Below are 144,179 nucleotides of genomic sequence, written 5' to 3' on the forward strand. Positions count from 1 at the left end.
GTGGGGGGGCATGGAGCAGGTCAAGGGTGTTAAGTTTTCTGATATTAGAAACTTGGCAACCCTATCTTGCTGGCCCTGGTCCCTATTGACGCATGGGGCCATGCACGCGCCACGGTGCCCCTCTCCCTGACAGATATGTGGCGTCCTGCCGGGTGGGAGGAGGTACTATTTAACTGTATAAGTTGATGGGGGGGCACAATGTAAAGGTTTGGCTGTCCCTCAAACTGCTTGAATCACCCCTCTCCCCATAGTGCAGGGATCCCCTCCTTATGCTCGCCTGGCCTCAAAGGTCACTTGCCTGGCTCAGCTCTGGCCAGCTGCTGTGCAAGGAGGCGAGGCTGGGTGGTTTCCAGATGTGGCTTCCAAGGTGCCCCCCTTTCCCCCTCGACCTTCTGGGCTGGGGCCTCCTGCACATTGGCCAACCCATGTCCCTTGTTAATTCGCCCCCCAGGTCCCTGTGCAAAACTCAAACAAACACGAGGGCAGGCATGCAGCCCCATGGGCCAGCGGTGAGCCCACAGAGGGCCCAGCCCTGAAAGCATTGGACAGGCCCAGAATTTGCGCCTCCGTCCCTGCCACGCACAGCTACATTGGCCTGCCTGGAGCCCCCCTGGCCCAATATAGAAGTCAAATTATGCCTATGCCATCTTTTAGAGCAGTGGCCTAGGGACCAATCAGTTGGCCAAGGATTCCTGAAGACCTCACTGTGAGCTCTGGCCCTACATCTCTGACTGGTGGCATGCCCCAACACCCCCCTTAGACACCTCAGTGCTGAGCGGGGGCATTGGCTGCCTGCTTATGGCAGCTAGAGTAACCCTGTGCACTGCTCTAGTAAAGAGTACTTTTGGAGAAAGAACACCAGTCAATTGTGCCATGAAATCAAACAACCATGTGTGACTGAAAAGGGCTATCAGTCAGCAACCCTGGTGTTGTAGTCCCAGTTTGACAACAGACTGAGTCATTTAACCCCCATGCCTCACTTTCCCCATTTGTAAAGCTGTGATAATACACCTCTACCCTGATATAACGCGGGCCTTGGGAGCCAAAATATCTTACAGCGTTTTAGGTCAAATTGTGTTATATCGGGGGGGGGGGGGTCGGTGACATGGCAGGGGGTGAAGTAATGCGGCACCGAGGGAGGTTTCTGATGGAGCAGTGGGGAGGGCTGGCAGGTTAGCAGTGGAAGGGTCAGTGGGGGGCTGTTTATGCGCTCAATGGTGGGCCAGTGGGCGATCTGGGCAGTCCTGGTGGAGCACTGAGGAGCGAGCGGGGGATGGGAAATCAGTATCTCCTGGTGGCTGTGTGAGCACGGGAAGGGGAAGGACAGACACTTGTGGCACGGGGGTAAGCTCTGGGTGCCAGGGGCGCTGCAGGAGACATGCTGGGACCAGCAAGGCGAGGAGTGTCTGGAGGGGAGGTGCCAGGGCAGCTAGCGGGACGAGAAGTTCCACAGCTCTGGAGACGGTCCTGGTGGAGAGCTGGGGGGCTCCCTAGAGGTGCAGCGCAGGCCCCCTTGGTGTAGTGGTGCAGCGAAAGCCTGAGGGGACTGATGGGAGTTGGGACCCATACAGCATGGAGCACTTACTATCCTGTGACTCACAGCTCAGCGCCAGGCTGGGAAGCTTGGGGCGGACTCACTGAGGGAGAAGGGTCTGTGCCTAGCAGGGGAAGCAGGTGGGGCAGGGAGATGCTGACTCTCAAGCCCCTCTTCCTATAATCCCATTGGAGCTATATGATGCAGGGAGCCCCACAAACCAGCTTGAAACCAAAAGCTTCCCTAGACCTTGTGCCAGGATGCTGCTCAATGTGAAGGAGCATTCAGAAGAACCCGAACACAAAGAGGTTTCCCTTGGCACCAGTGTCTCCGATAACGGCTGTCAGGGCGCTGCTAAACACGAGGCCAGAATACAGGCTCCAGAGGGGGTCCCTAATCTCACTTGCACCATCACTGCCACCCCATTAGTCCCATTGGGGACCCTGCCACCCCATTAGTAAGCAAAGCCTCCCTGGACTCAGGGTTCCCTCCCCACTGCCTCATGAGGTCCCTAAAATAGGCCCTTGTAGCTTCCCTCTTATGTAGAGCAGGGTAAGGCAACTCCAGAGAATTGCAATCTTTCTGCTTTCCCAGGCATTTTCCTTCACTGTCTCCTTCTCTCGCCTGGCTTCCCTTTGTTCTCTCTCTTCCTCCTCCTTTCCTGCTCTTCTCTCATCACTTTAATTTTTGCACTGCTCGCCTCCCCGCTAGTCTCCTCACCGTCTGTCCAGCGTGCCTCCCCCCATCCGCCGCTCTCCTGCTCGCCATCTTCCCACCCACCTGCCTCCCCATTCACCTCCTCGCCCTGCTTGCCCATCCGCCTCCTTTACCTTTATAACACTTAACAGCAGTAAATCTGAATTCGTATTATATCAGGTCACGTTATATCAGGGTAGAGGTGTCGCATGGATTAATTAGATCTTGTTTGTGCTCTAGTAGAGCAGTGTAAGTATTATGGACTTTGTCTTGCACAGAATTATACCTCTACATACTACTGTGGCCACAGACCTTTATGGCTAGGCTGTGTCAACTGCCTGCAGCTCATTGTAAAGCGTGCTTTAACTCAACTGCAGCCTGTGGGAACACCACAAAGCATTCAGAATACCTCCTGGAGCTCCCCATTGTGCAGTGGGAGTGTGTACACTGTTATACTCATTCTCAGAGTGTAGCATACAGCCGCCCCCACCCATGGCTGGCCATGGTACCGCCTACTTCCCAACACCACTGGGAACTGGTGTCCAGACCCTCACATAGGTAGGTGCCTAACTTCTATTGATTTCTGCTGCTTCGATGATATGATCCTCCCTAGCCTAATTCAGATTCTTACCCTGCTTTTTTTGAAACAAAACACTCTGCCACATGCTTTGCTAATAAAGAAATGAACTAAATATAGCTGCATGCACACATACCTATGCGAAATGAATGCCATCTCTGTCCCTGAGTTTGCAGATTCATGAATAATCTTATGTTTGTAACAGGCACATAGATCATCAGTGAAAAGTGTCCTTGGAATCGGCAGAAAAGGAGCAGGGAGTTAAAGCACTAAAATCAGCTTTTCTTACCACGGAAATCAAGACTCTGACAACCAGCATTCAAAGGCTTCACGTGTACAGCACATTTCATGACTCTGAATATAAAACTAGTCACTCTAGCACACAGGACATGCCTTTCATAAATGGAACGTGCCAACTAAGCAGCACAGCGCATTTAATGTTTTGGGATAACATGAATATTACACGAATACAAATGTACACAAAGCAGTGACATATGAACCGGAGAGGTAGTCTGTTTTTATTTACCTTCCACTTTACATTTGGTCTCAGAGTAGTAGCTGTGTTAGTCTGTATTCGCAAAAAGAAAAGGAGGACTTGTGGCACCTCAGGGATAAGCTTTTCGTGAGCTGTAGCTCACGAAAGCTCATGCTCAAATAAATGTGTTAGTCTCTAAAGTGCCACAAGTACTCCTTTTCTTTTTACATTTGGTGTCACAGATGTATGCAAAACGTACACACAAGCAAATCCATGGCTTACAACTGCCAAAGGACTGAATTCATGCTGTCTGTACTCCTGATCCTGCACCACTGGGAGTTTTGCCATTTACCTCTCTGGACACTAGCTCAGATTTTATGGTCCTACCTGCTAAAGGCCACATTCAGCGTGACAGGAGGGCATGGGACACTTCTCTCCATGCACAGTCTATTTCTCTCATGCCCAGGAGATAGGTTCCACTGTGTTGAAGCATAGCGGCACAAGCATAGTCTTCCAGATAGGTGGGGTGCAGTCACTGGTACATGCTAACCAAACTGCACACACTAGGCAGCAAACAAGTGCATGTTACTGCAGATTCCCCAGGCTCACCTGGATGAATACTGCACCTGCATTGCTGTAGGAGAGGATGCACTGCTCAGTGCAACCACCTGAGTCAGAATTTAGCTTCTGTAGCTGATTGGTAACTATAGAGGTAAGACAAATTTGGCTGCACTGGGCATATACACAACCAATCAAATTGCTATCTTTGGAAAAATATCTCCTGGCCACCATTCTCCAGCATATGAGCAAAATCCAATGTCCAAAGCAACTTTTAATAATACATAAGCATATGACTAAAATGGCTCTCGGAAAAGTAATGCACAAAATGACACTCCCCTATAAGCATTTGTATAAAGCCAGGTGTCTTGCTTTACAGTTTAATTCACTTTAACACCACTATGTGGCAAATGATATATAAGAAAACTAATGTACAATTAAAACACAGTGCTGTGGGGTTTTGGTTTTAATAGAGATGTACAAACAGACTGCCTGCATATTTTTTGAAGGAAATGTTGAGGGATCAAATAGCTACTAAAAGCTAGGTTTTGTGACATACCACGAGCTTATGCTGTCACTTCAGACTATAATGTGATGCCCAAACTCTGAGATGTCAAAATTCACTCTTTAGTGTTCTAAAGAACTCGCTCAGTTTCTCACATTCTCATATCAGGAGTGTGAAAATAACCTGTTTCTGTAATCCTGAGTTGTTGGGGGCAGGGGGAGAAACTAACAGACAAAATATGTTCTGGTTAGCAGAATATATTTTTTAAACCTCCCTTTTCCAAATTGAAATCTGAATAAAGGAAATTCATTTCTGTGAAGGATAGTACCCAAGCAACCTGACAGTACTTTGCTGTTGTACACCATCGTGTGTCCCATATTCTGGACCCTACAGTGAGTCTGCAGTACAGCTGGGGAGGGTATTTTATCATGCAAGAAGGGTGCATGAGAGGAAGGATGTCCTTGTGGGCTGGGTTCTAGGAGATCTGGGTTAAATTCCCAGCTCTGCCACAGACTGACTGTGTGATGCTGGGCAAGCCACTGAGGTGGAAGGCTCCTTAGTTCAACATTTAGGCACATTAGAACTGTTGAGCCGTCAGTCTAGGGTTGTCTGACTGCCTATGAAATTTCTTTGTGGGGCAGGAATATATACACCCAGGGAGCGGAAGGTGGCACTGGAGTCCTTCAGGATATGCAAAGACTCACCTGTCTTTTTGTTAAACAGATGAACGTCATTGAAGGGCAGATCCTCCACGGTTTCTGAAGCTCCCTGGGAAACCCTGAAGCATGAACCCCTGATTCCCTGCACATTGAAATGGCTGTAGCCATCACCCCTGAAGATGTCTCAACTGCATCTACCACTGATGGAAGAGTGGTCCTGGCAACAATCTTGCCTTCCTCTATAAAAGCCTGGAAACAAGCTCTGTCCTGCTGCGGAAACTTGTCAGCAAAGTCCACAGATTCTGAATAGTTCAGAAAATCGTACTTAGCCATCAGTGCTTGGTAATTGGCTATCCTGAACTGAAGGCTAGAAAAAGAAAAGACCTTCCTTTCCAATAAGTCAAGATGTTTGCCTCCCTTATCAGTTAGAGTAGATCATGGGTGTTGCTGCCTAGATTTCTCCATGGACCACTAAAGAGTTTGGGGCAAGATGAGAGAACAGAAATTCCACCACTTTGCTGGGACATGGTAATATTTCTCTGCCCTCTTAGGAGTAGGGGCACAAGTAACTGGGGTATGCCAGAGCACTCTAGCTTACTCCAGTATGGCTTTGTTAACAGGGAGCGCTATCTGACTGGAACCAGAGGATAGCAGGATGTCCAGGAGCTTATGCTGAGGATCCTGAACTTCCTTAAGAGGAATCTGCAGCTCCTCTGCAATTCTGCAAAGTAGTTCTTGGAACTGCTTATAGTGATCAGAAGGATGGAGACATCAGAGCCACCACCTCATCTGGGGATGAAGATGACAATCTTGTTGGTTCTAGTGGAACTGCTGGGTCCAGCATGTCTTCCTACTCCTCCTCAACTGGATTAGGAGGAAGCTCTGATTGCCCTCTCAGACAGGTGGATGAGATGGTTCCCCAGCACACGGCAGCATGGTATGGGTCACATGGCTCCCAATAAGGCCAATAAAATGAATTGGATGAGGGTGGCAGAGGTCCCCATGGCATGGGGTACCAACAGCTGTGAGGCAGGTGATGAGGTGGAGGTTAATCCCAAGCTGGTCCAGGCCTCCTGTCTGGGAAGGCATGTTTTGGAGGAGGAATTAATGGTTCATTGGGTAGTTCAGAATCTTTCGAGGAAGAGAAAGCCTCGGTCAGAGTTATGAGGTGAGCTAGGGCACATGTGTGGACCAACGAATTCTGATTTCATAATTCTCCGGCTCCAGGCGCTTGGAACACATGTGTACCCACTGTGGAATACACAGACGGATCAGCACTCGAAGATGAATACACAATATTGATCAAGCCTTTGCTGAGAATGCTTTAAAGGGAACTGGCGATGCAATCTGTTCCATGCCTTTCATGGTATGTATCGATGCAATCCATGATGAAGCTTGCAAAGAATTGGTGTTACTAGTGTAGTATTTAATGGAGAAAAGAACTGGTATTAGAGAGATTTCTAGATTTAAATGAGTATAATATAGGGACCAATGTATCTGTATTTGAGAAGACAGATGTTAGTAGTAGATGTTGAAGATACAATAACTAGAGTATACGGTCACTTTTCAAGAAGCTCTAAAAGAAAAGAAATACTGAAAGAATTAGATGATTTTTGCAGTGTAGAAAGCAGAAAATTTTTGAACCATGTGCTAAGTCGATGGCTAAGTTTGCAGCACTGTTTAACCAGACTACTTCAGCAATATCCAGCTTTGAAGGCATATTTTTTCCCCCAAGGTAATAAAAATCCTGGTGTAAAATCTCAAAGTAATTTTTGAAAATCTACAAACTGAACTGTACTACCTGTTTTTGCGCATTATGCAGCTGTTTCAAAAGATCTTTGGAAGATACATAAAGCCATCCTGTCTCAAAGAAACAAAAGAATTGTCAAAGGTAGATTTCTTAAATCCAGAAAACTAAGTGGAGGATAACAAATTGTTGGATTTTGTGCCTCACCATTCCTGAAATCTGAAGAAATGCAATGCAGTGCTCATTGTGACACTATCAGCAAAAGTTTTTACTCTGATGTGAAGTGAATGAAAGTGAAGCTAGGAAAGCTCTTCTGGAAAATCTCCCAGAGAAGACAGACATTTTACAGTCTTTGTGTTAGATTTCAGGAAGAGAAGCAGACATGAGTTTTCTATTCTAGTGAAGACACTGACGACCTTTCCAGTAATTCCCACAGAAGAAATGGAGAGCCTCAATAATGAATTTGGTACCTCCCATTTAACAAGGAAGTTTGAATTTGAAACAGAATCAATGCTAGTGATTTTTTTTGTGACGGGTGAACTAAAAAGTCCAGTGTCAGGGACACCACAGTTTCCACTGCTTTCCAAAGCTATCTGAGTTTGTCTCATAGCAGTGCTGGGTGTGAAAGGATTTTCAGCATATGTGTAAAAATTTGCACCCATCAGAGAAGTGAAATCAAAACTAAGACACTAAGGGGTGTACTTGCCACCAGAATGAATTTGTTTTGCAAACAGTACTGTTACCAGCTCTACCTGAGCAATGAGAGGCTGAAGAAAGCAAGAGTGCTATGTTCACAGTACTTCAACAAGATCATTAATAAGTTAAAATACATGTTTTTATGGTATTATTTAGCAAAGTAATATAAGGGAACTTATATAGTGTGTCTAGTCAGATAGGGGTTATTAGCAAATTAAACACCACCACAAATTTCCCTGAAATTATTTTGGAAATGTTGGTCACTATGGATATCTGAGACAGAAGGGGGAACTGAACCAGAGCCTCCCATGTTCCGGGTGACTACCAGTGTTGGTGGGAGGGGGCCCCTCCTCTGTTTTTCTTGGGAAAGGGCTGACCTGGCTTAGGCAATGAATTCCAGGAAAGGCTTATGGCTGTGACTCCCAAGTGGAGGGATTCCCTTCGGCCTGGAGTTAGGCACCTACTGAAGAGTGGAGTTTAGGCCACATCTCTCTCGTTGGCATTTCCTACTGGCTATCTTAGGCAGCTCCTAGCTCAATCTGCTGCTTTTTGTGAATCCTATCTTTAGGCAACTAAGTCTCTCCTTCTATTGTATAGGGAGCCTAGGTGCCTAGCTCAGGGCTGTGAATTCCACTCAGTGGCAAGGTGCCTAAAAGTTAGCCTTTGCAATGCTGAGCCTAGTCCCCCATGTGACTCTCATGCTGAATCTCTCAATGCCTCAGTTCCTAGCTGTAAAATGGGGCCAAAAACATCTTTCATCTGTACAGACTGAAAGCTCTTCAGGACAGGGAGAGTCTTCTACTAAGTATATGCTAAGCACCACAGTAGGGGTCTGATCTCTGGACTTTAGGTAGTATTGTAATACTACTACGGATAAGGAGGGGTATGAGTCCATCTCCTCTCTTATAGCTGTATGGACTCTTTAGAGCTAACTGGAATAAAAAGTACTAAAAACACTCAAAAAACTGGTAGTGTGAAATTAAGCAGGAGTGGCTCTGAACCATACACAAAGAGCAGATCTGTTGAGTAAGAAGATGCTATTTTTGAATAGTCACTTTTCAGAGTAGAATTGCTTGTTAACCTCACTGGAGATTCTAAAGCTATTGTTGGTTTTTTGGGGGTGGGGTAAAGAAAATGAGTCATTATATATAAAATGGTTTTATCTCTCTGAAAATAGATATAAAATTCTCAGAAAGCTGCTGTCCATTATAAACACTTAATGGGTGACACATGAAAGGCTTTTCTTGATGCCTCACCTGGAGAGACTGATTTCTGAGAAGGAAAGGCCTATTTGTGATGTATTGGTACTAACCAGTTTCAATCTAATACAGTAAGTTGTAATACCACTTACAATGACAGCAGAATAAAGACATACTATGAGAGATATTGTTTTCAACAAAGCATACTTTCAAAAAATATGGTCAGTCTTTCAAAGGTTACATTAGCGAAGGTTGTAAAATGTATGCTTGGTGTTGGAAATCCAATACATTTGTATTTTTTAAAACAAAGATGAACCGTCCGAGGCATTGCTAATTGCTAAACCAGAAGAAAGTTTAATTGCTATTCTGAATGATCTTCCTCAGGAGTCGGAGTCTTGACATTACCACATCCCAGTCTGCATAAGCACCTTCAAGGTGACGGGATGTTTCTGCTCCTGATTGGTAGCTCCGGCGACCATGCAGTAAACGCCAGTTGTCAAATGTTACTATGTCCCCTATGAAGATATTAAACAATGTACTTCACAACTTTGTCATGTTTTCCATCATTTCAAATATATAACACATTGACGTGATTTAAATGCATTTGTCTGAGTGTCTCTTAAAACCCGCAGCCCCAAAAAACCCATTCCCCACAATTGAGAAATGTAAACATTCTGAGAAAGCACAACATTCCATCACTTACATTTGTCTGTGCCTGGGGTAACTGAGCACCTCATAATCATCAATATACTGATGCTCAACATCCCAGTGGCATTGAGGCGCGCTATTATCACCATGTTACAGATGGGGAACTGAGACACAGAGGGTCTAAGTAACTTCCCCCAGTCACCCAGGAAGTCTATGGCTGGGAATTGAATTCAGGTCTCTCAAGTCTCAGGCTAGAGCCCTAGCCACTGTATCTTCTGCAAACTGCAACTCCCTCCCACATCACTAGGGTTATAGGGGCTGCAGGAGTACTACAATCCTATGGCTGAAATAACCACTTTTCATGGATCCAACCAGCACAGAGAAAGGGGTTTGACATGAAATAAAATGACCTCACCAATGGTGGCAATGCAGCAAAGCCTCTACTCCCCCACCCCACCCTTCTCTGTCACCTGAATGGGGGGAAATGTACAGGGTGCCCAATTCATTGTTGTAGAGGATAACTACAGTGCAAAATGGAGCTAGGAGGCTCTCACTCCTCAGTCAGGGACCATTCACATTTGGCCAAGTTCTGAGCCTTTGAAAAACTGCCGTTTGCACCCCAGATGCCAACTTTCATGCGGTAATAAGCACCCCGACTTTCACAATAAGCCAAAAATCAAGCTAATCCCATTTCAAAACAAGCCAATCCCTAAGTCCCCCAACACTCTATGTGACTAGATCCCTTCGGTGTGCAGTCTGGGACTGTGGTGGTCCCACTGTGCACCCCTGACTCTCTCTCCCCCTTGTCCTTGCTTGCCAGGAGCCGATCAAAAAACAGAAGCAACAAGCTACAACAAGCAACAGGCTACAAGCTAAACAAGCAACAAGCCAAAAACTAGCCAACAAGCAACTCACAAGCCAATTAGGACAAAAACTAGCCCAATTTCTGTGTTTTTTTCAGGGGTTTGGCATGTCTGGTTTGCACATGCTCAGAAGCAGCTTCTTACGGTCTGGGAGCTAAATTCTTCAAAGGTTCTATTGGCACTGAATACACAGCTCCATGTGTGACTGCACTGCGCATGTGCTATCCCCAAAGAACAACTCAGCATGCCTCATCTCTGGGAGTTGGGGCTAAGCAGGACCTTCCCAGCGATTGTGGCTCTGGGCTGCTGTGGTGCGGGCACCAGAACTGAGAGCAATGGACTTTCTGTCCTGTAGACTCAATGCTCTTGCTGATGGTGCCCAACAGTGAGAAGGGGGAAGCAGCCTGATTAAAAGGCCGAGGTGAGGAATGGTGGGGGTGTGCGTGTGTTTGGGTGTGGGGGAACATGAAGAGAGGGGAATGAAAGAGCCAAAGGGTGGGGAGAAGCAGACAGGGAAGCAGTAGCCAACAGGAGCTGGGGGAAGGGGCAGCAGAGGGAGTTAGGGAGGAGAGGTGCAGGTGTCTGGGTGGTATACAGGTGTGATTCAGGGGGAACAGAGGTAGGAGCCTGGGTCTGGATAGGATTAGAGGGAATGGAGGCAGGAACTGGGGGAAGGGGCTAGAGAGGGTGAGCCAGACTTGGTGGGGGATGGGGCAAAAGGGTCAATAAGCACTTAGCGCATACTATCTTTGGGCTTTTGCACTGCTGCCCACCATTGCAACGTCTGAGCACCTTCCATGCAAAATCCCCTCCAGAATGCAGACCTGAAGCCAGGAGTCCTGAGACTCTACATTCCTCTGCTGTCAGCAAATATGTACGAAACCTACTTGCAAACTGTGTTTTATCTCCCTCTATGCCCAATCCACGTACTCTGCCTGCTGCTGCTATCAATAGCTCTGTTAGCTCAAGTGGCAGAGGTCTGAGAGGATCTAAAGTTTCCAAACCTGCTTGATGACCCAGGCAGGTGTCAATATGATGCTACATGATGGAATTTCTGTGTTTTCAGATTTTTTTTTTTTTAACATGAGAAAATGACATCCCAAAAGACCACATTAAAGAACATTACTAAGGTTGCAAAGTCGAGCACTAAAAAGTTAGGAAATGTCAGAATTAAGTTTGCCCATACAGCCTTAATTCAGCCTCCTTGTGCATATGGCTTCTGATACCTACTACTTTTCCACCCAAAGGCACTCCTGCCTCATTCAGTGCTTTGGGAATTAATCAGGTTTATATAGTCAAGGAGGGTGTTATCTCTAGGACTCCTGCCGCACGTTGGAAGGTATGTAGTGAATAAGGCAGGAAACTGGAGAAAGAGAAACAAAACTGCCTGTTCTCAAATGGATAAAGCAGATGTTAATTCCTTTGAAGTTTACACCGCTGTTGTGGAGTCAGGAGTCTGGCTGATTCCATAGGTGTGGTGGGAGAGGAGGACCTAGATGGGAAATGTTAGACAAAGGATTAGGAAGCTGTTAAATAGAGCAGACTGAGGAAGAGAGGTAGGATCTGCAGTGAAAGAGACTGTAACCAGTTTCCTAGACTCTGGGTAACCAGGTAGGGCTATGTGAGGGGAGGGCGGCTGCATGAGAGATTGTGCAGAGGAGGAGGAACTGTGAAGGACTGCATGGAGGATGAGAAAGACGGACCATGAGGGATCATGCAGAGGAAGTGGAAGGACCACGGGGGATCCGTGGCAAAAGAGGAAGAACCACGAGGTATCACATGCCGGGGGAGGAGGAGACGGGACCATGTGGATCATGTGGAGCAGAAAGAGGGACCACAAGGGACCATGCCAAGGCGGAGCAAGGGGAGCAAGTACAACAAGGGATCGTGCAGAGGAAGGACAACAAAAGATCACGAGGGATGATGCTCAGGGGCCAACAAGGGATCACTGGAGGAAGAGGGACCACAAAGGTTTGCTCAGAGAAGCAGGAGGAGGAAGCCGCATGAAGTATCATGCAAGGATGAAGAACTGTTGGGAAGAAACAAATGCAGGTGCCTTAAACAATGAGTGATGAGTAAAAAAACAACTAGGTTGAGGAAAGAGACAGCTCCACAGATAAGAGTCGCCCACAGCAACCTCCCAGGAGATGTGTGAATCTTTATTCCCTCTGGTGCAGTGAGCTAGGGCAGAGCCTTATTCCCTGTTACAGCCAGCACAGGGGAGGGGCTAATAAAGTTCTCGTGTGTGGGGCTGTCTCCAGCCGGGGGAGCAACCTTGGGAAAGTGGCTGAAATAGATAGCACTCATGGCTCCCCACCGACCTCGATCAAGGCTCCACATACAATAATCTGGACAAAAGGTTTAAGTGGGTGAAGTCACTTCACATACACAAAGCCAGAGGCTTTGTGCAGGTGATGAGCATGGGTGCTAGCAAGTAAAATCCACCCATAACCCAGAGGCTCCCCCCCGACCTCGATCAAGGCTCCACATATGATAATCTGGACAAAAGGTTTAAGTGGGTGAAGTCACTTCACATACACAAAGCCAGAGGCTTTGTGCAGGTGATGAGCATGGGTGCTAGCAAGTAAAATCCACCCATAACCCAGAGGCTCCCCCCCGACCTCGATCAAGGCTCCACATATGATAATCTGGACAAAAGGTTTTAGTGGGTGAAGTCACTTCACATACACAAAGCCAGAGGCTTTGTGCAGGTGATGAGCATGGGTGCTAGCAAGTAAAATCCACCCATAACCCAGAGGCAAGGTGTGGGTCTGCAGTGCACACCCCTGGCAGCTATTACTGCAGCCTATGGGCTGGAAAAGCATGTGCTCCATCACCTCCGCCCTGCGTGTGTGGGGCAACAGTGCCACTAGAGACATATAACAATGGATCCCCTGGTCCATCTACGTTGCTGCCCTCTGCAGCACACAGGACGGCAGATGCCTTCATGTGTAGCCCTGCTGCACAACCCGACCGCGACATATTAGCATGGCATGTCTTTGCCCAAGCACTGTGCACCAGGGTAATTTTCAGCCAACAGGCTCAGAACAGCCTGTATTTTTTGTGTGTAACATATCTAACTACATTATAAAAACATTCAGGTTACAAAGTCAAGTGTTTAAGAGTTAAGAAATGCCAGAATGTAGCTAACCCATGCAGCCTTAATTCAGTCCTCTTGTGTGTATGGATTATGATACAGGTTACGTCTATACTTGGAACTACGGGTGGGATTCTCAACTCATGTAGCCGTACTTGTACTAGCCCTCATTGCATTTGTGTACTGAAAATAGTAGGGTAATCACGGTAGCAAAGACTGAAGGGAGCGGCAGGAACAGATTAGTCACCTTGAGTACAAACCCGACTGGAACCCCCTGGGTACATGCTTAGGGTGGCTAGTCAGTGCCACTGCTTGCTGCTGCCCATTCTACCACAGCTACACTATTATATTCAGGGTGTATGGGAACTGGGATTCACACTCTCAGCTCCAAGTGTAGACACAGCAACAGTCCTTCATTAAGTGATCACATGCTACTTTTTTCCACAAGACCCCTGCTCACACAGTGCACAACAGGAACGTGCTCACTTAATGGGCAGCTATTCAACGGTCTGTGTTATCCTCATCACTCAGCCTGGGCCCCATGAATTATTTACTGCACACTATTTAAACACAACTCCAAAGACAGAGTAATTAATTTCCTCCATCATGGTTTCTATGATGCTCTCATCATAGTATCTGATTGCTTCATACCTAATAGTGAATGCGTCTTCATAACACCCTGTAAGGTAATGCAGTGCTATTATCCCCATTTTACAAATGGGGAACTGAGGCACAGAGAAATTAAGGGTAAAACTGTCTAAGGTGTCCACTGATTTTGATGCCCAACCTCAGACCTCATTTTCCAGAATATTTAGCATTTGTATAGCACTTTACGTGTTCAAAGCACAGCTCCAATTGATTTCAGCTGTGGTCATGAGTGCTCTGGACTTCTCCAAATCTGGCCCCAAGTGTTTCATGCTGGGTACTCAGAGAGGACCAAGGTTGTCTTTTCATACCAGCATTGTACTAACATATTCAAATGGTTAGGATTTTGTTCTTAGGCAAAGGCATGAAAAAAATCTTCCAATTACCATAAGCAAAAGCAACTTATTCACTGACCTGGTTTCATCTTGTAGGTAAACTTATGTTCCGGGCTGTTCAATAGATCAATGAACTCCTTCAGAGCTGCATAAAATGGCTGCACTTTTTCAGCAGGTATGTCAAAAACAGTGTCTCTTGTTGCATTATTATAATTGATACGAACCACTTGGCCTCTGTAATCTACACTGAGAGACAGAGAGAGAGAGAGAAAAATGTATTATCATGCCACTCAAACCTTTTAGCATATTTTTGTTTTGGTGGGGTCAGGTTCACTTCCCCCTTTCAGTTGTTGGTTGTTACAGTACAGTTCAACAGTGAAGTGCAGTGCTATGACAAAGTATTGTACATTATTGCATATCAGGCTGCTGATTCCAAGTTTATCAATGGGTCAGGGTTTAGGAAGATTAATAATCAAAGGGACTTGAGCTCCTAAATATTTTGGTATTTTTGAAAATCCCACCCTTATTCTGTCTATATAAAAAATCAAAACACACACACACACAATTTATATATCTGTATGTGTGTGTGTTTTGATTAATAGATTTTTACAGCCAGAAGGGACCATTCTGACATCTAACCTGACCTCCTTGTCATGTAACAAGATTAAAAGATGATGATAATACAACAAGACAGCCTCTATGTAACATCAGAGATTTTTCTATCTAGGAGCTTCAAAACATGGCAGTGCCCCAGCATTGGTGAACATTTCATATAGAATTTAGATAGAAGACCAACTGCTCCTAAATTCTATTTGCAGCTGTGAAGGATATCAACTGAAGGTTATTATGGTTGCTGTGAGTTCCTGGAGGGTGGAAAGAATGAGTAGGGAAAGTTGAGACATGATACATTTAATAATAAAAATAATAAAGAATAACTGACACATTATAGTACAACATAATTCAGTTGACAAGACATAATACTTAAAGACAAAATTGAAACACTGTTTTCCCACAAGGTGGCAGGCACAGACCCTCTAACATCTTTCTGCAAGAGAAACAATGAAAGATGCAAATAGAACTTTTTCATTCAAACAAATTGTTGCTATGCAACCAGTACTAAATTTGTAATGAAAGCGTTGCTGGGACTCAAACAATTTTTTTACATTCATAACTAATGCAGCAAGCCCAGATGTGCCTGGGCTATGAACTGCCAAGCCTAGAGGTACTGGGGCTCAGCCCTGGCAAACCTAGGCACAAATTAAGCACTGTGTGCAACTCTGTAATTCCTGGTGAACCAGCAATATGGTATGAGCTACTACTGGGATTTTGCTAGCTATAATCAGACCCTTGACTATTACTCACTCTATAATCCTCTGTTTAGACTGCATAGTGAAATCACAGTAGTCGATCCCAACATCCGTGAAGTCTACAAGGGTGGAGGAGAGGATTTGAAAGGCTTGGGGATTTTGCTCCTTCAGCTTGTTGGATATGTGAAATCCATCCACAACTTCACTTTCACCTCCAGTAGCTGCTTGTTTTATACAATGAAGAAACTGAATCTGTAACAAATTAACACCTCATTACAGGAAGAAACAGCCTGGATATTTAATAATTCATTATCATCAGTTCACTCATCTGCCCTGTCATTTAAAAATATCCTAAAAGGACCTGTAGCCCCATTGTATTACCCCAGTTTTACACCAGTCTGGATCTACCGTCACAATGGGGTAAAACTTAAGTAACAGGGTGGTGAATTAGGCCTAAATCACAAAGCTCTGGTTCCATAATTTTCTTCTGGCCTGAGTCAGGTTGGTATAACTGGTTATTGTTGCCATATAATTTTAAAAACACACTGTGGTCATTACATCCTCTCTAAATATAGGGGATTATTTTCCACTTGCAGAAATGACATAATTAGGTGTGAAAAATGTGCTCACCAAGGATGTCAGTGTATGTCACTGGCTTATTGAGGACAACAGGTCTAAGATATCTACAGCAATAATGGACCCTCAGGAAACATACACTTCTGTTTATGGTGTGTTCAGAGTTCTCAAAAAACTGGACAAGATGGAGCTGAAGGGCCAAATTCTGCTCTCAGTTGCACGAATGTAAATCCGGGATAACTCTAGTGGGCTCAGTGTTGCTCCCAGTTAATGACAAACTCCCATTGACATCCAGGAGAGCAGCATCAGGTCCACTTACTGCAGCTTACACCAGTGTAACTAAACACAGAATTGGACCATGCAACTTTCACTGAAGTCATAGAGGACTGCACCCATGTAATGGAACTGAGTTAGATCTGAAGAAAATGGGAAGTAAGGCAAAGAAGCGAGGGAAAGGAACAGATTCAGGTATTGTTAGCTGCCCCTGTAGTATGGGGTGATGTAATATGGCAGTGATTATACAGAAAAACAGGGGTAACTGTTGAGGCAGAAGAAGAATCAATCAACATAACCATTAATGAAATGAAGTTTAGATTCTAATTACAACCTGCCCTAGTTAAGGGATGGTGTATGGCTGCACTGGCCCAGGCACAAAGGTGATTCAGGGACTCACAATTCATTCCCTGTTCCTTCCGTGCGCTGGGGAGGGAGTACATTACTTCAGCTTTTTCACAGAGGAGCTTGCTCCTACTCTATATCTCACACCAGCTATTCTGGACAGAATGTAGAGGTGCACAGGAGACAGAACACCCATTTGCTTACAGCAGGGAGTACTAGGTAAGCAGCTTCTTCTCTCACCACCGTGGCGAGAACTGCAATCTGTGCATGAGCAAACAGGGGCATACATGGCTAGGGAAGGGCTGTGACAGTTTAGCCCACAGTGATAATGGCCCTATGACAAAACTCCAAGGGATGCAAAATGAGACATTAGCTTTCCAGTCAAGAGAGATGGAAACTCCAACCAAAACTAGCACTCATCTTTAACAGGATATCATGTGAATGAAATCAAAACTTTTGAAAAATCCTCAGATATTTTTATAGGTGGCCTCTAAAACTTAACCACCACCCATTTAGGGCTATACTTTCTGATAGTCTGTTTTAGATACATTAAAGTACCCAGATACTATATAATAATTAGGAAATTAGGACAATCATGCATTGTGAGCCTAGGTGGTAAATATGTTTCTAATGTGCTAAAAAACAATTTTTATTTTAAAGTAGGGTTTTAGAATTGAACAGGTTGTGCTTTTCTTTTTTTTTAAAATGTTTTATGGCAGTACGTGATTTTGTGGTTTTGGCACAGATAAGATAGTGAGCTAAGGCACATCTGTTTCCTATTAATGAATTACCACTCTATTCCTATTCCACATTAACCAACAGCATCTAAATGAATTTTCAGCAAGTAGCACATTAATGTGAAAGATTTGGCACCTCTTCAGAAATAGATCTTACTGGCCTGTTCATTTCATCACAAAATCATTACTTCAAGCCTTGGGGTGGGGTGGGGTTGGGAGGGATGATTGCAAGTATGAAATTTGAAGATACAAATGTTTGCCGTAGTATCTTTGTTAGTTATACATTCTTTGTGGTACTCTCTTTCAGGTCTGTTGTGAATTATGTGAATCATGTTGTACTGTCATGGTGACTCAGAGTTCCACAGGTTAACTGGGTAAAAATGCATTTCCTGTTATTAGTTTAAAGTTGTTGCCATCCAGTTTCACAGGATATCCCCTGTTTCTTGTATTATGCTTAAGTAAACAGAAGTGGCGATTTACCTTCTCTCACTCGTTAGGTTTATATCTTGATCATCTCTCCTGTTTGTCTCCTCTGAATTACACACACCTAGAATAAAGTTTTCAAAGCTGCCTAAGGTATGCCCAGTTCCCATTAGTTTTAATCTTTTCAATCTCTCTTCACGTGGAAGTATTCTCAGGCCTCTAATGATTTTTTCTCCCCATCTCTGAACTTCTGTTTTTGTTACATTATTTTTCAGATACGGTGGTCAGAAATGGACACAGCATTCAAAGCGAGGGACCCTATTGAACTGAATAATGGCACTGTAATATAGTCAATATGATTTTTGTGCAACATACTGCATCCTAATATGCAGTTTGCTCTTTTTGACTTGCACATTACACAGAGGTTTTCACTTAGCCATCTACAGTGGCTTCCTGACCTTTTTCCTAAGTAAAAAGTTTTTTCATTTAGTCCCCGCTAGTATGAGTATTTTAAAATGTTTCCTTCCAATGTGCACTACCTCTCATTTGTCAAAAGTGAATTTCAGTTGCTATCCTTGCTGCCCATTCAGCTGGTTTTGTTAGGCCACTCTGGAGTACCCCACATTTTTCCATAATCTTGATTTACTTCAATCATGTTGTATCTTCTTACTGTTCACTGTCTTTTCTAGACCATTAATGAATATTTTACAAAACATTAGCACTATAATAGCTCGATGGCTCACCTTTTGCTACATGGAAAACTGACTATTTATCCCTGCTCTTTTCTGTCTCTTAACCAACTCCTAATTCAGGACACAGAACTTCACCTTCACCCTGATTAGTTAATTTGCTTAATAGCTTCTTGTAAGAGACTTTGTCAAGGTTTTAGGAAAGTACAAAAAAATTGTATCTACCAGTTCTCCCACATCTACTAGTTTGTTGACTCAAAGAATTCCAGCAGACTGGAGCAGCAATTTTTCCCATTATAAACATCAGAAGTTGAAACAAAATTAATGACTTACAATGTATGGAAGTAAACATCACTGCTACTGATTTTACTTGATCCTCCCTGTGCCATCTCATTCAGTACCAGTTAGGAACAAGTTTTCCTTAAATATTGTTTTAAGTTGTTTTCAACTTCTAGAGAAAGTGATGAGGTGACTTGATCTCAGCCCATACATACGACAGAGAAAGTATCTGGTATGAGGGAACCTTTTCATTTAGCAGACAACTGCCTAAATAAATCCAATGGCTGGAAGCTGCAATTAAATTCAAATTGGATATAAGATGCAATTTTTAATTTCAGTGAGGTTGACTAAGCGTCAGAGCATCTACCTAAAGGAAGTGGTGAATTCCCCATCATTTGGAATATTTAAATCAAGACCAGATGTCTTCCTAAAAAGATAGCTTCTAATTCAGCCACAAGTTATTGGGTTTGATAGTGTTCACTCATATAGCAGGAAAGAATAATTCCCTCCACTGTGGGAATTACTGTGTAATTCTATGGCCTGTTATATGGGAATTCAGACTAGATAATCATAATTCTTCCTACGGATTGATGAACTTTAAAAAACAGGAAATTCATCAATTTTACATATATCTATTTTTTGCTCAACATACACATGACCTGTCGCTTTTCCAAACGAAAGAAACCATGAGATTCCCCACCTTGCTGTGTGGAAAAGTCAGTAGGTTCCCCTTACCCCAGGTGGATGATACAGAACAGGATAATCAGTGTGAAAACTGAGCTTCCCAGATGTGTAAGCCACATTATTAGCATCGAATTTGTCTTCCACTTGCCAAGTAGGACTTTACAATGAAAGGAAAGAAGAAAAAAAAAAGAGGAAACATGTTAAAGCCGTCTGCCATTTAAGCCAGCGAAGTACAATGAAACTATGAAATCTCAATACAAAAGAGCTATTAAAAAATTCTGAATATAGAATTATTGTTATACTGAGAAAGGGAACAATGAGTCACCAGTGCCCCTCACAGCACTGAACTGGCCATTTCAGCAACTGTGCAACAGAAGCAATCACTTCAAAAATGATGCTAGTCTGTGTAGAGTAGGCCAGACAAGTTGCCCCCAATGCTGTACCTCTGAGGCTATTGCCTTTACTTTTCTCATAAAAGCTCTGAGGGCTGTATTGTGCCAACATTCAGCGGAAGGACAGGCCAGAACCTCAGCTGGTGTAAATCAGCTTAGCACCTACTGGGGTTGCACAGGTGTAAGGGAAGACAGAATTTTTGGCATATGTTTTGTTCAATTTTGCCATTTCCATTCCCCAAGTTGGTCTGTGTTACAAAGAAGCACTGTAAGTTGCATTTCTTTTTCAATGAATTTTAAGCCTTTAAATGACAGGGAAAATGTCAAATACAGAGTACCCTTTACGACATGGCCTTTCCCATATTCCCTTCAAAGAAAAATCTCTGGATGAAAGACGTCAAGATATAATATTTTGCCTTTCCCTTCGTACTTTCTGAGAGCTAGTCCCATTATTTTACCTCTACATTTTTATTAAATTTCAAGATGGATGAACTAAAATCAGCATGAGTCTTGCTGACAACAGCAACAAATTATATATTGTAAGGTGGTTGAGTACAAAGACATGCAGACACCACATTGCAATGCAGTCAAAATATGTTTCAAATGACACACCATGCAGCAAAAGTCTAAGGCCAAAAACCACATGTTCTGGTTTGCACAAAGTTCATACAATTAAATACAGTTCATGGCAAACGTGTAATATAGATCCAGACACTTGTCTGGGAAGTGTAAGTCAACATATGCAGTCCATGTAATCACTGAAGAAGACATGATTTAAAAAGAAAAATATGAAAATCCATTTCCCCTTGTGAATTACTGCAGACTAACTATACAAAACACAAGCCATTTGAAATATAGAGATAATGCTTATTTTTTATAAAATGCCCAGGTTAAACTCGAAAACACAGTTCAAAATGATTTATATATTGGATACAAAAACTTTTGCTTTGGGACAAGGATTTTTAAAGTATAGGAATGCCAAACAATGCTAAAGGCAGATTTATAAAATTGCTGGGAAGAAACCCCAGAATAATATTAACAAATGTGTTCAACTGTCATGGGGAAATTCATTTAATTATATGGTATAGTAAGTATTCATCACGTGTGACTTCAGTTCTAAAATATGAAGACCTCAACCACATTTGCATAGTTACTAATTTTAAGAAAAAAGAAAAGAAAAAAGTGTTATGTCATCCTTTGTCATTAGTGTTGAGGGTAGCTTTGTCATGGCAGGCTCCAGAGCAATTTAATGGCTCCAAAGCACTTTAATTTACTGTAATGCTCTTGCTTCTGAGAAAATCTCTCTCTCTGGTGAATTAAAAATACATGATAGAATTACGGTGACATTTTACAAAAAGGCACGTTCATTCTGTTAAACCACGTAGTGCTATGGGAGTTAATCCACTGGAACATTTGTTTCATGTAAGGAGATTCTATCAAAGATCACGTTACTAATTTACAGCCAAATATCGATTAAATGCAAAAAGCTACATTAATGCAATGTCCAGCTTGAAAATGTAATGCACAGAAGTTAGGAAATTCAAACCTTAACATTGCTAAAACTAAAACTCAGTCACAGGGAGAGTTGCTGTCAGATGAGAGTGCTGGTGCAAGAGGTAAAGGAGGAAAAAGTGGGTAATCGCAGAGGACTCTGATCCCTCGACAGAGAACAAAACGGGCTGGGCATGGTCTATGGATCAGTAACAAAGGTCAGATACCAACTTCAGTTGCACAGCCTGCATGGCAGAAAATCAAGCACTGTGCAGGTACAACTATCATGTGTGTTACCTAGCAATACATACAGCCCACCTGAGCTGAGAAGCTAGCCTCTTAGCTGTGACTGGGAATCACTGGCACTGAAATCTGAAACCACACTGAAACTCAGGCCGCAATAATTAAAAGGTTCTGGAACCCAAGCCCAGTTTAGCAAAAAATATACCATATTTTTGGATCAGAAATGGGAAAACTCAGCATGAAGCAGGGGTTCTCTGGCCATTGAAAAGCATAATCAAATACATCTTTAAAAATATTTGACTTAGAGGAAAACAACAGTGTGAGTTTCTGGCTTTATAAGAGGTACTAGAGAGACCATGGGCTTGTCTAAATGATGGCAAACCACAAAAAGGGGCATAATTTGTGAAGTGCTCTAATGTGTTGTGCTCTAATTCCCCATGTTGGCACACTCTGAAAAGTACCTACAGCGCATTGGTGTGGTCCCGTTTCAGCTACACCAGGAATCTCTTACGTATCTATTTGTCCAAGCTTTCTCAACTGACTGAAGCAGGAAACCCCCATTCTTAGCCAATCGTCTTCTGCCTTACAGCTGCAGTATCTGGGAAGTGCAGTTTGTCTGATCCACTCATCCAGAACATCAGTGACTGAATGGAAACCTTGTATAGTATAGCAACATACACAGAACTTGGAGGGAGCAGCACAGGTGGAAGAGAAAAAGAACAGTTTGGAAGATGCACCAGAAAGCCAGTCTGTGTGCCCGTGGCTGCCATGCAGACATAAAACATACAGTAACCCTAAATATTTTGGTAGGGACACCTTTAAAAATGAGTGATAATAAATAAAAGTAAATGTACATGATTTCTGTGCTCCGAAAGGGCATCTGTGCAAGATTAAAGACTTGTGCTTCTTTTTTCCATTTGTGAGAGCTTCATTTACCGTTGTTCTGTTATTGGGAGAATCTGCAAACTGGCTGGCATATTAATTTAGCAAGGCTGCCAATCTGAAATTTATAGTTTGGTTTACAGTGTTTGTTAGACCTTTGGATTTGAGTGCTATTAAAATAACAAGGAATTATTATGAATTATTATTGTATTATAGTTTTTTTTAAAAAAACCCTCAACACTGCACATAAGCACTAATCAAACTTCTTTGTTAGGGTCTAAAGTCTTTTACTAAGAACTGCAGGTTCAATAGGTTCTTACTAAAAAAATGTTTACTTGGTCTGCATATGGAAATGCCACCACCAGATGCTGAAATTTCCTAATAATTCGTGTCTCAAAGTGAAACGCATTAAAACTGGGGGGAAAGATGCTAAATGTAGCCAAAAAATCATCAGGGGAGAAATGAGTAAGTGTAATTGAATATTAAGTCTCCCTCTATTCTATGATCTTTTAAATGAATTCCAACTACAAATGACATCAAAACAATGAGACTTTTCCCTTATAAACACTTAGGGTGACCAGATGTCCCGACTTTATAGGGACAGTCACGATTTTTGGGTCTTTTTCTTATATAGGCTCCTATTACCCCCACACCGATTTTTCACATTTACTGTCTGGTCAACCTATAAACACTTTTGAAAATGTTGTTAGCTTTGACATAACAATGAATACAAAAATCTGAAAACAGGCAAAAATTGTTATAAAAATCTTGAACATAATAGCTACATAACTGTATTCATATGCATTAACCTGTTTCCTTAAATATTTACTATGCATTTACTTCATACGAACCCGTATTAAAACACTTAAAGCTATTTTTCAGATTTTACAAATGATGATGATAATTTCTTATGGGTGAATTTCGCCACTGTGCAGAGGGCCAGTGCAAGACCTATGCATATATTCATAGATTCCAAGGACAGCAGGGATCATTGTGATCATCTAGTCCAGGGGTTGGTAAGCTTTCAGAAGTGGTGTGCCGAGTCTTCATTTATTCACTCTAATTTAAGGTTTCATGTGCCAGTAATACATTTGAATGTTTTTAGAAGGTCTCTTTCTATAAGTCTATAATATATAACTAAACTATTGTTGTATGTAAAGTAAATCAGGTTTTTTAAATGTTTAAGAAGCTTCATTTAAAATTAAATTAAAATGCAGAGCCCCCCGGACCCGGGCAGTGTGAGTGCCATTGAAAATCAGCTCGCGTGCTGCCTTTGGCACGCGTGCCATAGGTTGCCTACTCCGATCTAGTCTGACCTTCTGTATAACAAAGGCCATAAAACTTCTGCAAAATAACTCCTTATGAACTACAGAAGTTCTTTTATAAAACCACCCAATCTTGATTTAAAAATTGCCAGTGATGGACAATCCACCAGAACCCTGGGTAAATTGTTCTAATGGTTAATTATGCCCATGGTTAAAAAATTTACACCTTATTTCCAGTCTGAATTTGTCTAGCTTCAACCTCCATATGCTGGATCATGTTATATCTTTCTCTTCTAGATTGTAGAGCCCATTAACAAATATTTGTTCCCCTACTAGGTACTTATAGACCAGTGGTGGGCAATCTGCGGCGTGTGGGCTGAACGCAGCCTGTCAGAGTAATCGCTCGCAGGCCGTGAGACAGTTTTTTTACATTGACCATCCGCAGGCATGGCTGCCCACAGCTCCCAGTGGCCATGGTTCGCCGTTCCCGGCCAATTGGAGCTGCGTGAAGTGGCAGCCAGCGTGTCCCTGTGGCCCATGCCGCTTCCCACAGCACCAATTGGCTGGGAATGGCGAACCGTGGCTACTGGGAGCTGTGGGCAGCCATGCCTGCAGACAGTCAATGTAAACAAACTGTCTTACGGCCTGCCAGCGAATTACCCTGATGGGCCATATGTGGCCCATGGGCCGCAGGTTGCCCACCACTGTTATAGACTGTGATCAAGTTATCCCTTAACCTTCTCTTTGTTAAGCTAAATAGATTGAGCTTCTTTGGTCTATCACTACAAGGCATGTTTTCTAATCCTTTAATCATTCTGGTGGCTCTTCTCTGAACCCTGTTGTTTATCAACCTTTTTTAACTGTGGATACCAAACTGGACAGTATTCCAGCAGCAGTTACACCAGTGCCAAAGCTTATGCACCTCTTAAGTCTTACTTAAACATTAAGTTTAGGGTTTTAGTGGGAATTAAGTGGTGCATAAGCTTTGTGCTGGCCCTTCTCTGCGCAGGGTGGATTTCATCCATGATTTATGACAAAATCCATTAGCAAAACCTCTTTTTTAAAGATCTGGCTAGTTACACCCTCAAAATTACTGGACATTCAGTTAGGGATGAAACCACTAATAGCTAACTACAACAAGAGGGCAGCTGAGTGACACTCAGGAAGATGGTGTCACCTTAAATATAATATGTGTGGGTGGGTGAGAGCGAGAGAGTGCAGTTACTTGAATGTCAGAAATGAAGAGGATCAGTTGAGAGAGGAAATGAGGTTCAGCCAACATCTGCCCAAATTTCAGTTTTCAGTATCTGAGGCTAAAGTATCTCCTAAACAAGACAAAAGAATGTATTCATACAGGGATAAACGTTCAAAACACAGTGGCTCCACTATGTCTGCAAACTGTGAAGATGCATGCAGAAAATGGTAACCATTACCCGATCCAAAGCCACGTGAAATCAACAGGAGTCTTTCTAATGACGTCAGCGTGCTTTGCATCAGACTTCATGTATGCAGGTAATTACCTCTGTGTGAACACGTTGTTTGCAGGTGCAATTAAACTGTAAATGTATTCCTTATTTTCATAACAGTAACATTTAGTACATATTCACGTTTTACCTTTTCAGAGCACTGGACAATATTAACAAATGAGTTCTCACATCTCTGTGAGATAGTTAACTACTGTATTATTATCTCTGATTCAGAGATGAGAAAACAGAGATTTAGAGAGGATGAGTACACTTGACCAAAGGGTTTCTGGCTCTGAACTCTATACTAAAACAATTAGGCCATGTTCAGAGAGAGGGTTCAGAGAAGAGCCATGAAAATGATTAAAGGATTGGGAAACTTGCCTTATAGTGAGAGTCTAAAGAAGCTCAATCTATCTATCATAACAAGCTGTCTGTAGTGTATATTATTAGTTTCTATGCTTGCAAGTTTGGCAATCTGTTTAAAAAAAAGAATATCTGTTCAACAGATTTTTTCCACAAGCGCTCACAGCTCTATTAGTGTACATACCCTTTTATGCACATGTTCCCTTTTATAATAAGCTGCTCTCCTTTGGCACGAGAGAGTAAAATAATATTTTCTCAGTGCCATTCTGTACACAGGCTTTTGATTCCATCATGTTATTGATTTGTTTTTATTTGCACCCAAAGGCCAAATACTATGAAAAGCTAGTCTCCTGATTTAAAATTTGCCTTTCATACCTAGAAAGCTCATGAGATTTCACTCTGAGATGCTAAGCTGTACACCAACTTTACATTTTCATTTATGTAGCGAATATCCTATAGTGAACATGCCAATTTTCAAATGCTTTGACTAAGATTTTAAACAATAAAAAATATTCCCGTACTTTCTTTTAAACGTTGAACGACTAGTCAAGTTGGAAACGTGGCACAGTTGAAATTGTCTTGCTATATCCTGCTAACAAAATGAGTTTTGGAGAAGTGAGGTAATTTACAAACCTTTTCCCTTTCCCTGAAATGTTAATTACTGAGAAACCTGATACATAAGGATACACACAAGACAAAGGTTTTAGTCAACACTGAGCTATAAGCTTGCTTTAACTACTGTTAAGGATAAAGTGGTTCCTAACATGATCTTGTCAGCTGTTGTGCACTGGGCCACACTGTGGCCCTGATCCTGTAATGGGAGCTGCGTGGGCATAAAGCCATCTACAGAAACTAAATCTGTGTTAAAATTATATTTAAAACATGTTCTAGCCCAGGGGTGGGCAAACTTTTTGGCCTGAGGGCCACATCAAGGTATGGAAATTGTATGGCGGACCATGAATGCTCACAAAATTAGGGGGTGGGTTGTGGGAGGGGGTGAGGGCTCCAGCTGGGGGTGCGGGCTCTGTGACGGAGCCAGAAATGAGGAGTTCAGGGTGCAGGAGGGGGCTCTGGGCTGGGGAAGGGTGGTGGGGTGCAGGGGAGGGAGCTTTGGACAGGGGCTGAGGGGTTCAGAGTGTGGGAGGGGACTCCAGGTTGGGGCAGAGGTTGGTATGTGGGAGACTGGGGGGTGCGGGCTGCTCTGGGGATGAGGGATTTGGGCTGCAGGAGGGTGCTCCAGGCTGGGACTGAGGGGTTTGAAGGGCAGCAGTGGGATCGGGGTGCAGGCTCCAGGCGGCGCTTACCTCAAGCAGCTCCTGGAAGTAGTGGCATGTCCCCTCTCTGGCTCCTATGCGGAGGCCCAGTGCCAGTCAGGTGGCTCTGTGCGCTGCCTCATCTGCAGGCGCTGCCTCTGCAGCTCCCATTGGCCATGGTTCCCGGCCAATGGGAGCTGCAGGTGTGGAGCTTGGGGTGGGGGCAGCACATGGAGCCCCCTGGCTGCCCCTACATGTTGGAGCCAGAGAGGGGACATGCTGCTGCTTCCAGGAGCTGTTCTGAGCTACGGCATGCGCAGAGCGGGGCAAGCCCCCAACCCCGCTCCCTGGACAGATTAAAAGGTCTGACAGGCCGGACATGTCCCGTGGGCCAGAGTTTGCCCACCCCTGTTCTAGCCTCATTCCCTATCCAGACAATTTAGCTTGACTGGAACCACGCTTACCTCAAGTGGCTCCCGGAAGCAACGGCATGTCCCTTCTCTGGCTCCTATGCGGAGGCGCAGCCAGGCAGCTCTGCATGCTGCCCTGTCTGCAGGCACAGCCTCTGCAACTCCCATTGGCTGGAAAGCATGGCCAATGGGAGATGTGGGGGCGGCTCTTGGGGCGTGGGCAGTGTGCAGAGCAGAGCCCCCTGGCTATCCCTTTGCATAGGAGCTGGAGGGGCACCATGCCGCTGCTTCCGGGAGCTGTGTAGAGCAGCCCCTGACCCTGCTCCCTGGCTGGAGCGGGGCAAGCCCCAGACCCTGCTCTGCAGCAGGAGCTTGAGAGCTGGATTAAAATGGCTGGAGTTTGCCCCCCTTTTTTAAAGTCTGATATCTTGTGAATGGTCAAGAATAGAAACACTTGCCAGTACAAAAGCTTTTAAGGGAAGAAAATATTTACAAGTACTAAGTGTGGTTTTCAAAGCTGAGTAGAGGATTCAGCTACACAACTCCCATTAAATAATTCATTAAAGGCTCACTCTCCTAGTGAGCTTTGAAAATCTCAACCACTGTTCCTACTGGGCTGGTGAGCAAAAAGAAAAACAACAAATTCCTGCTGAAAACACATCACCTTAAATCCAAAAATCACCCAGTAAAGCTTTTTTTTAAAAGCTTCAGTGTAGCTCCTATCCTATCACAGGATACCAATCTCAGTGTATTGCACCAAAAATATTCTTTTTTTTTTTTTGTATTGACTCAATAGGTAAAACACTTTAAAAAGATGTTATGTCTGACTTTCAGCTAGACCGATGTTCAGCATTACACACACACTCCGTTCACTTAAGAAGTTTCTGTTGGCTTGACGGAAATTTCTTGTTCCAGCATTATTCCCCATTTTAAGTGCAGGGAACCGCTCTCAAACTGGTGGAGTCTTTCAAAATAAAAGAAACTTTTTAAGTTCGGCCACTGTAAATATTATATTTGACAGAGGAAATAACATCTTTTTACATGCCTACAGTGGTTGCCTACTGTAGTCACATTATTTAGTTATCTAAGGAAACTGGCAAGTTTTTGAAGGAGACCAACATATTGGATAAAAACCTTAGGTAAACATATAGTTCTCATTATTTTGCTTCCATTTTATCCGTTAGCACATTTTCCTTTGCCAATCCAATAAAAGCGGACCAGTAGCTGTTTCAGAGAAAATACTCTTTTCTGGTTGACCACCAGTAAGTGCTGATGGCTGGAGTAATTCATATGCTCTTATTGGGCCAAAGGCCAAGTAATAAGGGCATTTTCTCAGCCAGACTAGCCATAATACAATGATGCCTAGCTTGGCTCACAGGCATCTTTTTGAAATACAGTAACATTTGGATGGGCCATAGATTTTAAATACAGTTCCTGTTTCAGAAAGATTGCAATGTTAATCACTTTAGGTTGCTTTAAAACTTTTAAAAGGCAAATAAAACTACATTAAGTATATTTATCCCAGGTACTGGTGCTTTATATAGAGAGTTAAATTCTTTCCTATTGCATTCATGCAACCCTGCTGATTTCAGTGCTGTTGCATCCATGTGACTGAGATCAGAAGTTGCCCCAGAAATGGAGCTCAGTAGCTGGGTGGACACAAAAAAAATGACAGAATGGAAATTAAATCAGAAGGAACTTGTCCAGTGCCAGAAATAAGCTACGGGATCATGAAGGCGATTTTTCCGGCTTTCAGAACTTTTTCAGTAAACTTGAATGATGGTAGCATCCCAAATAATTTATTTTTCTATGACAATTAGTGATTGAGCTATTTTAGCCCAATAAAATGAACACTTCATTGGCATTATTCAAGCATTTCTTTACTTTGCTGAGACTTTCACTGCATCTCTTCATTAACAAGAAGCAACATAATGAGAAAAAAGGATCTTTTCTTCCCTTCCCTCCCTCCCAAATTAACATTTCAGATAAACATATTTTTCCCATTATCACTGTGCTGTGCTTATCAATCTTGCCAGCCCTGCATATGCCAACATGACTTGAATGTGGCCTCATACAAAAACGTTATACGAGGGAAGTAAATCTTTGCTTCTCTGTTCTAATATGGAAGGAATGTGGGCTTTCCAGCCAAGGTTTGGATTTTGTCTTCTCCTATTTATTTTAAATCTTTTCAGACAAAAAAGGGAGACATTCACTGTTGCACCCATATTGTTAACTTTTGAACTGAGGTGCTCAAATACATGTTTAGCTGGAATTTGTATTATCTGATCAGGGAAAAAAGCCTGGCTAGGAGCCCCTGGATGTCCCGGTTTTAGTGGCTATGCAGACCCCAACGTATAAGATACAATTGGCAAAACAGGACAGAAACACAGATGGTAACATTTAAATGTTATGGGTTTGTTATTTTTTTCATAAGTCATTGAAGAATATGTGCAAATCAGAATTCTGAAAATTATTCTCCAAAGATGGATGGGTGACAGAACAAGACTATTGAGCTCAGCAAGACATTAGCTAATAGCATTCAAATGAAGTCCAACAGGGATCAATTCTGGGTCTGGTTCTGTTCAGTATCTTCATCAGTGATTTAGATAATAGCAGACAGAGTGCATTTATAAAGTTTGCGGACAATACCACGCTGGGAGGAGTTGCAAGTGCTTTGGAGGACAGGATTAAAATTCAAAATGATCTGGGCAAACTGGAGAAATGGTCTGAAGTAAACAGGATGAAATTCATTAAGGACAAATACAAAGTACTCCACTTAGGAACAAACAATCAGCTGTACACACACACACACACACACACACACAACATGGGAAATGATTGCCTAGGAAGGAGTTCTGCCTACTGTGGAAAGGGATCTGGGGTTCAGAGTGGATCAGAAGCTAAATATGGGTCAACAGTGTAACATTGTTGCAAAAAAACCAAACATCATTTTGAGATGTATTAGCAGGAATGTTGTAAGCAAGACATGAGAAGTAATTCTTCCACTACTCCACGCTGATTAGGCCTCATCTGAGTATTGTGTCCAATTTTGGGTGTCACATTTCAGGAAAGACGTGGACAAATTGGAGAAAGTTCAGAGGAGAACAATAAAAATGATTAAAGGTCTAGAAAACATGACCTATGAGGAGAGATTGAAAAAATTGGGTTAGTTTAGTCTGCAGAAGAGAAGATTGAGGAGGACATGATAACAGTTTTCAAGTAGATAAAAGGTTGTTAAAAGGAAGACAGAGAAAAAATGTTCTCTTTAACCTCTGAGGACAGGACCAGAAGCAACGGGCTTAAATAGCAACAAGGGCAGTTTAGGTTGGACATTAGGAAAAACTTCCTGTCAGAGTGGTTAAGCACTGGAATAAATTGCCTAGGGAGGTTGCAGAGATTTTAAAGAGCAGGTTAGACAAACACTTGTCAAGGATGGTCTAGATAATAGTTAGTTGAGCCTTGAGAGCAGGGGACTGCACTAGAAGACCTCTCAAGGCCCCCTCCAGTACTACGATTCTATGATTGTTCACCCCTCTAGCAGATCATTAGGGAGTTGGAGATTTAGGGCCCTAATTCATGAAGTCAATGGGACTTCTTAAAGGTCAGCACATACTTATGTGTCTTACTCTTTGTGACATTTTGAAATGAACCCTTTAGAAGAAGAAAGTCTGCAAGTGAAACATTTGGAAAAAGCCGTGGAAAGCCATAGAATCATAGAATATCAGGGCTGGAAGGGACCTCAGGAGGTCATCTAGTCCAACCCCCTGCTCAAAGCAGGACCAATCCTCAATTAAATCATCCCAGCCAGGGCTTTGTCAAGCCTGACCTTAAAAACTTCTAAGGAAGGAGATTCCACCACCTCGCTAGGTAATGCATTCCAGTGTTTCACCACCCTCCTAGTGAAAAAGTTTTTCCTAATATCCAACCTAAACCTCCCCCACTGCAACTTGAGACCATTACTCCTTGTCCTGTCCTCTTCTACCACTGAGAATAGTCTAGAACCATCCTCTCTGGAACCACCTCTCAAGTAGTTGAAAGCAGCTATCAAATCCCCCCTCATTCTTCTCTTCTGCAGACTAAACAATCCCAGTTCCCTCAGCCTCTCCTCATAAGTCATGTGTTCCAGACCCCTAATCATTTTTGTTGCCCTTCGCTGGACTCTCTCCAATTTATTCACATCCTTCTTGAAGTGTGGGGCCCAAAACTGGACACAGTACTCCAGATGAGGCCTCACCAATGTCGAATAGAGGGGGACGATCACATCCCTCGATCTGCTTGCTATGCCCCTACTTACACATCCCAAAATGCCATCGTCCTTCTTGGCAACAAAGGCACACTGCTGACTCATATCCAGCTTCTCGTCCACTGTCACCCCTAGGTCCTTTTCCGCAGAACTGCTGCCTAGCCATTCGGTCCCTAGTCTGTAGCTGTGCATTGGGTTCTTCCGTCCTAAGTGCAGGACCCTGCACTTATCCTTATTGAACCTCATCAGATTTCTTTTGGCCCAATCCTCCAATTTGTCTAGGTCCCTCTGTATCCTATCCCTGCCCTCCAGTGTATCTACCACTCCTCCCAGTTTAGTATCATCCGCAAATTTGCTGAGAGTGCAATCCACACCATCCTCCAGATCATTAATGAAGATATTGAACAAAACTGGCCCCAGGACCGACCCTTGGGGCACTCCACTTGACACCGGCTGCCAACTAGACATGGAGCCATTGATCGCTACCCGTTGAGCCCGACAATCTAGCCAACTTTCTACCCACCTTATAGTGCATTCATCCAGCCCATACTTCTTTAACTTGCTGACAAAAATACTGTGGGATCAATCAAGAATACTGTGGGATCCATCAATACAGGGGTTCTGCTTTGTTGAGAGAGGGTGGCTCTGAAATGGATATACAAGATGATCTGCACCCTATGTGCATGGTGGAATTGAGCTCTGCACTGGTCCTGCATGGCCCACCGTGGAAAAGGGGTTGGGGACAGACCGGGATGTGACCACTGGGTCTGTGCTTACATGAACATTAATGTGATGTCTATATCCTCTAGAGTCTAGTTCATGAGTTCTCACCTGGGTGGTTGCAAACAGGTGTCACACTACTCTTCCCATATTGCTAAATGGGAGGGAGATCCTGGCTAGGTGGGAGGGGAGAACTGGTGTATATCCTGGTATGGAAAGGGTTCAGAACCACCATGGCCTAGTCAGCTTTGAAAATGTATTTTAAATATTTACATTGTAACCCTCATTTCAGCACCTTCTGAGCTGACTGACTCTTCTGAGCAGAGCTTTCATTTAAAGGTGGTGAAGTGGGTACTTAAAACTGATATGAAAGACAGTCTCTCACTTGAACCTCCTCTATTTCCATGACTAGAAATGGGTTTGACACAAAGTTTGAATGCAAATGCTGATCCAAAGTTAAGGTGTTTGGATCCAGGGTATTTGATCAGGCACATCTCTATCCACGGCTTGAGATCTTGTTGATTATCATCTTATATTTGTTTTCAATTCTGTTATTCTCTTTTACAATCACGATTGTCATTATAGTTTGCTCCTGGCTACCATGCTATTTGTCATATATCCCATCTGGCATGGCAAAGCAATCCACATCCACAGAGTGTTATGAGTGATTACATTTTCTAATGTGAAGCCAAGAATAATTCTGATCCAGCTACAATAAATTAATCCCCAAGAAGGGTCCTACATCTTGAAGCGTAACATATCAAAGGTGATTACATTGCTGGCAGAACTAGGACATTTGAAAAACTAGCTCACCCATAAAATGTGAGACGCAGGAAACCAATCCTTTTGCCAAGTTTAACCAACTCTCCCTGTCTAGTGGCAGCTCCTGTTAACAGCACAATTCCTACTTTTTTAAGGGTGGAAAGCCACTTGTAGGCACTTTCGTCACTGTGTAAGACTTCTTCAAAAGACATATTTAGGAGCTGCAGATCTGAGCCCCAATATTTACATTCTGTAAGACAAAAAATATTGAAGCAAACTTTTAGTTATTATCTTTATTATTTCTTATTTGTATCACTGTAGTTATTTCCATGTTCAAGGTTAGGACATATTCACAATATTAAACTATTTTAAAGTAATGCTTTGCTTTTGTGTATTTCTGAATATGGTCCCAGTCCTGCAATTAGATTTGCACGACGGGACCCATGTGGAGCCTTTGGTACATACATATCACAAACAAACAGTTTTCTAGAAGTAAAATACATCAAACAAACATATAAATAACATTTTAAACCATGTATAATCTGAAAGGAATATTATATTGCAAACCAAAGCAGAAGTGCCTCCCTCTCTCTGAATATATGGACTAAAAGAGTGAAAACTGTCAATACTCAGTTTCTTTAATGTTTTGTTTCATGCTATGCTGTTATTTTTATTCATTGTTTGTATTAGAGTAGCACCTAGAGACTCCAGTCAGGACTGATGTCCCATTGTGATTGGTACTGTATGGACACAGAGTAATAGAGAATCCCTTCCTTGAAGAGCTAACAATCAACATACCAAGATAGGCCAGATGAATGTGTTAATGTATGATTTTAAAAACAGAATAATTAAAATGGTTTCATCTAAAACACATCAACAAAAAAGAAAAGAAAATTCACTCAACATATAAAAAAGTTACAATTCCCAGTTAGAGTTAAAATCGACAATACAGAATGCTCTGTAGTGTGTAGTTACAGGACAAACACTACCTTGCTTTCAGTGTCTTTTCCTATGTGTATTTGTTGTAGATATTTAACACTATTTCACACAGATGTTATTTTGGTAATTGAGGCCCAAGAAGTTAAGAAACCTTAACATAATTAGAATATGGAGAATGCTCCATACTTATCAACGATTCAGTGAAGAAAAAGAATTTACATTCTGGCCACTGTCATCAAAAATGATTTCTAAAAGATGTTCGTTCACGTTTGGCCTATAATACAAACAAACAATATATATTTGTGAACTATATATACGTGAACTATGTGTGTGTATATATGTGTGTGCCACAAGACTGCAGAAAATGTATGCATATTATATTTTTACTAATAAAAGTACAAATATATTATTAATATAGCACCATAAATGTACCCTGCATTTTACAAACACAGAAAAAAGACATGCTCCTTGCCTCAAAGAGCTTTTATTAAAGAGCCAAATTGCGGCTATCCCCCCTTGAGTGCATTAGTGGGGGCAGAGAACACAGGGAGTTGTTTCCCCTCTGTCTCCAAGCAGAAGGCAGTCAGCATGCTGAAGTATGTGCTCCTGAGTGGGAGACTACTGTTGACTGCAGCGCCGTGCACTCCAAAAGTAACACGATCAGGTGAGGTGGCTGGAGGGGGCGTGGGCAATGCTTTTTTCAAGGCGGAGTACATGCCACTTCTGAGAGTACTCACATAAACATTCTGCAGAAAATCTCCAGTCATTATCACTCTGGAACTACAACTCCATCACTGGTGGATTAAGACTAAATGCAGCTCTGATCCAACCTAGCTCCTCCTCGCCAAAGAAAAACAGAAGGCCCACAACAACAAATCAAAGCTCCCGCCCCAACCCCCCTGCTTGTTTCTCATATATTTCTATTTGATTCAGATAAATAACCTTTCTATAATCTGAAAATCACCTTACCATAGTGCAAATAGAAAACAGGCACATCTCCATTTCCATCCTGGTGCAAGGCCAAGCACAATTTAATCCTTGTGTGGAGGGAGGGTAGCTACTACACTGGCCTCTTCAAAGTGGGCTCAGGAAGGGATGAGCCATTGCCACACTGCCCCCTTTGCATCAACAACATTGGAGGGCGTGGGAGGGTGCACAGCACATGCTGAAAAACGTTGGCTCAGCAGCCACTCTCTCCCTGTGCTCTGAGGGCCACTGTGCCTAGGCAATTTGCTTGCCTGGAACTCCACTGGGTTGGTCAGACTCTGCATCATGTCCATCCCAGAGCTGTGGTGGCTTAAAGACACAATCAGTCCTTGCATATTTATACAGGCTATAAACCATGAGAGGGGGATTCTGTTTTGCTCCACATACAGAACTCAGATGTACCTGTCATTGATATTACCCCAGTAGCGGAGCCACACACACAGGAGCTCTGAAGTCTAAGGGGAAGTTTTTGCTTACGTCAGGGAGAGCAGGATAATCATATCATATATGTGTTATGCTATTCCATATTTCAGAAGAAAGTAAACCCATAACTTCCCAATGTTTCAAAGGGATACCTAGGTTTTACTCATCCAATGGGACAAATATGATCAAATGCTATGTACCCCTGAAAACTAAGGGTTATCTGCTCATATGCTTTTATATAGTTTCAGCTGCCCAAATGCCCTAAATCTAGCATGGCTATTCTAAGGATGCCTTAAGCCTACAGTCTGAGCCAGCAACTGGGTAAGAGTTACTGATTTCCATTTTTAACAATATGGTTTTCTTTACCCCTTACTGAGTCTTAAAGCAACCACATTTTATTTGAGTTGGAGAGTTCAGGAACAGAAAAGCTTCCTAATACAGAGAGATATATGGGTTCCAGGGGAATGCTGCACTCAATATGAATTAAAAGTAAATTAAATGGACTGTCACTAGAAGAAAACACTCCTGGGTTCTTTCTTTTGTTCGGGTTTTCCTGAGGAGGAATGTTTTCTGCATTCAGACAATATGTTCTGATGCCAGTTCAGGGGAAAAAAAAAGATTTACAAAAAGCCAGACAGAAATTTATAGTTGGAAAAGAAAGTACAAATTATATAGTACCGTTGTATTAGGGTAGATTTTTCACAAGTGACGAAGAAATACATAATTCACAAGAGACGAGGCTTTCCATGAGATATAATATTTAGGTCATCTTCTCACCATAGGAAACGTTATAAAGTTTGACTACAGTTATTTTCAATAAAAGATCACTGTAAGTCATACTGCAAATTTTGGGCTAGACTCTGGCGTTCAAAGACAGAGCTAAATAGTGGGGGATACTCTGAGCAGCAGTTCCTGGAGTCATTCTGCTTACAGGGGACAAAGACAGACAGCAAGCCTCCAGGAGGGCTTTGGGAGAACATTCAGAAATGGTGGTTACTACAGCACTTAAAGCCATGGTCTCACACCCATTAATGTCAGTGCAAGCTGTGCTACTGACTTCAGTGCTTGCAAAATCAGTCCCCAAAATAATGCAACATAGAATCCCTCCGCCATTGACCTTGGACAGCCAGCCAGTGCAGAAGACAGACGAGGACATGGCAATGGCAGACTAGCTTTTGGGGTGTCTTGCTCCACAGCTGCCTATGCCTCTCCACTGCCTGGGGGTCAGGCAGTGTGAGAATCTAAATTCTGGCTGCCCCTGCACCCTCTCTCCTCTTGCAAGTGCAGCCAGAATCTGGACCATTATTTAGGACAAAAATGTGGCAAAGCCTTTCTCCCTCTTATTTTTCCTCTTCTTTTAACTCTTATACTCCTTCCTATTCCTGTCTCCTCTTGTCCTTTCCCTCCAAGGGGCATTCTTACATTTAGGGAGACCGTGTGTGTGATGAGGGCAGCCCTAAGTCTCACTGAACACTGACAAATGCACAGCTGGAAACCAATCTGGCTCACCTGTGTGTTAGTATTGTTAAAATATGTATTAGATTTACAGAGGTGTTTCAGACTTTATAAAATGCTTGTGAGTTGCTGCATGCATTAATCTCACTTATTATATCTGTATCCCGCATTATAAGGTAATATTTAAGTGTTTTCTTTGTAACTACAAAAAGCGGTTGCTATGAAACTGAAAATGTTCTCAGTCAGAGAAACATTACCAACTGTGAAATACTAGTTTACCCCAAGAGGTGTCATCTCCTGCCCAACAAAAGAAGGCCAATAGACACCAGACGAACCAATGTGGAACATCAGTGGACAAAAGACTCTGTTGATTGCTCCCTCTACACCCATGAAGAGGAGATGTGCACAAACACTCATCCCATCACAGCCTGAACTCTGGGGGGAAGGGAACAAAAATCCCTGACCAGTGGGATCTGTATCACTATGCTGCTTGGAACTTGCAGAGGGCAATATTTCTAAGTATAAGCAAGGGATCCCCAAGCTGCTTAGCTTGGGTTAGCCCAAAAAGGCAAATAGCAAAAAGCACATCACAGTAGCTTCTATTACTTTTTGAAACCTAAGATTAAATCATTTGTGTGTGTATGTTTACCTGCTTTAACCTTGTAAAGAACTCTCATTTCTTTTTCCTAGTTAATATCTGTAGTCAGGTTATCACAGGATTGGCTACAACAGGAGTGGCCAACCTGTGGCTCCAAAGCCACATGCGGCTCTTCAGAAGTTAATATGCGGCTCCTTGTATAGGCACCGACTCTGTGGTTGGAGCTACAGGCCCCAACTTTCCAATGTGCCGGAGCGTGCTCGCTGCTCAACCCCCTGGCTCTGCCAGAGGCCCTGCCCCCACTCCACCCCCTCCCTTCCCGTCCCCTCCCCTAAGCCTGCCATGCACTCACTCCTCCCCCTTCTCCCCCGAGCCTCCTGCACGCAAGAAAACAGCTGACTGGGAGGTGCGGAGGTGCTGCCAGTGGGTGGGAGAGCTGCTGACGTATTACTGTAGCTCTTTGGCAATGTACATTAGTAAATTCTGGCTCCTTCTCAGGCTCAGGTTGGCCACCCCTGGGCTACAAGCATTGTCTTTGGTGAGAGATCTAAAGGTACAATTGACCTGGGTAAATGACTCGTCCTTTGGGAATGGGAGTAACCTACATATTATTGTGATTTCTGGTGTAAGGCATCATTTATCACAAAGGCAAGTTTGCCTTGGTGGCAAGATAGACTGGGGTACTCAGGGGGGCTGTCTGTGACTCCATGGTTAAGCTGCTGTAGTGCTTGGAGTTCATACCTGTTACTTGGTTAGTGAAAACCTAAGTATAGAACTCACAACGAATTTGGGGTTTATGCACTGCTTCTTCTTCCTGCCCCAAGGTTGACACTCCTGTTTGTGAGCCACTTCAGACAGCTTGATACTTTTTCAAGAGAGACATGCCTGGTATGGGTCCCAAATACTGTATGGGATTTCTCCTTGTCCCAGAATCCTGAACATGGGGCTTCTCACTTGTGTCCAGTGATGGATTTTTAACTCATACAGGGTCTTTTTGTTCTAGCCAGACATTTCCCTGTGCTCCAGTATTGAGGGGAACTATGAGTCAGCATATAGTCCAGGCCTGAGAGGTGACTGAGGGAGTTCCACTAAAATGCAGACCTCTGTGCAACCACAGGCTTGACACATGCTACAGCTGGCCTTCCACCTTCTTCCTCTTCCTGATTTATTGTCCCTTCCCAGCTCAGTGTGGAAGCTCTGTTCATGCCATTCCCTTCACCATCAAGCCCAGTCCTCTCATTTTCGGCAATACTCATCTCCCTCGGCCTATAGCATGTAGACACAGTGAAGCAAGAAATTTAGTGAGCCTCTCTCACATTTCATAGTTTCTTTCTGGTAGTTCTGATGGTATGAAATACCATAAAGATCCAGGTACAAAATTCTATTTCTCTTAAAATGTACCAGGTATAATGGTGATGTAATATCTGTAAAGAATAGGACAGAATGGTGTCATTTAGCTGTCAACCTGAGTAAGGGACAGCGTGCCATTGTATGGGCCCATGGGGAACACATGGACAGACTGTGGCTTCTGGCTCCCTTGAGAGATCGTGCCTGCAAACAGCTCAGCATGCAGGGAATTGTGCACAGTTCACAATCCTTGAACACGCTACAGCTTTTTCCAACTCCCACACATTATAGCCATTTCAATTTGTGGACTGGCATGCAGATGTGAATCTGCCACTGCCATACCACCTACCAGCCCCTTTTGGGGTGATGTGAATCCCAGGGACCTCCAAGGGAGAAGTTTCTGTGTTCTCCTGAGTGCAGGAACCATTTCTGTGACAGGATGTTACACAAGGTATGCAAAGGAGGAGACTATGTGCACTCTTCTCTTGCCCCTGCCTATCCTAGGCACACTGATTCACAAATGAACATGTAAAGCAGAACAACTGAGCTAGAGCAGACAGTTGCCTTGCGTGGCTGTGAAAGTACTCCCTGTCAGACAAGTGCTGAGTAAAAGAATGCAGCTGTTCTCTGTTTCTTGCGACCCATGAAAGGAGATTATTACATGTGCTGAGGGAAAACCTTTCCAATTATTTATGTATGAAGAAAGTTAATTTCAAAAGTAACCCTTGGGAACCCTCCCAAGAATTTCGTTCTGTGATGAGTGAGGTTATAACATTGACTGTTGTAATAAACTGAATCTAAAGCAGACATCCACATCTTTGGTTACATAACAGCCACCACAGAGTACAGAAGGGAATGATACCGTTGATGCTTTCCTAGTTATCCGAGTCCTTATTTTATTCAGCTGAGCAGGGAAATAAAAAGGAGTCAGGCTCCTCTCTCTCCTCCCACCCTTTCTAGCCTACATGAATCCTGGGTTCTGCTCTGTGGATACAACCTCCTGCAAGCAAGTAGCTGGGGTGTGGACTGAGCATTGGCTCACTTCCCTCCATTTGCTGCCCTAGAATGAGAGGAGAGTAAGGTACACCCTTTAAAGGGCTGCAATAACCAAGAGGAAAGCAGTGGGGAACTGTGACTCTTGGAGGATCTTCCCAGGGATGCTGCTGAGGTAGAGAAGTCATGAACAACCCCAGGTTGAGCCTCAATCTATCCCTTGATCTAGCTGAAAAAAAAAAAAAGAATACTGATATGCTCCAAGTCTGGTATTTATCTTCTAGATGATTAGGGCTTGTCTTCATTGCAACAGTCAGTTTGAATTAGTACATTTGAGTCATTCCACTTCAGCTAGTTTAGCTCGAGTGACTGACCAGACCGCTGTACGAAACACCAGAGCTACACAGCGTGATTCGGTTAGCAGCACTGTGTTACTGGATTAGCAGCAGATGAATTGTTGCAACTCAGACTCCTATATTCCCACTGCATTATTAGCTCCAGCATCAGCAGCACTGGAGCTTTGACAACCTTCCTTGGGTCAGCTAGCTCGAGCTTAGAGCACCACGTAACTTGAGGTAGAGACTTGTGTGTGTGGACAGGACTCAGTGTAGTAGCAAAACTCAAGTTATAGCTTGAGCTAACAACACAGCGAAGACAAGCTCTTAGTTAAAGTCTTGCCAGTTCTCGTGATTTTTTTCATGAGTTTTGTGGCACTTGATGTTTTACTTTAAGCTCCAACTCCTGGAGAGAAGTGCCTCTGAGAGATCTCAAACTTCCATAAATAAGGGAAGTTTCTAAGCCTCATGGTTGCGGAGAAAAGCTTGAAAATGTGACCTGAGTGTATCCTAAAGTATCAGAAACCAGGAGGCAAACAGTGATTTCCTAACAGGGCTGGATGGGGTATAATGCAGCTCATCCTAACCACCCCCACTTTTCTTCCGTCCTACCCAGCTCTGTGGAGGTGACTAATACCATTTTCCTTTCATGTAGGAGAGGGGAGATTGACACACGCAACTGGTCTCTTCTGTGCATGGAATGGTGCACCAGGGTGTTGATCCCGCCCAAAGAAAAGACAATTTGACGTAATAAGTGTTTCAGTTGTCTTACTTCTTCACTGTTTTGATTTTAATTTCTTACATCCTTACCACGAAAACAGAGTTACATAGGAAATGTTGTCTTAATTAGCCAAATTGCCAGGCTGAAGAGTCATGTAGGTTATTTTGTTGTTATGCATGTAATATCATGTGTTCCTGACTCTGCCAGCTGAGAGACTGACTGGATTTTTTGATGAGTTACTTGAAATGTAAATTTTCTACAATCAAAAATGTTTACGGTCTTCTAATAGATAGGTTCAGCAAACCTGGGTTCTGCTCAGAAATCTACTACTCACACAGCAGTTAATCTTAAACAAATCACTTCATCTCTCTGTGCTTCAATGTTCACCTCAATGTCAGATTTATGGGGTCCATCCTAAAATGAACAAGACCCTCTGCGAGAAATAGCTGGGAACACTTTTGCAATCTCTCTCTCTCAAGGGAATTCCCAGGTTACACTATGTTCCTGGCCAAGAAGATGTTACTCAATCTTAGGAAGTGGGAGAGCAGCCATTGGGGGCTGTCAACAGCCACAGCAAACTATAAACCATACAACAGTGCACTATAACTGTATCCCAAACTAGCCACAATGTGGAAAGCCACAGTAGCCTGACAAGGCGGCCTCCAAAAGGAGATGAAAGACCTAGGTAATAGCAGAAAGCTCACCAAGAGAATATACAGGAAAAACATCTTCAGATCTGAGCCTCAAGCAGTTTTTGCATTAGCTGAAAAGTTGTTATTGGAGGGCTGAAAAACTATTTCCCAACAGTCTACAAGTTCTTATCTAAATTCAGCAGCGCAGATTGGACAGCACTGGCAGTAGATTGCGGGCTGTGACTGAGTAGTACTTTATTATATATCTCTACATATTCCATAGATCTTGCCAAGATTTTCCTCTCGTGAGCCCCACGTCTGATCCAGTCCCTCTGAAAGCTTATTCAAGTTTTATTGGGATGTGAAAGCAATCTTGTAAAAAGGCTGATCATTGAGGCAGTGTTCCCAATCTTAAACTACATCAATAGTTCATACTGTATCTCAGATTTATTTTTTAAACAGTCAATAATTTATATATATTAGTACCATGATGACTGACAGCAATCATATAAATTAATCTGATGTGGAATAGTCATTTGAGCTAGAAAGAAAATACTCTGGGCAAAAACTCTAGGCAATTATGTACATAACAAATCACCAATTTACTTGTTCCAGCAGTTACAATCAATGGAATATATTCATAAATGTAGGTGAAGTACTAGAAATGGTTTCGAGATTTCCAAGCCTAAATTTAGGTTTGGCACTTTGCTGTTAATATAACTAGAGAGAGTTTTGGAAACACTCCATTACGGTCACCAAGGTGAGGTCCCAGTTTCATAGGATTTAAAGGGAAACCATCAACTTAAAATCTAGTCACTTTAAAAAAAGCTTACTACCCCTGACCCTAAGTGCACTTGCCTATATCTGTGGTTTTATGGGGATGGTGTTGGTGTTTGCTTTCCCCTGCTTCTGAGTGAAAGACCCACAAAAGCTACAGGAAAAGCGGACTTTCTGACTATATAGTGGAAACAGCGAAAGAGACTGTACAAAGTGCTGTCAAATATACAAAATAAACAGAAAATAGATAATATCATTTTAACTTTATTTCTGTCAGTTACACTAATTTTAGATGTTCCTTGTAACTACACAAAATGGAAAATTTCCAGATAGAAGTATGATTTCTAACTCAGTGGCGCTTTAATTTTTTGTTGTTTAGAAATTTGGTAACATCTGTGAACGGCACTGCAATTCATTTTCCTTTGAGACACTTGTTATGTTGTAAGTGTGTATCATTCACTCTTCCTTCCTTTAACCCAGATTTCCAAAGAAACAAGAGATCAATCTTGTAAAATATTTAAAATCAAACTTTGCTACTGTAAAGTCTCCTACTGTATTTAATTTTCCTGAACCCCACAAGGAATTGGCAGCCCCCCAATGTCAGACAAATATTCACCAACAACCACACACCACACAACAGCAACACCAACCCAGGAACCATCCCCTGCAACAAACCCCACTGCCAACTCTGTCCACATATCTACTCAAGTGACACCATCACAGGACATAACCACATCAGCCACACCATAAGGGGCCCGTTCACTTGCACATCCACTAATATGATATATACAATCATTTGCCAGCAATGACCCTCTGCCATGTACATTGGCCAAACTGGACAGTCTCTACACAAATGAATAAATGGACACAAAGTGGACATGAAGAATTATAACATTCAAAAACCAGTGGGAGAGCATTTTAACCTCCCTGGCCACTCAATTTCAGACTTAAAAGTGGCCATTCTTCAACAAAAAAACTTCAAAAACAGACTTCAACAAGAAACTGCAGAACTGGAATTCATTTGCAAACTTGACACCAACAAATTAGGCCTGAATAAAGACTGGGAATGACTGGGTCACTACAAGTAATAATCTCCCATCAACTGTTGACTATGGGCCATTCACCCTGATGGAATTGGCATAGTTAAAAATTACTTTTTGTAGTACTACTCTGTTGACATTCGCATCTTCTTGTCAACAGTTGGGAATGGGACACATACACCCTGATTGAATCATTGACTCTCCTGCTTGGTAAAGCAGCTCCCATCTTTTCTTGTGCTGTATATTTATGCCTGCCTACTGTAATTTTCACTCCATACATCTGATGAAGTGGGTCATAGCCCTCAAAAGTTTATGTTCTAATAAATTTGTTAGTCTTTAAGGTGTCACAAGACTCCTCATTGTTTTTGTTGAAATAGACTAACACAGCTACCCCTCTGAAACTCTTATGCTCAAATAGATTTATTAGTCTCTAAGGTGCCACAAGTACTCCTTTTCTTTTTTCTGTTATAAGGGAGGACAAGCTAATTGCCTTATGTTAATCAGTGTAACTGGATTATCTGTGCATGCATAGTAAATAGAATGTTAACTTCAAAGTGATGGGACAGTGTGTGCTCAACAAAGAAGAATCCTCAGTCACATGCTGTGCTCAAAACATTTAACAGCCCATTTCAACTATAAAAGTGAAACCTCTGGCCTGATACTTTCATCTCTAGGCTGCTGAACTTTGAACGGGGAAAGTTTAAACCGTGGGACTGAGATCTTCCAAACAGTCATTTGGAATACCCTGGAAAATGTATAGAAAGACTTTAACAAACTTTACATCTAAGCTGCCCTGGATTTTGCCCTGTTGAGATAATTTCAAATAAACTTTTGCAAACCAACAGATATAACATCACTGCTATGATCCTGATCTGTGAACACTGACAAATCACTTGTATGTATGTATATGATTCCTTAACCATTAATAACTCTTTTCTTTTATTAATAAATTTGTAGCTAGTTTACTAAGGATGGCTGACAGTGTGTTATCTGGGAAAGATCTGAGGGTAAGTGTCTGACCCTTTGGGATTGGTAGAACTTTAAGTACGGTGAATAGGGTTTTCAATAACCCCTCACTATATTAGACTTAGTTGGATGGGAACCAAGGGCTAGAATGCCTAAAAGGGGCTGGGTTTGGCATATTGTAACCAGTGTGGTAATACAGAAGTTCTTTTGTTACTGGCTTGGTGAATCTATTTCTTGCAGTCTGCCCTGAGTGTGACATTCTCTGGGTATCCCAACCTGACACCTGGTCACAGAGGCACAATCTGTTCCCAAGTCGCCCACTGTGCAGGGGCTGCAGATACTGCTGTCTTCTCCCTTTCAGTATAGTACGCTCACTCTGAGCTGGTGTGGAATGGGAAGCCATGGCCGTTCCTCTTCCCGAACCCTTTGGAGGTGGTATTGATTATATTTACTGAGAGAAAATTTCACTCATTCATCTGCTAGCAATGGAATTCTTCTAACTGACTCTTGAAGAGCTTTATTATTTGTGCCTTCTTCCTTGGAAAGCTGCTCCATGAATATATAATAGCACTAACAAACAGAAACAGATCAGTTCCATATGACTTATAGTTCAAATTCTGTCCACAACATATAGGTTGGGGTTTTCAGAAGTGCTTAGTGTTGACCTAACTCTGGTCCTATTGATAAATTTCCTGTTTAGATGGGAGCAGAGTTAAGTCAATCCTAAGGTCTTTTGAAAATCCCTTCCATGCAGTACAAAGAACACAGTCACATTTAAAATAACTTCCACAAAGAACTGTGAAATTGTGCCAGAGAAGGGCAAAATCTTCACAATGAAGGAACTGATTTGTATCTCCTTCTAAAAGATGGTGCCTTTTGAAACTAAGGCCAATTTTAATATAATGGGGGAAGGAAAAAATTTAGAGAAAAGAAAATAATTATGACGACACTATCCAGGGATATATGCCAAAGGGTCATCTCGGAGGTTGCAGATAAGACGGACATGTAGGAAACCCTAGATAACACTGATCTTGCTGGATTTTTCCCTCCTTTTATCCATATGCAGACTGTGAGATTTACAGACTACAAAACTAAAAATGCCAAACAAATATTCTTCAAACATAGGGAAACCTGTGTTAGATCAAATAGTTCTTTGGTTAAAACTTCTGGCAGAGCTCTCTGAGGAAGCTTGCACACTGCTTCCGTGTACTGTGGCTGTACCATCAGTTTCTCCTGTCCACATGCAGTACAATTTACTCACTATAGGCAGAGCTATCATTAAGGTTGCTCAACACTTTCCATTGTAAGAACCTGTTTTCAGTTGCTTAAAACTTTGCCAAACTTTAACCATTTCCAATGCCAGGTGTCTGTCTAATGCTCAATTTTCTGGAAACTTTTAGCACAAATGGCTCGGATGTTTCTAAGAATGAACTTTGTGAGTAATATATAGCTTTGTCATGTTAAAAAATTGTTACAATTTTTTTAGTTGGGAAATTGTAGCGCCTCCATTCTCTGGAGCAAGGGCTTGAAATTTGACAGGGGAGGCATCTTGATGTTCGGGATGTAACTTTTGCTACTCCTGTTAAAAAATACTCAAATGTGACAAAGTTATAAACCTTTGAAAAATGTGTCTGTATATGCTCAGTAGAGACTTCTTAGCGTTTGGTGGCTAAATTCTCCAAAGATTCTGTCTGCACTGAGCATACTTCAGCCATAGGACACAGGGGCTGAGCAAAACTTTTCCTCTTATCTACATTAGTGTAAGTCAGGTGTAACTCCAGTGAAGTCAATTAAGTTACAATAGTGTATAATTAGTGAAGTCAGAGGAGAATCAGGTCCACGTATACTGACATGAATGTATGCACAGATATAAATATATCCTCAAACATTTATTTGGCTGGGAGTCTGAAATGTATAAACTTCTAAGAGTTAAAAGTAACAGTTCATAAATAATATAATAATTATTGGACCTTATCTTCAGCTGATATAAATGTGCACAGCTCTACTGCCTTTAATGGAGCTAAAATGATTTACTCCAGCTGAGGATCAATATTTATACTTGTTGGTCTACATTTAATTTTGTAACAAACTGAAATGACTCATACCAGCAAGCTGCTATAACCGTTACTGTTGTCACTTTCTACATACTTACTGTGCTCTGCCACATGGCACAACAAGGGAAAGAATCTCTTTGGGACCCATCTGTTCAAAATTGCTCTACTTAAGATTTGTAGAGCCATTTTCATCATCCCATTAATTTTCTTGGATAAAAAGCACTGTTGTAGCTGTTCACTACTGCATGCACAAACACCTTGTAAGCAACAAATGCTGGGATTTTAATCTGCTTTTTAACATAATTATCCCTTTGCCAAGATTACCTTGTTAAAATAATCAAGAGTTGTTTATTTTAAAGCTTATCCCACAAGGGCCAGCTCTACTAGACAAAACTGAAATGGATATCATCTAGGTTTTAATTGCACTGTAGCCTTCTATCTGGAGCGTTCAGCCAAGAACTCAGGGGAATGGTAATGCAAAGAGAAAGTGAAAAGACAGGAAATTAATCATGGATCCCAAAACACAGTTTCTCAACAGGCCACTTTCAGGAGTCTGGGAACTGCTGATGTTAAATGTTACTTTAATTTAGGAGTTTGCCTGCGCTACTGGTATATGCAAGCTTAAATTTAGAATTATGGGTCAGACTTCATTTTATACTATAACCAGTAATTGTAAAGTAGGCACAATTACAAAAAAAACCCATGTTTTAAAATATTGTACACACTGTTTAGAATCCTGGACCCATTTTGGTTTGGTTTTTAAATTTTATGTTTAAAATCTGGTGCAAGTGCACCTTACAGAATGCTGCTACATACATTTAATACATGGTTTTATTGTAATAAATTATTTTTGCAACTATCTCCATTCATATATAGTAAATTGAAATAATTGTTTTAACAGTGTAAATAAACTTAGGGGTCCACATTTGATGTGCACAGCAGCTATCTGCATATATACATATACACATACATATATATACATATATTATAATGTTTTGTTCTGTTTTTGGGGGAGATTGTTATTAAGATTGCCAGATAAGCCATTTGGGCTGAAACTTTCCATGCTGAAACTGGTACTTGGAGTTGGAGTGAATTGAAGAAATGGTTGGTTGGAGGGGACTAAGAGTTGAGGGAGGACGACACTGAAATCGGACAAAGAGCTAGCAGGGGATACTGTGACTGGCTGGGCAAGGAAACTGGGAGTAGGAATAGAGGGCCCTGAAAAAAGTGATGTCGGGGGGAGGAGGGAAGAGAAACAGATCTGATGAGAAGCAGTAACTTTGGCAGTCTCCTATCACTACACACTGCTGTTAAAGATCTTCTCTTGTGACTGGATCTGTCACAGATAGCTATACCAAGCCGCAATGAAGTTGGTGGGGCTCCATATAAGTGTTATGGTTCATCTGATTGCATAATTCGGGCCCAAGTAATGCAATCCATACAGAAATGAACACCTCAAGCTTAGAATATAGTGTGTGGAAAGAGGATGAAGAGAAACTATTGGTGCACAGTCTCCTTTTTGCAATAAAATACATTATAATATGAGCATGGAACCCCAAACACAGTTTCTCAACACTTTCTCTCCATACCTTACATATGCTCAGTGGTTAATACAGATGCCGTACCAGGTAGAAACAGAGAATCATATATGTGCTATACAGAAAAAAAATGAATTTGTTTTATGAGCTACCTAACATGCAAGTGACTGGAGAAGAACCTATTAAACACATGAATCATCTGGAATCATATAACTGTCAAATTCAGGATTTCCTTGCAATTTCCTCTGATGTATCTCTTATTGACCACTAGATGGACCATTGGCCTGGCTGAGTGTGGTACTTCTTACATCTTGAATGCTGTAACTGATTCTGTATTATTCTAAATGGTTAAAAGATGGTACTGGGAATAATATTTATTTCCTATGTATAATACAATAGTAAAATGTCATTATTTATATAATTAAAGAGCCAATGAACATTAGATATTTTTAAAAATTATGCTTGACAATATTCTGTTCATTTTACTCACACACGTAGTCTCACTGAAGTAAATGGGACTATTTGAAAGAGAATGGCAGTCAGGATTTCATCCCCTAGCATATTTCAAAGCATAATCACCAAATCTAGGGGCAGATCTTCAGCTGGCATAATTTGTCGTAGTGCCATTGATTTCAAAGGTGATGACATTATAACAATTTATACAAGCTAAGGAGCTGGCCCCTGGTTCTTAGAAGGCTCACACATTGGCTTTTTTAGTGCTAAATATTTTCCACATTAATTTTCATAATAATTTTCATAATATGTTCTGATCTGGACCCTTGGTTTTTTTAAGAAATGACTGTGACTAATACTGACAACTGACCATATGTTTTCTATTTCAGGGGATATCTGTAGAAAGACTAAGGACTTTAGGGGAAACTTCTTTTCACTTGTACAAGACAGACATTCTTCAGATGTAAGATGTACTCCCCAAATACAAGACTATATTCCTCCTCATTCTTTTCACAGGAGTTTTATTTGTAGTGCCTTGTAAGTTTGCTTTTAGACTAATGATTTGCACACAACTATGCCAAATTCGAGATGATGCCCATGTCATATTGGTCATCAGAATTTTGCTGTTGCTTCCTTTCTTCAACATTCTGTTTTTAACTAAAGAATAATTAAATTAAAATAGAAAACAGTGGAGAAATTTGATATCTGAAATATTTAAACCATGGGGATCCTTTCATTACGCTTCTCAATGGGGGGATGGGTGGGGAAGCTTTCATTCCCCTTTCCAGATGGGAAACAATGCTATTTCTAATGCAGAGCATTCCTGATTAACAAAGAAAAGCTAGGAAATTCATAGCTAAGGCTACATCTCTAACCTTAACTCTCATGCCTGCACTTAGTATCATTAATACAGACATCCCGATATTTAACTCTTTGTCCTGCGTCTAGGCTGATATACAATCAGGACGCCATTTGTCCCGATACTGTAGGGTTCCTTGCCAGGCATCTGTTGGCACAGGGCTGGCAGGCTCCCTACCCAGCTCCATGCAGCTCCCTGGAAGAGGGTGACAGCGCCCTCTGGGTCCTAGGCACAGGGATGGCCAGGGGGGCGCTGCGTGCTGCCCCTGCCATGAGCACCTGCTCTGCAGCTCCCATTGGCTGGGAACTATGGCCAATGGGAACTGCAGGGGTGGCGTCTGTGGGTGAGGCAGCGTGCACAGCTGCCTGGCTTCGCCTCCACCTAGGACCCAGAGGGAGCTGTCACACTTCCAGAGAGCCGCCCAAGGTAAGCGCCACGCTGCACCCCCTCCAGCACCTCAACCCCCTGCCCTAGCCCTGAACTCCCTTTCACACCCAAACTCCCTCCCGGAGTCAGCACCCCGAACCTCCTCCCATGCCCCAACCCCCTGCCCTTGCAGTGGGGACCAGAGCCAGGGCTGTGTGACCCCAGCTTGTGGCAGGAGCCGGGGCCATGCGCCCCCAACCCACGGCTTGCAGCGGGCGCCAGAGCTGTGTCCCCCTGACAGACCTGCGGCTTGTGGTGGGTGGCTTGTGGCGGGTGGCTTGTGGCGGGACTGCTGCTGGGGGCTGCAGCGAGAGCTGAGCGCCACCAATCCGCGGCTTGCAGCAGGGGCTGGGGCCATGTATCCCCCCACCAGCAGCTTACGGCGGGAGCCGGAGTTGCAGCGGGGCCCCTGATTCACCTGTGGCTTGAGGCAGGGCTGGAGACGTCCTCCCCACATCAGCGGCTTGCAGCTGGGGCCAGAGCCACGCACCCTCAACCCGTGGCTTCCTAGGACTGTGTGCCTCCCACCCCCATGGCTCCGGTGGGGGCTGTGAGCCTATGGCTGTCCCCAACATGTGTCCCAATATTTTATTCTTGCGATCTGGTCACCCTAATCATTAAAAGGTGTAGCTACATTAGAAATGCTACAGCAACACAGCTGCAGCTGTTGCACTGTAGTATACAGATGCTTAATACAGAATGGGCTCTTCTATCACAGTAGTAAATCCACGTCTCTGAAAGGCAGTAGCTAAACTGACGGAAGAATTCTTCCATTGACCTTGTGATGCCTCCACTGGGGTTTAAATTGGCTTAATTTCATCACATGCAGCATAACATTTTTCACAGCAATAGGGTTAAGACAACCTAACTGTACAGTGTAGACCAGCCCAGAGAGTCTTCAAACCAGTGGATAATCTTAACATACGTGTTATGTTATAGGCATCATACAAGAAATAGCATTTGTCATTATGCAGGGATTGTGGTACTGTGGTATCTTCTAAGAATAGGAAGACAGCATGGTCACTACAGGTACTTGGGGTGGTGAATGTTGAATTTTCAAATACGGCTACACTGAAGACCTTATGGGGCACAGCTGTACCGATGCAGCTGAGTTGCTGTAAGAGCTCTCGTGTAGCCACTCTATGGTGACGGAAGAGAGCTCCCCTGTTGACATAATGAAACCACTTCCAATGAGCAGTGGTAGCCACGTTGGAGGGAGAGCATCTTCCACCATCATAGCACTATCCACACCAGACTTCGGTCGGTGTAACTTATGTCACTCAGAGGAGTGGGTTTTTTTTTTCCCACACCCCTGACCAACATAAGTTATACGGACAAAAGTGCTAGTGTACACATAACCTTAGTGTACCAGTATCTAAACTTCCATGGCATTTAGGCACTTCTAATGCTAAAAGTGTGCTTTAATTGCTTTGCTGAATTAGAGCCCATATAAGAATTAAGCATGAAATTCCAGCAATAACTAACTTCTCTTTTTCCCCACACGTATTTATGTCAGAACCTGATTATTATATGTTCTTTGATAAACAAAGTATAAAAAGTTTAAAAACGTTTCATAGGCTAATAGTTGTGTTTAACTTGTGCATATTTTAACTCAACATTTTATCTAACCTGGGGCTAATCTGTATGAATCTAGTGATAAACTATAAAAAATAGACCTCACAATGGCTGAAAACGCAAGTTACATCATTTGCAAAGCCGAACTTTTTGTTCCCTATTCCCTTCAAAGGATGACTATAACAAATATATTTAGCATCCCCCTTCTCACAGACCCAAAAGCCCTTTGCAAATCTTGGCCCTAAGCTTGTGATGAGCTCTACATGTGCATACTTCTGTACTGACACTGAGCAGCTTGCAGAATCAGACCTGTGGGTGGAATCCTATCCCGTGCTGCATGGGACAATCTGGAGCGGAAGTGGATTTAAAAAGACAGGTTTCTCTTTAGTTCTCTAGAAAATGCTGGCAAAGAGAACCAACGTGCCTAAATACAGGTTTTGGGTGCTAAAGTCAGGCACCCAAGTTTGAAAATTTTGATCATATGTATATATTGGTGGCAGATATAAACTGCCATACAAGTTAGTAAAAGCTGCACTGAGCTGACGGACTACAGAGTGTAATTACAACAATTTTCAACATTTGCAAGGTTTGCAAATTTCCAACCACAAGTAGCATTTCTGATTCCTCTGGCTTAAGCTACATTAGAGAGAGAGTCCAAGAAATACAACACACATATCCTAATATAAGCCATCCACACAGACCATCTTTTATAGTCTACCCTTTCTTTCAAAGCAACCAAGGGTTTCACTGACAACTTGCTGAATATCTCAAAATATTCACAAAATGAAAAACAGTGCAATCCTTGAGGAGAAATATAATCTCACGTCATTAAATTCCTTCGTGAGGCCATTCCAGTGCCTTCTACTCACTGCTCTAGTGTGTTTAACTCAATATATGTCCCTTCACCAGTTTGAAAAATTTTAAAAAAGTAATTAAAATGCAAATGTTTTCCTTTTCTCTGGAAAAAAGTTGCCTTGGCCTCAAAATTAAAATCTCTTTGGACTGCACTGAGTGACCTGTCAAAAGTGTCCTGTAAAAGACAGATTTAAGTTTTATACATCAGTGCAAGTATATAATTATGAGAAAAAATGATGGAATATTTAAGTAAGATGCTTTTCCTTCTTAATCTTTTTTATGGTCTCATTAATAAAAACTTCCTGAACCTCTCTTATACCAAATAAAATATTCATAAATATTAGCATTCCAAGGACTATTTGATAGGTCATTGGTCCTTCCCAATGTCAGAAAAGATACATCTGGATTTTAATCCTAGCTCCAAGCTAAGGAAGTTTGCCCTGGCTCCCCTTTCCCGTTGAGGCAGCCTGAAAATGTATTCCCTTATCTTGCAGCCTCCAACATGATGGGCAACTCTCTTTTAAGGAAGGTCTCAGAGTACAAAAATGATCGGGGAGAGATCCTGCTGGCTAATGTGATGGGTTCCTAAGCTGCTGCAGATGCACAGAGCCTCTGAGTGCACAGGTCCTGGCCTCCGTGGATCCCCAAGTTCACTCTGCAGGGTGAATTCCACCCCACAACTCCAGGAGTGGAACCTTGTAATTTTTTTCTCCTCAGTAGACTTTCCCATGGGATCTACTGCTGGAGAGGGCATTCTGATCTCATGAGTCCAAATGTACAAAGCTCAAAGGGACAGAAAAACCAAATATTTAAATCACTTTTACAAATAAACTGAAAGAGTTCTTCTGTATGCAAAAAATGTCAAGTGCTGTGTATCCTACTGGGAAGCAGGACATCTACCCTTTCCAGCACTATACAACCTTTGTTTCTTAGCACTTATGTATGGCTCAAAATCTTCCAAGGGCTGAATAGACCTTAATGCATTGATCTTCTCAATACCTCCAGGAGTTAGGTGAGATCTCTGAAGCAGTGGAAAGAGCATAACTCCAAGAAAACAGTAATGCTCTCGGATATTATAAACACTTTACTAGAGCTGGAAAGCACTCTTATTCTCAACCAAGCACCACTTGTTGATCCTTGGAAATGGTACACTTTGATTTTTCAGTTCTTATTTACTATATGTGTTAAAAAAAAAAAAACGACTTTTACTGACACTGTCAAACACAGTAACTCCTGCCCTGGCCAATGCTGGTAGGGGGAGCAGGAATACTGTCCAGCGTATTCACTGATCCTGTCATCCAGGACACGATTCCAGGGAGATGTGTAACGTGCCCACACTGCTATTATTTTGAAAGATAAGCTCTACTGGGTCAGCAGCATCAAGTGCATCTTATGAATCCCTCCCTGCTAATGTAGGGGGAAAGAGGCCCCTACTTCCCAATTCCCTCACTAACACATCCATGCAGGCAAGAGTTTAGCCCTTATGCTGCTTTTACATTAGCTTTTCTACCTTAAAATTTCCCAGTGTTCCTACAACTGACTCATCTCCAGTGGTAGTTCCTTTGGCCACGGGGATCTTACCATCATGTTGTCCGACTTTGCTCAGAGAAGGTACAGATGATACAGTGGTAAATATGTTGGTGGCTAAGAGCCCTTTGTCTATAGTGGAGTTCCCATCATTGCTTCCACCAGTGGAGCTGAACAGACAGTGGTGAGATGGTGAGAATTTGGGGACTTCATAAAAGAACTGGTTGTAAAGGAAAACCTTGATTCAAATGATCATAAGTTAATTCAGTTTAAAATAAATGAAAGGATAAACAAACAGGTGTGCAATTCGGGTCCCTAATTTCAAAATGGCAAACTTTAAAAAATTTAAGGGAATTAGTTAGGGAAGTGGACTGGACTGAAGAACTCAAGGATCTGAATATGGAGGAGGCTTAGAATCACTTTAAGTCACAGTTGTAGAAACTATCTGAAGCCTGCATCCCAAGCAAGGGGAATAAATTCGTAGGGAAGTATTGCAGACCAAACTGGATGAACAAGCATCTTCAACAGGTTATTAAGAGAAAGCAAAAAGCCTACACAGAATGGAAAAAAGGGATGGATCAGCAAGAAAAGCTACCTCTTGGAGAACAGAAACTTTAGGGTAAAAAAGTGAGAACTGCCCAAAGCCAAGCAGATTTGAACCTTGCAAAAGAAATTAAAACCAACTGTAAAGGGTTAATTAGCCATATAAATAAAAAGAAAACAAGGAAAGAAGTGGGACTGCTAAGCGCTGAGGATGGGGTGGAGATTCAAGACAATCTAGGTATGGCCCAACACCTAAATGAATACTTCACTCTTATTAAAAACTGAGGCAATGAGGAGTTTGGTGGCCTAATGAAAACGAGGATATGGAAGTTGAAATGACCACATCCAAGGTGAAAGCCAAACTCAAACAGCTTAATGGGACCAAATCGGGGGCTCAGGATTATCTCCATCCAAGAATATTAAAGGAACTGGGACATGAAATTGCAAGCCCAATAGCAAGGGTTTTCCATGAATCTGCAAACTCAGGGTTGTACTCAATGACTGGAGAATTACAAATATAGTAACTATATATAAGAAAGAGGTAAAAAGTGATCTGGGAAACTACAGACCCATTATTTGACCTCAACTGCATACAAGATCTTAGAACAAATTTTGAAAGAGAGAGTAGTTAAGAACTTGGAGGTAAATAGGATAAAATATAACAATACCTTTTACGAAGGGTAGATCTTGCCAGACGAACCTGATTTCCCTCTTTGAGAAGATAATTGATTTTCTAGACAAAGAAATGCAAGAGATCTAAGCTACCTGGATTTCAGTAAAGCATCTGATACAGTTTCACATGGGAAATTATTAAATTGTAGAAGATGGGGATTATTCCAAGAATTGAAAGGTGGGTAAGGAACTGGTTAAAGGGGAGATTACAACAGGTCACGCTGAGAGATGAATTGCCAGATTGGAGGGAGGTTACGAGTGGAATTCCTCAAAGACTAGTCTTGGGACTAATTTTATTTAATATTTTTCATTAATGAGCTTGCACAAAAAGTGGGAGTGGGCTAATGAAATCTGTGGATGATACTAAGTTGGGAGGTATTGCCGATATAGAGGAGGATCGTACAAGATTTGGATGACCTTGAAAATCGGAGCAACAGAAATGGGATGAAATGTAACCATGCAAAGTACAAGGTCATGTACTTAGGGACTAACAAGAATTTTTGCTAGAAGCCCTTGAAAGTGACAGAGGAGGAGAAAGACCTGGGTATCTTGGTCGATCGTCACCAATGCGATGCAGCCATGAAAAAGGTTAATGCAATCCTCATAAGCATCAGGCAAGGTGTTTCCAGCAGAAATAGGAAAGTGTTATTAGGATTATCGGAGGAATGGAGAACCTAACTTACGAGAGGAGACTTAAGGAGCTTGGCTTGTTTAGCCTAACAAAACAAAGGATGAGAGAAGATACGATTGCTCTCTATGAAAACATCAGAGGGATGAACACCAGGGAAGGAGAGGAGTTATTTAAGTTAAGAGCCAATGCTGGCAAGAGAATAAATGGATATAAACTGGTGGTCAATAAGTTTAGGCTTGAAATTAGACAAAGATTTCTAACCATCAGAGGAGTGAAGTTCTGAAGCAACCTTCCAAAGGGAGTAGTGGGGACAAACAACCTAACTTGTTTTAAGATAGAGCTTGATAAGTTTATGACAGAGATTGATAAGGGGATAGTCTGATGAGATTGTCTATGATGGCATACTGCCCATTTGTGACCGCTATTAGCAAATATCTCCAGTGGCTGGAGATGGGTCATTAGATGGGGAGGGCTCTGAGTTCCTACAGATAATTCTTTTCCAGGTGTCTGGCTGGTGGGTCTAACTGACTGCTATATTCGGCAGAGGCCTAGTTTTTTTGTTTTCTGTTTTTGCCTTCCTCTGAAGCATAGGATACGAGTCACTTGCTGGTTTGAACTAGAGGAAACGGTGCATTCTATGTAACCTGAAGCCTTTAATTCAAGATTTGAGGACTTCAGTAACTCAGCCAGTGGTTGTTAGACTATTGCAGCAGTGGGTCAATGAGGTTATGTGGCCTACATTGTGCAGGAGGTCTGACTAGATGATCATGATGCTTCTTTCTGGCTTTAAAGTCTATGAGTCTAGTCATGTGTAGACTGCAAACCCACTGCTGATATACACTTAGCATCACTTGTTTATGACTTTTTCAAATATTCTCTCCTCGAGTAGACATACTTGTAAGCTTTGTCTAAGCTCAAAGATTAATTTTTCAAAATAGTTTTAGGAAAACCTACAATTTCTCTAATTATCTCTCTGTGTGCATATCATGTATATATATTTGCATTCAAAAATGTATCCGATTTTTTGTGCAGAAATAATCCAAAATGGCTGAACGCTAAATGGCCTGATTTTGAGAGAGCCTTTATTTTTGCCCTATAATTGTGGGTCCACAATAACCAGACTCACATTTTTGTTCCCACATGTAAAACTCTCCCCAGATAGGTGCTTCAGGAAGAGGTGAGAAGAAACCATTGAAATTCAGCCACACAGGAGTGTCTGTACTTCTCATATATACATAGTATTGTCAACCCAAAGCATTCAAAAACTATCAGCTCTCGAAAACTTATGGCTTATTAATAAATGTGGTGTTTTCTTTTTCCCACTCTGGTTTCTGAGTCTTTAGAATACACTAGGGTCATGTTTTAAAACACTTTTGCACAACCATAAGGGCAAAAACAATTTTTTAAAAATTAAAGTTGGAATTCTCACATAATCACTTGAACAACAAGCTGGGCTTTAAGGAAATAAAAACAGCAAATATCATGGAACTCATGATAAAATAATGAGAGTTGGCAACACTGGAAAGGGTTTCTGTGCTGACTTTTCCTGACTTTGGTCCCAACCCAACAAAGAACTTAAATGTGTGCTTAGTTTTAAACACATGAGAAATCTCATCTGTATTTAGCAAAGCATTTGTGCATGCATTTCAGCGTTTAAATGTTCTGCTGAATTGGAACCTTTACATTTAGGAGCTGGATACTGCTAATCAATGAGAGGGACATTGAGGAGTAAGGCGCTAAATCTGAAACTTTAGCATTGTAATAATATAGCTGTTTGCATTTAATGTTTAATCTGCCAAACAGAGGTGCTGGAACAATTTTTATAGTGGGGGTGCTAAGAGCTATTGATCCAAACTGTAAACCCTGCATATAATGGAAACCACTTCAAGCCAGGGGGTGCAGTAGCATCCCCTCCCAACTATTTCCAACTGCCAAAATAAAGCTATGAAAATCAAACAAGAGTGACAACTCTCATATTGATTCTAAAGACAAGATCATAGTCTGTATAATTCAGAATAAAGCTTTCTGAATATCAAAAAGGCATCATCTGCATGGACAGAAAGAAGGGGGAAATGTTCCTTAAAATAACTACCACCATAAAATGACACATCTGCAGTTAGACAAGGTGTGTGAGGTAATATATTTTATTGTTCCAACTTCTGTTGGTGAAAGAGACAAGCTTTCGATCTTACAGAGCTCTTCTTCAGGTTTTTAACCTAAGATGACAAAGGAACTGAGCACTTTGTGGGATATCCTGACCATCTTACTGGAAGGAAGTGTGGGAAGAATCTTACCTTGAACCAAGACTGTAGTTTTGTTAAGAAAGCATTTTTCACTTTTATTTGCCATAGCCACCTCTGTCTTTATCCCTTATACCTGAACTGACTTAAAACCTCTCTTTTTCGGATTAAATAATTTATTTATGGTTTACTTTAAATTAACCCAGTATTGTGTTTGTCTTGAAGTGATTATTAACTCCAGTTAAAGCAGAAAGCTGCTGTGATTTTGTCTCTTTAAAGGAGCAACAGACCTTATTGCTCCTCTGGATGTTCCAGGAGAGAGTTGGACATTTCAGGGCGGCCAGTTTGGGGGAAATTTGGGACTGGGGATGTGTTGGGGGTCACTTGGCTAGTAGTAACCAAGGCTGGCGTAGACCAGAGTGTGATTGTGGTATAACAAGCAGGCTGCTAGAGTCAGAGTTGCTGAACCAGGGCTGCTCAACACACAGACACCAAGTGCATGCTTGTATGCTGGCTGGGAGCATCCACACAGGGTATGTGTATTTCTACACAGCAAAGAAAAACCCACACCTGGCCCATGCCAGCTGACTCGGGCTCACAAGGCTTGGACTGTGGAGCTCTTTCATTGCTGTGTAGACTTCTGGACTCGGGCTAGAGCCCAAGCTCTGGGAACTTCCCACCCCTCAGGGTTCTAAAGCCTGGACGCTAGCCCAAGCTCAGAAGCCTGCACAGCAATTCAACAGCCCCACAGCCAGAGCTCCACGAGCCCAAGTCGGCTGGCATGGGCCAGTCACAGATTTTTCTTTGCTGTGTAGACATACCCACAAGGAGCTACAGCAGCAGAGCATTTTAAAGTCACTCAGTGTTACCAGACAACCAGTAACAACCTCTCACTGGTCTGAATTGCACCCCAGAATATGACAATCTTACAAAGCTCGTCTTTCACCAACAGAAGTAGGTCCAATAAAAGATATTAAGTCACCCACCTTATCTCTCCAATATCCTGGGACCAATTTGGCAGCAACAACAACAGTGCAAACAATATCTGCTGTAATAAACATATCCAAAAATTGGCAGTAACTCAGTGTACTTAAGTACTAGTTGAAGGCTGTTTTTTTTTTACCATTAAAAAAGAAGAAACTGGCTGACAGTCCTATATGTTTTCTATAGTTGGACTACTGGTTATAACAGAAGTAATGATAAACACTTTACAAATACCTCAGATTAAATTGGACTGATAGTCATTCACAATATTAACATAGCATATCCTACAGCTTTAAAAACTGTTATGCTTGACTTGTTAGTTTTTGTTTTTTAACAATGATCTTTTAGGACTTGATCCAACTCTGCTGGTATCAAAAGTATCTTTCCATTGATTTCAAAGTGCTTTGGATCAGACCCACAGTTTCCAGCATATATTTCTGATATGAGTGTGCATCACTTTTAGTTTAAGTACATTTGCATTAATATAAGTGAAAGGCTTCTCTACTGATTCACTGCGATGGCTTAGACTGTATCCTAATGCCTGAGCAGAGAGGACCTTCAGCATGTGATTCTTCCCACTCACTCTTGGAAGGCATTGATCCCCCCCCAACTCTGTGCCTTGACCATGGTCTGAGTCCATGGAGAGGGAGGGACAGAGAATAGGCAGGCTGAGGGAAATAGTGAATGAACTGGGATGAACACACACATCATTCCACCTCTTTTGCCCCACGGAGCTGAAACTACAACCTGGCTGTACTATCTTTTCAGCAGAACTCCCTTTTCCTGCCCCTTGGAGCTACTTCTGAAGTCCCAGGAACCACCAGAGCCAGAGGAATTGTAAGTAGAGTGGTTCCAATGGGGGCAGGGGAGCGGGGAGACAAACAACAGGGGAAAAAATGCAAAGGTATCTTTGCAGATATTTCCGCCTCAGCTCCCAAAGCCAGGGGCAATACAGGACCATACCTTCACATTTAGTGCAATTAGTTGCTCTACAAACTCTTATAATTTTGGAACGGATTGTAGGGGTTGGGGGTATCTAGATTTAAGTATATTTTCCAAATTATAAAATTGAAAAGAAGCTGTGCTTTTAAACTACTTAAATTCTTCCATCTAAATTATTTAAATGACTGCATAATAAAATGTATTGTAAAATTCTACGTCACACAAAATATATTATTTTCCCATATGCGGAACAACAGGGAACATTATTTTTCTTTTATCCAAGAAAATCTACAGCTTGAGAATCTATTAAAAAGCTGTTCTCAACAAGGATTGTGTTCTTTGCCAGTGTTTCCTGGTGGTACCCAGTCCCACTCACATTTTTCATTATTCTATCATGTCAGCATTGTATATTCTTTCTTTCTTTAAGTATAGTCAATATAATTTCCATTTTGCTACCATAGGATAGGATTCAAGGATACAAGTTATAAAAAGCTGAGCAGTTAAGAAACATTAAAGATGAACCATCAGCAGTTTGGCAGTCTTCATCCTCACTTTCATGGCAGAGCTGAAATCGCTCCATTGAAAACTGTTTATTTTTCAAAACCTTTACAGGAAAACTTAATAGCTGAGCATTTCACAAGGAATGAAATGCAAGTCCAGTGGAGCTCATTCATGACTTTCAAACCCAATTATGGTATGGCTGTGTCAAGGTTCCTCCCCCACTCTGAACTCTAGGGTACAGATGTGGGGACCTGCATGAAAAACCTCCTAAGCTTATCTTTACCAGCTTAGGTCAAAACTTCCCCAAGGTACAAAATATTCCACCCGTTGTCCTTGGACTGGCCGCTACCACCACCAAACTAATACTGGTTACTGGGGAAGAGCTGTTTGGACACGTCCTTCCCCCCAAAATACTTCCCAAAACCTTGCACCCCACTTCCTGGACAAGGTTTGGTAAAAAGCCTCACCAATTTGCCTAGGTGACTACAGACCCAGACCCTTGGATCTTAAGAACAATGAACAATCCTCCCAACACTTGCACCCCCCCTTTCCTGGGAAATGTTGGATAAAAAGCCTCACCAATTTGCATAGGTGACCACAGACCCAAATCCTTGGATCTGAGAACAATGAAAAAGCATTCAGTTTTCTTACAAGAAGACTTTTAATAAAAATAGAAGTAAATAGAAATAAAGAAATCCCCCCTGTAAAATCAGGATGGTAGATATCTTGCAGGGTAATTAGATTCAAAAACATAGAGAACCCCTCTAGGCAAAACCTTAAGTTACAAAGAAGATACACAGACAGAAATAGTTATTCTATTCAACACAATTCTTTTCTCAGCCATTTAAAGAAATCATAATCTAACACATACCTAGCTAGATTACTTACTAAAAGTTCTAAGACTCCATTCCTGGTCTATCCCCGGTAAAGACCAGCATATAGACAGACACGCAGACCCTTTGTTTCTCTCCCTCCTCCCAGCTTTTGAAAGTATCTTGTCTCCTCATTGGTCATTTTGGTCAGGTGCCAGCGAGGTTACCTTTAGCTTCTTAACCCTTTACAGGTGAGAGGAGCTTTCCCCTGGCCAGGAGGGATTTCAAAGGGGTTTACCCTTCCCTTTATATTTATGACAGGCTGATACAAAACAGACTTATCATAGAATCATAGAATCTCAGGGTTGGAAGGGACCCCAGAAGGTCATCTAGTCCAACCCCCTGCTCAAAGCAGGACCAATTCCCAATTAAATCATCCCAGCCAGGGCTTTGTCAAGCCTGACCTTAAAAACCTCTAAGGAAGGAGATTCTACCACCTCCCTAGGTAACGCATTCCAGTGTTTCACCACCCTCTTAGTGAAAAAGTTTTTCCTAATATCCAATCTAAACCTCCCCCACTGCAACTTGAGACCATTACTCCTCGTTCTGTCATCTGCTACCATTGAGAACAGTCTAGAGCCATCCTCTTTGGAACCCCCTTTCAGGTAGTTGAAAGCAGCTATCAAATCCCCCCTCATTCTTCTCTTCTGCAGGCTAAACAATCCCAGCTCCCTCAGCCTCTCCTCATAACTCATGTGTTCCAGTCCCCTAATCATTTTTGTTGCCCTTCGCTGGACTCTCTCCAATTTATCCACATCCTTCTTGAAGTGTGGGGCCCAAAACTGGACACAGTACTCCAGATGAGGCCTCACCAATGTCGAATAGAGGGGAACGATCACGTCCCTTGATCTGCTCGCTATGCCCCTACTTATACATCCCAAAATGCCATTGGCCTTCTTGGCAACAAGGGCACACTGCTGACTCATATCCAGCTTCTCGTCCACTGTCACCCCTAGGTCCTTTTCTGCAGAACTGCTGCCTAGCCATTCGGTCCCTAGTCTGTAGCTGTGCATTGGGTTCTTCCGTCCTAAGTGCAGGACCCTGCACTTATCCTTATTGAACCTCATCAGATTCCTTTTGGCCCAATCTTCCAATTGGTCTAGGTCCTTCTGTATCCTATCCCTCCCCTCCAGCGTATCTACCACTCCTCCCAGTTTAGTATCATCCGCAAATTTGCTGAGAGTGCAATCCACACCATCCTCCAGATCATTTATGAAGATATTGAATAAAACCGGCCCCAGGACCGACCCCTGGGGCACTCCACTTGATACCGGCTGCCAACTAGACATGGAGCCATTGATCACTACCCGTTGAGCCCGACAATTTAGCCAGCTTTCTACCCACCTTATGGTGCATTCATCCAGCCCATACTTCCTTAACTTGCTGACAAGAATACTATGGGAGACCGTGTCAAAAGCTTTGCTAAAGTCAAGAAACAATACATCCACTGCTTTCCCTTCATCCACAGAACCAGTAATCTCATCATAAAAGGCGATTAGATTAGTCAGGCATGACCTTCCCTTGGTGAATCCATGCTGGCTGTTCCTGATCACTTTCCTCTCATGCAAGTGCTTCAGGATTGATTCTTTGAGGACCTGCTCCATGATTTTTCCAGGGACTGAGGTGAGGCTGACTGGCCTGTAGTTCCCAGGATCTTCCTTCTTCCCTTTTTTAAAGATTGGCACTACATTAGCCTTTTTCCAGTCATCCGGGACTTCCCCGGTTCGCCACGAGTTTTCAAAGATAATGGCCAGTGGCTCTGCAATCACAGCCGCCAATTCCTTCAGCACTCTCGGATGCAACTCGTCCGGCCCCATGGACTTGTGCACGTCCAGCTTTTCTAAATAGTCCCTAACCGCCTCTATCTCCACAGAGGGCTGGCCATCTCTTCGGCATTTTGTGATGCCCAGCGCAGCAGTCTGGGAGCTGACCTTGTTAGTGAAAACAGAGGCAAAAAAAGCATTGAGTACATTAGCTTTTTCCACATCCTCTGTCACTAGGTTGCCTCCCTCATTCAGTAAGGGGCCCACACATTCCTTGGCTTTCTTCTTGTTGCCAACATACCTGAAGAAACCCTTCTTGTTACTCTTGACATCTCTGGCTAGCTGCAGCTCCAGGTGCGATTTGGCCCTCCTGATAACATTCCTACATGCCCGAGCAATATTTTTATACTCTTCCCTGGTCATATGTCCAACCTTCCACTTCTTGTAAGCTTCTTTTTTATGTTTAAGATCCGCTAGGATTTCACCATTAAGCCAAGTTGGTCGCCTGCCATATTTACTATTCTTTCGACTCATCGGGATGGTTTGTCCCTGTAACCTCAACAGGGATTCCTTGAAATACAGCCAGCTCTCCTGGACTCCTTTCCCCTTCAAGTTAGTCCCCCAGGGGATCCTGGCCATCCGTTCCCTGAGGGAGTCGAAGTCTGCTTTCCTGAAGTCCAGGGTCCGTATCCTGCTGCTTACCTTTGTTCCCTGCGTCAGGATCCTGAACTCAACCAACTCATGGTCACTGCCTCCCAGATTCCCATCCACTTTTGCTTCCCCCACTAATTCTACCCGGTTTGTGAGCAGCAGGTCAAGAAAAGCACCCCCCCTAGTTGGCTCCTCTAGCACTTGCGCCAGGAAATTGTCCCCTACGCTTTCCAAAAACTTCCTGGATTGTCTATGCACCGCTGTATTGCTCTCCCAGCAGATATCAGGAAAATTAAAGTCACCCATGAGAATCAGGGCATGCGATCTAGTAGCTTCCGTGAGCTGCCGGAAGAAAGCCTCATCCACCTCATCCCCCTGGTCCGGTGGTCTATAGCAGACTCCCACCACTACATCACTCTTGTTGCACACACTTCTAAACTTAATCCAGAGACACTCAGGTTTTTCTGCAGTTTCGTACCGGAGCTCTGAGCAGTCATACTGCTCCCTTACATACAGTGCTACTCCCCCACCTTTTCTGCCCTGCCTGTCCTTCCTGAACAGTTTATAACCATCCATGACAGTACTCCAGTCATATGAGTTATCCCACCAAGTCTCTGTTATTCCGATCACGTCATAGTTCCTTGACATCACCAGGACCTCCAGTTCTCCCTGCTTGTTTCCAAGGCTTTGTGCATTTGTATATAAGCACTTGAGATAACCTGTTGATCGCCCCTCATTGCCAGTATGAGGCAGGAGCCCTCCCCTCACAGACATTCCTGCCTGTGCTTCCTCCCGGTATCCCGCTTTCCCACTTACCTCAGGGCTTTGGTCTCCTTCCCCCGGTGAACCTAGTTTAAAGCCCTCCTCACTAGGTTAGCCAGCCTGCTGGCAAAGATGCTCTTCCCTCTCTTCGTAAGATGGAGCCCGTCTCTACCCAGCACTCCTCCTTCATGGAACACCATCCCATGGTCAAAGAAACCAAAGCCTTCTCTCCGACACCATCTGCGTAGCCATTCGTTGACTTCCACGATTCGACGCTCCCTACCTAGGCCTTTTCCTTCCACGGGGAGGATGGACGAGAACACCACTTGCGCCTCCAACTCCTTTATTCTTCTTCCTAGAGCCACATAGTCCGCAGTGATCCGCTCAAGGTCATTCTTGGCAGTATCATTGGTGCCCACGTGGAGAAGCAGGAAGGGGTAGCGATCCGAGGGCTTGATGAGTCTCGGCAGTCTCTCCGTCACATCACGAATCTTAGCCCCTGGCAAGCAGCAGACTTCTCGGTTTTCCCGGTCAGGGCGGCAGATAGATGACTCAGTCCCCCGGAGGAGAGAGTCCCCGACCACCACCACCCGCCTTCTCCTCTTGGGGGTGGTGGTCGTGGAACCCCCAACCTCAGGACAGCGCATCTCATGCCTTCCAACCAGCAGAGTCTCCTTCTGCTTTCTCGCCCCAGACATATCATCTGGTCCACTCTCCGCAACGATACCTGTGGAGAGAACATGAAAGCGGTTAGTTACCTGTGTCTGTGTTACTGGAACCCGGACATTCCGCTTACCTCTTCTGGAGGTCACATGTTGCCAAGTTTCTTCACTAGCCTCTTGGCTCCTCTGTGCAACCTGCTCTATATCTGTAGAGCTTTGTGCCCCTAGAAGCCTATCCTGAGTTTCGTCCAGGAAATCCTCAGTTTCCCGTATGCAACGCAGGGTTGTTATCTGTTGCTCCAGACCTTCAATCTTCTCTTCCAATATGGAGACCAGCTTGCACTTTGTACAGACAAAGTCGCTTCTGTCCTGTGCTTAAAGCTTATGTGCTTAAAAAAAAACCTGGAGGACTGCATGGCTCATGCGCTTATTAATGAACTGGAGAGCCAGCCTTTGCTAGGTTGTCAGTTCACTGGAATTGAGGAATTACCAAACTCAACTGATCAGTTGTCTTCTAGTCCAATATCCTGTCTGCCAGGAACCAGTTGTTTCAGCTGAAGGTACAAGAAACCCAAAGTCAGCCTACATCAGGAGTAACCGGAAGTTACCATCTGACGGCATTTTGGCGGGAAATGGTCTCAGGCCTGTTTCTGAAGGACAGGTGTCCACCGTCACAAATATCACTTAATATTATTTAACATTTGTATGCAATGTGGCACTAGAGGGGCCAAGAGACACTCTTGGGGAGGTGAACAGGGCAGCAGGAGGGGCCGGGGAGAGACCCGGACCCGAACGTTGGTGGAGCTGGGCCTTCAGGGCCCTGAATTTGCTGGAGCCCAGGCACCATGGGCCCATACAACTCGCCGCCGCGGACAGACCCTCATAGATAGTCAAAGGCCGCCAAATCCCAGCACACCCAAGGCGGGGCAGGGAGTGGGTCTCAGACACCGCCAGGGGACAGTGACACCTTAGATCACATGAAAGCATTAGGAAGTGGTACTCAAGCACACCCAGAAAGGCAAAAACCCTCTAGTGCCTGGCTCACCTGGGGCCAGGACCCTCAGATACTGGTACACACATGGGGACAGGGAGCATTCAATAAATCAGATGTGTTTGTTCCTCCTCTCTATGATTTTGACATACTTTTGACACCTACTTTTTGAAACCAGAAATGTTGTTCTTTACCAACAGCTATCATAAAAAGGCGAAATTACCCAATAGCAAAAACAAATAACTGCTTGTAAAAGAAATGCCACCACTGTGACAATATCAACAGTAGAGGTTAACCTCTAACCTAAGGCATGATGGTTAGGGATTAGACTAGCTATTACAATTGTTCAGAAAGAGTATTGGCTTGGTATGATAGACTGGTAACATCATACCACTGGGACCCGATTCTCATCTTAATTTACATGCGTTTTGCACCAGAGTAAATGACTTCAAGAGAGTTACTCCTTATTTATACCAGTGTAAGAGGAGAATCAGGCCATGTGTGTCTAGAAAGCAAACACTCAATTTACATAATGAAAGCTTCCATTTGTAAATGAAATCTGAGGAAAATTAAAAGAAGCTGTTCACTGTATCCAACCATTTCTTTTCCTGGAACATGGTGAAGAGCAGAAAGACACACAAGAACATAAAGCCAGCTCAATTATCAATATCATTGCTGTATTACAATATATATAAACAATTGTCTCATCTTTATCATGGAACACCAAGTTTCTGAAAACTATTGACCAAACAACAAAGTATCCCCTTCCTTAGTTATTAAAGTCTGACTGCCCAATCCTTACCCACAACTCAGCCAGCTCAACACCTTCCCTTTGCAGGGGAAAAAGTGCCACAGAGATGGCTGCCAACACTTCCGCATATGACAGGTACACTCAACAAATATGGGTCCTTTCTGCATGTGGATCCCAGGGAGAAACTCAAGCCACCTTCCGCCAACCCTCCCCAGAAAAAAGGAGAAGAGAAACTAGAGTTGTTTTCTGCGGAAAGACAGGAGACTAACTTTCTGCCTCTATACAATAAATGTTCCCATTCTGAAATTTCAACGGCCTGATCCAAAGTTCCATTAAGTGAATGGAAAGACTCCCATTAACTTCAATAGGCTTTGAATCAGGCAGTAACGGGGAACCCAGGGAAGCATCTCTCTCAGGGGAACAGATGTTTCAAGGCTATTTGAGCTAGTGTCAGATACTGTAAAAAAAGAACAAGGGATTTTGAGAAAGATAAGAAACTGCTAAGCATGAGCATAAATTATATTCAATCTCTCCTGAGTAGTTAATATATGGAATTATTCAGGGTTTTAATTGATTTAAACATGAGACTGAGAGTTTGGGCCTGATATCATTTGAAGACTTCACAAAATGCCCCAAGATTAGAAGTGTATACCTTTGAACTGGTAATTAAAAATGAAGCCAACAAAAACTCAGACCATGCCAAGGTGCAATATTACAGTATGCCTGAGATTTCTGAGCAAGAAACTATAATTTGAAAACTTCCTTGGAGCTACTGGAGGTGAATCTGGCCCAGAATGTATGTTTGTCTTATTATGAATAAAACCCATACTATTGAACAGACAAACAGGCAGACAACCACAGATTATTCTGCCACATGGCAAAAATTTACTAATCCAATCGGTGGTTCTCAACCTATTTACCATTGTGGGCCGCATGTGCAGCTTTCTTTGTGTTAAGTGGATTGCATCCACACTATATACTACGTGTATGGCCTAAGGATGTCACATGGGCTGCAGCTGTGTGCTGATTGGGCCGCAAACGGCCCATAGCCCGCAGGCCGAGAACCACTGAACCAAATGAAGTATTTTGTCTTCCCAGACTCTGCCACCTACTTGCAACAATTTTAGTTGTTATATGATTGCAAACAATACCCTTACCTGTATTGACTGGTTGTTTCTGTGCAACTTTGCATCAGGTGCCAGGATCTCAATTCTAAACCAGACGCCTTGTGCCATTCAGGAGGTACAATGAGCTGGATTCTGGCCATACCGGGCCAGCTGAGAGTCCCATTGTTGGGGGTGGGGGTGAGTGAAGGGGAAAGCTGTCAGCTGGTGTACAGCTGGCTCCTGCATCAGATGCTCCAACTGACCCCATTATAGGAGCCATGGCAGGGGCAGGGAAGGTTGAAGGGAGGGAACAGAACTCTGTTAGGATGCTCTAACTCATGCCAGCTACAAATCAGGAAGCTGTAACTGGTTCCCCGATACTCATTCCCCTTCCGTACTGAGCATAGCCCAGACACAGGAGAGTTTCAAGCCCCATGTGTCTTGGAATTTTCTTTTTTCACCTGTAGCTCCCTAAAATAAAGTTAAAAATGAAACAACAGTAACTACCTCCTGCTGTGCCTCCCCCCTCCCCCCTACATCCCCATGATTATTTGCAAACTTCCAGCAATTGTCCTGTAAGCAGTGTCAGGATGAGCTCCACCCTGACATCTGGTGGTGAGGTGTGGCAAGTTGTGGAAAAGAACTTCAGGGGCCGATCTCATTTGCATAGGCCCACCCACCACGCCTAGAATGAGACCATAGCTGCCCAAATGGTCACTTTGGCTGCTGTGGGATCCCCAGTGTCTCTGTTATTGGGGCAGAAAGAATAAATTGTTATTACCCTGATTATGGGAACTGTGCTTGGAACTGTACGTGGCCTTTTGTTATGATGGAGGGATTCACCATCAACTAAGTAGCACTCGCTAGGCAAGGGTCATGGGTTCCAAAACTGTGTGAATGGAGAGAGGCTGGGGACAAGTATTAATACTTGGTGGCATGGGCCCCTTGGTGAGGGCCTTACATGCTGATTGCACTTCCTCCTCTCTCCACTGTGGAATATCAGAGCTAATTTTGATTTCATTAGAAGTCTAGTTATAGGCTGCTGAGCTCACTTTGGGCTGACAGTGCACCAGCACTGGGGCTCCCCTACTATAAGCTGAATTCACCTAAGAGCTGAAATCACTGAGTGTTGTGTTAAGTAGTGGGGGAGCCTGAAGATATATTGTGGAGCAGTTTGCGGGACGGCTGGTGAAGCAGTTCGACGCGGAGCAGTGTGTGGATGGCAGGAGCTGCTTGTGGGCCGTGGAGCTGAGTGAAGGAGTTCGTGGGGCGGCTGGCGGAGCGGAGCGCAGCTGAGCGAAGGAGTTCGTGGGGCGGCTGGCGGAGCGGAGCGCAGCTGCGCGAAGGAGTTCGTGGGGCGGCTGGCGGAGCGGAGCGCAGCTGCGCGAAGGAGTTCGTGGGGCGGCTGGCGGAGCGGAGCGCCGCTATGGAGCGGTCAGCTTCAGATCACGTAAGGTGCCTCTTACCCCCGTCCCATTTCCACCCAGGTTGGGAGGTAAAGCTCCGCTGATAAACTTTCGAACTCTGGGGCTGCCCTGACCAGGGACAGAGACTTTTGGGGCATTGGACTTTTGGGACTTTGGGTGATTTGGGGTTGCTGGACTCAAGAACCAAAGGGAAAAGGGCATGCCCCAATTTGCCTGGGGTGGGGTTGTTTTTGCTCATGGGTTGTGTTATGAATCCTGTTGGTGGTGTTTCCCCAACATAATTCTCTCTGTTATTAAAAGACTTTTGCTACACTCAGACTATGTGCTTGCGAGAGGGGAAGTATTGCCTCTTGGAGGCGCCCAGCGGGGGTGGTATATATTTGTCCCAGGTCACTGGGTGGGGGCTCGAGCCGGTTTGCATTGTGTTATTGGAATGGAACCCCTAGATATTGAACCCGGCCCTTGTTGCTGCCAACTCTGACGGGCAGGAGGGTTACAGTCCTTTTGTTGTGCTTAGAAATGAGCCCAACCCAAACCCCTAACCTGCACACTGCTGAACTTTTGGGAAATGCATATTTCAGATTGGATTTTTGCAGCCCGTCTCCAGTCACTTTTCATAAAAACTACATTCCTGTTTTAACAGATAAAATCATAACTCTTAATCCAGAATGAATCACTTTTCTTGCAGAGCAGAACTGACATAAAGAGACCCTGTCAAGGATGAGAGCAGAAATTTTGTCAGCTTCAGTACTTTACCTGCTCACAGTACTACAGCAAGCAAGGAGAGAGGGGCTAAAGCTATAAGCATCCACACACTGCAGCAAACCCAGTGGTCTGGGGTTGGTGATGGTGGGTCACTCAAGAGTAAAAGCCAGCTTTTTAACAGTGCTTCCTGTTTGTGCACCAATATCATATTATGTCAACAGAAATGTGAACAGCATTATATAGCATGGTGTACAAGTTAATTCATAGAATCACAGAGTATCAGGGTTGGAAGGGACCTCAGGAGGTCATCTAGTCCAACCCCCTGCTCAGAGCAGGACCAATCTCCAACTACATCATCCCAGCCAGGGAAATTCATTTTCTAGAGAACATAACCACCACATTATTGGAGAATGACAATAAAACTCTAGATATCATGATGTAAAGGAAACTCAAAAAACTTTAGCACAGGATCCTTGGTGTGTCACTTAGCTACTTATTAACATAGAGACAAGAAAAATAAATGAGCCCTTTTCATTTCAGCTACAATGCCTTTAAAATTCTGTCCAAAACTTCATAAAACAAAACAAGGGCTATATTATATAAATATATGCTGTCCTGTGGACCTATAGATATGTGATAGTCTATATAGTTTTAAGAAATGCATAACAGATTAGATTTTAGTCCCTACCTGGTGAATCCAATGAAGTGAGCTGTAGCTCACGAAAGCTTATGCTCAAATAAATTTGTTAGTCTCTAAGGTGCCACAAGTACTCCTTTTCTTTTTACCTGGTAAAAATAATTCTTCTTGCATTTCTGCTCTTGCTTGTTCAGAAAAGCACCTTTTCTTCAGCCATTCAGCCTCAAATTCACTGGTGTGTTTGTCTGGCCATGTAATATACACCTTATATCATAAAATAAAAAAAGACAATTAACAATGAGCGATTCAATTAAATCTGCCTTCCTGAAACAGCTACCAAAGGGACCAGGAAAATTCAATCTCCTTACTAGAAATATAATTGAAATATATTACTTGCTACTTTGCAATAAAATGTCTCTTGTGGGCAACCTCTTGTTATTTATATAACTGCAAACACTTTCAAAAGTCCATTTAAGCATTACCTACATTCCCTCCTTTTACAAGAGGTCAGTTTCACAATGAAGAAGGGACCCGGCTTCCTGACTGGTGCTGGATGCTTTCATTCTTTATCCATGCTGCACTTAGCAGTGGGATGTTCTGTATGGGTCCCAGCAGTAAAATAAAGCAGGACATGAATAGATTGTGAAGGGCAGCACTTCATTGCAGGGAGTGACAAGGAGGAAAAGGGTGGAGGAAGTGACAATAGTTTGGGAGTGAAGGGGATGACCACTTGGAAGGACTGAAGGAGAAAGACACAAGAGGAGTGGATGGGAATACCTTTAAAATCTATTTCTGTTAGTTATGAATTAGTGTCCCCCTGTGCTAGGTGCTCTTCTCTAAAGAGCTTACAGTTTAATTAATAATTATAATTCATATGTATGGGTAAAGTAGGCGTTTACCTTGAATTCAGACAATTCAGAGAAACAATGCATGCTAACAGACAGAGCACGGGACTGGAAGCCAGGAACTCCTGAGTATTAGTCCTGGCTCTGCCACCCACTCACTGTGTAGCCTTGAGCAAATCATGTCAACTCTGCATCTGAGCTTCCTCAACTGCAAAATGGGGATAATAACCCTTATTTCCCTCCTACGTTTGTAAAGCATAAGAATGGCCATACTGGGTCAGACCAAAAGTCCATCCAGCTCAGTATCCTGTCTACCGACCATTTGCCAATGCCAGGTGCCCCAGAGGGAGTGAACCTAGCAGGTAATGAGCTAGTGATCTCTCTCCTGCCATCCATGTCCACCCTCTGACAAACAAAGGCTAGGGACACCATTCCTTACCCATTCTGGCTAATAGCCATTAATGGACTTAACCTCCACGAATTTATCCAGTTCTCTTTTAAACCCTGTTATAATCCTAGCCTTCACAACCTCCTCAGGCAAGGAGTTCCACAGGTTGACTGTGCGCTGAGTGAAGACGAATTTCCTTTGTTTTAAACCTGCTACCCATTAATTTAATTTAGTGGCCCCTAGTTCTTATATTATGGGAAGAAGTAAATAACTTTTCCTTATTCACTTTCTCCACACCACTCATGATTTTATATACCTCTATCATATCCCCCCTTTTCCAAGCTGAAAAGTCCTAGCCTCTTTAATCTCTCCTCATATGGGATCCGTTCCAAACCCCTAATAATTTTAATTGCCCTTTTCTGAACCTTTTCTAATGCTAGTATATCTTTTTTGAGATGAGGGGACCATATCTGTACGCAGTATTCAAGATGTGGGTGTACCATGGATTTATATAAGGGCAATAAGATATTCTCCATCTTATTCTCTTATCCCTTTTTTAATGATTCCTAACATCCCGTGTGCTTTTTTGACTGTCGCTGCACACTGCGTGGACGTCTTCAGAGAACTATCCACGATGACTTCAAGATCTTTCTCCTGATTAGTTGTAGCTAAATTATCCCCCATCATATTGTATGTATAGTTGGGGTTATTTTTTCCAGTGTGCATTACTTTGCATTTATCCTCATTAATTTCATTTGCCATTTTGTTGCCCAAGCATGTTGAAGATACCAGTGCTAAGGGACATTATTAATAATAAAATAAATAAAGGGAATCGAGTTTGCATATCTGTTTTATAACATTTATTATTTGCTGGCAAGAATATAAAGGGTCAAGTCCCGCCCTTAGTTACATCCATGCAATCTCACTGATTTCACTGAGATTCCACAGTGGAGACTGAGGGCAGATCTGACTCAAAGGAGGGTTCTCTCCTCAAATTTTACTTTATATATTTGTAAATGTCAGGTAAAATAAATTTAAAAATGCTCTTTTATAAAACAAATTAGAAACTATTTATTAAATCAAGTAAAGAATTTCCCTGCTCTGGCCTTTAAGGACTCCATGCTTTACTGTGACATCACAAACAGAAGTCTCCTGCAGGAAGAAAGACAGCGTACGAGGTATGAGACAGTTACTTTCTTTGTGGGGGAGTCATACTATCCTTCCTCCATAAAGGAGTTAGACACACAGAGGGAAAGAAGTCTGAGGGAGTGAAAGACTAAGGTATTAAGAGTCTGCAATTTTATCCTCACACCAGCTCCTAGAGATTAAGAAGTGAAGGCTATGGTAAAAATGTTTTATCTATCTAAAGTTAATTAAGAAAAAACTAAATAAGAACATTTGGGGGTTCCTATACCTTATGCTTAACATTTTTGAAGTGGATTTTACCATAAGAATGACATAAAATGAAAGGATTTGGATTCCTCAAATGACAGTTATACCTAGAAATCCTGCAAATACACAGTATGATTTGCGGATCCATGATTATGGCATATTCTGATATTCCAGCTGCAGTACTATTCTCTCTATTCAGGTTGCTGATGAAAGGTTTGGCAAGAATTATTATACAAATGTACACATGAAAGCGAAATTTCTTTTAAAAAATACCTTTTGTCTATCTGTCAAAGTGACCTCCTTCACCCCAATGTTAACATCCAGGTCTTCCAAAAGCAGTTTGCGTGCTTTAGCAGAATGCAGGAAGCAGTCAGGGCACTGGCAGTTGTCTCTTAGCCATACAGCAGGGTAAAGGCTCTTACTCCCATCTTCCCACTGAATACGGACAAAATTATTCACGTCCAAAGCTTCCACCTTCTGGATACTTGTACTCATGCTGAAAGGCTGAACTGCTCCAGCTGTATGCTGCCAATGATTCCTAGAGGAAGGCGGTCTTATAAGAATACTCCTGCCCTTTTGCACTAGCAGCAGAGTGCGTGAACAGTCTTGGTGGACTTTAGTCCTTAATAGGTTTTTAGCCACAGCATTCCACATTTTGACGATTACAAAATCGTCAGAGCAAGAATGCCTTTTTACCAGTGCAAGTTCCTCCGAGTACTATAAATAAGAACAAAATTAATTATAGAAAGAACAGAGATAAAAAGATAATGTACAAAAAAAAAAGCTAATTTCCCCTTCTCTTTCTTCCTTCCCCCTGAACTCCTGAGAATACACGTTCCCCATAGTGTAGAAGTTTTGCCCAAAGACAAATGTATATTTAGGCCTAAATTTTCTACGGCGACTAGTGAATTTGGGTGGTGCCTCAACTTCTCCTCAACTTGATATACCTTATAGGGGCCTGATTTTCAGTGAGCTGAAAACTTTCTGAAAATCAGGATCTCAAAATGGGCACCCAAAACTTGAGGTACTCAAAATCACTAGTTGCTTTCGAAAATGTAGGCTTTAATGTACCATATCCTATCTCAACTTATATAGTTAATGATGATATCAGTTAGAAGATTGAACAATCCCCCTGCAAGGGAAATCTGTGGACACAGGATGCATCAAATATTAAACTAAGAACAGAATCTGTGACTGAATATTTACCTTATTCAGAAATATGATTACTCCTCTTCCAAAATTAATAAATCAATCCCAAGTTTTTTTTAAATAAAACTTCGCACCACTTCAAAGCTTTTGTGTTTGTTTCTGGTTTGTCCCGTTTTTTTGTTTTTTTGATGCCAGTGGGCAAATCTTGATATCCGAGCTCAGAATCCTGCCCCCATTAAAGTCAATGGCAAACTGGCATTGATTTCAATGGGGCTAATGCTTCACCCTTAGTCTTTACACAGGAGACATTCCCACGGATTCAATAGGTGTTCTGCCTTAGTAAGGACTGCAGGATTTGGTCCAGGGTTTTACATTTTTCCCCACTGTTTATGAGCAAGACCTGCGTAGTATGGGATCCTCGCGCTTCTTCTGGTTTCTATTTAGTTTAACTGAATGAAAAAATAAAATATTTCTACTTTTTCCCCTCTGGACATATTAATTCAAGGATCCCAATGATGCATTTATTGTCTATCAACCTTGCTCCATTTTTAATAAGTCTGTATAACAATACATACAAGCAAGGCATAATTACAGCTAAACTATACACACATGCACACATTTACACTTTGTAGGTATCTCTCTCTCTTCTAAAGCAATGGTTCATATCCAGAATGATCATTTCTGCTATATGCATTTATTCATCACTTTTTTCAAAACATTAATCCCAATTCCTACTAACTATAAAAATATTATCACCACCAAAATGGCCTGCAATCTCTTTAACAAATATAACAGGGATTTTTTAGACAAACCTTTAGGGTGTGCGCTTGGGAAGAACTTTGAATGTTTTAATCTGTTTTTAACATGGAATAATTGGATACTTATTCTAAACTCTTTAAAGGACAGATTTACTCAGCAAATATTGGGAAACAATTAGGATTTCTGCAATATTGAAATCCTAGAAGATCTGGATGCCAAACTAAGGTGAAAATAGCAACATGATTAAGATGGCTATTTTAGTGTATTGCAAACCTTGGGCAGAGTTCCTCAGCTGGTGTATATCATCATACCTTCCCTGAATACTATGGAGCTACACGAGCTGATATTCTAGTCCCTTGTATATTCTCTAAGGTTCAAGTTATTTGGGGGGCGGGGGCGGGAACAATCAGCTGTCCTACATAAAATCCTGTATTTCAAGAAGTTCTTGTAAAAGGATAACTCAGGATGGCTAAAGGCTGGGCAGTGCCTTTAAAGCCCAGTCCATTGTAAAGGTGTGGAGATAAACTGCTTCCTAACCTTCCCCTGGGGCATTTTGCCTCAGGGAGCAGGAGCTTCTTGTTTCCACAGAGGCGGCACAGTAATTTGACACCTCTTTTGGCCTTCAACGCTTAGCTGGCCAGTTTGCTCAGTGCTGCTTTTGGAGAGGGTGATGGGGTTAGCTGCTTCCCCAGTCAGCCAACCTAAGAGAGACTTGAGTCCAACTTCCTTCCAGGGCAATCTACCCTTTCTTTCTGCCAGCTGGTCTTGCTCCTTTTCCCAGCTTAATCTCCCCATAGCTTGCGTAGGAAGAATATCTTGCAGACAATTCAGCTCCACACTTGCCTCTAGTTCTTCAGAGAGAAGCATGATCAGAATTTGGCTCTCAAAAAGCCTTCAGTCTCTGTTTCACTCATGAGCAAGCTTCTTGCCCTTATGCTTTAGCTATTAGGTGCAGAAGTTATAATTGTGTGAATAATGTATAGAAATAAACATCGCCCTTTTTAAAGAGAGAAGGACTAGAAATGTGGTACATTAATAAGGAAGCAATTGTCCTGTATTTTCATTTTTAATGTTTATAGATATATTACAAATATTTATTTGATACTTATCAGTCTCAGGTCAAGACTTCTGCTTTGCACTGTTTTTATGCTCCACTGTATGGAAACAAGTGTGTATGCTGAAAGGATGTGAGTTTCACAACTGACTAATTAACCACAGGGAAAATTACAGCTGGAATTTGTCCAGCTAGAGCCTCTGACCAGCTTCATGTTCTCCTTTGATGTGTATTGCTTAACTGGTGTCTGTTTGCAGTGATGGATAACAGAGTCACTCAAAATGCATGGCAAGCAAAATCAGTTCCAAAATAGATGGCAGTAAACCTCTCAAGTGGTTTGGAAAGGAAGGCCAGCATGCAAAATAAGAGAAGCCACCAACCAGGTCATGAATGGGCTCTGGAAAAAGGGATAATAAAGACTGTGGGAACTATCCATTGGGCATAATTTATGTTATAAAGAGGACATCTACAACCCAAAAACAAATTTAAAAATAGAATTGTCATTGGATTTGAGAAGTGAGATCAGATAACCATTACTACAGCTGTTTGTTTGTTTTTCCTTTCATGCTAAGGGAATTTGTTTTTTAAAAATAGCCAATACTCTTGTTCACACAGAAATGTTGCTATATCAGATGCATAGTACTACACTCTTCCCTACATAACCTATTGTTGTGAGAATCTTGGACGGGAAGTAACTATGAGCTCCATTACAAGTGGGAAAGCTTGCACTACTGGAAATGTTATATTTGTTCTGTGCACAGAGGACTTTAGTTTCTAATACCATCAATCTGACCCTTTCTCAAACTCTAAATTTAAAATACATATCCAGAATCTAGACACTTTCAGAAAGTGATAAAAGGTCATTCTCTCCACATAGGTCTTTCCCTAATCAGGAAATACGAGAGCAGTCCAGTGTCATTCTTTGAAGGAGGCAGCAAAAGCCTATTCCATTTTGAAACCAGCTGAGATTTCTACATTCACTTTAGTTTCTTACTGTGGGTGCAATTAAAACAGCCTTAGTACTCTCTCAAAAGGGAAGGACTGTTTCAAAAATTTCAGCAAAATCTAACATCAGCATGTTGCACTTATGTCTTAGAGCATGTTTTGGGTAAAAAACAATTCTGTTGAAACTATCATACTAATTTTCTTCAGTGATGAAAATATTCCAGCATGCTTTTTTAAAAGGTGTACAAACACTGTGTGTCATTGCTACTTTCCCCAATATTTGGGCCTGCAGCAAAGTCAAAGACTCACTGGCGCGGAACCTCCTGCTGGTCGTCTTTGGAATTAGCTCAATTCCAGCCTGGAACGCCCTCTGCAGGCCGGTGGCTCACCTGCCTCAGGCCCCTGTGTCCCTCCCAGACCCTGGTGCCCTTTACTTCAGGGTTCTGCCCCAGTAGTACCCCCACCCTGTGGGTCTCCCCTCCCCAGGAGCAGAGCCATCCCTAGCTATTTTCGTGCCCTACCAGCCCCACCCCAATGGGGCCCCAGCCCCTGGTCTCCACAAGGGACAGGGGGGCCTGGCCACTTCCTGCAGGAAGTGGAGTGACCCAGCCCCAGCCCACTCCGCTCCGCTCCCCTAGCTCCCAGGCAAGGGGAACCACCACCCCCAGCATTCACCAGCAGCACGGCTGGGAGCCAGGGGAGAGGAGCAGGCTGGGGCCTTCACCAGGCTGGGACTCCCCAGATCCTTTGCCCTATTCCCCAGTATTGCTCCAGTTCAGGTACCTTCCTCTCAGGCAGCTAGCCCTTCTCCCTCTAGGGCTGGAGTGAGACTCCTCACAGCTCCTGGCCCACAACCCTCTTCTCAGGGCCAGCTGGGCCCTGATTGAGCATGGCCCCAGCTGTGGCTGCTTCCCCAATCAGCTTAGCAAGGCTGCTTTTAACCCCTTTTCTGCAGGAGTGGGGCACGCACCCCACTACAGGGCCTAATTCTGATCCCTCACTGGTGTATATCTAGAGTAACTACTGAAGTCAATGGAGTTACACAAGCATAAAACAACTGCCTTCAATTCTAGTACGATTCAATTCACTAACAATCTGTGAAGAATCTCTGGAACAGCTGAGAAAGACAAAGATATTTCCTTTGTGGTGAAGTTAGCCATTTCCTTCTTTGAATATACAGGAGTTCCTGTTGCCAAATCCCTCTGCTTATCGATTCAATGTGGAGTGATTGCCTGGGCTGGAGCTATTGTGTAATGAATAAAAAGGCTGTTTATTGTTTTCCTCAAGTCATATCATGTTGTCCATTTTCAAAACAAATCCCAGTTGTGACCAATGAGTTCAGCTTAGACACAGCTGGCAAAGTAAGTCCCCGTGATACTATTCTTCCCTAGATACATTTACAAAAACCTCTATGATTCTCCTCTCACTTACTTCAGTGTAACACCACTGATTTCAGCAGAATTTTTCAATTTTCAACAGCATAAGGGTGAGGAAAATCAGAAGCTCTGGGCCAAATCCTTAGCTAAATTGGCAACATTTTACTGACTTAAATGGAGCTACAGCAATTAACCCCAACTGACGATTTCGCTCATTATCTGTAAAGAAAATTAACAACAAAGTTGTTATTTTATAACAATGTATTGAATATATAAATTAAAGTGAGCCTTTTAGTTACAGCAAACTAAGGCCACTTTACTCCTGAATGAAGAAATCCACATGGGGGTTTCTGCACATTGACTTCACACCTTTAGTTGATTTGCCTTAATATTCCTGAGTCCCCATATAGACACACACCCTATTTTGTAACTAAAGATTTTCATAAATGCAGGAAGGGGCCTGCCTGATTCTGCTCTCACTTACACACTGGTTTTACACCAGCATAAGTCCAACGACTTCAATAGAGTTACTGTTGATTTACCAGAAAAAAGGAGTACTTGTGGCACCTCAGAGATTAACAAATTTATTTGAGCTTAAGCTTTCGTGAGCTACAGCTCACTTCATCAGATGCATGGCGAATACAGACTAACACGGCTGCTACTCTGAAACCTGTTGATTTACAGTGGTATAAGAGCAGAATCGAGCCTAGGGTCTTTGTTTCTTAAGAGTCTGTGCTCTCATTCCTGACATGAGAACAGCTGACTATGGAAATGATTATAGTCATTGGGTGAGCGTGAGACAGAATGACTCTATATCCAAGTGGTTAGGGCATCTCATTGAGGATCTAACCCAGGGGTGGCCAGCCTGAGCCTGAGAAGGAGCCAGAATTTACCAATGTACATTTCCAAAGAGCCACAGTAATATATCAGCAGCCTCCCAGCCACCCCCAATCAGCTTCCAATCAGCTGTTTTGTGGCATGCACGAGGCTCTGGGGGGGAGGATCAAGGGCATGGCAGACTCAGGGGAGGGGACAGGAAGGGGTGGAGTGGGGGCAGGGCCTGTGGCAGAGCCAGGGGTTGAGCAGTGAGCACCCTCCGGCACACTGAATGGTTAGCACCTGTAGCTCCAGCCCGTGCCTATACAAGGATCTGCATATTACCTTCTGAAGACCCTCATGTGGCTCCGGAGCCACATACTGGCCACCTCTGATCTAACCCAAAGTGTGTGCACCCTCTTTGGTGCAGGATGGGAATTGCACCTGTTTACAAAGCATATCTTAATACCAGAAAGACTCTGCAAAGCAACATTTGTATAATATAGGTGAATGTACCTCCAAAACTATGACAAAAGGCAGAGGAAAAGCATTTACAATAAAGGAAGCAAGGAAAGCTATTTTATGTATGATCATATTTCACTGTATTATCTAAAGTCTGTAATGTTTATATTATTTGAGTACATATATATGCAGCACCATAGAAACATGTGTTCCCTACAGGGTTAATTGCCAGTCCAGTGTCTGGATTCTGTTCTATTTCAACTCTGCATAACCTTCCAAATCAATATAATCAATACAGTAAACAATAAACAGTTACCTTTCCTGATTTATACATGTTATTTACAGCCTGGAAGTAAAACAGTATGCTAGCAAATCTACCATAAGACACTTATCTGAAAAGTAAAATAAGAATTAAAAATCACTACTGTTACATGCATAAGTGAAGCAAATGAGGCCTGTTAAGTGCTCAGATTTTTCATGCCTCCACTGCTAGGCTGCAAAGGTATGACCATTTCAGTAAGTGAGAGTTACAAATAGATGAGGAAAGATTTTGTGTCTTATTGAAACATGCTGCAAATATTCCTTTTTGCACTAGTTACAAATTGCCTTAGGACTGAGGGCCTTTAAAAAGTGATACTTGGCAAGGTGTACTTCATACTCCAACTCTGCGTAAAACCACACTGAGACCACAGGGGCCAACAAGACCACCTATAACTGGCATATGTAGAAACACTACAAACATCAGCCCGAACACACCCTGGACTAATACACTGTAGAACTCCCTCCCACAGGAGGTCAGAAAGTCAATTACTGTAACTGGATTTTTTTTTAAAAGGGCTGGATGATTTTATGACCAATATTTTTAATTACACATGTTAAAATGGGCTCATTGAATTTCACATTTCACACCATAAACTGATTACTGCCAGGGTCAGGAAAGAAAAATTTCCCAAGTATAGAGCAGTGTACAATTGGCCAGATGCATTAAGTATTTTTCTCTTCATATTCTTTGAGGCATCAGCCATTACTCACTGCCAAAGGCAAGCTACCAGATTTAATAAACTGCTAGTTGAAGCGTAAGGCAAATCTTATGTTTCTAATAATCTGAGAAGCGTACTTTTTTCCAGGGCCAGTTTGTAGAGACCTTACTCCATGCAGCCTCTTGACCCCAAATAAAAACTCAAAGTCCACAAGAAATCCATCTCTAAAACCCAACATCTAATTTAAACATGTAATAAATTAACAATCTGAAGGAATGGTTTAGTAGTCTGAACCTCAGATTTGAAACATGGAGACTCACTGGAGCATAGATGTCCACAGTTTATTTAGTACTTAATCCTTCTAAATATACCATACAGAAGGTGAGATCTGAAAAATCAAGGAGCTCCTGAGTGTTTGCCTGGCCATTAAAGACACATGGCACACTTCCTAAGGACAGCACGTTGCCTTGGTGCCCTTGGCCAAAACCATGTCCCTGCTCTCCCATCACCACTGAATGCTAGTGAGCTGCTGCTCTTCACCCCAGAGGTGGCTGCATTTCATGGTGGTTATCATCTGCTTTAAGGGCCACAAACATGGGGGACATTTGTAACTACCCCCTCCCAAGAAAACACCCCTCAAAGTCCTAGCAGGTGAGCTGATGAGCACATCCATGACCTGTGCTAAAGAAGCACCATCCAAATGTATGGCAACCTCCCCCCCCCCCCCCCGCAGCTCCTTCTCCAAAGCCAGTGTCCCCTTCCTGACCCCTCTGTCGTATCCTTCCCTAAACACAGGGTGTCCCACTCTGAAGCATCCCCCACATTCGTTCTCACACCTGACCCCCCCTCCCCACCTGCTCCCCGCAGCGGCCCTCAGGCTGGGGTGCCCCCCTGGCGCCCTGTAAGCCCCAGTGTTCTGGTGCCCCGCCCCCTGTTGTAGGGCGCCCTGGGCTCGCTCCCCCGGCAGGGCCTGGGGACAGGAGACGCTGCGAAGTTGTCCCTCCCCCACCACGCTCGGCGGCCAGAGCCAGCTGCTCCCGCGGCGCCGGGGCTGCGATCGGAGCGCGGGGAGCGGGCTGCGCTTACCTGCAATCCCCAGCGCCGGCCAAGGGGCCTGATCCTGCGGCGCCGCCGCCGTGCCCTGCAACAGATGGCGGGGGAGGACGGGACCTGCGGCCTGGGGAGCCGGGCCAAGTAGTGGAAAGGCCACCACTGCCGCCGCCGGAAGGGAGGAGCCACCGGCCAGCGCGGGGAGGCCAGCTGCGGGGCGTGGGGCAGGCGCTGCTGGCAGCCCCGGGGCAGGGCACCCAGCCGGGCCGGGGGCCGCTTCAGTGCGCTAATCAGTTGTTAATCCGGACCCTGGCGGGCTCAGCACCCCAACCCAATGGGAGCTGAGGCGGCACAGCCCTTCTGACCATAGTGCTGGAACTAGGGGTGCTACTGCACCCCCTGGCTGGAAGTGGTTTCCATTATGTACAGCCAAGGGTTTACAGTTTAGTTCAAAGGCTCTCAGCACCCCGCCCCATACAACTTGTTTCAGCACCCTGGCTTCTGGCAAACTATGCCAATACTAAAAAAGAAAAGGAGAACTTGTGGCACCTTAGAGACTAACCAATTTATTTGAGCATAAACTTTCATGAGCTACAGCTCACTTATGCTCAAATAAATTGGTTAGTCTCTAAGGTGCCACAAGTACTCCTTTTCTTTTTGCGAATACAGACTAACAAGGCTGCTACTCTGAAATATGCCAATACTGCCTCCCCACCCCAGCATGTACTTCCCTAGAGCACTGCATATGCGACTGTCACCCACTGAAAGTAAATCCCTAATTTCATAATGTTCTTTCATTAGGTAATCCTGAAACCCGAGCTCTATATACCGCCCTGTCAGGCACTCATATTGAAACTAGAAGTTCTTTCTGCCCTGCAGGCAAACCCAATCCTAACAACTGATGAGGAAGAATATTTGTCAATTACAACTGATACTTTGGCTAAGAAACTGATGGGATGCTGTGGCTCCATTAGTGGTATCTTTGTGCAGCTGTGGCTGGACCTAAAGCAGATGTGCTTAGGTGGAGTTGGTTGAAAACATAATGTACAGATTTTGAAGTGGTGTGAAAAAGGTGCAGAGCAAAACAAATAAACTTGTCTGTTTTAAAAAGTGAAATAAAGAGGTTTTAAATAATAATACAAAGAAAAGAAATGTGCAGTTATAATTAGGTAGTTAATTGCAAGAGTGGTAGTTTAACATTTTGCTTTGTCTTAAAAAGACAAGAACCACAGTTATTAGGGAGACATGTTAGTAAAGGCAGATACCTACACTGTTGGAAATACATAAAGCTTAGTAAGTAAACTAAAAGATCACTTAGCTATTAAATGGCCAAATTCTCTCCATTGATTAATATAAAGCCTAAATTCACCCTAGAGTTACAGTGGATGTATATCTATGTAAATAAGAGCTGAGTTCTGCTCCTCCTTTGTTATAGTTCCATAGTAGAATCTCCTTAATCAGATATATTCCACTTTTTATATTCTGAAACTTCAGACACAGAGTCTTAACATGTTTCAGACAAACCACATTTTATAATGTATGGGTGAAAATCCTGGCCCCATTAAAATCAATGTGAATTTTGCCATTCTTGGCTGGCATAACTCCATTGATTCCAGTGGATTTATATCAGCAGAGCATTTGACCCAACATGTTTATAGGTAAGAGACCTGAATCATCAGGATACTACATGGCATCTTATAAACAACAACTAGTTAATTCTCACAAGTCTCTGTAAGGCAGGTAGGTTGTATTACTCTCCATTCAGATAAGGAAACTGAGGCACAGAGAAGTAAAGGGATGTGGTCAAGGTCACAGAGAATCAGTAGCAAAGCTGGGGTTAGAACTCATGAGTTCCTGGCTGGCAAGCCTGTGTTCAGGTCATTAGACCATGTGTTAGACAATCTATCATAAAATACTAGTTCAGCGATTCATTTGTAGGTTTATAGATTTTAAAGCCAGAAGGGACCATTATTTCATCTAGTCTGACGTCCCATATAACGCAAGTAATAGAATTTCACCCAGATACGTATATATGGAGCCCAATGACTTGTGTTTCACTAAAGCATATCTTCCAGAATGGCAACCATTCTTGATTTGAAGCTATCAAGACGTGGGGAATCCACCATTTTCCTTGATGAAGACCTTTTATTCCTTTTATGGAATAGGTAGGGCCTTATCTTTTCAAAAGCACCTATTTTGATCAGCAGACGGATCTGATATGGAGATCCTCTTTAGGGGGTTACTCTGCATGACAGGCCAAAACGGCACAACATATGGACACCCTGGCCATCCCTCTTCAGGCATGCAATTTCCTCTAGTTACACCCATTACAGCAGCAAGGAGGGCAATGGTATAGGAATCCATAGGATATATGGCATCTCTATGCCACTAGAGGATCCCCTGGAATTAGGATAATCCTGAGGCAAAATATGCTGGTTCTACTGTCAGATTCTGCCTGTGGCGTGGTACAAAGTGGCTGCACTGCACTAAATGATCTGGCCCTTATTCTGGGGCTTAATGTTGCTGATGATATTACTGTCAAACAACTCTGCTGTGAGCACCAACCCTCAGAAAGCTGAGCTTTCTATAAAAGAATCTAAATGCATTTTTTAAATGCCTTCATTTATCTGCTGTGCTAAGGACCTCGGGTGCTGACAAATATTTTAATGCTCCATTTATTTCAATGGAATGTTTGTGGTGGGGATTTTTTAGTTGAGATTTCTAACAGGAGAGAGAAAACCTTTTACCTCAGGGTCACTGGCTCAAATCCAGCTGAAAGTAGTGATAGTGTAAAGCTCTTACCACTGGCTGCTCAGTGGCCTGCATAAAATTAATTTGGTATTCAGTGGATGCTTGAAAGGTGTCCACTTGTAATAAAACACCATAGCATGCATTGATTGGCATTGCAACTGGCCTTCCTGGGAGAAGCCAAGAACTGAATAGGTAGGGGAAATTCTTTTATCGCACACCCCTGAATGGGAACAGGGAAGCTTGCACTACCATCTGCTTGAGATGTATCTGTTCTGTTGGTAAATAAGATCCATGCTGTTGTCTATAAAGCACCTGACAAACTGGTGGTGCTTCTATGTAAATAGCAAACACACAACCTGTAAGCACACTCAAGCCAGCATATCTGACAAACAGCAAACATTCACAGAGATTAAAAATTGGATAGTTTGCTGGAAGCAAGCATGAGCAAAAGCAGTGAAGGAGTTAAATGGCTGATTAGAGAATGAGTTCTTGTATGTGTTTTAGCAATTAGAATGGACTCAGATTGAATTTTTTGATATATAGGAAATTAAATATTTTTGTTGGTAGTATTATTAAATAGTAACCTTCATATGCCAAAACAGTGTTGTAATGCATTCCTAATTTTATTTTGTACAGCAAGAGTAACAAGACATCATTGCTTTCAAATTATGATCCAAATCCATTCTCCATATTTCTTCTCATGTTCATTCCTTGCTTTCCCTCTCTTTCTTTAAGGCTCAAACATGCTCAAGCTGTCTTACATTTCTGTTTTTGTTTGTAATTTCCCATTGAGCCTTTTTTTCCTATTGAAATGATTCTGCTGAAGGCAGGAGTTTGCAAATTATAAACAAATTGTGACAGTGTGAATGTAATTAGATAGGTTGGAAGTTTATTAGAGGCAGATAATTTGGCTCTTTTCACATATACACAAGTTACAAATAATACCTTATTTGGATGAAAGTATTGCTGGTTTAATTATAAATATTATTCCAGAACTTTCATTTAACTCACTTACAGAAAAGTCCAAAAATCACATGTACATATTTCACAAATGTACTGAAGAAATATTTATAGGTTATTATATACATTAATAACCAATATGTTAAGGGTGATATGAACATTTTACCTTTATGTAGTGTGGCTACATTGATGTTGCTGGAAAAAACATAATTTTTAATTTCCTGACTTTAGAGCTCTTGACCTTGCAGTCTTAATGTTACACTAACACTAGAGTTTTGAGTTCTTTTTTTTTCTTTTATGTGCAATGCCTCCATTGTTAAACGTACACCTGTAGATTTAAGAACATTTTCTATTGCACATGCTCAGTATGGAGCTTTCAAATGGTCATTTTTGTTAATTAACAAATGGGGCAGAAGAGGTTCAAAGTAAACCATGTCTAAAAATATTTGTTCAGAATTTTTGTAAAGAGAAATGTATATTTTATTACACGCACACATAGACACAACCTCAACAAACTCTAAAACAACTGAGGAGATTTTGATCAAACATTAAGAAAAATAATTACCTTTGTACAGAAATCAAGCATGGACATTTTCAAGCCAAAAGGTGAATGTTTTGGCAAGTAATGAGCATGGACAGCAGACAGAACTGAAATTATTTTGCAGCTATAGCCCCAATTCTGCAATGAGATTACTCCAAGTAGTAAGTACTACTCTCAATATTTGCAGGATTGGGCCCTTTAAATTTATAACAGGTGTGACATAATATCCAAGTGGAAAAGTATCATATCCAAATGGGAAAAAACACACACCCGCTAGATTACATAATCATTCAGCAAAAATATGACTCATTACTGTTACCCTTCTATTTTTTGAATGTCTATAAAACAAGGAATTTTAAAATAGAAATGTCAGAAGTACTGTATAATGGAAATCTGGAACTCATTTATTTTACAGTACATTCACGTCTTTGTTACTTTCACTATATCATTTTACAGAATCCTGTAGTGTAGGATTAGTTTATTTATTTCCTCTAGGCCTGATTCTGCCACCCTTATTCACATGGAGAAGTACCATACTGTATGGATTGCCTCTTTGATTTCATCTGGGCTACTTGTGGTGTAAGTGACTACTCAGTATGAGCAATGGTGGCAAACTCAGATCCTTTGTAATTAGTAGGCAAACTACATTGTGAACTCTTAAGTCGGGGATAGCATGCAAAACCGAAAGGGAAACAGAACTTATCAGGTAGCAACGTCTAGTTTTTATCCAGTTACTTTGTTAGAAAACCATATGGGCTTGATCATGCCATTTAGACACAGCCTATAGTGCTCTGTTCCAACTTTGCAGAATGCTCCCAGTGCTCCCTCGCATGCAGAGAGGCAATTCTATCATGCAGCTACACAGGCCATGCAAGAGGTACAAGGAGGGATCCTTACATTGTACACCCACTTAAGACCCAGGTAAAATTTAGCCCATCGCCTTTGCTTTGGGCCTGATCTTGCGACTCTCATTCACATTTAGTAGCACTTATGCAAGTATTCCTATTGAAGTCTATGAGAATATTTAAGTAAATACATACTGCTCAACCTATGTAAGGATTGCAAAATGAGACCCAGTGGAAAGTCCTTTGGTGTAGGGACTGTCATTGCTATATATATGTACAGTGCCTAGCACAATGAGGTCCTGGCTGAGGTCTCTAATCGCTAATGCAATATAAATATTAAAAACAATAATGGGACTGATTCTCTGAGATAGAGCAACAGAACAGCACTAAAGGGCTATAAAGCTAGTGTAGCTGGCTACCCTGGGGATTCCCCTGGGGACGGGGTAAGCAGCTCCACACCAGCCCCACTTACAGCCCTCCTTATAGAGGGTTGTTGGGGAGAAAGGAATGTAGTTGCACTCCAGTTATTACCAGCAGTGGAACGGATCCTTCGGGCCAGGGGCACAGGATGAAAGCAGTGTTGGCCAACTTCAGACCAGACTTGGGACCTCAGTCTCCAAGTCACCTACACAAAAGTCTTTGATATTAGATTAGGTCAGATTGAATAACGATAGGCAAAAGTTCGAGAGGTAAAGGGTCAGAACATGCCTGTCAGGGACAGCCCAGCACGAGAGGCAGTGCAGAGCTGTGCCACCCTAGGTGACAGGCATTCTGAGAGGGAGTTTGCCTGCTACTATGCTGACTTTCCAATGTGCCGTGGGTTGCTTGGCCCCCAGCTCTGCCCCAGGCCCTGCCCCTGGTCTGCCTCTTCTGCCCCCCCACCTTTTCCTGCCCCGTTCCACCCCCTCCTCCAAGAGCGCTGCACCCTCGCTCCTTCCATCTTCCTCACCAGAGTCTCCTGCACACCACAAAACAGCTGATCATGGCAGGCGGGAGGCCCTGGGAGACAGGGGGAAGCGCTGATCGGTGGGGCCTGCTGGCTGGGGGGAAGAGGGTAGCTCATGGAGGGGTTGCCAGTGGGTGCTCAGGACCCACCACCTTTTCCCCATGGAGTCGGTGCCTATACGCCTTTCTGCAGTGCAACCTGCTCACCTGTGTGCTCTGTTCCCACTCTAGCATGACTCTGCCCACTATGAGGTACCTAACACCTTCAGGGGTGAAAGGAGGGAGCTGCCCTGCCGTGATCCCGAGAATCCTCACTGACTTCAGAGAATAATCCACTGACTTCAGTGCATGAGCATCTGGGTTTGCAGGATCTGCAGTATATTTGTAAGGAAAAGTGACTCCATTCTATTTTTAAATAGAACTGGGCCTGAGTCAGCTGTAGCTCACGAAAGCTTATGCTCTAATAAATTGGTTAGTCTCTAAGGTGCCACAAGTACTCCTTTTCTTTTCACTGTGTTACTGCAATTTTACACTGGCATAAGGCCTTTGGAGTTACGCTGGCATAAAATGGGTAATGCAATGGTGAAGCAGGCCCATAGTGTTCACTTACCATTTCTACTATTTGATATTTGAATGTCTTTTTAGGTCTGTTGCAAACTGAATATGGCAATGATCTTGGTATTAAACATGTGTATTTATTTCAATATATAGAACTGATTAGAATGAGGCCTTACCCTGGGAAGTAGATGAGTTTTACAGTAGATGAGTAAAAGAGCCAACTTCTTTTTGCTGGCCTACGAAAATTTTTGTTAGGTTTACCCTGAATTCCAAATACCCAAGCCAAGGAGTCTACTGCTACTTTGAAGAAGCAGAAGTCTGGTTATCAGATTTGCTAGATCACTTTGCATGTTTTTAAAGATAAGAGTCTTCTTAAAATATTAATCATTTATGTGATTCAATAGACTAACAAATGGCAGCTGGTGCTGTGTATTATTTAATACACAATCGAAGATTAAACTGAGGCTTGACATCACATAGCATTTAGAAAGAAGTCACCTTATTAAGATATGTCACCCAAAAGCACAATTAGGATACAACAACACAATAAGAGCTATTGCAGAACCTTTATGGATGTTATGGTGTTATGGATGGCTTGTCAGACAAAGTGTACACATTAATGCGATATGTAAGTAGTTAGTGACATCTTTCTACCTGTTGTTAGTGAATCCAGGATATAAAATTCATAGTTGACTGAACAGTGGATAAATTCTCCAGATAAATGACTGTATTGTTACAAGATCTGTTGATGGTACAATGGTTTCCTGGATTTAATTCTTTTCCTAAAGACTCAGTGTTCCTGGTTTTTAACATCAGTTTCCTACTGTAGCTTGTTTTAAGGTTAGTCTAAAAAAATCAAATGAAAAATGTATAGCATGGTATAGAGTGTATTAATAATAGATTTGTATTAATAATTATAGATTTGTTAAATAACTGACTGTGAGACCTGACATTCAAAATTAGTGGTAGCAGAAGTGACGATGTAAACTTTGAAGAGGCTGGAAATGGGCAATTAGATACTGGCATAAAAAGCAATCTGAACAGACAGCTAGATGGGCACATTTGTGCATACTACGTCTGTTAAGAACAAAATCAAAATTTAAGAAGAAAAAAAATGTGTACAGTGTTCCTGCTTAGGGCTTAGTTTTGACTTAGCAGCCCTCCCAAATGGGTACTACACACTCAAAGTAAAGATAAATTCTGCTGCACACACTTCAGTTACTTCCTTCTCCTCCTAGCACATCCCTCAATACATCCACAGGGCTTTGTTCCTACCAGATAATGAGCAACCGCAGCCTCCTTTGGAATGGGTCCTCTTCCACAGTCAAAGGGTCATAATGGTCATACACAAACCCTATTGAGTTTGGTGGGAGTTTCATATATGGGTTGTGGGTATGTACTGAGATTATGCTTAAAAGTGTGTATGTATGTGTTTGAGGCTTAAAGCTGTATCAAGTCTTTTAACCTGGACTTCAATTCAGAGAAGTATTTGCCCTGTACAAAGTAAGAATCTACACATTTTTACTCCCACAAGTTACATGAGTAGTCTCATTGAAGCCCATAGGACTGCTGGTCTGATTAGTATCTACTCATACAATTATATGTTTGTATGATTAGAGCCTAACACAAGTAATCTGAATTGAATATACACATTATGTGCAATATGAGGGAATAAATATTACAAAAAGAATATTATATTAATTGTATTTATGCAGCTTCAACAATGCATTTATTTGCATATATATGTTTAGTGCAAAGTATGTTGGATTACAGAGGGCATAAGGATCGTATTTCAGTATGAAAGTATCAAAATATGAAAATAACTTGGAAGAAATTAAACTGAGTTTAAATGTTAATGTATCACATATCATAAACTAAATTTATATTAAACTAGGACAGATTCTAATTCTTAAGGAAGGTCAGGTTCTGGTGTCTCAAGAAGTTTATCATGTCCTTCTATGTCTGGATGGTATCAAAGAACTATTCAGTAACATCAAAACAATTTACAGGAAGGATCTTTTTTGTCACTGTCCAGATATGTGGCTATTAAGCTCTCAAATAACCATTATGAGGAAAATAAGTGATGATTAAGGGCCTGATCCACAGCCCATTGAGGTTTTTCTATTGACTTTAGTAGGCTAAATTGTGTAAATTATGATGATCATATATTTGTAGGAAGAGATAATATATTAAGGAGACTGAAAAACCTCTTGAAACATTGACAGTCTGTTTATTGTAAAATGTGTTATTACCAGTGAAACAAAATTTATGATGGCAACTGCTCCTGCAGTAAAATGTGGAATGTGTAATATGAAATATGGAAAGTGTACGGAAAATATGATTTAAGTATGGGAATTCTTCTGTCATCCCACACTTGCCAATCTTAACTCTGAATTATGACTTTCTCTCTAAGCCAACCTTCCCTTAGGATTGTTTTCCCTCCAAAATAAGTTCAAACATGACCAACTGCTCTCACATGGAAAAAAGGTTCAGGATGTGTTTCTAAGAACATAAGAACATAAGAATGGTCATACTGGGTAAGACCAATGGTCCATCTAGCCCACAATCCTGTCTTCTGACAGTAGCCAATGCCAGGTACTTCAAAGGGAATGAACAGAACAGGGCAATTAACTAGTGATCCATCCCGCCATTCATTCCCAGTTTCTGGCAGTCAGAGGTTTAGCGACATCCAGAGCATAAGGTTGCATCTCTGACCACGTTGCTTAATAGCCATTGGTGGACCTCTCCTCCATGAACTTACCTAATTCTTTTTTGAACCCAGTTATAGTTTTGGCCTTCACAACCTCCCCGGTAATGAGTTCCATAGGTTGACTGTGTGTTGTATGAAGAAATACTTCTTTCTGTTAGTTTTAAAACTGCTACCTATTAATTTCATCAGGTGACCCTTAGTTCTTGTGTTATGTAAAAGGGTAAATAACACTTCCTTATTCAATTTCTCCACATCATTCATGACTTTATAGACCTCTATCATGTCCCCCTCCCTCAGTCTCTTTTCCAAGCTGAACAGTCATAGAATCATAGAATCTCAGAGTTGGAAGGGACCTCTGGAGGTCATCTAGTCCAACCCCCTGCCCAGAGCAGGACCAATCCCAACTAAATCATCCCAGCCAGGGCTTTTTCAAGCCTGACCTTAAAAACTTCTAAGGAAGGGGATTCCACCACCTCCCTAGGTAACACATTCCAGTGTTTCACCACCCTCCTAGTGAAAAAGTTTTTGCTAATATCCAACCTAAATCTCCCCCACTGCAACTTGAGACTGTTACTCCTTGTCCTGTCATCTGCTATCACTGAGAATAGTCTAGATCCATCCTCTTTGGATCCACCTTTCAGGTAGTTAAAAGCAGCTATCAAATCCCCCCTCATTCTTCTCTTCCGTAGACTAAACAATCCGAGTTCCCTCAGCCTCTCCTCATAAATCATGTGTTCCAGACCCCTAAAAATCCCAGTCTTTTAAATCTCTTCTCATATGGAATGATTTTTGTTGCCCTTTTGTATCTTTTCCCATTCTAATATAACTTTTTTAAGATGGGGCAACCAGAACTGCATGCAGTATTCAAGGTGTGGGTGCACCGTGGATTTATATAGTGGCATTATGATATTTACTGTCTTCTTATCTGTCCCTTTCCTAATGGTTCCTAACATTGTTAGCTTTTTTGACTACCACTGCACATTCAACAGATGTTTTCAGAGAACTATCCACAATGACTCCAAGATCTCTTTCTTGAGTGGTAATAGCTATTGTAGACCCCATCATTTGATATGTATTGTTGGGATTATGTTTTTCAATGTGCTTTACTTTTCATTTATCAACATTGAATTTCATCTGCCATTTTGTTGTCCAGTTTCCCAGTTTTGTGAAATCTCTTTTAATTCTTCAGTCTGCTTTAGACTTAACTAATGAAAGTAATGAAGTAGTGAAAAAGGATGCACATACTGAACATGGTTGCCTTTTGAGAAGAAAAGGTGCACTTAGCATTGCATTTTCTAATGAGAGAATGCTAATGACATGTTGCAGACAACCATGGTACCTCTTCAAGGTTCAGCAGAACTCAAGTACAACTGCAAAGTACAAGAATTTCCAAGACACACTGTTGGGAGCTACAATAGTTATGGAAGATAGATGTTTTCTTCTTTACAGCTTTGTTCCTTAAACTTGGAATTCTCCAGTTGTTAACTGATGTAAGCAAGAAGACCAAGAAGAAAATGAAAACAATCATGATGTTATTTTCTTTTGTAATAACTACACTGGTAAAACATGGAAAAAGTGTCTGGATGGTTTATGTGGCAGGTTCTCTATTTTTGTCAGTGAGTCACACATTTCAAGAACTGAACATAGACCCATAATTTGCTTGTTTTATGGCTAATAGTTGGGCAGCTATTCAGGAAACAAATTTCCTTAACAGTCTTTGGGCAAACTACGTTTTTGCAATTAGCCAAATTCTAAGCATGTTTACTTCATTATTCATAGCTGTCAAATTTCTTTCACTGAAGGTTCTATATGCAACCCACAAAAACAAGGATTTTCTGAGCTAAGCCAAGAATCAGATTATGCTCTGTCCTTAGCTCAACCTGTTGACTACTACCTTACTGTTCACAGTGTAGAGATCTTACATTGCCTTTTTCTCTTTTCAGGTGCAAATCTTGATGAATTGCTATGCACTGCTATGGATATGAGCCCAGTTTAAGCAATTTCCACACACCAAGCTTAGCATATTCGAATCTGTAACTCATGGTCACTGCCTCCCAGGTTCCCATCCACTTTTGCTTCCCCTACTAATTCTTCCCGGTTTCTGAGCAGCAGGTCAAGAACAGCTCCACCCCTAGTTGGTTCCTCCAGCACTTGCACCAGGAAATTGTCCCCTACGCTTTCCAAAAACTTCCTGGATTGTCTATGCACCGCTGTATTGCTCTCCCAGCAGATATCAGGAAAATTAAAGTCAACCATGAGAACCAGGGCATGTGATCTAGTAGCTTCCGCGAGCTGCCGGAAGAAAGCCTCATCCACCTCATCCCCCTGGTCCGGTGGTCTATAGCAGACTCCCACCACTACATCACTCCTGTTGCTCACACTTCTAAACTTAATCCAGAGACACTCAGGTTTTTTCTGCAGTTTCGTACCGGAGCTCTGAGCAGTCATACTGCTCCCTTACATACAGTGCTACTCCTCCACCTTTTCTGCCCTGCCTGTCCTTCCTGAACAGTTTATAACGATCCATGACAGTACTCCAGTCATGTGAGTTATCCCACCATATTCCCATATTCAGATCAATGTCCCTGTGTATGTATATACACCTAAAGTTATTTGAAATTCATGCTAGTGTGATCATGTTTCTGTGATAAGTCTCTCCAATGGATATTTACATCTCAGCAAAAATGTTTTTAAATATACTCCAGATTGGAATGGCAAATCAGGTCATAAGTCATTAACACAATGTTGCTTATCTAAAGTTTGAAAAAAATCTACTCTGCCATTTTTAAGATGAGTACCAAATAAAATGGGGGTTTGATTCTGCCAACACTTAGGCCTGGATTATAAAAAATCACCTGTTTAACTAAAGGTGTGATTTTGAACCAATTTAGTTAACCCAATGCAAAACCATGAATGGACACTTAAATGTATTTAAACTGGATTTATATCTGTTCAGTTTGTGTCAGTAAATGTGTAGGCACAAACTAACCTGATACAACCATTTAAAAACCATTATAAATGCATGAGTGCAGGGGTCTGGACTGGTTAAAAATCCTTAGCAATGGGTGTAGAATTTACTACAGCAAGTAATCCCACTGAACTCAGTGATAAACTGTACTGGTACAAAGAGTTTGCAGGACTGGATTATCAGTGATTTTGTCCGGCTTTTTAGGGCCCTTAAAATTACAATTAAGACCTTTTTAAAATGACAGAGGATTGCAATTCACTTTGTAGCCTACTTGCTATTGTTTGTTTTGATCTAGGGCCAGGTTGATCTAGGTGTACCAAGTTACAGCAGCTGAGTGTCTGGTCCTCTGTTTTTAAACTCCTGAGTTTGTATGTTGAAGGAGTTAACATATACTTTCAAGCATCTCGTTGAAAATTTCTTGAGGATTTTAAATAGAGGGCCTTATTGAATGATTGCAGCAGTTACTTCTGTCTAGTAACTCATACCATCATGTCAAAATATTGCACCCCTTTTGGCGCTCAATCATTTAAAAAAAAAAAGTCATAGGCTGAACTAAGAGCAAGCTGCCTTTGTCTGTTATGACTCCACCCCATCCACTACAGCTCATTTCCAAGCTGGTGTTATATCAGTTTGTTGAAGTAGACTCAGGTGATGGAGTTTTTTTTTTTAAGCAAACCATATATCTGGAACTATCGTAAAGAAGCTTACTTGTTACTGTAGTTTTGAAGGAGCCTTTAACTCACTCAGCCCCAAAACTTTAGAGATGATTCTCTAAGTCAGTAAACAAACTGTTTTTTCCCCCTCAAGTAGCTTACATCTGGAGTCAGTTCTATGTCCTAAACATTCTCATACCTAAGGTATTTTCTTCTCAGAGATACAACATTAGAGGGGAGGAGAACTATTTTAAAGTTACAGACTTGAATATGCTAAGCTTGGTGTGTGGAAATTGCTTAAATTAATTAAATTTGATTCTATGCAGTTATACCAAACATCCCTATATAATTCCTGCTTTGGAAGTAGCTACCCTGAAAGCCTTTACCTTCTTGACATTGTGCTCTGTGTTGTTGGATTGCTTGGAAGGACCAAATAACATTATGCGACAGCAAATCCTCTCCATAGTACAGCTAAACCAATTTAACGTAAGCTATGTTCAAGAGAACTGTGTCTGAGACTCTTTCTTGTAGGGTCAGAATAGAGGTATAAAATGGTTTTAATAACCTCTAGTGTAGATTCAAGCCATGTTAATTGCCACCTCACTTCCCTTAATAAGGTTTAGAAATTATATTGTGGCCAGTGACTTATTAAATTGAGACTCTAAAACGCAAGCTTTAATACTGTTTTTTAAAAAGCTGATTGTGCAGAGGCCATAGATGAGCCTTTAAATTAAATTTAAAAGCAAAAGGCTAAATTCATCTCTGGGGTAACTCTGTTGGCATCAGTGGAGCCATAAAGTTATTTTTAAATAATCTTAGTATAAATGGAGTTATAGTACGGATGTATTTGGCACAAAATTCCAAGCAGATGAGATAAAGAAAGATAGGAAAGACAGTGAAGTATGAATTAATCCCCAAGTTCTCCGAGGTATGGTCAATAGCCTAGCTCAAATATATTGGTGTGAAGGAGTAGTGTGGACTCGAGAGCAAAACACCACAAGTAAGTATATTGCCTTTAGGGACAGCTTCTACCACCTTTTCTCACATTAAGTAGTATCTTACCCTGTGAAAGTCCTATTGAAATGAATGAGCAAAATTTTCAAAGAGGCCTTAATGTCAGATTTTCTTTAGGCACCTAAAGATTCAGATAGGCACTTAATAAGATTTTTAAAAGTGCCCAGATGCCTACCTCTCATTGATCTAATGAGAATTAGGTGCCTAGGTGCTTTTGAAAATCCCATTAGGCACCTATGTCCATTTTTAGGTGTCTAAATACCTTTGAAAATCTGTCCCTGACTGAGCACTTCTGAATAATTTACCAATTGACTAGTTGTAGAGTAAGGTACTGCTAAATATGAGTATGGATGGCAGAATTGGGCCCTACATGTTTACAAAACAACTTTTGTTGCAACTCATAAAGTTGCAAGTTCCATATGTTGATTTTTTAATGGTTATGAGCGCAAAAAAATCTGCTGTAGCATTACTTGCATTGAGCAGTTGTGTGCTGAATAATTTTACATTTTTCAGTAAAAGGCAAGTTCTCACTAGGTAGGCACTTCATATTCCAGCAGTTTTGCTGAAAAGATACGTTTGACAACCTTGTGATTAAAATTAGACTCATATAGAACCATAAAAGAAAATGTGTGCTTCAATTTTGTGTTCAAATATTTATTAAAAAAACAAATGAACAATTCTTATTTTCATCCAAACAGTGATCCTGCCTGCAGTACCAGTATTGCAGTAGCTAATATTCCACGCAATTCATTAAACAGTGATGGTAATAAAGATTTAACCGTAATGCAAAAACCTGCTATGCACTTTTGCTATTGTCTAGGAGCACAAATAATAACAGATTAGCTAGCAAAAGTACAGAGGTAACAACAAATAAAAGTTTTGTCTGTTCCAAGACAATGATTTTTATCAGGTTTAGAAAAATAAGACTCTAAAAGTCGAGGGTCTAATACTACAAACACTACTGGCAGTAGTGCTTATTTCTGCTTTCTATTTCTTATTTAAAGTTACTCACGTCCATAAGTTTTTGCAGGATCTGAATCTCAAATGCCTTTTCAGCTGGCTCTTGGGGTTTGATAACTTAGAGTCACATACAAGCAAGCTTTAAAGAGTACAAGGTTTGCCAGAATGGTTTTCTTCTATCAAAACAGAAATGAAAATCACAGCTTTAAATTATTTAGCAGAACAATATTTTACATAAGCAGAATATATGTGCTGTTAACAAACCAAGAAAGCTAAGGATTTACTGGCAGGCCAGAGGTCCTATATTTGAATGAGTAAAAAAAAATCAAAACAAGAAAATGAAAGCAATTCAAGAGATCCATAGTCCAGTACATATGCATTTGAATATGGATCCAAAAAAGTACCTTGTTTTGTCCATGTTTATGGTAGTTGAATCAAGAATCTAGTTGGAAAAGATGGCATATTAACTAATGGTAGAAAATCTAAAATGACAAAGTTACTTTATTGTAATCAGAGATGCACAACATAATACAGAGGTTTTTTAATTTAAATATTGGGACACTTAATTTAAACATACCTGTAAACTTCAGCTTCATATACACGTGCTATTTGTTTACAATTTACAACCCATACCTTAAAAAAAAATAAACCAGAAATCAAATCTAATAAATACAGTCCCAGAAAGAAAGTTGTGTGTTAGTGGGAGATACATAATAAAATCTACAGAACTTCAGAACACACTCCACCTGTTATTAAACTGCAATTAGGACCTACTTTGAAAAAAACAAGGCCTGATCCTCTGCTGTTTGGTATCTTGTGCAGCCATTTTACACTTATGCAAAGTCCCTGTAAAATGCTAGCAAAGGACAGGTTACAGCACCTTTACTTCTATTGAGTAGCACTATAAGTAAGCTTATTATTTTGAAATCAACAGAGCTTCTTGTGGAACAAGGTACCATCAGTAAAGGTGGCAGACTCTGGCCCTGTGGCAGCATTTTATACTTACTTTGCATAGGTGTTGAGTGAGGACAGAAGTGGAAGGCAAGTAGAGTAGCAGGCCCATGACATTTACCCTTTAATAACACTGTCATAGCAATGTGCTAAATCGCCCTATTAACTGATGATATTTGCTTTTAATTTTTTTCTCTATTAATATAAAAAAGATTTTATTAGGGGGAAAAATCCCCCACTTTGTGCTGATCTGAATGTTGGGCACTATCTAGGGCCAGACTGCCACCTTCTTGTTGGTGCTGAGCAGTTACCTCCAGAACTTCACTGGGACAAGTCCTGCCAGCAAATGCTCACCAATGTGCCTGATTCTCCACTGCCTTGTAGCTGGGTCCTATACTTTGTGGTACGGAGCGGCCCAGGGTTGAATGCAAAGAGCATGGCGAAAAGCAGAGTCCCCCTCGCCATGATGGGCAGGGAGGTGAGGCTAGGCTTGTAGGTTTGGCTTGCTTTTGTCAATGTCACTTCCGCTCCAAGGAGAAGCCCGCAGGTGGGATTCCCAGCGTTGTGCCCACTGCTCCTAGTACCCACCACAAGAAGCTGTTTCCCAACCCAAGGCCCAGGTCTCTGCTGCCCCGGGGCGTCACCCTTTGAGATACTCGTTCCTGAGCCTGGCCAGCCTGGCGTCGTGGCTCCTGATGGTTAAGGAGAGCAGCTCGTACTTATCCCGGAGCCCCGCGGAGATGTCCAGGGTCTCCTTGAGCAGGGCCCCGGTGTGGACGAGCATGGCCAGGAAGTCATCATTGAGGCGGCTCTCCTCCTTGCTCTCGTGCTCCTGGCCCTGCCGGAACTTGCTCTCCAGCTCGGCCAGGGACTTGTCGGAGTTGGAGTAGGCGTCGCTGATCTGGTGGGACTCCCTGCGCAGGTACTTGCCGTAGCTCTCCTCCCCGTCCAGGTCGTACGAGATGCTCCTGCTGATGCCCTCCAGCACCCGGCCCGCGTCCTCCACCTGCCGGCCCAGGATGGTGAACTCGTCCCGCAGGGTGAGGCTGGGCCAGCCGCCCGCCGGCCCCTGCTCCCCGCCCGGGCTGCAGCGCCGGTGCTCGCTCACCCTGAAGAGCAGCTGGCATTTCTCCGGGTCGTCGTTCTCCTCGTAGTCGCCGTCCGGCACGAAGTAGTGGTGCAGGGTCCCGTTGGACATCTCCGGGTGCAGGGGACCGTCGAAATAGCCTCGGCACAGGCTGCCCAGGCAGCTGACCCACAGCAAGCGCAGCCCCAGCATCCCGCGGGCGGGAGTGAGCCAGAGGGGCTCAGAAGGGGCGCAGAGGGATCGGCGGGAGCAAACAGGCGCACACGACCCTGCCCGGCTACCCCCCTGATCAGGGCAGCCTAGGGAGCCGCGGCAGCTAAGGCAGTCCGCTTCCTCCAGCCACTCCTCACAGACTCAGCATGCTTCATTAAAGGCACTGACTTGGCTCCCAGTTGCATCCAGGGCTCCCAAGCCAGAGGAGATCCTCTGGAAGATCCCCTACTGCCCGGACTTACGTCGGGGATCCCACCCCCCGCCCCTCTTCCAGGTCTCAACCAAAACTTGGTGATTTTCTTCTCCCCCCTCTTCCCCCTCTTTTCTCTTGCCGATGAAATGTAGCAAAGCCGAGGGGGTGCAGAGGAAGGCTGAGATCAGATAGCTCGGTCTGGGGCTCCGGAGACCTTTGCTACTATTCTTTCACATCTGGACTGGCAATGTGGAGCTTTGCTTTTGGCTAATGCTATCCCTAGGATCTCTCTGCTCTCAAATTACACCACGGTTCCCTCACTTAAAAAGCCAAGAAGCGAGTTTGGAAAGAGTCCTTACAATAGGACTCTCTTATTAAAGCTACAGTACCATGCCTACGAGTGGGTCCATAAAGATCTGCCACTACCGATTTGTGCTGAAAAAGTAAATAAGGGGTTCAAAGGGAAAAGTGTCACCAGTCATTTAACAAGTCAATGTTTTGGCAGCAGTGAATATATTAGTTTGAAAAGATTAGACAGAAATACCAAAAAAGATTTCCTACTTAACTAGCATCTTCTCCCTTACAATCTCTGTAATTAACATTTCTTGAACACAGTCATTTGCAGAAACAGCAGTGTTTTGTGTGCTTCCTTTTAAGTAAGAAGTTAACAGACTTGATTATTGAAGGTAGAAAATAGGCTATGCCCTCCCCACCCTTTAAAAATTGAGCAATCATAGTATTTTTTAAAGTGTTTCACTATAGTTCTATATAGGCTTCAAGGTGTGGAAAAATAAATACAAGGATGAGAGGTCTGGAAAGATAAAAAGAAGATATTTACTCTTTCGAAGCACACAGTTAGTCACTGATAACAGGAAAGAGAAAATAAAGGATATAGAATAAAGCTTTAATATGATAAAACTTTCTAAGTTAAAGCTGAAAATGAAATTTCATCTTATCAGGCAACATAAGAATATAAGGATGGCTATACTGGGTCAGACCAAAGGTCCATCTAGCCCAGTATCCTGTCTTCTGACAGTGGTCAACGCCAGGTGCTTCGGAGGGAATGAACAGAACAGGTAATTATCAAGTGGTCCATTCCTTGTCTCCGATTCCCAGCATCTGGCAAACAGAGGTGAGGGACACCATCCCTTCCCATCCTGGCTAGTAGCCACTGAGGGACCTATCTTCCATGAATGTATCTAGTTCTTTTTTGAACCCCATTCTAGTTTTGGCCTTCACTACATCCTCTGGCAAAGAGTTCCATAAGTTGACTATGCGTTGTGTAAAGAAATACTTCATTTTGTTTGTTTTAAACCTGCTGCCTATTAATTTCATTTGGTGACCCCTAGTTCTTGTGTTATGAGAAGGAGTAAATAACACTTCCTTATTTACTCTCTCCACCCTAGTCATGATTTTATAGACCTCTATCAGATCCCCCCTTAGTCATCTCTCTTCCAAGCTGAAAAGTCCCAGTCTTATTAATCTCTCCTCATATGGAAGCTGTTCCATACCCCTTATCATTTTTGTTGCCCTTTTCTGAATCTTTTCCAATTCCAATATAACTTTTTTGACATGGGGCAGCCACATCTGCACAAAGTGTTCAAGATAATCTGTTTTTGTGTGAAAAGCTGGGTGTATTTTTGGGAAAAGTTATGAAAAATACAGTTATATTTGTCTTCTAGGGGCAAAAATACACATTTTGATTTTTTTTTTAATCAATCACTATTCTGGCTGGTTTCAGCAGTTGGGTTACTGGGGATGGTGGCTAGTGTGTAATCAGCTTTTAATTGTCAGTGGAAGTCTCAAGCTAAGAATAAGGTAAGAAGAAATTCAGCATATATACGCTCTGGAATTGCCCCAACTCTCTTTGCACCATTTTTATTGCACTTCTAGGCAGGCAAAACTTCCATTGGAATTCATGAGAGCTTTGCCTAAAGAAGGCCTTCATTAATGTTAAGATGGTCCCTTTGACATAAATGTTTCAGCTATAGACCAGTGTTGAACCTTTCTGCATGTTATAAGATTCTAAGGCACTTAGGACCTGATCTAGCTCCCATTGACTGAACTGGGAGTTGTATTGGGCCCTCTGCATTTCTCATCACTATTTTGGTCATTTAGGCCCAGATCCACAAAGGTACTTAGTCACCTAAGTCTCGAGCTTAGGGACCTATATCCCAGTTTAGTCTCCACTTTGATCCACAAAACTCCCACCGAAACCTGTAGGTGCCCAAACTCACTCTGTCTAATTTTTTGCCATAAAAGTTCCCTGGGCACCTGTGTGTCTGCCTGTAGGCATGTGCGCTGGTGCCTCCCTCTGGGATCCTGGATACATCTCTCATGCCTAAACCTCAGCACACTCACAAACCTGGGGAAGACAGGCATTCAGCCACCTAACTCGCATGCAGGGCCTGATCTGGTAGGTGCGCTCAGAGGCTGCCTACCAGATTGGGGCTCTCTCAGTATCCAGGAGCTGGTGGTGTTCACCCTACAACTTTTAGCTTAGCGGCTAGCACACTCAGTACAGAGTCATTCTCACCCATTCTCCCATTTCCTCTCTGGCCCATTAACTATTTCAATATTTAACCACAGTGGAGCAGTCATTATGATGCTTAGCATTGCAATGCCTAAGTCTCTTCAGGGATCTCACCCTTATTACTTAAATCCCATTGACTTTAATGGGATTTAAGCACATGCTTTTAAGTGCTTTGCTGGGCCCAAGGCGAACAAACAAACAAAACCAGCCAACCAATATAACTCGGATAATATTTGCAACCCCTCATGCACCTTGAGTAGTACTTACTCACACCAGCCATCCCAGTACACTCAGTTAGGACAACTTGCACATGTACTTCAAAGTGAGTAAGGGGTTCAGAATCAGGCCCTTAATTTTAATCAATGTATTTTGCATTGCTAAAAGCCCTATACAAAACAACCAACCAACCAAAATACCTACACACTTGGAAACATTTTAATGCTTAAATTTGTGATCAAGTTTAGAAAACTGTCATATAACACAGAGTGGACTGGTCTGAACTTTTGTGCCTTGGGTGTTTGTAAAAGTTTTAAAGCTTATTCATCTAAGCTTGCTTGGCAGCCTTCCTTTGGTTGGTGCTTGCTCGCAGGGGCTGCCTCAAACAGCCTCCTTCCTGGGATGCTCTTGTTTCACTTCAGATTCTCGTTGGTTCCCAATTCTTTCTGCCACACATAGTACTTTATCTGCATAGGTCTCCTTCAAAGCAAGTGTCATGGCCAGTCTATGGGTTTGGCTGATATTTGAGTTAAGGTGGGCTCTGCTTTCTATCTATCTTTCCAGAAACACAGTGCTGTAAATCACTTCACTATAGCTTGGACAGCATGCAGGTGCTTTCGCTATTACAGAAGCAGGCAAAAGACTCACTTTTAGTACTGTTGTTGCTCCACTCTCTGCATATATTAAGACCTTGAAAATATCCTGGAATTTTAGCAGCATTTTTGCATTCTTTGTTTGTAGAAGATTAAGTGCTTCCTTTTCAGTTCTGTTGCCAGTGTTGCATTTGCTGGTTTCTCAGTCCCTGGCTGTTTTCCCTCTTATATGTATTGTCCAAGCTCTTAATTAAATACTACTAAATCAAAATACAACTCTGCTCCCTATGGTATACTTTTGGAATGCCTGCTTCTGTAGGAAGATGATGAGACAGGCTCTGTTACTTCGATGACTCAATAGCTGAAGCCTGAATAAAAGCCAAAGCTTGCTGTAATAAGACAGGCAGCTACCTTATTAGAGGCGACATCTACATGGTTCTAAACTGGGACACAACAGCAGCCTAGTTTTTGATCGAGAATGGAATTAAAGTAGTTTTCAAACTATAAAATATCTATGCCCATCCTGTCGGGAAGAATACTACTTTGCAGGGATGGACATTGTCTCTTCCAGAATTCCATGGTAAAGAAGGCAAATGCCTTAAAGATGAACTGAAGAGCTTTTCTAAAATACATACATTTTAAAATGACATAAAAATTCCAAACCACCACCACTATACATGTTTAAACTGAAAACATTAACAATGACAAATAAGATTTTAAAACAAGATACTTGAAAATATCCTGCCGCTGCTTTACTTATCTACCAAGACCTGAGTTCCAGTTTCAGTGTTTTCCTGTCGCAATTCAGGGTAGCAGCAACACCAAAGCATGGACAGAACACAGTCATGAAATTCTGTGACACAAACCGAAATCCTAAAGGCAAAGGCCCAGATGCTCTCCTCTGCTGTGGGGCTCAGAGGGCAGTGAAGTAAAATAATAATACCTCAAAAGCACTAGATGAGGGAGCAGTGTCTTTGCATATGTTTCCTTCCCTGCAGGGACCTCACAAAAGTCATCGCGTGTGAGCTCTGTGCAATTTCTGGGTCCATCCATGGAGCAGCTCTTCTCTGTGGTATGCTCCCATGAAGATTGTGGGTGAAATCCTGGCTACATTGAAGTTAATGGGAACACTCATTGACTTCACTGGGCCCACGATTTACCCCCAGGTGCCTATCCAAACTGTCTTCAGTTCCTTCTGTATGATAGAATTACAAGCAAGTAAAAAAAAAAACAAACTGATATTGTCCTTTTACTGTCCAGTCATATTGGGTTTACAACTGCGTAAATTAGAGCAGAATCTGATCTCCTGGGCAAATTCTGCCCTGACTCCCCATGCAAAACCATTGAAATCAATGCCCAGTTTTGTACTAATACAACTGCCACTGAAGCAGATGGGAGTTATACTTGTCTGAGGGTGGAATTGGGCTCCTGTTACTTTTATTTAAAGCAGAGTTTAATTTCAGTACTTGGCTCCAATGAGAAAAAAGAATGTTGCTATTTGCAGTGGCTGAGTTCTCCCTGGGTCATGGCAACCTGACAGGGACGCCCTTGCAGCATCAGAAGGTCTTGGGTGTAAACAACCAGTCTTTTGAAAACAGATGCATGCTGTAAGGTCCTAAAGGCCCTACAGGCTTTAGGGACCTAAAACCTTTAGTGAACTTAGGAATTTTAAATAAGAGAAATATGGGAAAAGCTTGACAGTCTTTTTCTGACTACTGGCTGCTATTCTGCCATGAACTGTTATACAGCTATATATATAAAGACATATAAAGACAACTTGTTTTAAAGGAACCACACATACATAGGTGTGTATGTTTTCTTATTGTAGGGTTCCATGCTGAATGCACCAAATAGCAGCAGGTTAGAGAGGCATTTTCAACATAAGTTTTTATCCCCCACCAGTCTTGGTTTCTAACAATTGCTGGCCTGAGTTTCTGCATTTATCTTCTCTCTTTAATATTAAGTCCTGCTGGTGCTAACAGCAAGGAACCTGGAAGAAAGTGCTACTATTTTACCTTCTCTTCCATGGAGCTAAAACTTGTTATCTGCCATAAAGAGCACTGGGTTAAATTAAATAAGAGCATGGTCACTATTTTACAAAATGATACATGCATCAGCCCTAATGACAAGATACTAACCTGAGTGAGGAGTTTCTAAAGATCAGTTTATATAAGCACAATATTGTGTCAAAGTCAATATAAATTAGAGCAATTCACAAGTTACACCTAAATCATTCTGAAGCTCCTTACCTAAATATTTAATGCTCACTTTAACAGTACAGGTCTAGCATTATTTTGACAAGCCATTTATAACCTATCCCAGCACTCTACCACTGGTACATGATAGTATACGACACGGTAATACTTCTTTTCCCAGTGTGAACAGAGGTGTATCCCTACTCTACTTAAAATGCCCAGAACTGCTTTCAGCAGGCAGAGGGTGCCAAAGCAAATAAGAACTAAAGGATCCTGTTACTGACGGTTACACATGACTGGCTGGTGTCTCATAAATGGCTATAGGATTACAGCAGGGCATTTTTGTGTGTGTGGCAAATAGTAAGTGCATATTTGGGGGCACCGAAATTCTTTGCGGATTCAAATTGAATTTAGTGAAATTGTTTTGGCAAAAAAACCAAACCCACCAACCTGATTATTTTTTCCTGGGATTGGCAAAACACATCATTTCGACACCTTCTGAAAGGAAACATTTTAACGTTTTCTTTTGAGACAGTGTTTCATTCTGAAATTGAGCTCATTAAAAAAGGGTGAAAACCCTGAACAGCAGTCTGAAATGAAACAAACAAAGCAAAACAAGAAAAAAGTGTTTTGGGTTGAACAAAACATTTTGTTTGACTGGAAATGACTTTGGTTGTTTTTTGTTTCGGTGAGAAAAAGCCAAAAAATAAAATAAAAAAGTTTCGGTTCAAATTGAACTGATTTCACCCTCTCCCTCCTTTGGCCCCCAAAGTGAAAAATCCATTATTTGCTTTGCTCCACATAGGAGATTGTTATCGGCTACCTTACAAAATAGGGTGGAGAGAGTATTGCCAGATCTAATGAACTCCCAGCCAGTTAGGGTCTGTTTTTAGTTTCAGACTGCAAATGCTTTGAGGCAAAGACTGTGTCCTCCTATTTGTCTGCATAGCCCTTAGCACATATTGCATACCAAAGTAATACACAGGAATAATATTATGGGCTGCAATGTACACTTCAGTTACTAGAGCTAGAGACAGTTTCATTCTGAACTTTAATTATGTAACGGTTGGCGAGATCAGTTTAGAAGTACTTGCGAAAGCACAGTCGTATACCAAGGCACCACCAGTCGTGATACGCCATCGGCAGCTTTGCACAGAATGTAAACACTCAGGTGAGATTTTTAAAAGCACCTAGGTGAGTTAGGCACCCAATGTCCATTGATGTTCAGTGGGATTTAGGTGTCCATCTCACTTAGGCACTTTTGAAAATCCCATCCTTAATTTTGATGAGATAGACATTTGCTTTTTTCTTGCACCTTTTTATTAGAATGTTGAAACATTTTGGAAACATCCTTTGCAGAAGTCATTTTGCTGTGCAAAGATGTCTTTTGTAGGGGGTCATTTTATTGCTTGAAGTTGACTTTTGAATACCAAACATTTCTGATAGGCAAATTCTCTACTATGTGCCAATTTAACTCTGGTGTAACTCCACTGAGTCTAGTGGAATTTGGCCTCAGCATTTTATGAAGCCACTAGGCTGCAAATTCTGCCCTAGATTCATACCATGGATTGGAAACATCAGACAAGTTAAAGATAACCTGAAAGTGTTTGTAGAAATTAATCTAATTACAGGGTTACATACTTGACTGTCTCAAATAGTGAAGGGTAGAGAAGTACTTAGCACATTATACATAATATTTCATTGTTCTAGGTCTGGCCATCAGGGCTGGCCTTACCATGAGGTGACCGGCTGTTACTGCAGCCTCCATGTCTCCATCTCAAATGGATGTAACCATGCACATTCCTGAAGAAAAGTGTAGATCAGAGAAGATTGTGGTGGAGGCGCAAGAAACAGCTGCTGCTGAGTTTAGTTCCTTAAGTCTAGATGATCCAGGACTGTGGACCCACTTGAGCAGTAGCCTGAGGGACTTCCTTGTACTGCATGGGCCACAGCAAGTGAAAAACTTCATGTTCCCCAAAGACAATGAAAATAGAAGTTTCCATCCAACACATTACTGGTGTGAAATCCCCAGTGGTGACAAAGTAGAAAGGCCATGACTTATGTACTCAAAAGCCCAGAATGCTGCATACTGTTTTTGTTGCAAACTCTTCCAGTCTAATGTTCCAGCCACATTGTGTTCTACAGGAACAAAGGACTGGAAAAATCTGGCTAGAAATCTGGCATGCCATGAGAAGGCAGCAAGTCACCAGAGAGCATTCCATAGGTGGAAAGAACTTGAGATGAGACTGAGGTTAAAGGCCACCATAGATTACCCGCATCAAGAGAAGATTGCACCAGAGTCTCTTTACTGGCAAAATGTTCTGAAAAGGCTCATTGCCATTGTGAGAATGCTTGCTCCCCAAAACCTAGCACTGCGTGGCACTTCAGATCAGCTGTATTAGTCTCTAAGGTGCCACAAGTACTCCTGTTCTTTTTGCAGATGCAGACTAACATGGCTGGTACTCTGAAACCTTCCTTAAAATTGTGGCGCTGATGGCTCAGTTTGATGCTATACTCCAGGAGCATCTAAGAAGAGTCACCACCCAAGAAATGTACACATACCACTACCATGGAAAAACAATTCAAAATGAGATCAACAAGTTACTGGCAACAAATGTCAAACAGAAGATTGTGGCAGATCTGAAATTAGCAAGATATTACTCTGTTACTCTGGACTGCATACCTGACATCAGCCATATGGAACAAATGACTTTAATGGTGCGTTTTGTAACAACAACAGAGCCTAGTGAAAATGTCTCTGCAATGGTGACTGTCAGAGCATTTTCTATAATTTATTGACATTGGTGATACTACAGGAGCTGGTATGACAAATGTGCTTCTTAAAAAGCTGGAAGATACGGGAATTGCAACAGCTGACATGAGAGGTCAGGGCTACAATAACAGTGCCAACATGAGAGGAAAGAACAGAGGAGTGCAGACACGGATCCAAGAGTTAAACCCTCAAGCTTTTTTTGTCTGATGCAGTTCTCATTCATTGACCTTGGTTGCAGCATCAGTTTCTAGTGAGGCTAGATTCATTGATGCAGCATCAGTTTCTAGTGAGGCTGCTGAATTTTTTAATGTAATTCAAAGCATCTATGTATTTTTCTCTGCATCAACTCATCGATGGCAAATTTTGAAGCAACATCGGGAACATCCTCTCTGACACTGAAACCACTGAGTGCCACATGATGGGAAAGTCGAGTGGAGGTGATAAAGCCTACCAAACACCAAATTGGGAAGATAGATGATGCCATAGTTGCCTTTATGGAGGATAATGCTATGACAGGAACTGTTCATGGGAGAACAGTGGCAGAGGCAAATGGAATCACCAGAAACATACGTAACTTCAAATTTCTGTGTGGCTTAGTGCCGTGGCATGACATACTGTTTGAAATGAATGTTGTAAGCAAGAGACACCAAGATGTTGACCCTGATATATCTGGAGCAATGGAACAACTGGACAAAGCTTGACAACTGACAGTCTTACTGGTCAGATGAGGGATTTCAAAACCTTCTGAAGAATTCACAGAAGTTGGCAGAGGAACTTCACACTGAAGCTATTTTCCCACCCATTCAGGAATACAAGAGTCACCGAAGAAGATGACATTTTGATTATGAGGCATGGGATAATCCCATAAGAGACCCCAAACAACAATTCAAAGTTGACTTCTTTAACCAGGTGCTAGATTGTGCAATACAGTCAGTTGAAGAACATTTCATGCAGCTCAAGGAACACAGCAATATATTTGGGATGTTGTATGATTTCCAAAACTCCTCACTATACTTGAAGAAGACCTACACCAGCAATGCGGGGCACTAGAGACAGTGTTGACACATGATAACATGCATGATATTGATGCAAGTGATTTAGATGATGAACTGAAAGCCCTTTCAAGATACATTTCAGCAGGATCAACTCCAAAGGCTGTTCTGGAATATATGTGCACAAATAAGATGACCACCCTCTTTCCAAATGCTTTTGTTGCTCTGCGCATACTTCTAACACTTTCTGTAACAGTTGCCAGTGGAGAACGCAGCTTCTCCAAGTGGAAGTTAATAAAAAACATCTACACTCCACAATGACACAGGAGAGGCTGGTTGGCCTTGCAACCATCTCAATAGAGCATGAGCTGGCCCAGAGTGTAGACCTTCAGGAAGAAGTTCAAATCTTTGCAACAAAGAAGGCACGGAAAGCACTACTTTGATTATTCAAACAGATAAAAATGCCAATGTTTACTGTGCAGACAAGAAAAGTTAAGTTTGCTGTTCAGGCATTTGAAAGTTAAGTGTTACTTAAAATTTTTGAACAAGGCATTTTAAGTTGTTAGTTCTCCTTTATTGGGGTAGGTAGCAGAGCAATAGCATGAGAGGAGTAGAACAGGAAGAAGGCAGAATTGAGACCTTTCAAAGTTTTGGCCCAAGTGAGGGGCCATGGGGGTGTCATTTTGAGCTCCCCACCTGAGGTGCCAAAATGTTGTGGGCCGGCCCTGCTGGCCCTGTCCATATTCACTGATTCCTACGCCAATGTGACACTGCAGCAGAGACTTTGCCAACATAGCCTATGACACCCCAATGGTGTAGCCTGTAAATGGACAATTTTTTATATGTACCATAGTTTTGAATAGATTTCATATTATTTTATATCCATATTTAATTCATGTAAGATAAGTGTTTTCCAGTCAAAACCAGTACACCAATGATTACCCACAGTTTGTCAGTAAACTGCCTATAGAATGTTCCTTCTTAAGGGATAATGGTATATAATGGGACGCACGATTCTTGCACTTAGTCCTATTTACCTCCCCAAGGGAACAAGTGGAAGTTATAATACTGATCTTGGCTTTTTTTTCTCCCTAGCAAACTGTGCACCAAGTGCTGCAGAAATACATTTCACTGGCTGTATGTAGTATCAAGAGGGTTTTTTTTGGCCGGGGTCGGGAGAAAACAACACATTTTAAAATTTGACATGTTCTGCCCGAGAAGAGGCTGGAAAGAAATTTGAACAGAACACTGTGAAAGATTGAACACAGTGGTGGGCAAACTACGGCCCGCGGACCACATCTGGCCCGTGGGACCATCCTGCCCAGCCCCTGAGCTCCCGGCTGGGGAGGCTAGCCCCTGGCCCCTCCCCTGCTGTTCCCCCTTCCCCACAGCCTCAGCGCGCTGTGCTGCCAGCATGCTAGCATGCCGCTCCTGCCTGGCAGCCTGGGCAGCGGGGCTGCGAGCTTCTGCTGCTCTGAGTGGCATGGTAAGGGGGCTGGGAGGTTGGATAACGGGCAGGGGGTCCCCAGGGCAGTCAGGGGACACGGGGCCGTTGGGTGGGGCAGAGGTTCTGGGGGGGCAGTCAGGGACAGGGAGCAGGGGGCGGTTGGATAGGCGTGGGAGTCCTGGGGCGGGGGGGGGCGCTGTCAGGGGGCAGGGGTGTGGATAGGGATCAGGGCAGTCAGGGGACAGGGAGCAGGGGGAGATTGAATGGGGTGGAGGTTCTGGGAGGGGGTCAGGGGACAGGGAATGGGGGGGTTGGATAGGTGTGGGAGTCCTGGGGGGCCTGTCGGGGGTGTGGGTGTGGATAGGGGGCGGGGAGGCAGGGGACAGGGAGTGGGGGGGTGTTGAATGGGGGTGGGATCTCAGGAGGGGGCAGTCAGGGGACAAGGAGCAGGGAGGGTTGGATGGGGCAAGCTTGTGAGGGGGACAGTCAGGGGGTGGGAAGTGGGAGGGGGTGGATAGGGGGTGGGGGCCAGGCTGTTTGGGGAGGCACAGCTTTCCCTACCCAACCCTCCATACAGTTTCGCAATGCTGATGTGGCCCTCGAGCCAAAAAGGTTGCCTATCCCTGACCTAACAAGTCTGATGGCCAAATTGTATTCTTATTTACACTGAGGGAAATCAGAGTAATACCACTGACTTCAGTGGGTTAACTCTGGATTTACACAGGCATAAACAAGAGCCAAATTTGGCCCAGCATATTTAAGAAACTGATGCTAAGAGAATTTTAAAAGAAAGCACATTTAACATCTCTGCCTTTTTGTGTTTCATGAAGGAGGTACTGAAGAATAAATAAAATAATTCTTTGGTTCACTTTTACACCTTATAAATTGCCAAGTCCTGGATTTGATGTAATTGAAATGTCTTGACACCACCACATACATTCCAATTCTCTGAAGCATGCAGCCCACATGAGTGGGTTTTTTTTAGGTCAATTTGTCCCTCTGCAGCCCTGATAGCTTTCATTCAATATAATCCTCAGTTTTGTTGCTGCCTTTCCTGTTGAGTAAGCTACCTGCTCCCCTGTGTGGATGTGGTAGGTGGAAGGCTCCCTGAGCTGAAAATATTAGGGAAAAATTAGTTTATAACACAATTTTAATTGATTGGCCAGTCACCCTACAGTTTTTTTCACTAATCACTTAAGTGTCCCCGGTTTTGAACATAGAATGAGTACCTAAGTGTTTATTCTAATCAGGTACATTGAATTTTCTTTGTCATGTTTGCTATAGCCTGACAGTGTCCACAGTATTTTCCTTTTCATATGTACTTCCCCAAGTCAGCCTAGGGTGTGTTCCTATCATCTGAGTGGATTTATAGACTCCATAATGCCACAATGCAGTGGCAAATAAAATCAATTGCATTATAATGGTGAGAAGAGAGTGACAAATATCCTAGGACCTTATTGACTTTGCAATTTGAACCTCCTGTCTTTCAGACCACTACCCAATACAGCAAAAAAAGAAAATTAAAAAACTTTCAGAGTAAAATTCCCTTAAACTCCCAGTTCTGTCTTTAAAAGTTAGAAACTGTCCATTTTGTAGCCAAATATATTCATTCTGGGATTTTATTTCTAGGTGTTTTTAGAGTGCATTATGTTTAAAACTAGATACATTTTGTAATTGAATAGTATAAAACCAAACATATGGTTTCAACTGAAATATACCAATATTTCCTTGTAAATAAATCTCTCACTTTAACAAACATTCTCATAAAATTCTGCACGATGAGTGGTTTAGAAGCAGGTGAAGAAACAGTATTTCCAGCCAGTTCTATATTTATTTTCATACACACGTTTGACCATTCCACAGTTTAATGACTGCACATACAGTGCTTTCATTCAACAGTCCTAACACTGAGTTATTCTGCAGCCCCAGAGGTTTGTGTAGAATATTGATTGGGAATTCATGCCTTCTGCTACCTATAACAGCATGACTTAGGTACTGGTATTTAACATGACTTGCTTAAGTCTTTGTGGACTTTTCCAAATTGGGTGCAATGGGCAGATTGGTAAAACTGCATTCGAACCCTTTGCACCCACAAAAACTTGCAACTGTACACAGCCTGCAGGCTAAACTCACAGTTATTGGTTATTATTTGTGTAGCATCAACCGTGTGCTAGGTGCTTTAAAGGTACAGATGAAGACAAGGTCCCTGCTCCAATCTATACACACATACTAGAAAGGAAATTGAAAGAAAGGTGATTGGATGTTATGAAAAGAAATGGGAATGAACAAGGTTTATAGGAAAATTTAGGATTAGGTTATTTTGGGATCACATTATGGCTGCTCCAGCCTGCGTGCCCTAGAGATGAGTGTGCAGCAGATAGCCCTGATGCTCCCATCAGCAGTCACTGATTCTACTTCAGCAAACATTGAAGTACATGCTTAACTTTAAACATGTGCTTTAGTCCCATTGAGGAAGTTTGTTAATGTTGCTGTTTTGGTGCGATCAGCTCAAGTTCCACCCCTCCCTACCCCAACCACACACACACACACACACACACACAGAACCTAAACACTTGTTTTGTAACTGACTAGCTGTAGAGTTGGCAGCAGGTTCCCTTAGCCTCAAACAGGGTCCAGATACCACCCCGCCCCTCCGCAATTCCTCCAATCCCCAGGGCAGGGTGGTGGGGCCCTTTACTACCAGCCCCAGTTCAGATACCCCTAGAGGCCCTGTGGGAGGCTGGCACTGCTGGGTGTCTCCTGTCCCAGCCTTGTGCCCTGTAGTATTTTGTACAGCAGTTCTTACAGTCAATGAAGTACTGTCTCTGTGCCTGACAAATGGGGGTGAGTCATTGTTATGAACTGATGTCGGAGCACTGCCAGCAGATTGAGGGACGTGATCGTTCCCCTCTATTCGACATTGGGGAGGCCTCATCTGGAGTACTGTGTCCAGTTTTGGGCCCCACACTACAAGAAGGTTGTGGAAAAATTGGAAAGAGTCCAGCGGAGGGCAACAAAATGATTGGGGGGCTGGAGCACATGACTTATGAGGAGAGGCTGAGGGAACTGGGATTATTTAATCTGCAGCAGAGAAGAATGAGGGGGGATTTGATAGCTGCTTTCAACTACCTGGAAGAGGGTTCCAAAGAGGATGGATCTAGACTGTTCACAGTGGTAGCAGATGACAGAACAAGGAGTAATGGTCTCAAGTTGCAGTGGGGGAGGTTTAGGTTGGATATTAGGAAAAACTTTTTCACTAGGAGGGTGGTGAAACACTGGAATGCGTTACCTAGGGAGGTGGTGGAATCTCCTTCCTTAGAGGTTTTTAAGGTAAGGCTTGACAAAGCCCTGGCTGGGATGATTTAGTTGGGGACTGGTCCTGCTTTGAGCAGGGGGTTGGACTAGATGACCTCCTGAGGTCCCTTGCAACCCTGATATTCTATGATTCTAACTGTTGATTGTGGATGAAATGACTGCTTTACAATGAACGGGGTGGGGAAAATAATGGTGGTTTGTGTGACATAAACTGTGGATTTTCATTATGGATTTATCTGAACAGATGTACTGAGAAGTTGTGTTTGGATACAACTTTTCTGTTGTGCCCTATTGTGTCTTTATCTTTATTCTTTGTAATAAACATATCGTGTGATGCAATGATGATAATAAAATAAAAGCCTTTATTTGTTAACATGGCTGTATTATAAACAAACACTATTAAAAGACTGTCAGGCAGACCAGCTGCCCTCACAACACTAAAATACGAATAATAAACCAACACTCAAACCAGTAATAAACTAAAGTACATAACACAAACATTGAACAGTGAAGCTAGTGCAGATAAATAAATTCCCTACTTTTGTGCGTCCTCTGGCCCCCTGTTCTCCGTTCCCTTTCTAGCATGTTTAGCATATACTTGGCACTATTGCATGGGGTGGAGGACAGCTGGGGGTACAGTTGCGTTCTCCAGCTAGTGTTCAGTCCCAGTTGCATGGGCCACCCAGCCAGGGTATTGTCCAATGTGTTTCTGGTCTGCAGGAGATGGTGCTGTGGAGAGGACTCAGGTTGTGGTGTGAGTGGAGCAGGAACCTGAATTCTTGTAGCCATTAGCACAAGCAGCCTCTCAAACAGGTCTTTCTGCTGCGCTCTGTCTTCCTCCCTCAAGTGATATCCCTGCTACAAAAACTGTGCTGCAAGTCTCTCCTTGCACTTTACAGTCTGTCTGTGCCTTTCCACTTGCTGTGAATCCTTTTCACTTTGGTATTGGCCCTGTCCAGGATGTCCACCATACGTTCATCAGGGAAACACTTCCTCTTTGACCACTCCATGACAGTTTGAAATCAAACTCCTGCTGCAGCATAGCTGGGCTGCAGAGGTGGAAGGGCCTGAAAACAGACAAATAGTACATTATTGTCTCTGCTTCAAAAGAGGTTTGGTATATCCTCAGAGAAAAGAGCCTGTGGAATCTCAATGCCAAAAATGATAATTTGTAAAACTCCACTTCAGTAAAGTCTTAGGAACACTTCAGTTCCCAGAAGCTCTGCAGACACAACTGGGTCGAGCAGAGTGAAAAAGTGCACCAACAGTGGTAAGATGAAATTTACAAATGTTTAAAAATTGGAGACCATTGTAGCCAGGCATGGAAGGTTGCCATGGTTTACTACCTAAGGTTTCTCAGTCCTATCAGGCATTCCACATTGTGGAGGACATAACAATCCATGAGGTTCCTGAATGGCAAAGGGACATTCTATTCCAAGCTACAGCCATGCATATCACAGAGCTGTTCAAGCTTATGGCATCTGAGCAACAAGTGGAGTAGGCTGGTGTCCCATCCCCAGAATGTGACTACTTGTTTGGTGTTCCTACTTTAGCAAATGTTTGCAGGTATCAGCACCTGTGATTGGGTCAAAATTCATGACGGAAATCAGCAGGATGCTGCTTTAGCATCCACATAGATTACTGACTCCCTACGGCTTACAATACAGCCTGCTCTGACTACATCTACTTATGGACTATATGCAAACACAAACATACAATAATACAGGCTCTCAAAGAACTGCACATCTAGACCCGCTTCTCTGGCATATGTCTGGACTACATACAATCCCCTGTCTTATTTCAGACATTGATTTAGTCACCCATGCACTACATTTCCCCTTCCCCCCACAGTTTTCTGTTTGGAGGCAGCTCTTTATGCTGTGACATAGCCAATTTGTATGATGTGGTGAACTAAAAGGGAGGCAACATACGGTTCTTACTTTCAACACCCCATCACATCTTTGGAAGAATGTGAAAGTATCTAGTAAAAGTTTAACATTAAATGCTTGCTTAACCATTGTTTGTGCTTCATGGTATCTATTTTGGAAGTGGTGGTGATGGTGGTGGCGGGGTGGGGTGGGGTGAGGCCAAGGTGCTGGCACGCATTCTGCCATTAGCAGATATACACTGCTACCCATGCCTGGTAAAAAATTGCATTGGATCATAAACCAGAAATCCTTCCCATTCATATATTAACAACAACAAAAAACATTGAGCCAGACACTTACCAGGCACTGTGGCTACTTCTGTCTCTTCTGCAAGCTCTATGGCTGGCTGCTCTTCTGTGGGGTCATTACACAATTCCTCCGACTATGGACCCATAATGTGCTGCAGCTTCTCCAGCAGCAAATCCTCCTTGGGGACTGGTGTGAGTGCCAGTCACTTTGCTAGCCTGATCCGGTGCCTGTTGGCGCCCCTCTGGTCCTACATTAGATTCAGAAGTCAGAAGGTGACCATCCCGGCTGACCAGGCTATTGTGAACAGCTGGTGGCTCAGTGCTTGGCACAGTACACACCATCCAATCAAAGTTCTTGTAAAAGAGGCAAGATGATGGAGGGCGGGGAGAGGAAGGGCACTCCCGGAGATGCGGTTCTCAACCCTGGCTTTCCAGTGGTTGCTCTTGAGCCACTTAATCTGCTCCTTGCACTGGTCACTGGCCTGGTGAATCCCCAACACTGCCAGCTTGTCTGTTATTTCTTAGTACACGTGTTCATTTCTGGTACTCTTACTGAAGTCGAACATCTTGCTCACGTCCCACCACAGATTTACCAGAATCTGACTACAGTTCCATGACCAGGTAGCAACATGCTTGGCAAAGGACTTCTTCCTGTTGGTGGCCATAGCTAATGCAGGAGATCGTTCACTCTGTTTGCAGCACAGCAGTCAGAATAGAATGGAAGGTTAAACATCAAACAGCTGTACTAGAACCAAGAGGTTGTTTCCAATTCCTGTGAATTGATTGGCTAGTGTCGGGATAGAAATGATAGGAACATTGGCCCATTGGACTGGGGGATAGTGTTGGTGGAGTATCAGCACTTGAGTCAGAGGGACCTGGGCAAAATGGGAGTGAACTGTGGACCCAAGATCCAGTGGAATTTGGGCTTAGACCCATCCCCACTTGCCAGGTCCTAGGGTCTGGGTCCCGAGGGCTTGCTGGCCTGAGTCAGATAGCTTTGTGTGTAGATGTAAAGGGGGGGTTGGGCTTGAGCCTGAGCCTGGGCTTACACTGCAGTCTTGACATACCATTACTGACTTTGGAGCACAAGTCCCATTTATTTTCCCTAGTGATTTTGGGGGAGATTTCCAGAGGCATAAACGGAAGTTAAGTGTCTAATGCTCATTGACTCAGTGATAATCAAGTGTCTCAGTGTTATTTGTGTCTTTGAGAATCTCTGTTTGTTACCGTTTGGCAAACAGTATGTTTTTCCTTCACTGTATTCTAAATTAAATCAGCCTTTTTCTTTACTTTCTTGTTTTTTGAAATGGCAAGAATGTGAGCACACATCTGGGAACAGTGTTTGTGTGTTCTAGAGAAGGGAACACAAGCACAAAACTTTCCTTTTGCAAAGGTTCTACATAAACAGAGACTAATAAGTTTCTTACAGACAAACTAGTGGATTAAAATAAATAGATTTTAGGGGCTGCATTTTCCAAAGCACTCGATGTTGGCCTAACTCTGATCTCATTGAAATCAGTGGCAGTTTAACTCAATGTACACTGACTTCAACAGGAGCAAAGTTAGGTCAATGCTAAATACTTTTGAAAGTCCTTAGATGCTAGAGAACATTTTCCACTGGATTCTAACTAGAGTTGGTCTAATTATTAATTGCAAATACATTTGATGAATGCAGTTATGTTTTGTGACTCATCTGGGAATTAACCCTGTGAATAAACTGGGCATCAGTACCAATTTCTGGAAATTTATGTGTTATTCATTAATGTTAGCCAAAGAGTTCATGTGAACAAATGCCAGTCTATGTGATGCCCACAAACTGTTCTCTTTGACTATTTGCTATTCAACACTCATGATTAATGATGTATGATTGGTCAGCTGGGTTACAGGCTATTGGATGAAAGAATCACAGAAAGTAAATAGTACTTCTGCTAAACAATTTCTGATGAATAATCAGTTCTGCTGCACAGCCCTGGGACTCATGAACATGTTCAATCATCCAAACACTCTCAAACAATTAGCAATACAATCCCATTAAAACCAGTGAATGCAGCACATTTACTTGGGAAATATGCATGAATCACTTTTTGTGTTATTTAACCAACTCTAATGATAACAATGTTAAATCAAATCTAATATGGAAACTAAACTACTGGATATAGGTCTCCCTTTATGCTTGACTCAACATTTAATCTTTATTCCTTCTTCAAATGTAAAACATCTGGCTCTATAACTAATTGCAGGTGAAACCCTACAGCTGGATACATAATTTTATCAGCTTGTTTTACTAGTTACCAAACAACACCGTTTTTTGTGGCCAGATGTCACAGCCGTAAATAAGTTGGAAATGTAACACATTGGTGAATAAAAGCAGCAGACTGCCTGGGCATCTCCTTCCACAACTTGGAATTCTGTTCCAATTGGGTGAAGTACTTTCCTCTTTGAAGATAAGTGCTGTGTTTGTGGGAGACAAGTGGGTTTGTAGCAGAAGACTGTCGCTTCTGGAAGACTCTTTAGGAACTCCTCTAAAGTGGGCCAGCTGGGGATTCCCCCACATTGGAAAAAACTTCATGTGGGGAAATACGATGGATATTTCTGGTCTCTTTGGAGCTGCCAGAGCAGTACAAAGAGGCTAGGATGAAGGAGAGAGTCAGATGTCAATTGTTAGGATAGAAAAAAAAGTATATGTACTTAACAGTATACAAAATGTACTAATGTCACTTTGAATGTATACCACACCTTTGATAGACATATGTTAAAGCAGTTTATAAACATGAAAAGTATACCTCCCCACACCTCTATGATGTACCTAAGTAGGTTCATACCCATTATACAGATTTCTACCCAGAGATATATAGTAACTTGCCCAGGACCACACAACAAACCAGTAGCAAGGCCTGGAATGAAACACAGTAGTCCTGACACAGAGTTCCCAGCTATAATGAGACTCTACAAGGTCCTTTTAAAGATTCTAAGCAATTAATGACAGGGACTTTGCCTGATGTGCATTTTTACTGAAGGCCAACCCTGGCTGCAATATTTGGATCTGGATTTGAAACACATCATTCAGAAGTGTTTGAATGAAGGGTTTTGTTTCAGGCTTCTCTCTTATATTTACTGTTGTAAGCTACTGTGTATTATATTAACACACCTAGTCACTAGACCATGTTGCCTGTATTTTTCCCCATGTATGTAGCCGACAGCCCCTATCGAAGTACTTTTGCTGTTTGCATTCAACAGCATGTACCCGTGTTTCCAATTTCAAATTCAGTCAGTAGACATTCCAGGTGCTAAGAGAAAGGTTAGTATTTACCTGAGAAGCATTTTCATTTTTCATGGGGGTTCAGATTCTGCTAGGAATCTGCCATGGGAGCTGAACATGTTTCCCAATACAGGGATGTCTCTGCCAGCCTGCCATTGGATTGGTTGTATTACTGGGGCCTGTTTGTTGTGTATTCACTCAAACTCATTTCTACATGAAACAGCTCTGTTAAAAATGCTTACGGAGTATTTTTTTAAAAGTGAAACCTGTGATGTGGAACAGCAAAATTAAAGTTATTTCAAAACCACATTAATTTCCCCAAGACAATTTGCTTTGGACTTTCCAGTGCAGGCTATTTTGCAGTCTGTCTGTATCAGCTACATTTTTACACCTGATCATTTCATTGTTTTTCTAAGAACATTTTAGAACTCTAGATACAAATGTTCACCTTCTCAGCTGGGAACAAACAGAAATCCCAGTAAAGTGTTTTTATGTTGTATACTTATAAATGCATAAAAGGAATAGTTTTATTTTTTCTCAAGACACAAAAATGTGGCATGACAATGAAAAAAAAAGTCAAAGAGATTGAGCATGAAAAGTTAAAACAGAAAACCAGGATCAGCTGTCATTGAACGTGCTTTGAAAATTAGGTCATAGTTTCTCAAACCAACAAATATCATGCAAAGCAAAAGCAGAAGACTCCAGGTTGAAAGGGAATATGTGGTTAATGCAAAAAATCCTTCACCACTGGAATTAGAACTCAAACTAGCCATGTCAGAAGTAAAATGAAATTGATGGCATGGCCCCTGGCTAGTCACTAGCGGATAGACACCAGAAACTGCTTAATATTTTGTATTATTGGAGGGTCCTATTTTAACTATCATAACAAATACCTTAGTATCAAAAACTGTTCATCACTAGTTTCATCTGGTGGGATGTAGGAAACAGTGAAAGTCCAAGGGAATCTTCATTTTGTTCCATAATAATGTTTAATAGCCAAAGAAAACGCTACAGCTATTTAGGGAAAACTTCCACTGACTTCAATGGAGCCAGGATTTCACCCTTACAGCTTGCAATTTGAGAAGCATGTTATGTTTAAAAGACCCAAAGCTTTTATAAAAAATCATAAAGCAGGACACATCCCCTGGCCAAAAGAGCTCTGATTTTCCAATGGTATTACCACCCCCTTCTATTTATCGTCCATCTACTCTGGTTTACCAGATTAAAGTACTGATAGTCCTTGAATTTGTTCAGGGTAGATCAGCATATTGTGATGGAGGGCACAGTTTGACAACACCTGCAGCTGCAAAGGGAGCAAATTGATCCAATTCCTCATCTGTACATTTGGAAAGTTAAGGCTGAAGGCCCTATTCCTGTAAAGATTTATATACCTGCTTAACTTTAGCCACATGAGTAGTCCCATTGAACTGTGTGGCTAATCAGATGTATAAAGTGAAGTGAAGCAGGATGAGGGCCTACGGGAGGGCAGGTGTCATTTACACCATCATCCTCACCAGAGGCCCCACCAGGTGAGACAGCAAGTTCAAAATACAGCTGGGAATCCACAGAAACTCACCACTGGAGGCTGCCTGTGCTGAACCGGTGTCTCCTCCAGTCATCTTAGTCCTTCCCCTCTCTCCAGCTAGCACTGCACTCTGATGGGGCTGCACGGATGACCTCCACGGCTCACAATATACAGGGGACTGTGGGAACCTTGTGCTGACACTGAGTCACCTTTGTCTAGGCCAAAAGCTCATGGCCCTGGGTTATACCTGTAGAAGCTGGAAGAATCCAGGCCTAAATATAACCCTATATGTCAGCTGGACAAAGCACCTTTTCTCAACTTGCTCAAAGAAGAAAAATATAACATATAGCCCTGTAAGTCTGAGTGGGAGAAGACAGGTAAGCTAGTTGCACCTGCAAATTAGCACAGATCAGGTGCAATACACTTGGTGGAGAAATCTCACTGTATTAATTTACTGGCAAAGAATTATTCCACATTCCCCTTTGGGAATTACCAATTTTGAAAAATTGCTGTCAGTTATACCTTCTCTGCTGTCACAGAAAGAGTCTCTAATCCTCTCCCGAAAGTTTTATTGGATCCCAAGGCACACTTGGATGCTCCAGCACTAGGACGGTTCAGAAATGCCCAGGCCTTGTGTAACTTGTCAGTTGATTTGCTGTACTTTACTTGGGCCAGCAATAAAATGCTTTAAGGTCTGTACAAATGTACACTGTCAAATGCACAGAGTTTGAAATAAACAAAATGCTTCCCTTGACTGCTATTGTTTCAGATCCAGGGTGGTGCTCACACCTAGCTACAGGCAGTATATTTAGTAACAAACAGCCTCCATTCAGCGCACTTAAGAGAAGGAGGGAGAGAGGTTGGCAAACCATTCAGAGAGTGCAGGTGTGAAACATACCTGACACTTCATGGTCATTTTAAAAGAGTCCAGTTTTTAAACTAGCTCGTTTGATCAGGCCAAGTGCAAGTCTGAAAACATTTTATACACCAGAATCAGTATTCATGTTATGGTCAGTATCTAACCTAATTACGGCTCTATAACCAGCGTATTTATCAATATAAAACTATTTGCTCTTGAGTTAGGCTGAGTGAACCCCTCTAAGAACCCCAGTGTTATCAGGCGAGTGCAGGTCTGAGCACAGCACTGCAAGCAGAAATTCATTGATTCTTGGGTTCTAGTGCTAAGCTCGATGGGTTCAGTGTGACTTTTGGACAAGTCACCTCAGTCCCCTCTGTAGGATGAGGATAATTTAATAATTACCACGTGCTTATTAGATATTGAGGATTAATTAGGGTTTTTTAAATGCACTTTTAATTTTATGGGCCAAATTTGGCCATGGTGTAAGTGGGCATAATTCCCATTGACTTCAATCTGTGACTGCTTTGCCGGGGCTGCATTTGGTTTTTATAAATGCAGTGTATTATGTTAGGAATGTTGATGCCGTGTGTGACGTGTGTACGGTTCAGGAGCATTGCTGTAACTGCATGCTCTCTGGTTGTAGCTATTTCCTTTTCTTTGGTAAGTTTAAAAGAAGAAGAAAAGGAATCCCACACTGGCGTGACAACACCAAACAAGGAAGACACTCATATTTCCTCCACTTTAACAGCCCTTTCTGCTTCTGTTTTAATTCAATCCTTTTATCTGGCTTACACATCTGGGGTTAAGCAAATGTTCCGACACCACTTGATATGAATCCTTTCATTCCATTAACTCATAGACATAACATGAAATAATCCACAATGGAATCTACTGTTCTATGGCAAAAGACAATGCACTGGACCACGTGAGGTAGAGAGATTAACAGCAAAAGGACCTGTCCATCCCTGATGGATATCATGCCCAGGCACTTTTCCAGATGTGCCAATCTCACCCTCACATTTGCTCTGTGAGAGCAGCACCAGCTACACTAAAGGAAGTGCTCTTAGCTCTGTAGCCAACAAAAGTGGGCTTGCTAGATGATAGTTGTGTGTAGGAAACAGGCTCCATACTGCACTTTCCATTCCATGGCAGTGTGCTAAGTGGAACTATCAAGGCTATACAGTTTCTTTAAGTACTGATCTAGAAAAGCAGGGACATCACAAGAGTTTGCTATGTCCTCCCCACCTTCTGCTAGAATCTGTGCACTCCAGTTTGCAGGGCTTCTATACCATTCTATCACAGGTAGGTGGTGGGCAGACATGTAGCTGCAGAGCAGTGATCAACAGTACACAGCCCTAGTCCCCAGTAGTCCATTCATTATGCTTGGTCCCCATATCCTGACTCCAGCAACAGCCAACTCCTTGCCTCTCCCACAGTGATATGGAAGCAACACACCTGACAGTACCCAGGTACACAGGCCTAACAACTGACTCCAGACCACACCAGTATGTGTCAGAGCTCTCGAGTCTGTAGGTACTTTACACTGCTCACATTTATTATGCTCTACTGTACTTCATATGGAGGTTTGTGGGTGAGCTGCCATTTATCCCTCTGTAATCCATTATGCTAACAAGGAAATAACCCATGTAGACTGACATCACAAATGATAAATAGTAAATAAACAATAGGAAGTCAGGTTAGATTTACAGTAAGTATGAGATTAAGTATATTCTTTATTTGTATTTATATTAATTTATATTTTTGCTTTGTAATCCTGATTTTTAGATGCATGTGTAGCTTCTTTAAAAATTATGGAGTCTGAGTACTCAAGCAGGCCTTTATAGGTGTGGCGTACCCAGGGGTACAATCCTGCTTCCATTGATGTCAGTTATAGTGCTTCTGTTGATTTCAGTGCTAGCGGGATTGATCCATTTATGAACAATCTCTGTTGGTCAATTACATTGGAAATGGGTTTAGGTGAACCTAAGAATAGCCATACTGGGTCAGACCAATGGTCCATCTACCCCAGTATTCTGTCTAACAATGGCTTCAATGCCAGATGCTTCAAAGCGAATGAACAGAACAGGGTAATAATCAAGTGATCCATCCCGACCTCCAGACCCAGCGTCTGGAAGTCAGAGGCTTAGGGACACCCGGAGCATGGGGTTGTGTCCCTGACCATGTTGGCTAATAGCCATTGACAGACCTATCCTCTATGAACGTACCTATTTTTTTTTTAAACCCAGGGATAGTTTTGGCCTGCACAACATCTCCTAGCAATGTGTTCCACAGGTTGACTGTGCATTGTATGTAGCCTCCTGTTTTAAACCAACTGCCTATTAATTTCATTGAGTGATCCCCTGATTCTTGTGTTATGTGAAGGTGTATATAACACTTTCTTATTCACTTTCTACGCACCACTCATGACTTTAGAGACCTCTCTCATATTCCCGCGTCATCTTTTTCAAGTTGAACAGTCCCAATCTTTTAAAATTTCTCCTCATATAGCAGCTGTTCCATCCCCTAATCATTTTGTTGCCCTTCTCTGTATCTTTCCCATTTCTAATATATCTTTTTTTGAGATGGGGCAACCAGGCCTACATGCAGTATTCCAGGTGTGGGTGTACCAGGGATTTATATAGTGGAATTATGACATTTACGGTCTTATTATCTATCCCTTTCCTAATGGTTCCTAACATTCTATGAGCTTTTTTGATTGCCGCTGCACGCTGAATGGATGTTCTCAGAGAACTATCTATGATAATTCCAAGATCTTTCTTGAGTGGTAACAGCTAATTTAGACCTCATTGTTTTGGTTGTATAGTTGTGCACAAAGGCACCTCTTGGCAGGAGTACAACTATTGCAGTAGCAGTGCTATGTGTGGGAAGGGGTGAGTATAAAAATTGTGGAAATTAGGGGGTTCAAGACCAGCTGTTAGGAATCAGAATACAGTTCCAGTGTGCATGCTTTCATAAGATGTTTCATGTCATTTGGAGACCAGTCCTGCAATCTTTAGTCACATGAATCCTATGGGACTATTGCATGAGCAACAGGTTTTAAGGTTGTTAAAGAGTAACCTGCATGACAAACAATCAGCACAGGTTTTTTTCTAATTTTTTTCCTGGCCTTTATTCAGGAGAAAGAGCTGGCGGGATCTGATTTACTTTTGTAATTTTACTGGCAATATGGTGAATTTGCCATTTTTATTACACAATATTTTCCAGGTGGAAGAAAATTCTGTCTTGCATTTTCTCTTCTGAACATGAATATTTCTTCAGCCCCTCCTCCCTGTTTGACAAAATTAGCAAGCAGTGCACCCATGTTGTACTAGAATGGAAATTAAACTGCTTACTCTCCCCAGGTACTTATTTTATAAAGATCACAAATAATATCTGCTGCAATTCAGTCTAGCATATGCCATTAGAAAAGAAAAGAGTTCTATTGATTTTAGCATTATTTATAGCACTAGTGCACAGTCATATGCCTATTCTAGGATATAATCTGACAAACATCTAGAAAGACTACTCCTGCTTCATTGTTCTTGGAGACTTACTTTTCCTGGACAGCAACAGGAGAAGATACTGAAATTGCTTATGTACTTGGTGGATCTAGCAATATCCCATATACAAATGGAGAAACACTAGTTGACGTTCCCGGGTGCAGCCTGTAATGAAATATACTTAAACCTAAACATCAATTATTTTATCTGAGTGACAGTGTGACATGGATCCTGACATTCCTGTAAACTGAGAAGGTACAAGGGACTGCTTAAAGAACTATCAAAACACTCCTGGGGTTTTCAGAGTTTGAATACGCTGATAGGACTTCTAGTTATAGCTCTCCTCAGTAATGTCTCCTGTGAAAATGGAAGAGACATTAGAGTACATGAAAGGGAAAGCCATCCTATAACAGAACAGCAACAATGTAGCTGCTCAGAGGCAACTGGTCCTTTGCTCCTTTAATTTCAAGGCAGGATCTTTTGCAACTTCCATTAGCATGACTGGCACCAGCTGGAAAACATAATAGTTAGAATCTGCAATTGTTCTCATCATAAAGAAGACTTTTGAATGGAGATTTTAGTTAATGAACAAAATTGCTTGTGAATAACAGTATATTTCCCCCTATAAGCTACTGTACTTGTAGGCAAAATAGGAGGAAAGAATGTCTTGCTTTAATGCACAGCTGGTTTTATTTATACATGTGGGGGTTCTGGTAACTACTGAACTTACTTTGTTTGTAAAGGAGTATTTACCATAGCAACCAAGAGCTCATGTTTTGTGTTAGGTCAGAACTACCCACAGTTTGTACTTTTGTTGGAATTCAGAAGACTTGTGAGCAATACATTACATTCTTTGACTGTTTGCACAGCAGAGAGAATTTTAAACATCAGTTTATTCTAATTAATAGGCCGACTATCAGAAGCTGGGACTGGACAACAGGGGATGGCTGACTTGATAATTGTCCTGTTCATTCCCTCTGAAGCATCTGGCACTGGCTACTGTTGGAAGACAGGATACTGGGCAGATGGACCACTGGTCTGATCCAGTATGGCCATTCTTATGTTCTTATTTATGCATGGAAGGGCTCCCCAGCTTGTGTGGCAGGAGAGCAGCTGCCTCCATGGTGTTAACCCCTACTCCAGACTTAGTCCATGAAAGGGCAGGAAGAGACAGGAAAGCCGATTGGTCCTTTATCTCCAACCCACCATAAATAAATAGGGAGTCTTCTGAAACTGCTCATGCCTGGGAGTGCGTTAAACTTTCGGCAGAGCTCCTTCTTGCTGTGAATTTGTTTTATCGGATGGGGTGGGGGAAGGGGCAGGGTGGTAGAAGATCTATGACCAGTGTAGGAAGCCCCGACAATGCAGGGGAGCTCAAGGCAGTGAGGAGGCACAGGGCCTCTTTGCATATGGCCGCAACATCCAGTGGCTCTCAGGATCTGTACCCCTGCCCATTCCCTAGAGGGAAAACCTAGCAGAGAATGACCTGTTGGCAATTCCACAGAGGGGTCCCTCAAGGAGTTTTCCTTCCCATTGCCCCCTGTAGTGCATTAGTGGTGGTCCCGCCTGCTTTGGTTCACTATGGTTCACTTCGCCTCACTATGTCAGTGGGTGTCGCCTACAGTGAGGGAATTAGCAGAGCACTGAACAGTCTATGGCTCTGAGCTGTAATCAGGGTAGAACAGCAAACAGTTAGGAGCTTTGGCCTGCAATCAGGGATGAACAGCAAAAGAGTCCCTCAGCCCAGGCTTTCATGCAGGGTGGGGCAGCAAATAGTCTATAGCTCTGGCCTCTAATCAGGGCAGAATCGCAAAGGGGTCAGGCATCCTAGCTCTAGCAGATGGCCGAAAAACACAGGCCTCTTGGCCTAGAGAGAGGAGGCTGCCACCCCAGGGGTGGGGTGGCAGGGACTAGGGAAACCCGGGCCCATCGGACTCCACTGGGCCCCAGCCCAGGGCCCTAACAGTGGTGGAGTGTTCCGCCACTGGGTCAGCGGGGAATCCAGCCACAACACGCTGACAGTGTTTTAGGCAGCAATGCAGCCAGACTGAGGTCAGCTGCCCCTGGGCCACTTTCTCCTCTCAGGGTGTACCTGGATCCGTGGGATGTCCTTCAGCTCCTCAGGGTAGGTAGCTAATGGCAGTCTTAGCCACTCCTCGGGTATCTCAGTATCTAGCAGATTCCAGCCACTCTGTCAGTTTGGTGGAGCTCCCCTTCCGTGTTCAGGCTTGGGAGCGGGCAGAATGCATCTGTTTCCTCCAGCGGCTGGAGACCAACTGAGCTCCAGAACCTGCCCTTTATCCTTCCTGTCCCACCTCCTGACTTCTAGTGGGAGGGGCGAGCATAGCCTGGCTCTACCCACCTGGGTTCAAAGGGTGGTCCCTCTTCACTACACCTGCCTCCAGTGGGATTTTTCCTGGGGGGATCTGGCCCATGCTTTCCTCTTTTTAATTCAAAATTTTAAATATCTAGTTTTCTAAATATGAAATTCAGTTCATTTCCTAATGGACAAATGACCATATCACAACTGGTGCCCATGCTGGGTGTGCTAGCAGAGAACCCCTACTAATTACATCAGCATGGAGAAGGAGTTGTTCCCTCCCTCCTCCCTAAAGTGATGCTTCCTGATCAGGGAGGAGGCATATTAGTTGAGCAACAGGGGGAAGAGGATTGAGAGCTTCCAATCTCCAAGGCTAGTAGTCTGATGACAGAGGATGATAGAATTAATGCCCTAGTCAAAGCTAGCAAGGCAGGGCCTTCCTTTACCTATTTATCTAGCTATTCTGTCTGTACTTATTACATATTAATACAACTGGTCATACCTCTTGAAACCTAAACCAAGATTTTGTTCCAACTTGGCACAAAAATTCTTAACAGAATACTCCTGGATAGAGTCAAACCATTCCTATTAGAAATTTGCTGCAGGGATTAAAAAAAAAAGAGCAATCTTTTCATTTTTCATCACAGCAGTCCATAATCTACTGAAAAGGTCTGACAGTTTGCATCACAGAGGCACTGAGACAATAATAACTTTTAGTTTGTGTGGTAGCTTGTTTTGTTCACAGTTGTTATCAGTGACCTGGAGACACTGAGATTATAAAAACCCTAGCAATCTTTATAGAGAATAAATAGTAAGGAAGAATACAGAGGCAAGGAATTTAGTTATAAAGTTTATATCAAGTTATAGACGTGTTTCAAGAAAAAAAGGAAATTCTCACAATATCAGACTCAAAAATAAGCTGAGATTTCATAAAAAAATATAACCTTTTTAGTCAAAACCCAAAATGTTTTGGGTTTTGTTTGATGAAAAGCAGTAAAGTCTGTGGACATTACCACACCCTCATTTAACAACCAGCTCTATTCAACAGTAGTTCAGGTGTAACGGTCATGTCTTCACTGTAACAGCACTTACTGAATTCTCCAATTTCTTTACTATGAACAGAAGTCTGTAAAAACTGGTCTGGATTCTCTGCGGCAGTATCTTTGGCCTTCCAAAAGCATTTCCAGAAGTGGCCTCGAATGATGGGTCTGAAAAACTTGAGGCCACTTTTGAAAATTTGCACATTTGCTTGTTCCAAGACACTGCTCAGGAAGTTGAAGTGGCTGATGTCTCCAGGACATTAGCGTGACCTATAAGCAAGACAGCCCCACAGAAGATGCAGCTGGCATTAGCAACTATGAATGCAATATCCAATGATGAACCTGAAGTCTTCCTTATCCTCAGCCAATCTCCCATTCATTTAAACAAGAGTATTGCTGAGCTAAGGATTTCACAATTGGGCTCCTAGTAAGGAATTTGGTGGTTTCTTGGAGAAAAACAACTAAAAAACCAGTAATTTATATTGATCTAAGGAGTTGGTCTGTAAACCTTCCCCTTTACCTACACATAGTCCCTCTTTCCTTCATCCAGCTGCTACTAACCCTGTTCTCTCCCTTGTATTGGTTTGACAGTGGTGAAAAGTCAATGATCGCCCCACTGATGTCACTACCCTGATTACACCAGTGTAATTGGGAGGAGAACCAGACCCAGATATATTTGGAGCACTTAAACTAGTACTGTACATGATGGCGAGAGAGAAAATAGATTCACAGCCAGCCAGCTGTGAGGTTCTGTGGGGACAGGACAGGAACCCAGGTTTACAGCATAGGCAGTGGGTGAACCATGGGCTTGGGAAGGCTAGCCCCCAGCCAGCCCACCCCTTCTGCCCAGGGCCCCATGCCTCCTGCCCCCTTCTCCCACCGGAGCCCAGAGGGTTCCCCTGCTTGCCCGAGCACCTGCTCCTCCCCCAGCCCCTGTGCGGCAGAAGGGCCAGCAGGCAGCACGGCCCCCAGCCCCAGAGCACCAGGTGGTTCGGTGGCATGAGCACTGGCTCCAGCCACCTGGAGTCCCTGGCTGCAGCATGGCCTCCAGTAGCCCCAGCCAGGCCAAGGGCGCTGGAGCCCTCCCAAAAGTGTGTCTGAGGTGGAGGTGAAAGTAGCCCCCTGACCATGTCCCAGGCCCCCCATTCAGGCAGGCAGCTGTGGGGAGCTGCAGTGGACCCTCTACCTGCCTGTGGTGTGGGGTGCCTGAGCAGCCCCTAGCCCGGGGCAGGGGAGGGTCCGCGGCTTCTTGCAGCTGCCTTCGTAGCTCTTTCAAGGCCCTTCCCTCTGGTTGGAGAATAGGGCTAAATTTTATAATTGTACTATAAGAATTGATGTAAACCTTGATTTCATTCTGCCAGCCACCCTTTTTGAATAACAGAAAGGAATGACTGTCTGAGACTGGGATCCTGTTTCCCATATGCATTACAATTAGGACCTGTTATAAAGTTTAGTTAGTAAAAGACAGAATTTCCTATTGTGTCTATGATAAATAGATTAGAGAAATGTTGAGGGCTTGAAGCCCCAATGTGAATTGTTTTAGTTATAAGATTTAGCAAGGCTTAATTTACAATGTATTCTGTATACCTTTGAAGGTTTCTGTGAGAGACTGTTTGTGTGAATGAGGAATGCGTGCACCAGGAAAAGATAAGGTGTAAAAGCCATCACAAATGTTCAGATGGTCAAGAAAAAGTGAGAGACTTGGAAACAAAGGGAGACAATCAGAAAATATCCATTGTATCCATGCTAAACATGTTAGCAGCATTGACAACCTCAGAGATGAGGCAGGCATCCCCAAAGGCGAATGATAACAGCAGAAACCCTCAAAATTAACACCACTTAAGGAGTAATGATTACAGGATGACATTACAAAATGTGTGGACTCAAATGGGAATTTACAACTATAAAGCTGGGGTGTTTTGCCATGGAACTCTGGGTTCAGTCCTGCAAAGCCTCGGAGCATCTGATCATAACCGACATGGCCCTGCTCCTCTCTCATGCTCAATCTAACTGGCCATTAGATTGACTTTAGCTACCACAGACTGGTAACTATAAAGACCATCTGCAGGACTTGTGTGTGTGTGTGTGTGTGTATATGTTTGTTGTGTGACTGAAAACCATGTACTAACTCTTGTATTTACAATAAACGTGGTATTTTGCCTTATCCCTCTTATAAGATCCTATTGGTATTATTTTATTAGTGTAACAGGAGCTGGGTTGGGGAGAGCTGCGCGGGCAGCTGTGGGGAGCCGGCCTGTAGTCACGGATGCTCCTCCCGCCCAGGACAGCCGGGGAGCCTGGGGTGGGTGGGGACACGGGCCTGAGGGCTGATCTCAGCCCCCTGCACCTTGGGCAGGTGGAGGGTCCAATGCGGCTCCCCACAGCTGCCTGGGGCGTTCTCCCCAGCAGGGCTCCAGGCTAGCCTGGTCTGGTCGGGGCCTTGGGGAGGGGTGGGGGGAGGTAGGGTAGGGGAAGTAGGAGAAGGGGGAGGAAGCTGCTCTGGTGAAAAGTGGATGGGCCAGGCCTGTTCACTTTCAAAGAGTGGCCCCACAGGTTCTGGCGCCACTGGCCCAGGGCCCTGGCCACATGGGAAGGAAGAGCCACAGCAGAGCATGGTGGGAAGTAGGAGGGGGTCTGGGAGTGGTGTGTGGGCAGGGCCATGCAGTAGAGTTGCCAACTCAGACTGAAGCTATTCCGGGAGACTTTTTCCCCCAACATGATGTAATATAATTTTCTTAAAATATCCTATTAAAATCTCCTGAATTGCTTTCAATAGTCACCGGGAGATCAATACCCTATCTAGAAGCTATGAGGCAGTTGCTTCCTCTTCCCATTTTCATCTGTAGGAGCCCAATCTGATAGACAATGTCTGAGCACACTTTGGTGGAACACCCATGGAACACCCATCTTCCTTCAGTTTGTACATCTTGCTAGGGCATAGGCATCTGGACACCTGTCAGCATGCTTGGAGGCAGAAACATGGATACCTAGGGCAACTTTTACAGCAAAGCTTTAAGGGCTGAGCATTTTTAGGCACCTACAGGGTTTGAAGGCAGCTGAGTTGGGGTTTTGTGATTCTCAGTGGGCCTGATTCTGGAATTTAGGCACCTGAAGTGGCAGTTAGACTCCCAAATCCTTTTATGACTCTAGCCTCTAAGTATGTCCCTTCTGCAACAAGAGAAACCATGCTGTAAGTACCTCTTTCCAACTTCTTTATTTTGCTGGAAACAGACTCTGCCGATTTGGATCCCTCTATGGAGAGAGAACAAGCACTTCCAGGGAAAGAGAAAAAAGAATAGCAAACTGGGAAAATACTTTCTCTGTCAGCACTACACTATGAATAGGATTTGCCGCTTTGCTCAGAAATAATCAACAACCCATTCCTTCCCTGGTAGAGAAGCAAGCACATACCCTTGGCTAAAAACATCCCAAGCAGCAAAGCCAAGTTTCCATAAGTGCAAGGCTACATTAATTATATGACATCTAAACTGTCCACAAGGTTTGTAAAAGCAAACAGATTTAAAAAAAAAAAACTTTTAAAAAGAAATGTCTTCAATGCACTTCAAAGCTGATAAGAAAATAATTATATCCCCTAACCAGGTTTTCTCCTAATGTTCCATGGAGGTTGAGGGGCTGGAATGATGAAATATATAGAGGAAGTAGAGAGACGAGGATTCAGTGTAGCAATCCTCAGACTCCATTTCAGTTTTGTCTGGAACTGAAGAACCGTTGCCTGAGTTTCCTATTGCATTAATTCATGTAAAAGTCTAGTGAATGGTCGTGACTGTTTCATAGGTATGAAACGCTTGCACTCTGGCCTCATTTGATTTTTTTATCCTTATGTAGCTGTAGAATATTTCTTAATAGGTTTTAGTAAACTTGCTCATATGCTGACATACCATAGCCTTTTCCGTTGGAAAGTATGGCACGCAAAACAGCTCTCTTTCAATTTAAGTAGGAGACAGTGTCAAATATTTTGAAAGTAGTTGTTCATACTCTACTCTCCTTTGCTGGAAGTAGCCTCTAGATCTTGAAAATTATCTCTCTTTTTTACTCATTTGTGCCTCCATTCATCAAGGCACTTGAGTATATGCTTAACTTTAAGAGTATGAGCAGTGTTATTGAAGTCATTGGGACTACTCTTTAAGTTAGGGACTTAAAGATTCTTTAAGTTAGGGACGTAATTTATTGCATTATTGAATTAGGTCTTTCACCCTCTTATGCATTTGTCTTTCCCATTCATATTAAGCTGTCCATCTGGGGACTCACATGTCTGTAGAAAAAGAATAGCCCCGAAGTACAGAAACTAGCACGTGTTGCAGATGGTGTACAGATATACAGAGGTATGCTTACTTGGGGCACAGCTTTTCTGCTGGCTAGCCAGCCTGTAGTAAGATTTTTATCTTGGGAGTCAAAGGGAGGAAACCAGTTGTTTAACAGGAATGGGGAGAGGCTAGTGGGGAGCGGGGACGTGGCAGTAGGCTTGGGAGATATCTCACTGACCTGTTGTAGTCCAAATACACAAAAGTAAACATGAAAAACTGAAAGGGTACATCTGGTACCTTGTTCTTAAAGTAGAATTTGGCAATGGAGGTAGCTTGCTAATTGTATAGTGCACATGCTCATCATTATGACAGAGGCACAACCTGCTGACAGGCTGGCCATAGAACATAGAGAGTCTGAAGCAAGAGTGCAAGTGGAAGGTAAGGCCCTGAGCTGGAGGAAAAGGGGCTCTTTCTCCCCCACCGCAGTCTCACAGCCAAGTGTGAGCCTGGAATTTGCCAGTGAATTTTTTCCCCTCAGAACCTGTGGCTGGAGCAGGGGTTCATGCTGACTCACGAGTTACTGAGTCATTTGCACGGCTTCACCCTAAAGTTGACTTCATGTAGTAACATGATCAGTGGCCATTTTACCTGATCAGAGATAATATTAGGGTGGCAGAGGCAACCAGTGGCTAAGCTGAAGTGGGAGCCAGGAAACCTGGGTTCTATTCCTAGCTCTGCCTGTGATTTGCTGTGTGTCATCCTTGAGCGAATCACTTCACTTTTGTTTCCTTTGTCTCTCTTATCTTACTGTTTTTTTGTATTATGATAGCACCTAGGACTCCAGTCATCAACCATGGCCCCTTTGTCCTAGACCCAGTACACACACGTAGCAAGAGACATCCCCTAATCCATATCCCAAGGATCTAAATAGAAAAGATAGATAAAGGGTGGGAAGCAAAACAGAGGCACATCGGGGGAAGTCACTTCCCCAAGGTATCTATCTGGATTGTAAGGCCTATGGGCAGAGACCATCTCTCACTCTGTGTTGGCACAGTGCCTAGCACAATATGGGCCCATTTTGGATAAGGCCTGTAGGCACTACTGTAATTCAACTAATAATAAATAATAATAATTAATAATAGTGTTAGCCATAAAGGGACTTAGCCAGGAAACCAAACATAAGAATGTTTTAACCTCAAAGTTCAAACTCTTATAAATACATATTTCTAAACATATTGGTCCAAATATATCCTGATGTAGCTCAATGCCTTGATTTCAGTGAAGTTACAGGATGTCTGAGTTAGGTCTATTATATTTTGTTCCTGTGTCATAAAAAAATATGTATATGTGGGAGACTATATGCCAGCCACTGTTTCCTAGGGATTATTTTTCTCAGCATTTACTGTCCTTTGCCTGCTGTGCATACTACTTGCAAACTTTAGTCTAGCTCATGTATCATGCTCTGAACACTTGAAACTAAGTAGACATTTGATGACTTAGGTTCACTATTACGAAACAGTGGGGAAAGGGTCAGACTGAGGCAATTACGTTTGTTGTGGAAGGGAAGTTCCAGGACATCCTACATGGTTTACAGCAGTATAAGAGTGATAGGATGGAAAACATATTTCAGTACAATAATTACTTGAAAGGGTACCCCGTTAACTTGGTGATAACCAAAGCCTGGGCTACGGCTGCATCAGCCTCTAAATTTATTTGCCCAGGATACTGCTTAGACAGCAAGCCCCCCTCAAATTATCATATAAATAACTTACAAGAAATCACTTGTTAAACCATCTCCTGTGTTAAGAAAATACCCCAACTATCTCAAATTAAATGCATATAAATTTGCTCTGTCTTTATTAGAAGATCACCCTGGAGTTGTTGATTAAATCAGGTTCCATAGGATAGCTCTGCTATTACTGGTGAAATTCATTGCAGGACACAAGACAGCACAAGGCCTGGATGCTAATTAAGTGCTTACTTTGAGGGATAATGTGGCACTTAAATAGCGCCTAGGACTTGCACTGGCCTTCAGCACAGGGGTGAATTTCATCCTAGCAAGACAGGACCCAATCCAATACCCACAGAAGTCAATGGAAAGATTTCCATTGATTTCACTGGACATTGGATCAGACACAAAGTAGTATCCAAAGATTATAATCTTTGGATTAGAGACATTCAGACCACCAGGGTTGACATCAAGTGTGAGAAGATTAGAGCTGAATTATATGCATGTGCTTCTCCATTACTTCTATTTTCCATTTCCAGTATTTCTAACCAGAAGATTAGACCTGGTTTAAGTCCAATGTGATATTTTGTGAAAATAACAGTTATAATGTTCAGATGGTTTCAGTTTGTCTTTGCCATTTTGCTAACTTTCCCAGTTCTGTGAGCATAATACGAATTTGATTAAAAACATTTAAAAAACATTTTACATTGGCAAATGCTTAATTATGGGCACATTTTTTTGATATTCAACATGCCACCTTAAACAAGTTGAGTGTAAAGTCTCAACTAGATTAGTTCAATTGAATATCAATTTTTGTTGTTGTATGCTGCTAATATAAGAGTGCTATACTGCCTCCAGCCTTTGACTGTCTGCTATTATAACAATCATCCAAGAATACCAAAAATAGTCAGAGAAACTATAAAAATATTTTTGTGTTTTGCCAGTACATCGTATCTTGCCAACAGTGACCGTATCTTGCCACTGCCATGGCAGGAGGGGGATAAAAACACCAAACCAAAGAAAATAAGGATCTCTATTCCATATAACTCCTCCCTTGCAGGCGGGGTAGTGCGGCCTAGCGGCCAGAGTCCATGTAACTCGCCCCAAGTGTCAGGGCAGTGAGGCCCAGTGGCCAGGGGCCATATAGCCACCCCTCTCAGACAGGGTAGTATGGCCTAGCGGCCAGAGTCCGTACGATTCCCATGGTGCAGGCGGGTAGTAGGGGGACCTGGGCTGCCCTCTACACCGGGTCCCGCCCAGGGTTCTGGTAGAGGCAAGTTCCCCTTGCCATTGGCTCGGTAGGGATCAGCCCGAAACACGCCAAGCCTCTGTGCAGCTCTAACACCGTTTTCCTCTAAAGTTCCCTTGGGTCACTTCCTAACACAATCTCCGGGTTCTCTGGTTCGGTGGGGTCCTCTGGTCTGTTCCCCTCCTGTGACATACTTTGTCTTGGCCTCAGGGTGCATCCTGGCTTGGCTGGCTTCCGGATCCTGGAGCGCAGACTGTCCCTCCTTGGGAGCTGGCAGCATGCCTCCTTCCCCTCCAGCGATCAGCCCTGACTGAGCAGCTCTGCAGGCTTTTATACCTGTTCTCCAGTTGGACCATGCCCAGTAGAGTCTCAGGGCTTCCTCTGCTAGGAAGGAAGGGTTAACCCCTGCAGTAGGAGTGCGAGGCTGCTCTGCCCCATCACATACCTTGTGAAATCTAAGATGTAATTCATTCATATGTCTATATTTGCTTGCTTTAACCTTGTAAATAACTCTAATTTCCTTTTCCTATTTAATACATCTTCGTAAAGTTTACTATAGGTTTGGCTACAAGCATTCTTTTTGGCATCAGACCTAAAGCACAATTGACCTGGATAAGTGACTGGCCCTTTGGGATTAGGAATAACCTGAATATTGCTAGGTTTCAGAGTGGTAGCCATGTTAGTCTGTATCAGCAAAAACAAGGTCTACTTGTGGCACTTTAGAGACTAACAAATTTATTTGGGCATAAGCTTTCGGGGGCTAAGGTGCCGAGTCTCTAAGGTGCCACAAATATTCCTTGTTGTTTTTGCTGAATATTGTTGCGATTCTTAGTGCAAGGGGCCATCTATCACAGAGATACATTCATCTGGCTGGCAAGATGGACTGGAATACCCAAGTGGATTGTCTGTGACTCAGGCTGTTAAAGTGCAACTGGCTGGTGAAATCTAATTACAAACCAGTTTGGCGTGTGTGTCCTGGTTTTTAACAGTCTGCCCTGAGGTGGGTACTCACACTCTTGCATCACCATTGGGAGCTTCACAGGTGTACTAACAGGAGTGTTGTGTTTAAGACACTGGAGGTAACTGTCCCACTCTGCTTGGCACTGATGAGGCCTGACATGGAGTTCTGGGAGCAATTCTGGGCACTACACTTTAGGAACGATGTGGGCAACTTGGAGCAACAAATTGGGGGAAGTAACAAAAAAGAGAAAAGGTTGAGAAAACCTAACTTAAAAAGGCTAGAAAAACGGGCTATGTTTACTTTTGAGACTAGACTGAGGGAGACCCAATAACCGTCTTCAAATACGATAAGGGCTGTTATAAAGAGGATGGTGATCAGTTATTCTCCATGTCCACTGAAGGTAGGACAAGAAGTAATGGGCTAATCTGCAGCAAGGGACATTTAGATGAGATATTAGAAAAACTTTCTAACTATAAAGGTAGTTTGTTCAGGAATAGGCTTCCAAGGGAGGCTGTGGAATCGCCATCACTGGCGATGTTTAAGAACAAGTTAGACAAACACCTGTCAGGGATGGTCTAGCTTTACTTGCTCCTGCCTCGGTGCAGGGGGCTGGACTTGCTGACCTCTCGAGACCTCTTCCCACCCTACATTTCTATGTTTCTATTAGAACAATGCACCCTCTTAAATTAAAAGGAAGATGTAGATCTGATGTAATTTTGTTCTTGTATTTTCTTTAATGAAACACTGAGGCTTTGGGCCAGATTCTTAGCCAGTGTAAATCAATTTACCTTCGACCTTTGGAAGAAGGGATCTAGACCAAATCTTTGCTACTTTATTAGGCTTTACTGAATTTTCTAAGAACCCCCAAATCATCCATTAGTTTCTAAAGATTATTCATTGTGTAGGTAGATAGAATATATACCACTGCAGAGCTTCATTCAAAGTGATAAGCAAAGAAAAAAACCCAAGATGACAATGGATTAGGTTCTGCAATTGGCTGCATGATTTTGCAAATCTCAGGGTGATTCCAGCCTCCATTCCAATGGAAGCCAGAGGAGCCCTAATTTCAAATTAAACTGGAGTAAGACCTATGTTAAGGAAACACCATTTTCTCCATTCCAGATGTGCCCATCTTTTGGTTCATAAAAGGAGACCAGAGGAGGTAACCCATTATCAGTGTCGGGAAGACAGTTGCAGTTGTCATGAATTCACACTCTTGGACTTTTGTACAAAGTTTTAGGTACAAATTGACCTGAAAACTCAAATCTAACTTCAGCTGAAGACAAAGTCAAGCTTTGCTTGGTTTCTAACAGACCCATAAATTGCTCCCTGGACCCTGAAGCAATGGAAAAGGTTTCATTTCAAAACTGGCCAATGGTCACAAAACTTGGCAAACCTCCCAGGTAACTCGGGCAGAGTGGGAAGTTTGTAATAATACTTGAAATCAGGCAAGACTTCAGTATCACAATGAATGTCTCATGCAACTGTGGTAATAATCAGTTATGCAGACCTACACGTCTGGCAGATTTCTCTTAAAATAGAAAGTCACAGGTGCTCTTCATGATTTTTTTTCCTTTGTCTTTGACACATCTGAATCATGTCTAAGCTAAAATCCTTGGATCATTAAGGACCACTTTACTTATTGTTTTAAGGAAACATTTTAAAGTTTCAGAGTGAAATTTTGGTTCTATTGAAGTCAATGGCAAAACTCCCATTGACTTGAATGGGCCCACAGTTTTACCTTCAATCTCAGTCTGAAAATTCAGTTGGCACAGGAATGAACACAAACAGTAGTCATGTATATCCTCATTCTCTTTCTCAGCTTTGCATTTCTTTTGAATAAGGAAACAAACTCAAAAAATGTCTGAGGCAAAGCTTGAAAATTCAGTTCTAAATGAAGGAGAATCCTATACAGAGAAAACACACTCCTCTGTTTCCTTCTCGAGTTAGACCTGATATTCTGTGTGTGAATGATGCCAAAGCTTCATTCAAATGATTATGGAAAATAGCACCTGAATGAAATTCAGTTTATATAATATTACACATAGAAATTACATTAAAGGAACATTATTAAGATTGCAAAGTCAAACACTCAATAGTGAGCAAATGCCAGAGTTAAAGTTGCCCCAGACATTAATGTTCACACCATCTCTATGAGATGAGGTGGTATCATTATCTCCATTTTACAGATGGCAAACTGAGGGACAGAGATTCGGTATCCACTAATTCTGGATGCCTGATTTGAGACACACAAGTCCTGATTTTTCAGAGAACTTGGTGTTATATGGCACTTCATATGTTCAAAGTACACCTCCCATTGAGTTCAACTGCAGCTGTGAGCTCCCAGAATTTGTGCAAATCAGAGCCCTGGGATCTCAAGTCAGGCACCAAGAAACTGAGGAACACACAATTAATGACTGTTACGGTTGCAGGGCTAGCTGCACCTGTCCCCTTTCTTGATCTCTGAGTGCATTCCCTCAGATCGCATGCCTTTACCTCTGCTGGGGTGAAATTTTGCAGTTGTCTCACTCATGGGCTAAGTTTACACTATTAGCTAGGGGTGTGATTCCCCTGCCCATGTACATGTACTCATGCTAGTTCACACTGAGCTAGTCTGAGTATAAGTGACAGCATAGCCGTGCTGAGTACAAACCTGTCTGAAACCAGTGGTTATATACTTGGCACGGCTAAACCATGCCTCTGCTGCTGCTGCTATCCATGCTACTGCATATACACTACTGTGGGCTACAGCACCCTGTGTATCAACTGCGTGTATCAACTGCGCTTACCCAGTGCTTCTGTCAGTCCGGTTTCCCGCACCCAGCTTCCTGGCAACTACCTCCTCTCTTGAGAGAGGAGAGAAAGTTCTATTGTATGATCAGTTCCCAGCATTTTGCCCTGCTTGTCAAAACCAGTTTGGCAAGGACAGAATCCAATTCTCCAGCTTGGCATTCGACTACCTTAACTAAGATACCAACAGTCCTTTTCCTGCAGTCTCCTGCCTCATTCACTATACACCTTTCAACATCTGCAACAAATGAGGAAGGGTCCTACAGACAACAATCTTCTTCACTGTACAACCCCAATTCATACCCACAGGTTTCAGAGTAACAGCCGTGTTAGTCTGTATTCGCAAAAAGAAAAGGAGTACTTGTGGCACCTTAGAGACTAACCAATTTATCTGAGCATGTGCTTTCGTGATGCATCAGATGCATCCGATGAAGTGAGCTGTAGCTCACGAAAGCTCATGCTCAGATAAATTGGTTAGTCTCTAAGGTGCCACAAGTCCTCCTTTTCTTTTTGCGAATACAGACTAACACGGCTGTTACTCTGAAACCTTTTTTGTAGTTGGACTGATCAAAAATGTAAAGTCTTTGAAAAATAACAAAACTTTTAACAGTCAACAAAAGAGATCCAAACTAGTAAACCATCATTGGTTTGCAACGGGTTTAGTTAAGTTTCTATTGTTTTCCTTCTGAAATATTTTTGTAGAGATACTTCTATTGTCTTCAGTTAGAACAAAAGCTAATTTATATTTCCAGCTGTTTTATCCCACTAGAGATTTCCTAACCTGCTTTAGACAGACCTCATCACTTAAAAATTATTTCTTCTCTTCTCTGCAATAATTATCATGACTTGAAATTCTAAAACTCTGTTTTGTTTGATATTGGCAGAGAAACTGTTGACATGACACAGCTGTGCATTTGATAACATGTTCTCTAGCCAGCTTCTAGGACTCAATTCTATTCAGTCACAAGACTGTAAATCCATAATTACTCCATTGAACTATGAATGGAGTTACTCTAGATTTACACCTGTGTACCAGCTGAATTTGGAAGTTTGGATTCTTGTTTTGACGGAGCTTGTTTGCTGCTATGACATCAGGATGCCTTAGCATTTTAAACTCAATTGCAAGCCTTTCTAATAAAATAAAGTGTTCTTTTGTTTAAAAAAAAATCAATAAATGATCTAACTAGGATTTTATGGGAGTTCTACCAAGAGCTGATAGGCCAACTGGCTGAAACCCTGTGATTGTTCCCCCTGTAAGATCCTAGTTAAGAGCGTTTGTTACATAGTTCTGTATGTGGACTTGTGCAGATGCTAGTTTAAGCAGTTTCTAGATTGAAGGAGTTTAAAAGAAACAGATTAATCCATGTCGTCTAGACTTTCTTTCCCACATGACTCCAGTATGGAAGGTTTTAACCAACACTGTTCCAACCTGCATAATTTATACATCTGTAGTGTATTTTCACTGTATACAAGCCAAGTTCCTCGAGTAATCTTGCCAAAGAACTTTCCCACTCATTCTTGTTTGATCAGGCCAGGATTCTGATTTCCTTTTTTACAAAAAAAAAAGAAAAAAAAAAAAAGAGCAGGAAACAAATACAGATTTGTTAGACAATGTCTTTTCCTTTAAATCATAACTGCAAAATCATCCAATATTAAGCTTTTTTTCCATGAACCTTTTTTAAAACTATCAATTAAAGCTTGGTTTAATTGTGCAGCTACAACTAATAGTGCTGAATGAACCAGTCTATTTCACGAATCAGTAATGCATTTATATAAGGCTGACACCTTTCGATTTCCTACTCATGCTAATATCAATACCGGTACACCTGCAATATGGGATATAATCAGCTCCTTTGTCCATGCATTTCTGAGTACAGAAGTGTATAAGAAAAAACATCTAAGGGTAAAACATAGCTGTTTAAAAAGCCACACTATTTCCCTTTCCCAGAGTCCTCCCTATTCTTAGAACAGGAAATATCCTGGGTGGTCAGAGTCTAATTTTTAATGGTGCTTCTCACTGATCTTGAATTCATCCTTGAAGAATGTAGACATGAGATGAACAATACAAATACAAGGGGCTAGATCCTTAACTGATGTAAACAGACATCTCTATGGAACTGTGATGATTTACTCCAGTTAAAGATCCGGTCCAATATTTTTAGATTGTAAGACCTAATGCATGCTTTAATTTCAAGTTGGTAACACTTAAACACCAAAAGGGCAATTCTTAATACAATGAAGGGAAAATGTTTTATCAACAGTAAGACTGAAAAGGACTGGTGGCTCAAATTGTACTGAGAATTAACTAAGAATGCTACTTACCAGCTCACTATGATGGCTATGCTGCATAGAAATTAGACGCCTGAAAAAGAGAGTATAAGTGCCAATATTTTGCTAGCTGTTTAGGATCCTGTTTTAGCTCATGCGGTAATTGACTGCTTTTGGATGCAAGGGTCTGTGTTGAAATTCATTGGGGTGGGTTGAAAAACTTTTAGTTCATTAGAGTAAATCAACATCTCTCAACCTTTTCCAGATTGTGACACCTTGCTACAAGAGAAAAATGTTTTAGGTATACAGGGAAGGAGGTTGGGACCCCTAAGGTGAGAACCTATGGAGTAAAGGGATTGATATATCCCTTAGAACACTGACAGTTTCCTGATTTCCAGTCCAGTGATTACTTCAGACGCAACTAGATAGAGAGGTGAAATGGGTGTAATAAAACACTCCAGCATCTCTCCAAAACTTTCTTCCATTTTTAGAGCCAAATTTTGTTTTAAGGTTCTGAAGTATTTGGCTGCACATTTGCCATTTCTGCAAAATGTCTGCAGCTCTTTTGGGATTCTAGTAGTAACTGGAGGTGGCAAGATGCTAAAAAGACTGTTCCCTGTGAGATATCCAGCCTAGTTTTGCAGACTCAGGGGGTTTGGATAGTTCCAACGCATTTTGGATAATCGCACAATCTATATAGTTGCATACTAAAGCAGAAGGCAGCTGGCAGAGAAGGTAGCATGGTCAACGAATCAGATGATAGTTACAATCTAACCTTCTACCCATTGCATGGCCTCCCCTCCCCGGGCCTGCCCTATTCTTACATCTGCAGTTCTGACCTTTTCTTCACTCTTAATAGATATTAGAGGAAGAAAAGAATCCATAGAAGCAGCATCTTCAAGAGGCAGCCACTAAAACGAAATGATATGTTACTGTATTTTGCTTGTTCCCTTCGCCACGCATATCAATCTTTCGGTACTCAAAAAGAACCATATCCTGCCTTTGTTCCAACCCCCCAAATCATCCCATATTGTAGCACATCTGCTCAGGTTCTGATTACAAAAGAGTCTTTCCTCCTTCATAATCCTCCTGACAATAAGGCTGGATTCTGGAATACTCACTCATACCCTTTTCCAGGAAAATGGTGTCAGTTTCACGTGTAGCCCTCTATGGACTCATTTGGGTTTCGGAAAGACATTTGGAAAATCCATGCAATCATGATACCTTTCATGAAGAAAACTGCCATACTCTTACTGAGGCTTAAACTCCCAACTTCTCATAAGTGCCACTTGCTAATGAATTACACCCACTGTTCTGCAGTTGTGCTTTTTGCATCTTTCAACGCTATGTGCCAGTTGGTCTTCCAACTGACTTTGCTTACCTACTGGCTACACGTCAATGTCTCAGGACTCAGAAAGGACCATATATTCTGCTGTTTTTCCAGGCGTAGGACTTCCATTGAAGTCAACAGGAGTTTCGTGGAAAATCTGATTGAAGGCTGTGGTTGAAAATACTTATTCCTAATGTTAATAGCAGTGGAATTGTTTAGTTAGTGCATACACTGCAGAAGAGGCAAGATACTAAAAGTGGGATCTAATAAACCAGGGAATTAGCACAAAATATGAAGTACTGAAACAATGTGTTTTTAAGAGGAGGAGTAGCTGAGTGTGTGTTGTGCTAATTGTTCAGAGTATCTCTTTCTTCATGACATTAGTTCTAGTACATATTTTGGCTAGTTTATGGGACTAACCTCTAGAATGAGCTTGAGAAGCATGTCATAGTTCATAACCAAAACCTAGTACAATCAGAACAAATATGTTCTGATTTATAGCTAATTAGTTTATAGTCACAAACAACCTCTTTCACAGCACAGTCCTAACCTATTTTTCACAGATACAACATTCATAATGAAACATGTATCTGAACAATGAGAAGCATTATGTGTAATCAGTGTTTTCAATATCAGTTGTGATTCGTGCAAACCCAGATACACTTAGGTGCTTAATCATTCTTGAATACTCAAGCTACTCCTTACTTACTGGTTTGAGAGTAGCAGCCGTGTTAGTCTGTATTCGCAAAAAGAAAAGGAGTACTTGTGGCACCTTAGAGACTAACCAATTTATTTGAGCATAAGCTTTCGTGAGCTACAGCTCACTTCATCGGATGCATAAAAGTGGAAAATGCAGTGAGGATATTTTTATACACACAGACCATGAAAAAATGGGTGTTTATCACTTCAAAAGGTTTTCTCTCCCCCCACCCCGCTCTCCTGCTGGTAATAGCTTATCTAAAGTGATCACTCACCTTACAATGTGTATGATAATCAAGGTGGGCCATTTCCAGCACAAATCCAGGTTTTCTCCCGCCCACCCCACTCTCCTGCTGGTAATGGCCCACCTTGATTATTGTGCACAGGCTACTTGTTGGTGCCAGTGGGAATTGAACACTATTAAGGCCTGAGCTGCTCTGGATGGCAGGGCAGAAGGGCATTGCTCACATGGAGACCCTGTGGGCATTATGGTTATCGAAGCCAGGAGCAGGATAATGCTTACTGGGGAGTGCCGGGTGCCTACACAACTTGAAACACTTATTACTCAGGTATAGAATACACTCACCTCAGTGCTTCTTTGCATATATTGGTTGTGACAGAAGGCTGTAGAACTCAGCCAACCCTAGAGTTCTTTGACTTCCCTCCTTCTGTACTCCTCAGTGCTTTGAAATCAAATTATGGCTGCCCCCTGCACTGGAGTGAAAAGGGGGTTCCCTGGGTCCTCCTCTCTCTTACCACGCCCTCACAGGGCTAGCAATACTTTGACCTATAATATTGTCCCACTGAGTAGAGAAGGTGTCTCAAGCAGTATATTATTTGGTCTGTTTGGCACTGGATCCTTGTGTGCGCAACGGCACATTTGGGTTAGACTTTGTAATACTCACTCATGTTGATGCTCACACTGAAGTAAATGGTACTTATGTGACCAAAGGCTCAAGATGGAGAAAAGATTGTGTAGTACAGCCTTCTGAGTACATGTTGACAGTTACCAAGGGATATTCTTCATACTCAATTTCTTTCCTGCTCCTCTAACAGATTTCAACTGTGGCTGCAGGAAAGGCTAAATGCTTTAGACTCTTTCAGGTACAAGCTCTAAATGCTGCTCACTGTACTCATGCAAGTAACACCATTCACTTGAGTTTGAACATCAGGATTTGTCACTAAATTTCCTATCAGCTTATC

The 144,179-nt window shown here is 42.5% G+C and overlaps 2 protein-coding genes across 4 annotated transcripts; both read right to left on the reverse strand.

Moving 5' to 3' along the window:
* Nucleotides 1-3,201: 3,201 nt before the first annotated feature.
* BBOX1 (gamma-butyrobetaine hydroxylase 1) lies at nucleotides 3,202-81,767 on the reverse strand. Of its 3 annotated transcripts, XM_073347796.1 has the most exons (9): nucleotides 81,630-81,692; nucleotides 78,002-78,152; nucleotides 73,276-73,719; nucleotides 70,527-70,641; nucleotides 33,089-33,287; nucleotides 19,599-19,704; nucleotides 15,597-15,793; nucleotides 14,314-14,480; nucleotides 3,202-9,161 (listed from the first exon to the last, which is right to left on the reverse strand). In XM_073347796.1, exons 3-9 carry the CDS (start codon nucleotides 73,654-73,656, stop codon nucleotides 9,001-9,003), a joined length of 1,326 nt encoding a protein of 441 aa, XP_073203897.1. In that variant the 5' UTR covers nucleotides 73,657-73,719; nucleotides 78,002-78,152; nucleotides 81,630-81,692; the 3' UTR covers nucleotides 3,202-9,000. The 3 variants fall into 3 exon arrangements, with proteins under 3 accessions (XP_073203897.1, XP_073203898.1, XP_073203896.1); XM_073347797.1 differs by lacking the exon at nucleotides 78,002-78,152 and having other exon boundaries at nucleotides 73,276-73,540; nucleotides 81,630-81,767; XM_073347795.1 differs by lacking the exon at nucleotides 78,002-78,152 and having other exon boundaries at nucleotides 81,630-81,714.
* Nucleotides 81,768-97,130: 15,363 nt separating this feature from the next.
* Nucleotides 97,131-98,972, reverse strand: FIBIN (fin bud initiation factor homolog). The gene has a single exon (XM_073350652.1). It carries the CDS (start codon nucleotides 98,726-98,728, stop codon nucleotides 98,090-98,092), a length of 639 nt encoding a protein of 212 aa, XP_073206753.1. The 5' UTR covers nucleotides 98,729-98,972; the 3' UTR covers nucleotides 97,131-98,089.
* Nucleotides 98,973-144,179: the final 45,207 nt, after the last annotated feature.

This window comes from Lepidochelys kempii, chromosome 6, assembly GCF_965140265.1.
Source record: "Lepidochelys kempii isolate rLepKem1 chromosome 6, rLepKem1.hap2, whole genome shotgun sequence".
NCBI classification, from domain to species: Eukaryota; Metazoa; Chordata; order Testudines; family Cheloniidae; genus Lepidochelys; species Lepidochelys kempii.

Bases quoted from the DNA above. Each gene is read 5' to 3' on its own strand.
- BBOX1 (XM_073347795.1), bottom strand. From the start codon at position 73,656: ATGTGGAATGCTGTGGCTAAAAACCTATTAAGGACTAAAGTCCACCAA. The intron at 33,288-70,526 runs GTAAAAAGAAAA...TTTGTCTTACAG, and splicing joins AGAAGAATTATTTTTACCAG to AATGTAAATATTGGGGCTCA. The intron at 9,162-14,313 runs GTCAGTGAATAA...ATATCTTCATAG, and splicing joins TACCTACAAGATGAAACCAG to GGGACATAGTAACATTTGAC.
- FIBIN (XM_073350652.1), bottom strand. From the start codon at position 98,728: ATGCTGGGGCTGCGCTTGCTGTGGGTCAGCTGCCTGGGCAGCCTGTGC.